Genomic DNA, 104,833 nt, shown 5'->3' with positions numbered 1-104,833 from the left:
CTTGCGTATTTCACGAACCACCAGGTCCCGAAATGATTACACTTTTCAGGCACATCCACCACATTTGGCAGTAGTTGCTTCTGTCACCCCATCTACTCCAACAGAATTCTTATGAATATAAGAAAGTTTTACTGCAGTATTTTCAGCATCATTTCTTTAATACCAGCTGAAGAACACTTATAAGGGAATTTCTCTCAGATCTTAAACCAATATTCATCTTCAATTTCTATTTCCAAGTACATTTCCTACATGTGTTTTAAACTTCCTGCTGTGGCCCGTATCCCGTAGTGTTCACAGTTTGTGTATTTGGGAGACACTTTTTTCCATGCTTTCTGTTTCTACAATCATAGCTTCAAACCAGGTAAGCCCCCTAGTAGCCTGCTGTTTAATATGTAGTGATATTATGATAACAGGATCCAGTATTTTTGTATTTCACTTGTGTTTGCTACAAATTCTTCTGCAGGGGTTGGTTAAGGCAAGTACCGGTATATAAGAAAAGTCTTGCTGGGCCAGATGAAAGGCCTACCTGATCTAAGATGGCCTGCTATACATTACATACAAAAAGGAAATGCATTACCCAAAAAGTGGATAGAGATTTGCATAACATTTGTGTTGCAATTAATACCTGATATTTCTGTGTAACCTTTCTTGACTATATCCCGTTCATGGGCTATCATCAGTTATCCGCTTTTCTACTTCTGTCGAGGATTGAGTTGGATTTGTTCAAATCAGCACAACAGATGTATAAAGTTGTGGGACCCTCCAGAATAGTGTGGGAAGTAGCACTGCTAGAAGGAGGAAGAACTGGCAAAATCACCCAACAGCACCTTCTTCCTCCAGCAAGAACCTCTTCTAGATCTCAGTGCTGTCTCTCAACATCCCTTCTATTTGCAGAATGGCAGATATGGATCCAACCCATTAATTCCAACTGTCCTTATCTGGAGTGATACCTGATGTATAGTTAATGCTATATCACAATGACCGCTCCCCACATTAAATGGGGGCGCCCTTTGCGTGGTCGTGCGCAGCCCCCTGGACCCTATGCAGCACCATTACCACAGGCTTGGCTTCGCCTTCCCCAGGTGGGATACCTGGAGGTCTCTGTCTACCTCAGCCAGTTGCCCAATCCCGCCTGGGGAGGCGTTGCCCAGGTGATCAGGCCAGGTAGGGGGAGGGACCACCAGCCCACACAGTAGGGGGAGGATCTTACCTGGGAATCATCAGTTGGCTCCAGAGCTTCTCCCACCCTACCCACCCTCAGTTAAGACTTCTTTTGCAGGTTAACCTTTTCTCCACAGGAATGCGGTCACTGCTACATCAAGGTCGCTGTTGAAGGGCCGGAAAGGAATTCTCCTGCATTGGCAGGTTTGCCTTTCCCGTAGCAAAACGTCACAACTTTGGCAATGTCAGGCCTTGGGCAGAATCCTTTAGTCTATCTTCCCTAAGTGGGGGAGGGCGTGCAGCCGTCACCCACGCCCCCCCTCCTCTTTGCAGCGGCGATACCAGGGTTCCCTGTTAAAGGGGTTGTTTGAGGGGAGGCTTTGGCCGTATGCCTAGAGGTTGTCATTGCTCTCCCCTGCAACAGCGGCGTAATGGGGGCGGCTATCTCTGCTTGAACATGTGTTCTCCAGAGCCAGCCCATCCACCCCACACACTGGATAACCCTGATGTTCCCCAGATCCCTGGTGGGGACTGGGAGGTATAAATGCCCAATGCCTGAGCCAGTGGCGTAGCGTGGATTGTCAGCACCCAGGGCAAGGCAAGTAATTTGCGCCCCCTAACCCGTGGATTTGCGCCCCCTAACCCTAACCCCCAGATGTTGCGCCCGGTGCACCCCCCACGCTACACCACTGGCCTGAGCCAAGGTCTACCCACATCTGAAACATAATAAAGTTGTGGCCAATTTTAATCCCATAGCACATTGTCTTGAGTCATTATTCCACACGGGGGCTGCCCAGGGTTTGGGGGACTCCACCTGTCCACACTATATTCAGAGCAATGCAAACTCTTTTTATTTTAACACCATATTTCCATATAATAGATGTAGCAGCATATCTGGGAAGGTAGTATGATGTTTGTGCCAAAGCAAACTAGAAGTAACACGGATACAACTGCACAAATCAAGGTATCATAGCTGACTATCTCAATTTAATTTTGCCTTAAACAGTGGCAGCTTGAGTCTTAGCCTTATTATGTTGATGCTTCTTGAAGAATGAGCTTTAGTGAACCAGTTCTGTGTATCTGTCAGATCTAGGGAAGTTTTTAATATTTAATGCTGTATTGTTTTTAACACTTGATTCGCAGCTGCCCAGAGTGGCTGGGGAAACTCAGCCAGATGGGCGGGGTTTAAATAATAAATTGTTGTTGTTGTTGTTGTTGTTTTACTAGTGGCTAATTTCAGCCACAAAGTGTTTGGTGCAAGCATATTTTATTCCTAATTAAAACAGTGTGGTTCATAAAGCACTGTTCCTATTCCCTTAAAATAAACTGAAGTAATTTCTAGAATATGAATAAATAACAAGGGAAGAATAATTTGTTTTAAATGTGAATGGATGGGGTATCATTTACTACACAAACACCTTTACCCAACAATAAGGGATTCAATGAAATGAGTTTGGATATGAAATTGCCAAATCTGGTAATTTGCTCCTTTTATTCGCAAAATCAATTTGCATCAGTGGTCCATCTCAAATAAAACTTGGTGACATTAAATAAATGGCAGTCAACTATATGTAATAGATTGGGCTTTGTATGGTATTGTTTCTTATTGAACAATATAGGGTGCCAATGAAGGGATGCGGGTGGCGCTGTGGGTTAAACCACAGAGCCTAGGGCTTGCCGATCAGGTTGGCGGTTCGAATTCCCACGACGGGGTGAGCTCCCGTTGCTCAGTCCCTGCTCCTGCCAACCTAGCAGTTCAAAAGCATGTCAAAGTGCAATTAGATAAATAGGTACCGCTCCGGCGGGAAGGTAAACGGTGTTTCCATGTGCTGCTCTGGTTTGCCAGAAGCGGCTTAGTCATGCTGGCCACATGACCCGGAAGCTGTACACTGGCTCCCTAGGCCAATAAAGCGAGATGAGCGCCGCAACCCCAGAGTCGGTCACGACTGGACCTAATGGTCAGGGTCCCTTTAGGGCACTGATGAATAAAGCTAGGAGCGCATTTACAGATTTATAAACAATCTTTTGAAGATGATTCTGAACATTTGCCGAATTCCTTTCAATTATTGTGGCAGTTAAGAAGCAATTAATAGTACATTTTCATTTATTAATATTTATTCAAATATATACGGAGAAGAAATATTGAACAATAACTACAAATAGTGGTTCTAATCTAGAACAGTTTTTGCCTATGTTGAAGGATATTTTCTTGCATGTGGATTTTGCTATACCATTGTTGCATACAGACACAATCTGGAGAACTTCAGGATCCAGGCTTTTAAACATGTAAGCTATTCAGTTTTCCACAACCTTGTGCAAAATTGTGCAACTGTGAATATGCAGCGAAAAATGTGAGCAATGAATGTCTTTTATTGGAGGGTGGAAAAGAACATTTAATGATTTGCTTCTAGTTCCAGAGACTACATTTTGGATGCTTTGTGAACTTCAGAGTAGCATTTTATAAAAGTTTGTGAATTTGACCAGTTAAATCTTTGTTAAAAATGTTCTTTTAAACATCTCCAACCTACAAGAAAGAAAGAAAAAGGAACAACTGTCATTTTTCTCCTGAGAAAAGACTGAATGATATACATCTATAAAGAGGATTTTGTGAACACAGAAACAAAAGAGCCCTGCAATTTCCAACCAAAGACATTACTAATTAAGAATCTTTGGAAGACCATAACAGACAATAATCTCCGCTCCAGTTTGGGATTAAAAGATACATTAATTTTGAGCATGGAGGTTCTGTTTAGTTATCATGGCTAAATGATAGTTTCAACAGAATGATCCACCAGGAAATTTGTCTAGTCCTATTTTAAAGCCATTCTCTGCTAGAGTTCCAACACCACATCACATGGCATCAGGTATCGTGTGTCCGTTATACACATCTATATGCCATTTTGATTTTCATGTGATAACACAGTATTCAGAATGAAATAGCTCTGAGAATATTTTCCATAAGATGCCAGTAAAATGCTCTTAACATTGTTCAGGTGCAATGATTCCATTAATTCAATTTTCAATTGACTTTGTTGTCTTCCTAAATGTCTCCTCGGCCTCCTAATCCAGCCTCTCCCCAAAGAGTCTATCCCCATATAAACTTAGCTGGACCCTGCAATCATCATCTGAGGCCCTTCTTCATGTGCTTCCTCCACGAGACATCTGGAGGGTGGCAACATGAGAACGGGCCTTTTCTGTGGTGGCTCCCCACTTTTGGAATGCTCTCCCCAGGGAGGCTCCTCTGGCACCTTCAGTGCATATTATCTTTAGGTGCCGGGCCATTTTTCTCTATACACAGACCTTTGGCCTTTAACAATGTATGGTTTTTATAAGTGGGTGGGATGTTTGTAAAGTACAACCACCCCACCCCCACCACCCCAATTTGAATGTATTTATGTTTGGTTTTTTGTTTGTTTGTTCGGTGTTTGGTTGAAAGTCACTTTTGGTTGCTTTGGCAAGGCAAAACAACTAAATAATAATAATAATAACCTCTTTTACTCCTCCGGCCTGCCCTCCTGTTACTACTGAAAGCCTGGAGAATGGAATGATCTTCATAGTTGTTTTCTTCATGGAATACCACCGACTTCGCCAGGTTGCCCAAATGATGCCATTGTCATAACCACTTGGACCGGCATCTTTCTCTGTGTAAGCACCACCTAAAATACAAGCAGCAACATAATATTATGTAAGTGGATGGTAAGATTATTTTTACAGAATGAGAAGATAAGCTGCACTTAACTTTACCCTTCTCTGTGCCCTCAGCAATTCTGCAGCAAGTTTCTAAACTTGTTTATTCAGAAGTCAGTTCCACTGAGTTGAATGGGACATTTCATAATAAGAACAGTGCTTTTTTTCTGGAGGGACGCAGGGGTATGCATACCCCTAAACATTTTGTGAATCTAAGTTTGGCCTCATTGAGGGGCAGTATTTCAATATGAGTAGGAAAATGAAAGTACCCCTAAATATTTTTTTAAGAAAAAAAGCACTGCACTTAGTTATACACACAATAAATATGTGATATATAAAATGTGAATTGGCAAGCAAATGGTTCCTTCTCAGGCTTACTCAGAGTAAGTATCTGAAGTGAGATGAAGGGGGCATACTTTGTAATTACAATTCTTAATCGCTCATGTGTGATATGTAAGGAGTCAATTGACCAGCTAATGGCACCATTTCAGTATTAAAGTTTCCTATTTCAAGATATCTCAGAATCATAAACCACAGGAAAATGCATATACCTGGCCATCCAGATCCAGAGCACAGCGGATACTTGATCCTGGAAAATCTGAAGCACCTGCAGACTTGCTGTAGCCAAAGGCTAGCATATCAAAGTTGAATTGATTTCTCTCTCATTGAAATCAATGGGACAGAAAAGTGCTTAAAGAAGCAACCTATGCATGGTAACTCAGAAGTAAGTTGCACTATATACAGTGAGCCTAGGATTCACTTTTGTTGGATCCTACCCTGAATGTTTAGGACTGGAGAGAGAAAAAAATCAGTCCTATCAAACACCCCTGATGGAGTCCATTTTAACTTGGATTGGCTCAGAATAAGTGGAACTATTTCCAGATTATGTGAGGAGGTGTCTATATTTGCCCATCTCTTTCTGAAACCTGAGATCAGATGAGTCAGGCCCCTGTTACCTGTCCACCTTCAAAAGTTTGGAGGGGAGGGGAGGGGAGAGAGGACTTGGAGCATGCAGAAAGTTCATAGCCTTACCTTGATAATATTTGCCATTGAGGTGAGCAGCATGACATCTGTTCATCCACCACCCAGATCTGTCCTGTTCAGCACAGTTGCCATCAAATTTATCATTGTCGTTGTCAGCTGTGCTGAACTGCATTCCATTGTGGGATGTGAAGAATTTGTCACTTGGATCATCTCCAAAATCAAAGCCTTCAAAGGCATCACCAGCCTCACCGCCAGAAAAGAAGGCATAAGTCAGGCGATACTTGTCTGCTTCAGTTCCCACTTTGAAGTGGGCATAATCTGCATAGCTGTAGAAAGGAGAAAGTTAAACGTTCCAAATTTTACTAGCATTAAGTGGCTTTTACTTTTGATTCCTCAGACATGTCCATTAATTATATTACGTGGTGCAGGCATTTCAAGGATACAAAATGGGGGCATTTGCGCAGAAACTGTCTAAAACAACTGCCTGCCGAATACTTCATCTTAGCAGGTCTATAAACGTAGAGGACTTGATCGCACTCCTCTGTTCTGGGCACCATAGTAAAGCAGTTTTCTGCTATTACAGTTACTGCAGGAGTAAACTAGAGCTTGTTTGAGAGATGAGGTGCAAACCATCCCTGGGTTATAACATGGTACACTAACTTTACCTACTTCTATAATTAAAAATTTGCTATTTTAAACGAATATAATTGTGCTTTTTATGCTCCTCAGTGGAATATTGTCAGGTAAAAGAAGACTGGGGACAGCCCAGTGGTCTTTCATTAGTGCTGTAGACTAATGGCCAGAACACATATCAATGTCAGATTGGCTGCTGGGAAGGAGCCTGGATTACATGTTGCAGGAAGCAGTTGAACCTAGAGAAACCAACAATAGCCTTAAGACTTGTATTGGCTGGTAGCAAATGGACAGAAAGATGCTGGCACAGCATAACAGGCTTGCCAGGTGTTGACAAAGCAAGAGCTCTCTTTGCAGACTTTGGCCCACAGACCTGGAGTGGGGGCATGGATGGGTGAAGAGGACAGCAGAATGATCTAGTTTATACCTTAGAATTTGGCAGCTGTACAGTGCAAACTTTGGATAGCCAGAGTTCCAAAGTCTAAGAGCAATGATGTCCTGCGACAAAGAACCAGGTAGAACACAGTCCTTTCTGCTGCACTTAACAGCCCCCAACAAGTCACAAGATCCCAAGCCTTTGCTGTTACAGTTCCTCTACCCCAGCAATGCTCATACAGATCCTGCATCTACCTCTTCTTCCTTCCCCCACAAAGCCCTCCTTCTCTGCTTCCACTGGCACCATTGTACCTCTCTTTCCCCTCCTGGCCTCTGGTCAGACCCCACTCACCCATCTTTTACTCCCTGGGAAGCCCTTTTGTGGGGAGGCCTCATGTGTGTTCCTGCTTTTATTGCACTATTTCCTCTTAACCTTCTGAGCCAAATGAAGTGTTACCAGCAGGTACAAAGTTCTCATGGGAAGAAAATGTGAAGTTTGGGAAGGGGAAATCCCCATTGTTCCTCCTGGAAGGAGCATGTAGTTAATAAGCCAATGTTTGACCACCACTGAAGAAATCCTCCTGGAGGAATACCTTTTTTGGCCACTCCAGTCCTCCAGCTCTATTCGCAAGGCATATGGAATAGCAGACTGAGTGGTTATCAGATGAACCTTCTCATTTCCTAGCCAGAATTCTGTCTGGTCGTTTGGTGACAGGTGTCCAAAGCCTTCTTTGTACTGAATCCAGTTTTTATTAAAATCTTCACTCCCATCAAGCCTCTGATAGGAAGGAATTGGAGAGGTAGGAAAGGAAAATGAGCAGGATTAGTATTCATTTTATACAACTCTTATATGTTATGCATGCCACGCATTTGCTTTGCAGGTCACATACCCTCTGGAAAACCGTCCACCCGTTTCCTAGTGTATCCATTTCACAATAGACCAGGAACTGCTCCTTGGCTTTGAGAGGTTTGATGAAGTAGAGACCGCTCTGCCTGGCACCTTTATTTGCAATGTCTTGACAATCTATAATGAAGAAACAGGAGCAACATACATTAGGGAAACTGCTGTCTATGGTATTCACATTTTAACTAAACAAGACTAAATACCCCACATACCTCAATCGTTATAATTTGCATTCTTCTCCAGTGCTTTACCCAAAGAACTCAGGGCAATATACACAGTTTAATCTCTCAAGAATCACATGAAGTAGCTTAGGCTGAACAGACATTTGAACCCAAGTCTCCCTGGCCTAAGACTAACCCCACACCCCTCAAACCACTGGTTCTGCTCTACGTGGAAACTGTTCTGGAGTACATAATTTAAAGACTGTTAACAAAACACTTTGGACACTGAGATGTACCTACATTATTCATTGCAAGTCTGCAGAAGTTAACGAGATACATTCCTATTTGTCTGCACCGAAATGTGGTTTTCTTGGAACTGTATTAACCTACAACTGAGCTATGGCCTTCCTCCTCTTTACTTATATAGAGATTTTGATAATTTTATAGGTCAAACAAAGCTTTTGAAACTTCAGAAAATACCACAAGTTGTCTCTCTCCACTCATTGGTCCAATCGGGACTTCCACTAATGGGAAGGAGATGAGGCCTCTTGCAACTGCTCCAAATGTTATGTTGGGGTGAGAGGAGGGACATTTTGGAACAGTTTGGTAGGTGAAGTGGGAACTTCAGGTGAAAGGGAAGTTTTGCAAAAACTACCTTAAGCTGATGGAAGTCTGTGCTGCATTCAAAAAGGATTCCATCAGTGGAAGGACACAAGTAGATATAATGCAGTAAACATGTCGACCTCAAGGCTCCACTTTTAAATATACTTATTTGTGAGCGTATGCTGCAGACATCAATGGAAACTATGAATAATTGTGCTTAGACTTGAGGTGAGAACAGAATGACAGCCCATAGATGTTAGCCTGGACTTAAGCCCATCTGGATCTTCAGAACTAAGTCACTAGAACTAAGTTGTTTGTTTCCATGCTTTAGTGATGAAACCATTTTATAGTGGCAACTGTCAATTGAAGAGTTATTTCTATTGATCTCAATCCCACAGTCTTTGTACCCACATCCAGTTCTTTCAGATTTAAAAATATGCTTTCAAATGGCTGGGCTTCATGCTCAAGAATGAAATAAGTTTATAAAATGGCCAATTAGCCAAATGCATTGCCTTTCCATAAAATGTTAGTACGCAATAAACTGGCATTATCCTGTCACTGCGACTTCCCATTAATTTCTGTATATATTTGAATAGAGTGGACTTCATGATCAGAAACAGATTAAATTTCTTAAAAGAGCTGTTAGCCACCTCAATAAGATGGGAGTGATGGCACACAATTCATCAAACAGGTACTAGGCTCTCACTCTTACCTCTTCCAGTTAATTCTTGTATCTGGACAGTGTCTTTGCAGGGCTGTTGGCATTGTGCCTCAAGCTGAGCAGTCTTCTGCTTCAAATGTTGAATATTGTTATTGTTCGAAATCAGCAAGTCTGTCAGTTGCCTAGCAATTGAAAAACCCAATACAGGACAGCTTTATTGGAACAATAGTTGAAGCTGAATTCATTTAGACTGTGAGGAGGTTGGGGGGGGCAGAGAATCATGTCTTATCTCAAGTTACCTCACTCTCTGCATGTCCAGCAAACTGTCCACTGAAGGCATAGAGCTTGGTGCAGGTCCAGTGAGGGACCCCACTCTCCCCTCAATGCAGTCAGTCTACTAGGAGCAAGTGCTTGTTTTTCTGCACTAATATGACCTAAAAGAATAATTGTACTGCATGCCTCCATGTCTGCTGCCTTGAGCTCACTGGAGGAATAATAGATGGCTGTATCTGAGTTCCTTAGATGTGTAAGAAGCATCTGCTGTAGTCTGATTCAACGGGTTTATTCAGAAGTTAGCCCCAATGTAGTAAGTGAGGCTTGCTTCCAAGGTATAGGAGCTGCAGCTACACAGATAGCTTATTCTCTTGGTTGGATTATAACTTTAAACAAGTAAATAGCTTGATTAGGTGATAAACATTAACTAAGCAAACAACTTGTCTGTTTACACAGGTTAAGTTATAAGAACACACACATTTTCCTTAACACATCAGCAGAACTTCATTGAGGAAGCGAAGCAGTGAAATTAAGTAAAGTCCTCAAATCTGCAGTAACAGAAGATACATACTGTATTGTATTTTCATGGGCCACAACGATGTTTTCATATCTGATGATTTCATCAATGATTTCTCTGGACTTTTGAGTATAACCTGGAATCACATCTGCAGAACAGGAACAAAAGCATGCAAAATGTTAGGGATGTGCTGCTAAATGAACTGGGAAATAAAGGAATGTTTCCACTGTACTGTAGTGGCCTTTGCATTCTCACTTGGCTGAGTTTGAGGGGATCCCATGTGCGCCTGACGAATCTGAGCTATCAGTTGGTCCGTTAAACTTGAAGAGTTAGAGATCTGTTCCAGGATTTGTTCAAGTATCCGGAGATCTCGATCCACTGTAGGCTGATATGTATTCAAGAAATCTGCAATGCCGCATGTGGTGGGGCAAAAGCTACCCTAAAGGAAAAGAAAACTTTTAAATCACACTGCAGAAGAATAAATGTTTAACAGTCTGACTCTATAATTTTTCATCCCCTACACATGCAGCACCTGATGAATATTAATGACCCCCTTGTAGGCTAGACAAAAGGAGAGCTTAAAACACAATGATAAATGAGCTTATTTTAAAATATTGCATGCAATCTGTAGCCAACGTTAAAAGCAGCCACACATTTTAACAACTGCTTCACAAAGGAATACACATACCAACATGCCAGTAGTAACCATATTAGTAAGAAGCGCAAGAATAACAAGAGATATTGACTTACAAATCGATCATCCAAGATGCAGCAGTTATCACGGGTCACAGGAACATCATACTATGTGAAATAATAAATAAAATAAAATGAGACTTTCAGTGATTTTGCTACTATGGCAGCTATTTCAGCCATTTCTTTAAGAGGGTGCTACCCTGCCCTGCTACACTTACTGTGCTGCAAGTTGAAAAAAGGAAGGACAGGAGAGGCAGCCAAATGTTGAACCTGGGTTTCATTATGCCTGTGGCTCTGTGACTTCCCAAGCACTGAAGAGGCAGTGCTTTATCGGTGCGGCTTTGCAAGTGTCAGGGACCTGATATTGCTCTCCGGACTGCACAGCAGTAGCTTAAGGGATCAGGTGGGACACAGTGGGTGGACACAGTATCGTATATAGGCGGGGACAGAGTGGGGAGGGAGGGCAGCCTCTTCCTGACCTTGCGGGGGTGTTTCCGGGATCCGTTGCCTGTTCTTCCCATTTTTAGCACCAGTGCATTTCTCACTCAGCACCCACGTCCACAAGTCCTCCTTTGCAGGGAACAACAACAACAAAAAGAAAAAAGGTTGTAGAAGATGGACAAGTTGCCCTATGGAGCAATCGCTTCCGGGAACCACTTGCACTAAGCCTGACCTGTATATCTGAAGGGTCTGATGATCAGAGATAGCAAAGATCGCAAGAAGAGTCTATGTCCGCCACCACAAAGTTCAAACAGCTCCAAGTGCATATGTTATTTTGTAAAATGGCTTATGCTGTGCTCTTGGACCCCCGTGTGGCCTTTAAAAATTACAGTGGTACCTCGGGTTACAGACGCTTCAGGTTACAGAAGCTTCAGGTTACAGGCTCCACTAACCCAGAAATAGTACCTCGGGTTAAGAACTTTGCTTCAGGATGAGAACAGAAATCGTGCGGCGGCAGCGGGAGGCCCCATTAGCTAAAGTGGTACCTCAGGTTAAGAACAGTTTCAGGTTAAGAACGAACCTCCAGAACGAATTAAGTTCTTAACCCGAGGTACCACTATATTGGTATAAACTTTAAAGGTTTGGGAAAATTTGGAAGGTATGAGTGTTGGGGATGTAGCAGCATGGAAAGCGTTTCTGTGCGATTGAGGCTCAAGAAAAGAAATAGCTTGTGTGTGGTTCCCCTGAGCTGGAACAGAATCCTGGAGCTCCTGCGCATGAACCCCTCTCGGTTATTTGCTGTGGGTGGAAAGCTCCCATTGACATCAATGTGATCTGATTCTAAGCAAGAAAGGTCCCCTCTCACTACGCCACAGACCCGATATTACTTGGGCTCCCCTGCGCTGACTATTTGTTTCTTTAAAATTCCACCACACAAGGCCAAACCACCTGATGAATGTCATCTGGGCCTGTGGAGGCTCCAGGCAGGGTTTGCAGAGTGCCACATTCTTTCTGAGTGGTATCCCTTCAAGAAGATCCCACACCTGGGAAGAATGAGCTACTCTACAAAGGTGGAGACATCTGAGGTGGGGAACCCGAGGCTTTGGGGCCTCTCTCTCTTTGTACCGAGGCTACACACCCGCATCTAGCAACATCCCTCACTTGCCCTGCTCTGTACCCTTCTCAAGTGCTTTTGCCTGTGCTTGGACCGAAATAATGCATCTTGATGTACGTGGATGCAGAAACCTCTGGCATTTGCACGGTTAGCATGTAGCCTAGTTTACAAAGGGAAGAGTCCCATCTTTGCTTCACCCACTTTTGTCCGTGGACCCATCAGCCACTGCCATGCAGCGCCACAGAAAGTTGCCTATGAGGGATTAAGCCCTTTGGCTGAAAAAAGCTCAAGTTAGTTATCCTGCAAAAAGATTTCTAAATTTTGTAAACCGCTTAGAGGGTTGTTTTCTTTCTTTTTCTTAACAATTAAGTAAGTAAGTAAGTAAGTAAGTAAGTAAGTACAGTGTTGTTGCAACAAACCTGTGAAATAACGCTGATCCTTAAAATCTCTTGATAAAATTTTGGCACAAACCAAGATGCTCCTTACTCTTCTTCATAGATTTGTTGTTATGTTGATACAAAAACAACAACAACAACAACAACACACACACACACACACACACACACGGGAGTCAGAAGAGAGGTAATTTGCTACATTTAATCAAGACCCTGACAGCATTTACTTTGCCATTCTAAGTGCTTTTGGTTTTGCTAAGGTGTCCTTATAGAGACAAATCTTTAGAAAATGAATAGAAGAATGGGCAATTCATTTTTAGAGGCCAAAGTAAAGCCCTTTGTGTACTGAATTGAGCAATTTTGAGCCTTTTGTGGTTTACTGACGGATTTCTCAAGCAGCTCCTGAATGATTAATGCAGATGGAGATGGAAGGCAGATTTCTTAAGCCTAGATACTCATGTACCTTTCTCAAACTGATAAGAAAGGTAAAAATGGTATTTGGTTAGTTTTTAGGTCAAACTTTATAAATCCCATTGGTTGTGTACATAGAGGTTTGAGCCGATCTTTGTTAGCCTTTTCTTTCAAAGGGACATTGGAAAGTTATCCTGAACATTCCTGTTAAGATTAACTTTTGGGTTGTTGTTTTTTTTTTAAAAAAAAAGCGAAATAGGAAGTCCATGGAATGGAAATATCTGTTTATAAGGCAGTTCAGAAACTTGGGCAAGAGGTTAGGACACAGCAAGAACGTACATAGCAACTTTATTAACATTTGTGCACCACAGCAATGATGGGATGGAAGTTGTATGTTGTGTTAACGTGAAGATCGAAGTTTAGGGCTCCTGCTTTAAAATGGAATCAGAATTTCCACAGGCAACCAACCACCCCCACCCCCATTATGCGCATCACTGTGAAATAAATAAATGCATGATTTGAACCATGTATAGGCAGCCCTGTATAGGGAAGATTTTTATGTTTGATGCTTTATAATTTGTTGGAAGCTGCTGAGAGTGGCTGGGGCAACCCAGTCAGATGGGCAACATATAAATGAATAATAATAACCAAGAAACAGTGCCAAAACAATGCAAAAAGAGCATGATGGAGCCGGGGGAGGGGGGGAGAGCTTGCATGGCTGCTCGCAGTGTTTTGCCACCCTCACTTACTCACCCTCTTTGGCTTTCTTCCTGGCCAGCAGAGCCATTGTTTGGGGTGTGCTCTGCGTCTCGGCCCACCTGCCAGTCTCTTGCTTCCACATAACACAGAAAATATTCATTACCAATTTTATTTTGAAAATACTCCTTTTGCTGCTACTGTATATGCTTCTCCTGGCAATACAGACAACAAAATATTGCTTGACTACACATACAGTAGTGCAACATTCAAACCAAATTCAGAGGAGGGAAAATTACATCCCTTTATAACAATCACATGAGTTTTATTCAACATGTCTGATTGAAGATTAAACTGCATCTTAGATTATAAAGGAGACAATTTGATAATAGCATTAGAAATACAATAGTATTTTTTTCTGCTGTTGTTTCTATGTCTTCCAGAGTTTGTAAGATGTGGTTGCATTCATAGAATCATAGAATTGTATAGTTGGCAGGGACCATGAGGGCCATCTAGTCTATCCCTCAATAATGCAGTTTTCTTTTGCCCAACGTGGGGCTTGAGCCTACAACCGTGACATTAAGAGTCTCACGCTCTACATACTGAGCACTCATACAAAGAACAAGATTTGGAAGCATTTGTCAACATCAGATTTTAATATTCTTTGGTCAGTTTGTGCCCCAGCTTCCGGAACACAACATTGCCCGATTTAATTTGAATGATCTACAGATATCTGAAGGACTTCGGCTCATTTATAAAAGGTTAGCTTTAACTTCTTTATTCAAAGATTGCAGTGTATGCTTTACCTTGAGCAGAAGACAGTGAACTCCATTTGCTCAACAAAGGTCTAATGCGCTAATGTGCAAGGGGGAGATAAATAATCAGCTCAAATATTTGCAGAATACTCTGCAAGTAGGTGAGGACAGAGTCTACAACAAACTCAGCTGTTTGTGAGTAATGCTGTTTGATGAAGTAGTCTCAGGAAAAGACTGACAAATCAAACAAATTTTCTGGATGGGATACAGGTTTATGTGTTTGCAGAACATCGTATACAATAAGCAATGTTACTGGCAACCGGAAATGTAACATTAATTGTGAAATGACCAAAAGGTGCATCATCATTTGTCCTCAGTAAAATAAAATGCCCTTCATGAGTTCTTTAGCAAATGGGACACTGTGTCAGGTTGTTTCCCCAACCCCCAGACATAATTGAGGCTGAAATCTAGGGGTGCCAACCAGATTTCCTGCAACTGGTACACTGTATGTGAATTGGGCCGTCTGAATTCTGCTCCCCTCCTCAAACAATCTATTGACAATACATGTCTAGCCTACCTCACAAAGCTGTTGTAAAAATAAAAAGAGGGGAGGGGAAGACAGCCTTTAGCTCCTGGGAGCAAAAGCAATTACAGTTAAAGGGAACAACCAATTTATGCGTGTCCGATTTGTTAAGTTGTGGGTGAACATATCAGACGACACAGCGATTCTTCAAACAGCTCTTGTTTATTCACAGGCCAGAACAGAACTGAACTGAAGGGCTCAGTCAGCCTGCTTATATAGAGCTCCAGTACAATGTAACTGTAACAATTTTCTAAAACTATCCAATCACTGAACGTCACTTTTGATCCCTTATTTGCATAACTATCTATAGTATTCCCCCTGCTGGCCCAGGGTGAGAACTTCAGTACATAACACGATTGATGTGTGAGTGTGCACACATGGTGCCGAATCGGGAAGTGACCCAAAATCATCACTAAAAGGGCGGAACAGGGGCGGGGCAGGAGTGAGATGGGCAGAATGCTTTAAGTGGGCTCTGTTGAAGCACGCATAGGTCCAGACTGTAACTTCTGCACAAAATGTGGATTGCCTGTATACAAAAAGCAGCAGCACACACTCTAAGCATGTGTAATTTCACAACTCTCAGCAAAACACACACACATTTTGCCAACCATGATAAACGAAAGAAGTATCTTTGAATTACGGTCTACATGAATTTCAACTTGCCGCAGCTGTGATTTTATGGTTGTATTTGTTGCTTCACTTTGCATTTTATATTTTAGTTTGATGGTTACTGTATATTAATAAAAAAATATACAAGTGATGACAAACAGATTATTACTGGCTGTTGGGAGACATGATAAATGGGCCAACCCTCTGCAATATCACAATTTTTTCCTTACTAGGAAAGAAACCTCATTTATTTCATGAGTTACATCCATGTAGAACATACCAAAGCTAGCCAGTTGTGTTTTACACTGTAAAGGCAATGCACTTGGGAAGTGTATGAATGAATGTGGTCATGGAAGAAAGTGCTTAAACAAACATATCCCAGTACACAGGCAGACTTTCCTCCTTCATCCAGCATCAGGCTAGCAGCACAGACATGCTTCTCTCTTTTCCCCCCTCCTGCAACCGATTCCCATGTGGTCAGCGTTCCTTCCCGATTTGCTTAGCAAAAGTAATTCAGGGACCTTAGCAAAAGCAGTTGTATCTGCAGCCTTAGAACATTGTCTCCATGTTTTGCTTTCCAACCCTCTTTATAGACGTTTGATTGACTTCGCTTTTTTAAAAATGAAAATGAATCTGGGTTCCTTGCTGGCTTGGGGCCAGGAGATGTGTGTGTCCCACCCACCCTCACCCCCTGGCTGGCGGCCCTGCTTGGTGTTTCTTTATTGTGCTCCTATCCTTGGCTGCAGCACTAAATATACCGTAGTTCCATCTCTGATTAGTTGTTGTATAACCTCACTTGTCTCAATACAGAAAGTGAAATCACTTCCCAAAGCTAATGAGTTTCATCCATAGATAGATTTGCATCTGAAGAATGCAACTGGTCCAAGACATTTGGCACCTGAGGCAAACCTCCTCCCCACCAGTGAAGAAGGGGTGAATGAAGATCTACATTGAAAACAAGGTGGGGGTGGGGGATGAGATCAACCTTGCCCAATGACACAACGATTAAAGATTGCAGTGGTACCTCGGGTTACAGACGCTTCAGGTTACAGACTCCGCTAACCCAGAAATAGTACCTCGGGTTAAGAACTTTGCTTCAGGATGAGGACAGAAATCGCGTTGCAGCAGCGTGGCGGCAGCAGGAGACCCCATTAGCTAAAGTGCTACCTCAGGTTAAGAACAGTTTCAGGTTAAGAACGGACCTCCAGAACGAATTAAGTTCTTAACCCGAGGTACCACTGTAGTTGCTTTTCTACTCCAAAAGTTGTTTCAAGTTTACACTAGTCCCATATGGGTCCATAAAGTCAATAGGGATTAGAGCAGGCTGCACAGACAACAACATTGCCAACTTCTTTTTAGTTAGATCAATAGGCCAGTACAGTGGTACCTCAAGTTAAGTACTTGATTCGTTCCGGAGGTCCGTACTTAACCTGAAACTGTTCTTAACCTGAAGCACCACTTTAGCTAATGGGGCCTCCTGCTGCTGCCGCGCCGCCAGAGCCCGCTTTCTGTTCTTAACCTGAAGCACTATTTCTGGGTTAGTGGAGTGTGTAACCTGAAGCATATGTAACCTGAAGCATATGTAACCTGAGGTACATAGTTTTGAAACACCAATCCTTTTGCGAACATGTACTAAACAAAAATAGAATATTAAGTTATCTATGTATTACTATAGACTGCCACCTGCTGTCTTTTTATGGTAGCATTAGAGTTCCTTAGGGTTTGTGTACTGATTGAAAAACAAAAACAAAATGCAAATCTATAGTATGCATCAGAAATGCCCTTTCACTGAGAAAAGCACAAGAAATCCAAATTAATGTTTTTTATAACCAAAAGGCATGTTAATATGGCTGCTGTGCAATGTTATTTTTAACTATGGCTATTCCATCTGAATTTGATTGCGACTAACTCTTCCTAAAGGGACGCGGGTGGCGCTGTGGGTAAAAGCCTCAGCGCCTAGGGCTTGCCGATCAAAAGGTCGGCGGTTCTAATCCCCGCAGCGGGGTGTGCTCCCGCTGCTCGGTCCCGGCGCCTGCCAACCTAGCAGTTCGAAAGCACCCCCGGGTGCAAGTAGATAAATAGGGACCGCTTACTGGCGGGAAGGTAAACGGTGTTTCCGTGTGCTGCGCTGGCTCGCCAGATGCAGCTTTGTCATGCTGGCCATGTGACCCAGAAGTGTCTCTGGACAGCGCTGGCCCCTGGCCTCTTGAGTGAGATGGGCGCACAACCCCAGAGTCTGTCAAGACTGGCCCGTACGGGCAGGGGTACCTTTACCTTTAACTCTTCCTAAAGTACGGAAGTGAGTTGCATCATGCAAAACCAGCCTCTACTTATAAACTTTGTGGAGACTGATAGTTGGCACATTGTATGGTAAACTAAAAATACCGGTAGTATTGCTTAAATTGATTCCTGCTCTTTTTATACCTGTATCATTATTGTCAAGATTTGGCCACTGTTAATGGTGGTGCAACACAGCCTCCTGCTGGTCGGAGTATAATCCTAAAGAATTTTTAAGTTAAGTATCTCACAATGGCCAAAGTTTTCTGATGGTGCTTTCAATTAAGGTTGTTAAAATATTGCAAATGTGTATGTATGTTTGAACTTGTTGGATTTTTACCAGAAAAGGTTTAAAAAATACTTGGCACACCAACTTTTCATGTTGACCCAAAGTATGGTGTTTCTTCCCCAACTATTAATAAGTGTGGTTTTAAGCACAATTTAGTCAGAGACAAGTAAAGTGATACCTTGGGTTACATACGCTTCAGGTTACAGACTTGGCTAACCCAGAATTATTACCTCGGGTTAAGAACTTTGCTTCAGGATGAGGACAGAAATTGCGTGGTGACGGCACAGCGGCAGGCCCCATTAGCTAAAGTGGTGCTTCAGGTTAAGAACAGTTTCAGGTTAAGAACGGACCTCCAGAACGAATTAAGTACTTAACCCGAGGTACCACTGTAAAATGTAGAAACAGGGAAGAAGTGCTCTTTGCACATGCTATGGATGATAACGTTCAAGCCTATCTTCTGTTTTTAAAATTTGTTTTTATTGAGCACAGAATTCTGACAGATCTTTTTGTCTGAGAATTGAAAAACGGGGGGCAGTGACTGGAACCCTAAATAAAAACTCCCAAAATGTGTGTCATGTCGCTTTTTCTCTCAGGTGGAACTTTTGCTTCCTTTGACCTACTGTATAGCAATTTTAATTTCTTTTCATTATCTGTTATATTCTGCTCCTTTAGCTAGTGAGACAACCCTCCCAGGAAGCAGATGCTGAGGAAGCAGCAGGGTAGTTTAAGATAAGAGTGTATGGACCCTGTGGTTTGCGGTCCCTAAGCTAGCTTGCTGCCTTTAGGTGCAAAGGAGGATCCTGTCTCCAGACCAGTGTGAATTCAATATTCTGCTGCTGGTCCATTCAGCTTCTGTATATGAAACAGGATAGGGCATCCGATCTTTTGTTTCTGGCAGCAAAATGTATTGGGGGAAATGACAACCATGTAAGTCTCATATTGGAAAGGGTGTTTCATCACTGGTACACCTTTCCTTCTATATTTAATTTATTTAACTCAACCAGCAGCAAAGGTATGCATTTGGGGAGGGAAGTCAGTGGAGGAGCACATGTCTTCCATGTGGCTGGTCTTGGGTTCGAGTCTCAGAATATTCGTTAGGTGGAAGCTGTTGAGGTCCTTGACTGCTGTTGTGGACAATATCGGTCTAAATGACCTGGTAAAAGGCAGCTTCTGATGTAAGCAGCAAACACTCCGAAAGGCTTTGGCTCCTCTTGGCCAAATGAACAGTTGTTAAATCCTGGTCAGGGTCAAAGGATCGCTGCCTCTTTTTGCCTAAGAGCTCTTGCACCTTCATGAGCTGCCTGACGCCTTTGTTTCTTAAGATTCTTGGATTTTTAACAACTCCAGGAAGTTAGCATTTCCAAAAAGATGCTGCAGCTTCCACGGTCGGAAACTTTAAAAAAATAAGTACAGAAACTCTACAAGGGGAAAAACGACAACCGCAACTCTGGAGAGGGAATGGCGGCGGGCGGCTTCACCAGCCGGATTTCTGCCTGCCACCCACAGGCGGAGGAGAACGGCGGAGGCCGCCTTGAAGAAACGGGAAAGCTGCGGGGACGCGGCGGCGGCTGCAGAGCCGAGGGCGCCAGAGTCCGGGCGAGGATCCCGGGCGCTGACTGGCGGCGCCCGGCGGCCCTCCTTCTCCGCGCCACTTCCTCGGCCGAGCCCGCCCAGGCCTCGCCTCTCGCCCAGGAAGAAGCACCATGAGCGGCGCCGCGCTGCTGCTGAGGCTCCCGGCGGCCGCCGCCGCCCCGCGCCTCTCGCGGTGGACCAGCAGCCGCCGCTGCTGGAGCAGCGAGCCGTGCGCCCCTCAGGCGAGCCCGGTGCGGATCGGCTGCGCCTCGGGCTTCTGGGGAGACACGGCGGCCTCAGGTATTACGCAGGGAGCCGCGGCCTTGCGCGCCTGCACCGGGCGGCAGCTCCTCCTGCTGGTTGCCCGCCGGGAAACCCCTCGGACGTGGAGGCGGGAAAAAGAAAAACACCCTCCGCGCTTTCCTCGGGTATCTGCTCCGCTCCACTCGCGGAGTTCCCTTCTGAGCCGATCGCGCTGTTCGGCTGCACTCCTTTTGCCACGCTTATCTGGGAGTATGGGCACCGTTGAATGCAATGGCGCGAGATGCTTTGCATGCCCAAACCGGCGTGCACAGATTCACGATCTCCGTTATTAAGTTCCTCACTCGCTTCTCGCCCCGTTAGCCTTCGCTGCAGTTTTTGCGCGCTTCCTCGCAGACTGTCTCGCCCGGCTTGCTGTCCCTGATCATGCCGTCTGAACATACCTTTGCACTCACTTGCCCTAACAGTGTTCAGTTGCTTGGGTTTAGGTTCCGCACAGGCTCACACCGTTCCTTCTTGGCTTGATTCATTTGGAAGTTTGGGGGTGAAATCGGGCCAAAAGATAAAACAGCAGATGGCGCTGAAGTTGCTGCAAGCTTGCGTTGTTTGTTTACTCGCTGCAACCTCTCAGATTACATGCAACGATGCAATGGAACCTCAGGACTAAGGAGCATCTGTTTTAGTGGGATTTACAGGTCAGCGTGCATGGGACTGCAGCCTTGGGAGTACCCAAAACTTCTGATCGCCTAGCTACTGTGTAAACACAGTTTGGCGTGATGAAAATGATGTAAAAGGAGTACATATAGTTTCGTCTGTAAATGCATGCTGTGAACATGACTCTGAGGCTGCAGTCCTAAACACTTGGGAGTAAATCCTGTAAAAAAGGTTTAAAAAAAGGTAAAGGACCTCTGGACAGTTAAGTCCAGTCAAAGGCGACTATGGGGTTGTAACGCTCATCTTGCTTTTAGGCCGAGGAAGCCAGTGTTTGTCCACAGACAGCTTTCCGGGTCATGTGGTCAACATGACTAAACTGCTTCTGGTGCAACAGAACACCATGATGGAATAGAAAAGGAATAAAAAGCGGTACTTATTTATCTACAGTACTTGCACTGCCATGCTTTTGAACTGCTAGGTTGGCAGAAGCTGGGACACAGCAACGGGAGCTCACCCTGTCGCAGGGATTCAAACTGTCAACCTTCTGATTGGCAATCTCAAGAGGCTCAGTGGAACTTAACTTCTCAGTAACTGTGCGAAGGGTTTGGTTTTCAATGTGACTGGAGAGCGGGACTAGGGAGGAGCTATTCTGGATAAATGAGTCCAAAGTGAAAAGGCATAGTCCAATATAATAAATGTCATGTGGGAACTGATTTGGAGAGCTGCAACATATGTATCTACGAATGGTGTACTATTAAAATAATTTCCATATGGCATTCCTCAGTTTTGACAACCAACTTAGTGGTCACCTTTTACTTACTGTAGACAGCTTTTAGTTAGAACATTATTACTCTCAGTATTTGACACCTAAACTTCCTTTTAGTTGATCTTAGCTTTTTACCCATTTCACTTCCTTTGATATTTTGCCACAACAATTTTATACCTTTCTCTGTGACCGTATAGTGTGATCCTAAACTTTTTAATGTAAAAAGGATTTCTCACTTCTGGGCATTATGCATAGGTACTTGCCCTGTAAGACACTTTTATTACAGAGTAATCTCAGCTTAATTCCCTCAGATTTAATGTGAATAAAAATGCATAGGGCTGGGTTATAAACTAGTTTCAGTTCACCATTCCAATGTAAATGTCCACCGAAATGTCCCTTTTGAGCCAAAATCTGTTGTTAGTGTAATATGCTATCATAGCCGTCCTTGGAATTAAAGGCCAAATTTTACAGGTTAGTCATGAACTGTGGTCTTAGGATTTGACTTTAAGAAATTAGCCATTGCATATATGTAGCACATTGGCCTTGAATTATATTTTAAAGAATTATTATTAACCCATAGGTCTGTTTGCTTCAAAGCCCATATTCCTGAACTGTTTTGCATTAGATGTTTTTGCAATGTGAGTGTGCGTGTGCTCTTACTAAAGACAGTTCTATTTCTTTGTATTAGTTCCTCAGCTACTCTATGGAGGGAAACTGGATTTCCTGGTTTTTGATTACCTTTCTGAAATTACAATGTCTCTACTAGCTACTGCCAAAGCTAGATCTCCAGTGAGTAATTCTTCTGAAGCAAAAATTAAAAAAAATTTCTCCTAATAAAAACATTCGCAATTTAATTTTCATTTCTTTTAGGATTTAGGATATACTCCTGATTTTGTATTAACTGCTATGGCTCCATATATAAAGGACATACATAGGAAAGGTATGATTTTGTATTTTATATTGCTGTAATAATTTTAAATTATTTGCAATGTGTGTGTGGGAAGGGAGAGGGTACTTGACCCATGTGCTTGTTTTAAACCTTCGCTTGCAAAACCTTGATTGATTAGAACTGAGCCAAATTCTCCTCCAGTTTACAAAAACTACAGTGGTGCCCCGCAAGACGAAATTAATTCGTTCTGCGAGTTTTTTCGTCTTTCGGTTTTTTCGTCTTGCAAAGCACGGTTTCAGACGAAGTTTTTGAAAAGCTTCAAAAATCACCAAAGTCTTCAAAAACCTCAAAAAAGGCTACCACATCGCGTGCTATGAGTTGCTCCTCGAAGTTACAGTTTTGTAACGGTTTTAAGAAAAAGGAAACAAACTTGCAAGACGTTTTCGTTCCGTCTTGCGAAGCAAGCCCATAGGGAAATGCGTCTTGTGAAGCAACTCAGAAAACGAAAAATTCTTTCGCCTAGCGAGTTTTTCGTGTTGCGAGGCATTCGTCTTGCGAGGTACCACTGTGCTTGTCTGCTCACCCTGGAGCAATTCCTTACTGACTCCCAAGTGACTGCTTAGAGGTCTGTTTTAGTCCAGTCAAAGGTATGTGTCAGCGCTGCCCAAGGTCCCAGCTCACACAAGACCAACGCTGCTTCTTTCTTTAGTATAAAAGTCTTTATTGAAGTTCAGTTTCACTTCTACACGCGCAGCGTTCAACGCTACGTCTGTAACCTTAGACCGCCGAAGCTCCATCTGAATCTCCTCCCCCTTGACACCAGTTTAAGATTCTAGCCTTACTCCACCTCTTCCTCTGTTCCTTCCTTCTCTGGGTCCGCCTGCTAGTCGGAGTCTCAGCCTTCCTAGACTCCTCTGACGCTGAGTCCCCTGACTCTTCCCCCTCCCTCCTTCGGGCTTTTGGACCTGGCTCCCAATCCAGGTCTTCTGCTGCCCCGCGCTCCTGCACATTTGAACTTGGCGCGCGTGCGCAGCCTCCCACTTTCCTTCTGACCGTTACACTTGTGTCACTGCTCCCTCTTTCGGGGAGGCTAGCTGGACCTGGCCTTCCCTCCGTTTCCCCACCTTCCAATGGGGGCGTGGTTATCCCTGACTCATCTTCTCTCCCCGCTGGAGGAGAGGCTGGTCCTGACTCATGTGACTCTTCCCCCCCACTGTGCTCTGATGGGGGAACTGGTCCTGATCCTCCACTGCTCCCTTGGGAGTCCCCGCTGGCCCCTTGTTTCTGGAGCGTCCCCCCTGGGACCCCCCTTGCCCTTACCATAGGCGCCCCCTTCTGGGAATCTTCTGATTCGCTGGAGAAGCTCATGGAATCTCTCGGGTCACTGTCATATTCCCCTACGCTACCCTCGGATTCCTCTTCTCCGCTCTCTATTTGCTCTCTCCCCTGTGCTTCTGCTCCTGAGCCTCTGACAGTATGTATAAGAGCAGCCAGCTGTAATTTGTAGCTAACTTTTAGTAATCATCTGAGCAGAAACAAACAACAGAGAAATCAATTTATATGTTGCGTACATACATGAGCAGTGTATATACATTGTTCATAATCCTAATTTTTTTGCCTTGCTTAGGTGTTCGTGTGGTCAGCAATGCTGGTGGAATGAATCCACTTGTCTGTGCTTCTGCACTCCAAGAAGTGGCCAGAAAAGCTGGTGTCGACTTGAAGATTGCTGCTATTACTGGTGATGATTTAATGGGAGAGGTATTTGGATATTTTATTTCCTTAAAAAATTTATTAGGAAGTTTGGTACTTTTTGTACAGTTTTAAAAACCGCATATATGTTTGTCGTAGAAGCCAGAAGTCTGGTCAGATCCTTAGTGTGTCCATTAAACAAATGTCACCAACATTACACAAATACAGTAGATAATCCATGGAGTTAGGATACAGTGAGGTCTCCTTTGTCCTTATTCTTCCTCCCCACCTGTCAGGCCTTGGGGAATCAGATCCCTCTCCAGTGGCAGCAAAGAAGCAGATAAAAGAAGAGTTCTTACCAATTAGTTTATTCAGTAATCACAGCAAGAGACAAAGGAATGTGGTCTCTTTCTAGAAATGGCATTGCTCCAAGTAAAGTCCCATCTCCTCCGTCTCTACCATTCTACATCACCCCTACGTCGGCTAATCTGAGCTTTCTGCCGGTGAGCTTTCTGTTCTATTAGCCTCAATGCCTGCCTAGTCTTAGGAGAGGGGAGGTCAGGAATGCTTTCCAAAGACACTGTCAGCTGTCTCTCCCTTGGTGTTTCCTCTTCCTGCTGTTCCTCTTCCAGTGTCTCCCAGCTTCTCCCCTCTGCAGCCTCTGAACTATGCCCTTCTGCAAACCACTGTTCTAAATCTATGCTGTCCTGTCCCCGGGGAGGTTCAGGAGAAGGAAGGGCGGTCCCCACCATTCCTCCTCAGTCCAGTCCCTGACACCACCAGTGTTCAAAACTCCCATTGTGTTTCTAGGTGCATTTTGTGACAAGAGAATTTCATTAGCTCAAGCAGTTTCTGAGCTCTGGGCTCAATACTGTGCCTAAGATTTCAGATTAAAAGAGCAGAGTGGAAGGAAAGGAGGACCTTTTTCTGCCTCCCCTCTTCCAGCTACTCTCTGAAGACTGGAGAAGAGACCCTCTTAAGAATATTAGAGGGGTGGGCAGGGGAAGGACTAGACCATGGGGAAAATGAACATAATATTTTAGTCAAAATAGATAAAAAAAATAAAAAAATTGTCTAGTAGCACCAAAGACCAACTAAGTTTGTTCTTGGTATAAGCTTTTGTGTGCATGCACACTTCTTCAGAGGCTTTTACCAAGAACAAACTTAGTTGGTCTCTAAGGTGCTACTGGACAATTTATATATATATATTTCAACTGTGTCAGACCAACATGGCTACCTACCTGAATCTATAATATTTTAGCTGCAGTTCATTCATTTTCATCTTTGTATTCTTGTTATAAAAAAGCACGCCTAGACATTCTGTTGTTGCACCCATAACCTAGGTTTAAGGGACCATTTAGCTTCTAGTTTTCATATCTCAGTTTCTAACACTGCTCCCCACACCCTGTTTTCTGGCGTCCCTGTTGAGATGAACAAAAGTTATTGGTAGCCTGTTGACTACTACCTCACTACCCCACAGTTATTATGATACAAATTTTTCATGGGCTATGCTAGCATGTAATAATTTTACTATTTGATAAAGTGATGGCTGCTATTTATGGAAAAAAAATCCTTGGGCTAATATTGATAAACTGCATAACAATGTGAATATTCAAAACAATAGCTCATATTCATTAAAATCATGGGAATCTTGCCAGTACAGTGGTACCTTGGGTTACATACGCTTCAGGTTACATACGCTTAAGGTTACAGACTCCGCTAACCCAGAAATAGTACCTCAGGTTAAGAACTTTGCTTCAGGCTGAAAACAGAAATCGTGCTCTGGCGGCGCAGCGGCAGCAGGAGGCCCCATTAGCTAAAGTGGTGCTTCAGGTTAAGAACAGTTTCAGGTTAAGAACAGACATCCTGAACGAATTAAGTTCTTAACCCGAGGTACCACTGTAGTTCTGTTTTGATAAACACTGTACTGTACTCATTTCACAACCCTAAGCAAACATATATATTTGTTAATTATTTCCTATCAGATATTTTTGGATAAGGATAAGAGAACCTTACACAATGATGTGATCTGTTAGCACTTACTTGCAAGCAAGATCAAGCGAAAATAATGGGGCTTGCTTTCAGCCACAGGTTCCTGGTATAAAAGCAGTGGGTGGCGTTCAGATGTCAGAATTCTAGTCTTCTAAATGTTCTTGAGTGCTTCCCCTCCCCCAGGCTCTGCAGTGCTGGTTTGCAGAGATTGTTCAAACCATTGTTTGTTAATTTGGTCATCATGGCAAATTATTGTTTGAGAAAATCAGGAAGTCTTTAATTAAGTTTTGAAAGAAAACGAGGAGAGGGGAAGCTCTTGACCCTGTTATTTGTTTCCAATTCCCCAAATCATTTAGCCACAATTTCTTGATTAAATGTTGAACACTTCTGAAAACAAACCTATTTAGTATCCCCTAACTTAATTTACCTCTTGCAATTGATTAATTTTATCTAGAATTATAACAGAAACATTACTTATTTTTCCGTCCTAGAAATGAGAATTGTAATGTAAATATTTTCATATCACATACTTAAGTTTGGGTATTTTACAGTTAAACAGCATCAAAGAATATGCCTCAAAAGAGGAGAATGGGAAGCCGTTTCCAGAAAACATTCACAGCATGAATGTATATCTTGGGTAAGATCTTTAAGAAATTCATCTTGTTAAAAAAAATATTTTTTAAAAAAATATATATTTATTGAAATTTTACATAAAACAAACAGAGATACAAAAGATAAAAGATAAAAAACAAAAAACATAGGAACAAAGAGAGAAAAAAAGAAAAATCATACGTTCCATATCTTAATTCCATTCACATAGTTCTCGGACTTCCTCACACCTCCCTTTTTTGTATTCCCAATCCACAATTCTCTTCAGCAAATTCTTCCCCTCTTTCATTTATCTTAACTTCATGATACAAGATAATCTAAATTTTATAATTTCTTCCATTGTTGATTCACTTAAACATTATTCCTCATAGCTTTGTTACCAAATACCACTTAAATTCAATCCAACATCATTTTAACATTCATTAATTTTACAATATTTCTGCAAGTAGTCTTTAAATTTCTTCCAATCTTCTTCCACCAACTCTTCTCTTTTTAACAAAGAGTTGTTAAAAAAAATATTATACGGGGAGCTGCTTTTTAGAGCACGACAATAGCAGTAGCAGTCTGGGGGCTGGGGGCAGCATTGATCACCTACCTTATGAACACCTGAGTATCACTGCTAGTTCCTGAGAAGGGAGGGGTGAGGCATGGTATGAGTACAGCAGCACAAGTGTTGGATTGGTTCTTCCACCATGCCTTGTTCTCCACACCTCGCCCCTCCCACCTCTAGTGTCAATTTGCAGGGACAGGAAGTGTGATGCCTTAGCTCAGGCATAGGCAAACTCGGCCCTTCAGATGTTTTGAGACTACAACTCTCATCATCCCTGACCACTGGTCCTGTTAGCTAGGGATGATGGGAGTTGTAGTCCCAAAACATCTGGAGGGCAGAGGTTGCCTATGTCTGCCTTAGCTGAAGAGTTATGGCTTCTTTCTATAGTACATTCGTACCTTCGATCCCGAACACCTTGCGAATCAAACGTTTTGGCTCCTGAAAGTCGCAACCCGGAAGTGAGTATCCTTTATTATATACAGTCATACCTTGGGTCCCAATTGCCTTGTGAGTTGAACGTTTCAGCTCCCGAACGCTGAGTATTCTGGTTTGCGAATGTTCTTTGGAACCTGAACGTCCAACATGGCTTCCGATTAGCTGAGGGAGCTTCCTGCAGCCAATCAGAAACCGCGCCTTGATTTCCAAACATTTTGGAAGTCAAACGGACTTGCGGAATGGATTCCGTTCAACTTCCGAGGTACCACTGTAGTTTGAGAAAGGCATTTTAGATATGTGCATACTGTTGTACAACATAGCCTATTGGGAAGGAAGTTATATGCCTGAGCTTGGGGTTTCCTGTGGGAATGAAGGGGATTCGCCCCACCTGTATCTCATCCCTGGAATGCTTCATCACATGGCCTAATGTTAGCTACTAATGATAGTGGAAACATTGCCTGTGACAGATCTATTCCTGGAGAGTTTTCTTCAGGTATAGCAGAGGATTCTGCAGTAGAAATAGCCACCCTGCTGGTGGAGCTCCTCTCCTGTCCAAACCATTTTCAACCTTTAGATTGAGGGGTTAGGATTGCATTCTTAAGGTTCAAAGTTAGACAGCAGTATTTTATCAACCCAGCCAAACCTATCCTAACCTTTTAAGGCATTTTTGTATCATTTTATTTTTTTACAGACAGGAATCTGAACCTGAGAGGTGGTGGCTTGTGTAAGGCTGCCTACTGAGTGTGTGCCTGGGGCATTATAAACTCTGGGGCACAAGATCCCTCGTTCATCATGTTGTTGCTCTCTGCCCAGTAATATTTTGTTGTGTATAATATTGAGAATATAATCAATGAATCTGGCTGCAAGCTCTTTTCTCTCACAAGCTCAATTGAATTGTTCATTCATGAACTGTGTGCTGGATTTAATTTTAAATCTTTAAGATCGAATGTTCAATTATTTTGAAAGGTGAATGAGTAAATATTCTGTTTTAATGATCAATACTTCTGTTTCTTCAGTGCAAGGCCAATAAGCAGAGCTCTTGACTTAGGAGCAGACATTGTGGTGACAGGAAGATGTGTTGACAGTAGCCTTGTATTGGGACCACTAATTCATTCTGTAAGTGTGAATCAATGCTTCCAAAACAGTTTCTTCCTTTAAGAGTCATCTGTATGAATATTGAACAGGTTTCCAGTTTTTGTTATTTTAATTACAGGCCCTTGAAGTAAAGTTCAAATGTATTTTCATTAGTTTTGTTTATTTCAGAAGCATCCAACTTGATGCAATATGCTTATTTAGAAACTAGTTAGACAGTGATCAAGAGATCAAGAACTAATTTAGCTTTGCAACCCCCTCCCTGTCTTTTTCAAACTCTTGTTTTCATGAATGGATGAAATCTGTATATTTCTCTCTAAAACCTAGGTTGGGGGTTCTAGTAGTTCATTGTAGTTCTAAAAGAACTATGGAGACAAGCAAATCCTCATATTAGCAAGCCAACCTAGTTACTTTTTAGGAAAAAAATGTCATCCATGTTAATGAACTCCCTCTGATAAATCTACCATTATTTAACTACCTTTCTCTCATTTGTAGTTTTTACAGAACAAAAATATTTACAACATGAAAATGATTTTGCTTGCCACAAGGTGGCACAAAAGGTCAACTTTAAACATGTAACCTTTTTTTCATGGGTTAGCAATTTTTATCTAAATGTCTGGTTAGGCTGAAACAAATTCCTGCAAGTATGTAGAGCTGAGCTGCTGCACAGCATCTTTAACATAATTGGTGTATAAAAAGTCAGAGACCTCAGTTTTTTATTTTGTTTGTAAATCATGTCCTTTGCATCGAAAGCCGTGACTCCAGAGGTTTTGCTATTCATGCTGCAGATCCTTATCTATACAAGTTTGATATTTACCAAATGAATTTTGAAAGCCGGCTACATTGTGTCCTGGTTTGCAGATATTGAGAATACTCCTCTTTATATCTGTAAAATGCTCTTCCATTGTTTATTGATGTCTATTTAATTTTCAGGGCACAATTCAGTTCACTACAGGCTCTTTCCCTTGCCATGCATCCATGCAAGTTATCTGCCCCAAGGGGAAGGATAGAACGTGTACCTAGGCATCACGTAGTCCTCACCCAATGGCCTTCTTTTCCTGATAGCGTATTTGTGTGTGCATACAAGCAGTGGGGAAATTGGGCTCAACCTACCTCTAGGGTAGGTTGTGATGAACTGTTCTTTGCATTTTAATATTCAGTGCACCACTTAAATGTACTTCACGTAACACTTTAAATGGGACACGGGTGGCGCTGTGGTCTAAACCACAGAGCCTAGGGCTTGCCGATCAGAAGGTCAGTGGTTCGAATCCCTGCAACGGGGTGAGCTCCCATTGTTCAATCCCAGCTCCTGCCCACCTAGCAGTTCGAAAGCACATCAAAGTGCAAGTAGATAAATAGGTACCACTCTGGTGGGAAGGTAAACGGTGTTTCCATGCACTGCTCTGGTTCACCAGAAGTGGCATAGTCATGCTGGCCACATGACTCGGAAGCTGTCTGCGGACAAACGCCGGCTCCCTCGGCCTATAGAGTGAGATGAGCGTGCAACCCCAGAGTCATCCGTGACTGGACTTAACGGTCAGGGGTCCTTTACCTTTAACACTTTAAACCTTTTATTTCTTTTATAGTTTGGCTGGAAGAGAGATGAATTCGGCCTTTTAGCATCTGGAAGGTAAACGATTTGACTTTAAAAAATGATAAATGCTGTTAAAATGTAATGCTGTGTGAACATCAGTTATGTTCTGCTTAATTCTAATAGAAACATTACTTTGAAAAACATGAATGCAATGTTTGCTTTCACATTTAATTATGAATATATCAAATTATTTTGAGTTCCAATGTAGAAGTGTCATGGTTTCAGGAAGCATATCTGGATCCAATGAAGTTGATGCAGGCTTCTGCATAGAAATCCCTTGCTAAATTGGAAATTATGTACTGTACAAAGAAAGTATGTTGCATGCATAGTTTTTGGTGCTGGATCTGCTGTATTTGTGGTTCTTGACAGTGGAGTAGGAACTCTGGATTAATAGACTGTAACATTTGCGAGCTTCCGCAGTGCTAAATTTATCTTTGGACTCTGTGTGTGTCACGACTAGATTTTGCTTTCCTCTTTCACTCTTTTCGTATTGAGGGAGAAAGAGAAGAGGGGGGTTGAAGGACTATCACCCATCCAAAAAAGGCAATTGATGCAATTAGGCCTTTTAGTAATTAGCATCAACTATCTCTTCAGAGCTATATGAATACTGATGTCACTAAGATTCACTGATTTCATTTGGACTTACTAGGAAAATGGCCTTAGGTCAAAGTCTCTGAAGTTAATGAACCAGAATTATAACTTAGCTGCTGATATTCCATAGTCGATTTAAGCAGGAGGACTAATTACATAGTAGTAATGTGTTCCCTGACTATCAAACAGATGGAAGAGGCCAAAGAAGCACTTTGTTCCAAGATACGCTAAAGATTATAGAAACTGCCAGTGGATCCATTAAGTTTTGAAACTTCTATTATGTGGGATCCCTTAAGGTCAATTTGACCATTATAGATGCATCTAACCATGCGTCATATGAACAGGATATTTTTAGGTTAGCTTTCTTTGCCTTCTGAAAGATTAAAGTTGAATCTGCATGACTGTAAACTAAAGTTTCTGCCATTGAACTAAAATGTATATTACGACTCTCGGTTTTCAGTCTTGCAGGCCATCTGATTGAATGCGGTGCTCAATGTACAGGCGGAATATTTACTGATTGGCATAAGGTACCAGACTGGTATGTTGATTCTATTTTGATTGTTTGATTTGATTTATGTGGTGAAAATGAAACAGGGACATCTTAAGAGGATTTATCGCTTTTATTTATGCTTATTTTGTCAGTTTTTTCTCTCAAACTTTTTAGGACAATATGTATCAATATTAGGACAATATGTATCAATATTAGGACAATGTGTATCAGTATATGTGGACAGTCTAAATTATTTTATCAAATTTATTTTATAAAATTTATATACAGCTTGCGTGTAAAAACAAAACACCAAACCCTTAAAATATATGAATCCCATTTTAGAAATTGCTATGCCCCTTTGCTTTTCTCTGTGTTTTTGGAGGCCTAGCCAGGCCAGGCTTAAACATCTGAATGCAATTTTACCTTAATTTCAGCCGTTTTAATTATACTGTGCATTCTTTGCCTCACTATAACCTAGTTAGCTGCAACCTACCACAGATTCTTTTTTCTTTTTTCCCATAGACATCTTTATTGGTTTTTCAGTTACCGTATTTTTCGCTCTATAACACGCACCCGACCATAACACGCACGTAGTTTTTAGAGAAGGAAAATCCGTAGGCATGCCACCCGTAGGCATTCCCTCCATAACACGCACAGACATTTCCCCTTACTTTCTAGGAGGAAAAAAGTGAGTGTTATGGTGCAAAAAATACAGTAGTTTATAGCCATCCTTTTCATATACATCAATATTCACAATAAACAATTGGGCACAATGAACATTCCAGCGTTTAACATTTATGCATAAACTAAAGAGAAAATAAATATTATGTTACTTATCTACTTATTTTGTTGTTACTTTGTTTGCTCCGGACTTCCTTCCACCTCTTGCTTGGGTCCATGGAATTCTATGTTATATGCCTTTCCAATTGTATCTAATATTCTATTTACCATCTTTCCCACTGTTTCTACTAGTTACCTTTACAAGAGTCATTCTAGCCCAGTTAAAAAAATTTAATCACCACAGTAATCTCCTAGATATTTTTTAAATTTACTACAATTGTTGTTGAATTTTTGGTACTCTTGGTCTCCTAACTACCCTGTCAGCTTGTCCATCTCTGCATATTCCATTGACTTCACTTGCCAGTCCCTCTTTGTTGGAATTTGGTCTCCTTTCTAGTTTTGTGCTAACAATACTCTCGCTGCCATGGTGGCGTACATGAACAACTTCTTCAGATCCTTGGGGATCTCATTCCCAATGATTCCTAAAAAGAAAGCTTCTGGCTTTTTGGGAAATGATAATTTAAACATCTTTTTTCACTCATTGTAAATTATATCCCAGAATTATCCCTTTTTTTTTTACATCTCCACCATCCACGATATTTTGTTCCTACTGCTTTATTACACTTCCAACACAGATTTGAGTTATTTTTATACATCATCGCCAATTTATTGGGTATTAAATACCAGTGGTAAAAAATCTTCATTTTTTTTTTTTAAGAGTGTAGCATGCCATGAATTTGACATTTTTCCCATGCTGAAAGCTGGATGTTATGACCTATATCCATAGCCCATTTTACCATGACTGACTTAACCTCCTCTTCCTTTACTGACCAATCTAGCAGAATTTTGTACATTTTTGAAAGTGTTTTCTCCTCATTATAGATCACCTCCTTTTCAAATCTTGAAAATTCTGTTGCAAAGCCTTTCTTTTCATCTTGCCTTAAAACCTCATGAAATTGATAGTATTGTAGCCAGCCTGTCAATCTGCCTTTAATTTTCTCAAAGTTCTTAAGTTTTAATTTTTTAGCTTGCCTTCTGTTTATTTGTCCCCATCTCTGATTTTGGGGCACAAACATTTAATTCCCCAGTTATTTTTCCTTATTTGCCATAATGCAGCTGGTCATTTGACTCTTCAAGAGCTTTGAAAACTGTGTGTGTGTTCTATACGCTTTAAAGCTCTTGGTATATGTTTTGGAAGTAGATATATTTTTGTGTCCCCTAACCATTGCCATGTATTGCTTGTTATTTAGATGCTTAAATATATTCCGAATCAATAAAGTATTCAATGTTTTCAACCCTTTAGGCATAACATCGGTTTTCCCATAGTAGAATGTTCTTCTGATGGAAGTTTTATTGTATCCAAACCACCTAACACAGGAGGCCTCTTGTCTTTTGGCACGGTGGCAGAACAGTTGGTATATGAAATTGGTAATCCTAAGGAATATCTCCTGCCAGATGTCACATGTGACTTCTCTCAAGTTTCCCTTGCTGAAATCCCAGGTTAGTGTCTGCAGAGGGTGTGTACAGATATGCATAAACACAGGATTATGGCTTGAAGAAACAGGTAGAGAGGATAAGGAATCATAGCAAGAAGAGTGTGACCCAGGGGTAGTTAACCTTTTTATCCCTACTGCCCACTAATGAATCTTTCTTGATGGTAAAATTTCCTTACCGCCCACCAGTGCTCAATGGAAGGAGAATTCAGCTTGTGCTGTTGTACCCCCTACCACCCACCTAGAATCCTGAAACACTCACTACTGGGCAGTAGTGACCAGGTTGACAACCCCTGGTGTGACCAAAGATGGATCTGTGTGCCATAAAGCCGAGGAACCAAGAAGTGCCAGGGAGAGCTGATCCCTATCAAAGACCAGAGTTAAACTTGTATGTGGCTACTTGCACATGGCTATGTGGAGCAATGTAACACCTTCCTAGGTTCTAAATTCCAGGCTCATGGAAATCTAAATTAATCTAATTTAAATACAGGGCTGGTAGCAAGGGAGTACATTTGCACTGGGCCATGGACCGATCCTAGATTTAGTTTGCAATTTTAATTGAGTCAATTGGATATTTCTATAGAAAGTTAGAAAGCAAACTGTGGAGGTACAGTACTGTAAGGCTTCAGCACTGGGCAAGCAGCACTTTTGCTAAGGAATTTAATCACTGTTGATAAGTAACCAAAGGAAAGAATTCTGACCACTCCCACCCGGGACTCAGGAAAGGGGCATTCTCAGAGTGGCAGATAAAACAAGAAAACTCGTTGTTGCTGTTAGCTTGTGCTGGACAGAGGATGATACTGGGGTTTATTTGTTTAAGCACTTTCTTCCATGTCCGTATTATTTCTTTCCTCCAAGTGTGCTGCCTTTAAAGAATAAAACAAAATTGGCTGGCTTTGCTAGGTTTTACTCAAACTTAGTTCCTTCAAAATAAATGAGATCTCCTTCCTACTTAGAAAATTTGGCATCCTTGGTTACGAGGTCAAGGATTTGTGACTGTGGAGAATAAGAAAATACATCATTACTTTTGTATCCTCATTCATTTTTGCTCTTTGTTTTAGACTACAGTAATATCCATGTGGGTGGCGCTGTGGTCTAAACCACTGAGCCCCTTGGGCTTGCCAATCAGAAGGTTGGTGGTTTGAATCCCCGTGACTGAGTGAGCTCCCGTTGCTCAGTCCCAGCTCCTACCAACCTAGCAGTTCGAAAGCACGTCGAAGTGCAAGTAGATAAATAGGTACCACTCTGGCGGGAAGGTAAATGGCGTTTCTGTGTGCTGCTCTGGTGTCATCAGAAGCGGCTTACTCATGCTGGCCACATGACCTGGAAAAACTGTCTGCGGACAAACGTCGGCTCCCTCGGCTAGTAAAGCGAGATGAGCGCCGCAACCCTAGAGTCGTTTGCGACTGGACTTAACTGTCAGGGGTCCTTTACCTTTAAGATCCATGAACTCAATAGGGCTTACTGCCAAACAAGTAAAAATGTATAGCGTCATGCCATTAGTGTTAAGGAATTTTTAATGAAATTATACAATGAAAATACAAATGCAATATTAATCCAGAAAGATTGTGCACACACATATATATATGATAAACAAAAAAACCCTAAAACATACATGAAGCTTCACAAACATTGGAATCAAAAAAGCAATAGCTGTAAGCTTAAAGAACCCTTTTTAAAAATAATTAAAAATACACCTAACCTTCAAATGAACTTTTAGTTTGTAAATGGCCCAACATGACACATTTGAACTCCAAATGAACTTTCACATGAACTTTCAGTTATTCTAGTAGAAATATAACAGATGGGAAATAGGCAGATTTCTCAAATATCTTTAGATATAATTGTTTTGACACGTACACCAGAAAAAGGACTCCAGGCCTATCTACTTTAATTGTTTACTTTACTAAATATTTTGTATGGCAGGATTAGATAAACTAGTTGCTTGAACTAGAGATGCTCTTTTTATTATTTCAGTGGGGAATATGAAGGGTTTTAAAAAACATAATTGGTGTAAGAGCTCTGCTAATTTTGTGATTTTAAAATGTATTTTTCTTATTATAAAACTTCTAACAGAACTCATGAGCTATAATGAATCAAGCTTCAGGAAGTTATGTTTGTTTAGATTTAAAAACATTGAGGAGTAAAGCCTTTTCAAAAGTAATGATAAATTGTATTGTCCTGGTACCGTTTGGCTTACGATGTTCTTCTAGTGATGGGTTATTTATGAAGAAAAATATTTAATATTATTGCATAGATCTGTTCCTTCACGTACTAATCACATGCTCAGTTGATAAGAGTGTGGTGCTGATAACACCAAGGTTGCAGGTATAATCTCCATACGGGACAGCTGCATATTCCTGCATTGCAGGGGGTTGGACTGGACAGCCCTTGGGGTCCAACTCTACAATTCTATGATTCTATGAATTAGTTTGAAGTCCTGCACCACTGAAATCAGCAGAGTAGTCTGCCATTTAGCTCTGCTGAGATGGAAGAGAAAACCATGACCTCCTCTGTGTACAAGTCAAGCCTATCGACTTTGGTGATTCTCCAGCTGAAGCCTCTTTTAAGAAAAGACGGACTTGGCCTCAGTTAAGACAAAATGGTCTTGGCTCTAGATATTTCAGAGCTAAAGTATTCCAGTGCTTTCTGTGTGGAGCTGCCTTCACAAACAGCTTGAAAACTTCATCTGTAGGACTGAAAATTCAGAACTTAAGTCTGATTAACTGGGACTTATTATTCCAGTTACTTCGGCTACCTGTGTGTTTCCAGGTTCAATTTAGCATGCTCATCTTTAATTTCCTAAATTGCTCAAGGCCTAGTTGCTTTAGGGGACTGTCTACTCCCATATCACCCTACCAGGCTTTAAAATCCTCCTGTGTGCCGTCATCAATCGTTGATATACTTGCAAGCATCAAGGGCTGACATGTCCGACATGGAAACCCAGAGTCAGTTAGATACATGACTAGGTGGGCCAACAATTCAGTCAGATAAGATTTCTTTGCTGAGCTATTTTCAAAGACTTTGTTTATGCTCATTATTACTAAGGAGTGCATCATACATTCTAGGCTGCGGTTGAACATAACGCTAAGCCGTGGCTTGTTTTCAGCACAGTGTGTTCCACAAACTGTAAATCATTTCACAGGCAGGCAAACAAACTATGGCTTGTTTCTCCAGAGCTTGTTTTGTTTTAGCTGTGGAATAATTTACAGAGTTATTGTCGCAACTATCATCTCTCTTTATCAGTTTAGACCTCGCTGGTTAGTACCTGGGACAGCTCAGTTAGCAGAGCATGAAAATCTTCATCTCGGGGTTGTGGGTTTGAGCCCCAAGCTGGGCAAAAAGATTCCTGAATTGCAGGGGGTTAGACTAGAGGATCATTGGCATCAATTCAAATTCTACAATTATGTGATTCTGTGAAGGGGAACTGGAGCAAATAAAATGGGAGGATCATGTACTAGAACACCGGTGGTACTTCTGTTGAAGCAGATTTTAGTGTAGCAGTATCTACACTGTGGCATACATTTGTTCTTATCGTTTATTTAGGTTTTATATAATTTTATTCAGATTTGTTTAGATTTTCTTAATTTTGATCTGTGTTAAAAGAGAGTTTTTTTAAAAAATGGGGGAACTGCTGTGATTTGTCCTGGAGGTTCAGAACTTTTCATTTTATATTGTATATAGTTTTATTTAGGTCTGCTTCTATTTATTTATGTTAATGCATGTGACTTTTATACAAATATGGAATTACGTTTGCTAAACGCTTGCTTTGTGATGGTCTGATGGCTAGATATAAATAAACCAATCTGATATACTGTGATGGCGACAACAGGGTTTAAATCGGGGGGGGGGGACCGGACCTGTTGTACCATTCCAGATGTTGCTGGACTGCCCGGTCACATCATCCCTGACCCCATTGGCCCTGCTGGCTGTGACTGTTAGGAGCTGGAGTTCAACAACATCTGGAGGAGCACAGGTTTCCCACCGCTGGTTAAAACTCTTCCTCAGCACCTGGAAACAGTTGTCCAGAAGAATTGTCCTGAGTACACAATGTCAGCATGATCCCGGCTGATCCTGTTTGCAGGCTGAGCCATCTTTGGATAGCTGTGATAATATAACGATTAACCATTTTGTGAGCAAAAAATGCCTGTCTTTTACTAGATAGTGAGCTAATGTAAATTAAATGGCTGTAGCTGGCTTGCCTGCTCCTGCCTCCAAGCCCCTCAGAAATGCTCTATTGAAGGTTGGAAGATGCTGCTGAATTGGGTAGACTGCTGTCCAGGGCAAGCGGGGATCCCTGATGATTGGGCATGAACATATTATTCACACTGAAGCTCTACTAGTGCAAGGTACCTACACTCTCACAGCCTAATTCATTCAGCAGGGTCTGCTGTCTTGAGGTTGTATCCAACAGTACTGCTCAGCTGACAGTAGGGTCTCTGCCTGCAGAATAGAGAGGGAAGCCATTTCCCGCAATTCCCTTTCCCCTTTGCTACCTTTCCCTCTCCAAAGTCTGCTTCAGAGCATTTGGGGGAAACCATCAGAGCAGCTGGACCATAAAGAAGGCTGATCGCCGAAGAATTGATGCTTTTGAATTATGGTGCTGGAGGAGACTCTTGAGAGTCCCATGGACTGCAAGAAGATCAAACCTCTCCATTCTGAAGGAAATCAGCCCTGAGTGCTCACTGGAAGGACAGATTGTGAAGCTGATGCTCCAGTACTTTGGCCACCTCATGAGAAGAGAAGACTCCCTGGAAAAGACCCTGATGTTGGGAAAGATTGAGGACACAAGGAGAAGGGGACGACAGAGGACGAGATGGTTGGACAGTGTTCTCGAAGCTACCAGCATGAGTTTCACCAAACTGCGGGAGGCAGTGGAAGACAGGAGTGCCTGGTGTGCTCTGGTCCATGGGGTCATGAAGAGTCAGACACGACTAAACAACAATCAGAGCAGATTTGGAGGTGGAGCAGGGGACTGGAAAACATGATAATTTATTTCCTGTTCTGTTGCCAGAAATCTTTCTGCCACCTGGGTGACACCACTGAATGCAGCCTGGACACAACAGCTGTCCCCACCCCACCCCAGCAACAGATGTTCAGAGGAATTCCACTTCTGAACTGCACAGTTCCATTTATCTGTTGTAGCTAAAATCCACTGAAATACTTTTCTGCCACGCTCTGGTCTAATTTCATTTTGGAGCCATTGCTTTTACATGTATCCAGGGAAACATATATTGACAGTTCTGATTTTGTCTTCATTTAATAGTGTTGTTGTCAGTCCTATACACTTTGGAGTGCAGTAGCTCATAAATGCTTATTAATAATGGTTTGTAATTCCAATCTTTTCAATATCCTTTTTCAGGTATTGAAGGTGGTGCAGTGAAAGTTCAGGGAGCAAAAGGATTGCCTCCATCAACATTTTACAAGGTTCTAATTATTGTTTCAATAATGATAACGGTAGTATAAGCCTGAAGAAAAGATAGTATTGCCATGGTGTGAAACATATGTTTTCCAATGTCTAATGAAAAGACTACAGACACTTTGCAAACGTCATTGAACTGAAGTGATGAGTCTTTCAAGAAATTCTTGGCAAGTCTGTTTTGCATAGCATTTATTTATTTTCACTTTATGTATTTTGTTTTAGAAGGTTTTGCAGTCCTTTCTGTGGTAAACAGTCTGAAATTAAACCATCCAAACTGTTTGAACAGGCTGTGCAGAAAAAGGAGTCTGAAAGACCATACAAACTGAAATTTTGTTTTAAAACTTTTGGATAATGCAGATGCAAATTTGTGTAGTGTTCTATGCATTGAATCCGGGGATTTGAAGAGGGTGATTTGTCTGCTGGCATCTCACATAACAAGGGACACGGGTGGCGCTGTGGGTAAAAGCCTCAGCGCCTAGGGCTTGCCGATTGAAAGGTCGGCGGTTCGAATCCCCGCGGCGGGGTGCGCTCCCGTTGCTCGGTCCCAGCGCCTGCCAACCTAGCAGTTCGAAAGCACCCCCGGGTGCAAGTAGATAAATAGGGACCGCTTACTAGCGGGAAGGTAAACGGCGTTTCCGTGTGCGGCTCTGGCTCGCCAGAGCAGCGATGTCACGCTGGCCACGTGACCCGGAAGTGTCTCCGGACAGCACTGGCCCTCGGCCTCTTAAGTGAGATGGGCGCACAACCCCAGAGTCTGTCAAGACTGGCCCGTACGGGCAGGGGTACCTTTACCTTTATCTCACATAACCATTTCTAGGCTGAGATTTGAATTTACTTTATCTTGCATTGGTTCAGTGGGGTTTTTTGTACCATACCACTGTCTCTTTCTGTATCTAACAGAAATTTGCACATTTAAATGTATACATATTAAAACATTTTCTTGCTAGTCTTTTAACACAGATATACTCTTTAGCAAGTATAAAGATGTATCTTCCAACTTCTGACAGCATTTGAAAATCACAATCATCCTATCTTATCTTAATTTAGTTCTAAAATGAGACAGAACTTTAATCCATCCCTCTCTAATTATCTGAATATGATTAAATAAGAGTAAAGGATTCTTTTAAATAGATGGTTAAACATTAGTCTGCATAGCTAATGAAACTGAAGAGTGGTCACAGACGAACAAAGCCACAGGCACTGTCAAAGGGTTTATTTGAATAACAATTGCCCTGAGTGTTTTGAGCGCAGATCTTAATTGCAAATATAATCAATCCAATCCAGTTTTCTAATGCCACTTGCTTCAGCTATCAGCTATGAGCGCTCTTCATTCAGTAAACCCTTTGCATAAAATATACAGCTTTGTTCTTTTGTGATACTCCTTGTTGCTGCAAGGATAGCTCTTCCATTTTAAACAAAATATGAGAATGAATAATGAGAATGAACCATTAATAATTTATTCACATCTTTTCTGTTTTTCCAGGTAAATGCTACGTACCTTGATGGATTCAGAGCTACAGCTTGCTGCCCAGTAGGAGGACCAAAGGCAATAGAAAAAGCAAGAAGAACTGCTGAAAGTATTTTGAAAAGGTTAGAATTTACTGTAGAACAACTCCCCTAATTGTATAATCATCTCACGGTGCCCCATTGGTAAAAAGTAGCCATGTCATTTGGTCCACAACTTAAAATGTCACTATCTTAAATTAAGAGCAATGTAATATACACTTAATATTTCCAATAGTGTATTATCAGGCGTTCATTATGTATAAGAACCTAAGAAGAAGCTGCTGGATTAGGCCAATGGCCTATCCAATCCAGCATCCTGTTCTAACAATGGCCACCCAGATGCCTGCAGGAAACCTTTAGGAAGGACCCAAGCATAAGAGGACTCTCCCCTCCTGGAGTTTCAAGCAGCTGACATTCAGAAGCATTACTGCCTGTGGCCATATTTGCAAATTAAGCCTGGAGTTGCCTATTGCAATATATGAATACTGTCAAATGAGAAAGTGTGTTTCCAGAAGAGGGGCGCAGGTGGCACTGTGGTCTAAACCACTGAGCCTCTTAGCCTTGCCGATCGGAAGGTCGCTGGGCCGATTGGAAGGTCGGTGGTTCAAATCCCCATGACGGTGTGAGCTCCTGTTGCTCTGTCCTAGCTCCTGCCAACCTAGCAGTTCAAAAGCACACCTGTGCAAGTAGATAAACAGGTACCGCTCCGGCGGGAAGGTAAATGGCATTTCCCTTGAAAAAAAGATTGGCTGGGGCAAGAGATCATTTGATTTCCACACTCATTCTTACCCCCCCCCCCTTTTTTTAAAAAACCCAATGGTTCAGAGTGTACCAGGAATGAATAGAATAGCTTGGGGAGAAATTCAAATACATTCTTTGAAAAATGTTTCAGACTTCCTTCATTTATGAGGATTTAGGAGTTTCTTGATTCTTTTACATTTTCTTATTATGAGAGCTATGATAATAAGAGTTCAGAGGTTTTTTTGGGTGGGAAGAGAGGCTCCCATCTTTCACCGGTTTCTGAGCTTATAGCTATGCTAACACTTGCCCAATAGGAAGCTTTGCTTTCTGACCTAAACTTTGTGTGAAGGTGGTAGAGTTGCATCTTTAAACACTGTTGTGACCTGCTGGTATAAAGTGGGGACAAGGATACAATTTAAAGGGCACATGAATAGGGTGGGTAGGTGAGCCAAAACATCCCAAGAGCTTTTCTCCCAGCTGAGCTGGTGCCAGAGCTCAGTTGAGGAGAAAAGCACCGGGTAAGACAGAGATAAGCCACAAGTGGGCAGGGGTGGAAAAATATATGTATATGTCACCTGTGTATAACACATTCACATCTGCATCCACTTCACACACAAAGGCAGAAAACCCATTAGAAGACTTTGTCTACTGTTGACGCATGTAGAGTTTGAATCTCAGAATGGGGATCATAAGTAAATCCCTGCTAGATCATGCCAAAGGTATACCTAGTAGATCACACTGGCCAATCACATGTCCGGGGGAAGCCTGCAAACGGGACTTGAGTTCTACAAACAAACCTTGGGTGTTGCAAAAGTTTCTTTAGCAGCAGCCTATTGAATATATTTGACCTGTTGCAGGACACGCATGATGTTTGATCAGCTGGGATATGAGGACTACAGCAAAATTAACCTACAGATTTTAGGTTCTGAGGAAACGTACGGACCGCACGCCAAAAGGAGCACAGACGATGTAAGAAAGAAGGTGGACTCACAAGCACTTTTCTTGATTGTGTAGCCAAGAGAAGTATTCCCTTCCCTTTGCATTTCCATTTACTCTTCATTTTCACCGTCTTATCGTTCACTTAGCCCTGAAGGAAAGGAGAATGAAATGGAGCGTATGACGTTATTTGCAGAGGATATTTTTGTTTTTGTGTTCTGGTTTCGGTGCCTAGGTGGGAAGATGAATAGAAACAGAGAACACCAGACTGAGAAAAAGATCGTTCCTCTCATGCATTTTACCAGTCTTATCACTTCCTATTTATATTCATCCACCGACTGGGAAGGAATGGAGGCTCAGAATTAAAATACATATTACATTTATTGCTTAGTGAGCAGCTATGTCTCTTCTTTTCTTCAAATTAATTGCAGCTGTGGGATTGGAGGGGGGCATTATTGTAAGGGGGGCATTGTCAATGCTTACCCCCCAAATATTGCTTCACTGTGCAGTTGTGATGTTTTTTGTAAAAGTTACCATTTGTGTTAAGGAGAAGTTCCTAGTTGCCATGAATATATATATATTATTAATTTGAAAATAGCTGAGGTAGCTTTCATAAGTACCATTATTCAGCTACTGCTCAAAATGGATTATTTAGAATGATCAGGCTGAAAATGGGAAGGAGCTGGGTTTTCTCTTCATAAAACTGAGGCTCTGTTACAGGACAAGGCAGGTCATTAATGCCCCTTTACAGTGATTTAGGAGGCAATCTGAAGCCAGGCCTTTGGTGGGCAAGGATGCTGTAGTGCTACTGGGTTTAGTTACTGGATTTATTTGGTGGTATTATTACTGATAATTTACGGTTGCTATTTATATTTTATATATTTTGTTTGTAAACCCCCTCTTGTTGTGGTAGGAGCGGGATAAAAATGTTTAAAATAACTTATCTCAGTAGGATCCTCCTACTTCATAAGTATGAAGCTTCATGCAACCTTTAAACTGTCAATACTTGTCCCTCTAGTCCAGGCTGTTTTCATTATCTAAATCTGTACACATGGCTGGAATTACTCCAATTTATTTAATATTTAATTTAAAAAGTCATGTATGAAATATCTCTTTTTTTAGAAATACAACATTCTGTTCCTGCAAGAAAATATGTCTCTTGATATTGTGCTTTCTGTTGCAAAATATAATGTTCTCACGATCAAATTTGCTTCTGTACAGAACATATCATCCAGACTCTGAACTGTGCCATTTGAAAGTTAGCATACTGACCCTGTTACTGACAAGAGCAGCAGTTTTTTACTAGGGAAGTTTATACTATGGAAATGTTCTAAACTTTGGACTATTCTTAGAAGGCTTGCTTGCAAGTTAAAGTGTGTCAGTCACATTTTTAATGCTCAGCATTCTACAATTATTTGCTATATATGCTATATATGTTTTGTCTGCTGAAAACTAAAACTATTGTCTTAATTTCACGTGCACGTTTGGTAATTTTAATAAATTATGGAAATACACAGAAACTTCAAAGTTAAATTTCAAACCGTTTGCAGTAGGAGTTGTGTCTTTTGATTTACGCTTCCGCTTCTAAATTCTGTGGGGTTTTTTTACCATAGAATTGTTAGTCTTTCAATGTGTTAAAAGAGCTCTATATGTGTGGTTTATAATTGTTACCTTTCTCTTTTCTAATATCTGAAAACAGGGTCCACGGGAAGTAGTTATTTGGCTTGCCGTACTTCATAAGCAGAAAAAGGCAGTGGAAATCTTTTCCAGAGAGATTGCTCCAGCTGGAACAGGAATGGGTAAATTTTGAATCTTTGTTTTTCTGCTGTTGTGGTTTATAGCCAAACTTGGTTATTAGACTGTATAAAATTGGTTGTCATTTGACCAAAACTGAGCACTTCTTTGGTTTTTAGTTAGTCTAGAGCAGGTGTGGGGAACCTTTTTGACTTCCCCAGACAGCCTTTAAGGCCAAATTTGGCAGGTGGGCAGGGCTGCCCACATCAGTCATGTGATGTCACAATGACATCATGTGCAAGGTACTCTGAAATCCTGAGCAAGGTCCTTCCTCAATACAGACCAGCTTTTAAGGTATTCATTTGCACTAAATTCCCTTCGTAGTTAAGTAATTGCATTGCTTGGGATGTTAGGAGTACATTAACCATGTGGTCCATGTGAATAAGCTGTTCATTTATTGCTTCTGCAGTGGCCTGGAGACAGAATAAATACACTGTTGATTTAAACCTCTGTTTACAGAAGCAGGGTCAGTGTATGGTCACAGTCTGTAACTGGCAGTAAATTTATGTTCTACCAAACAGAGCAAAGTAAAGTAGCACTTATCTATATGATATTAAATATTGCTAAGATAAGATACATGTAACCATCTTGACACTTGTTATTGATCAGATTTGCTTTCAGGAAGAATTTTTTTTACCTTTAAAATGTATTTCGTTTTACAGCGTATTTGCAACAACAACAACAACATTGTGTAGTAAAAGCCCATTCCTCAGAACATTTGTGAATGTCAATAAAAACAGTCTTTAATTAATAGTGAAAGTCAAAAGCACTGTTGGATGACACCCCAATTTCTGAGTGGTTCGAAAATTCAGGGGTTCCAGGTGCTTATCCAGGGTTTGTGTTTGCTTTTAGATATGAAGCACAGCAGAGACTGTGGTGTCTTTATGATATGTGGTTTATTTACACATATATACAACCTCTCCTCAGGAGTCCTCGCCCACTAGCTTGCTTGCTCCGAGGCAACCTCAGCTCCTGGCAACCAGCACCTGCTGGCTGGCCCCAGAGCCACCATTCATTCGCCTGGGAGCTTGTAGCCAGGGCCGCTGCAACAAACAGCTGCGCAGGCCTCTGGAGGTGGAGATGTGAGAGGGCATCAGAGGATGGAGAGAAGGAAGGATGGAGGCCAGTGCCACCCACGGCACACCTGACCACTATTCCAGGGTGTCATGGCATGCTGGTTGAAAACCACTAAGCTAGACCATTTGATAGCATGGCATTGCCCCTGTTTCTTATGGGCTTAAGTCTTAAGTTTCATAAGTCCCTGCCACGCATGAAATTGCATTGACTGTTCCGAACTAAGACAATAAAACCTGTCATATGCTCTGAAAACATGCCATTACGATCAGTGCACTTCTCAAGGGCAGATCCATATGGAGTGTACAGCTGTAATCTAATCTGGGTGTGGCTAAGGCAGGGGTGGGGAAGTGGATCCAGATTCGAAACATGTATTAAAGTCACCCAAATTCCCATACTGGCCCCTCATTCTTATTGAGATAACTACAACAAAACTGATGTTCGGAGTTTTCAACAGCGTCAGCAAGGAACATTCACATTTTTAATCTTCTGAAGCAGCTTCCCAACTACAAAACTAATGTGCTGACCCTTATTTCACATCTTAAGTGACCGGAGCTTGACACCACGATGACAGCTGCTTAATGCAGCTTGAGATTTTAAAGTGCCTGGGTATATGTAAATATTATGACTGATGACAAGTGTGTTGGAAGTTGCTTCTAGGTTTAACAGATTAACTTGGCCAGTCCTCATTTATGTTTGAATACATAATCCTGAAAGATACCTTATCTCTTTGGGTTGAGCGGAAATGGATATAGCAATTTTAATTGGCCTCTGTAAGCAAAGTTATTTGTATATGGTGTATAATGACTATAGGACACTTGATTTCAGATGCTTGTTGTTTTAGTGTTTGAAAAGTTCAAGTTCGTAATAAGTGCTGTGGCCGGACGCTAGAGAAGCGAAAATAATATTATTTCTAAAATCTTGAAACTGATTTAGTTTCAGGCTCTAGCTCACCCTAATACTTGTGGATATTACAATAGAAAAAAAGAAGGGCCTATAAAAGCTGAAAATGTATTCTGCTTTCTAACTTGAGTTGGTGTTACAGTTGAACTGCATTTTTTTTAAAAAAGTATTTTGTGTTGTGTTAGATTAGACCCATATTAGTTCAGCACCCTGAGTTAATGTTATTTAGACCCATCAGCTAAAGCTCTTGTAAAGTGGACAGCTGCATAGTTATTTGAAACAGGCATCATAAATACTTTATCAGTGGAAAACTCACTCACTCAGATTCCTAGATTTAGTCGCAAACTCCCACCATCTTCTTAGCTTCTGTTGCACGTCTTCTAGTAGAAGGATAATCATTTTATTTCCTTCAGATTTTCCCGACCTCCTGCTATTGAAACTCCATTTATCCTACTGTTCCTGCCCTTTAATTCTGCAGGGTCTAATTAGGAATTGGAGTGATTTTAAGTATCTCATGCTTAGGCAAAAGTCCTCATCATCCTAAAACTTTTATCTCATTGTCTGAGGGGGCTTTGGAGAAAAACCAAATCTCGATAAATAAAATGGTTCAACCCTGATTTTCTGTTAATCATCTTTAGAATCTTAACTTTAAAATATTTCATTTTTAGCACCTGGTCTCACTGGAATAGTTGGAGGACGTCCAAAAGTGTAAGTTTTTAAGAGGGGGTTATAAGAATATATACTTTTATTTTTAACCGTTAGGGAATTCGTGCATTTCTTAACTGTTAGTTACTTAGCATATTGATTAGCTAACTTTATGTTTTATAGACAGCCAAATTATATACTCCCTTAGCTGAGAATCCTAAAATATTCTAGTCAGTCTCAGGAATGTGCTGACTGCTGTGTTTTGGAGGGCTTTGCCTACAGTGAAAATATTTATTGGTCATTATATTTCTAGAAAATTTCCAGTCGTTACAAAGTGGCTCAGAACCAGATTATCAGCGATACTGCACTGCATGGTTTTAAATTATCCTGTGTTGCTGATAATTAAAAGACAGGTCTTGCACCCCAACTGCCATCAGCCCTAGCCATCATGGCCAGTGGTCATGAAGGACCACCCTTGAATTAAATAGATGTACTGAATGTCTAAAGACCACAGTTGATGTTGAGATGCATTCAGGAACCATTTAAAAACCTACTGAAAGGTGTTCTTTTGGCATCTGTACTTAATTTGCCTTTTTTGTGTGTGGCTTCTTTTCCAGATCGCCAGTTCTGAAGCCATTTTTCTTTCTTTATCCAAAAAAGAATGTCAAGGTAGGAGCTGCTTTCTAAGTACCAGTCCCAAATACACTTTGTAGCTGCTGCAGAAAATCACAAAATTCATATTGGTTTTATATTTTGAAGGGTGTGTGTTCTTACTTGTACATTCTTCTTAGTCATTAGATTCATGGTGGCTGATTTAGCTTGTTTGTGTTGGGAAGAGACATCCTACAATACGCACCATTGCACAAGGCGATACTGTTCTTAATATTGTCTGTGGAGTGTTGAAAAGCTCCAAATGTCCCCGCCCCATAAGTATAGGTATGGGTGTGTTTTTAAAAAGTTAAATCTTTTTTAAAAAGAATCTTCCATTATTCTTTACCAGAAAGAAAAATAAAACAATTCAGAGCTCTTTAGTGCTTTGCAAGCAGCATTTAGGCAGTCACACCTCTTGCAAAATCTGTTGACTTAAAGCAGAGAAAGACAGACATAGAAAACAGAGAGAACAGAAAGGAAGAGAGCACAGAAAAACAGTGTGACATGAAACTTTGTGAGGGCCTGGCTCTGACTTGAGATGGTTTGTTTACATTGTGGTTGGTCTCAGTGGCGGAGGAACCCTCTCTGGCCCCCAGGGCAGGACACCGAGGGGTGGGGAGAACCGCCCAGTGACACACACGCGACGTCCGTACGAAGTGCGCATGTGTGGCAGCCCATACGGTCGTCGTGCGAGAGGCAGCCCTCATGGATGACGCATGAGAGTGGCAGCCTGTATGGTCGCTGTGCGAGCGCATGCCCTCGGCCACTCTACAGCTGGGGGGAGGCAGGGGCCATCTTGTCACACCCCCCCCAGAGTGGCACCTGGGGCACAACACCCCCTCCGCCCCCCACTTTGTACGCCCCTGGTTGGACTCAGCGAAGAGTAAAATCACCCCAATTTGCTTCATTATGGCTGCAGAACAGAGCAGCACACCCCTAAATCAAATAACCCGTGCGAGGCTAGAGTAGCAAAGCTTGAACAATCCTCCCCATTTGTCTACAATGTAATGAGAAATCACATTGCCGTATACTCTCATCCATGCAACCAGTTGGGGCTAAATGTCTTCTGAGGACCTAAGAATGAGAAGCACAAGGCTTCTTCTGACTCTGAACTTTTGTCCCTCCCTCCTCTATCTCCAAATAGCTCCTTCTATGTTTCTCTAGCCCGGTTGGGGAAGAACAGTAATGTCCTTATTAATAAAGTGTAGCAGTTCCAGCAGCTGTGGGAACCTCCAGCCCATTGGCCTAACCACTCAGCCCATGAGGCTGTTATTGGCCAAGCCATGCCACCTGCTCTGCACCTGATGCAGGTAAAGATGTATGGTAGCTAAGTCCTATTGTAGCAGCACTGACATTTTTCTGATCATTGGTGCTTCCATGCAAGCATTGACAATCAGCTGATTTGGGAGGCTAGCATAGCGCTGTGCAGAAACAGGTCACCTGAGGTCATTGCGACTGACAGGTGGGAGTCCCCACTCATGTGTTAAACTTGGCCCATGCAGGGTGGGAGAGACTGTACCATTTCCTGTGCTTAAAGTTTGACCTGGATTTCAGTAGTTGCATAAATGCGTGCTGTTTTAAATATTGTTTTAAAGTCTGACCTAGAGTAAAACCTATTGCATAAGGTTCCCCCCCATCTCCAAAGACTTGCATTGATACAAAGATTCTATTATTTGGTTTGCAACAGAGCTTTGTTCTGTTCTTGTGAAGAATGAGGATCAGTGGAGCTTTTCCTTCAGCTTTTATGTAATTGTACTTAACTTCAAAACAGTGTTTGTGCAGTTTCGTATCTTTACAAGTTAGAAACCTTTTGATTTCAAAATATACAATTGTATGGGTAATATACAACTAATTTATACTTAGAGCAGGCCCAATAAAATTAATGGGTCTACGTTAAGTCATGTCTGTTCATTTCAATTGGTGTATAGGGGGTATGGCTAACGTTGGGATAAAACCTTGCATTTTTTTTTAAGTGAGGAGCAGCTGAAATTTTTTTCAATAAGTCTTCCTCTGTCCTCCAAGTCCCCCCAAATTAAATATCTGTTAAAAGTAAGAATGGTGCAAATTGTCCTGAGTTCCACTTAGTCTTCAATTTCTGCTGACCAATGCTGGATGTACATGAGGAAGGCTTGCTTGCTTCGCATTCCACTTTGTTTTGAATCTTTTGCAAAACTTGTACTTGCACCTAAATGGTTGCAGACCACCACAGAAGTTTTTAAAAATCAAAAGCTGGAGAAAGGCCATTGACATGACTGGCTGCTTGCTTCTATAGGTTGCAGTAGACACTTCTGATTTGTGAGATATCTGTAAGCAGGAGCTATTATAGTCCAGTCAGCTGATGCCTTGGTGTGATAGGTTGTGTCAACACAGATTTCATTGAAAGCACAAGCTAGATGTTGCATGGGAGCACTAACACAAACAGTTTTACCCATTTTACATCTAACATGTTGCCTACATGGCTTTTAGTCTTGTATATGTGGCAGCCTATTTAACAGTTTAAATAATATCCTCCCCCCAGATTGACATATTTATCAATGGGCTACATGTTGAAACATATGAGGAGGATCTTTCGTTCACTTCAGATGCAGCAATTTCACATGATGAGCCCATGACTCAGGAAGAGTTAAAAGGTACTATTGTTTACCACTAAAATTGCTCCATACCTAGATTTTTTATTTTTATTTTTGCATATAGACTTTTCTTTATACAGGGTATGCTTTTCAGTACAGTCTTCGTCTATTTGGACACAGTCATCTCCTCTTGAAAATAAATCAAATGTTATTGTAGTTTCTCAAATCTGGAGAAATCTTCTCTGTCAAATGTGCAAAGTATATTTCTTGTAGCAGATCCTAAAATTAGCAGATTATAAAATATAATAGGCCTTGGGCATAATCTTTTAATAGCCACATGCTGAAAATTGGTAGAATTACTGTTTTTAACAGAATAAACAAATATTTAAAGACATATTAGACCACATGCCATAATTTTGCTTTGCAGTTTATTTAAAAGTTTTGGATTATTTAATTACTAAAACAGATTAAGGATATTGCACAAAGGACAGATTTGTAATAGTGTTGTAGCAATATCATAAGTGGTTGGATCTGGGGGCTTGTTTTGGACATTTCTCAATCCTAGTAGTAATTTCAAAATTTACTGGTAAATGATGGAAATTAGAGTTCTAGACTAAGACTGAGAAGACTGAGGTTCAGATTTCCACTCTGTTATAAACCACCTGGGAGGACATTGGGCCTGTTTTTCTCTCTCCCAGCCTATATCACAGGTTGGTTGTGAGGATAAAGTGGGTGGGTGAGCAAAGTTGACCTCATTTGGTTTATGTTGATATATACTGTACACAATTTGGCTTATTAAGGATTTATTATTATAATATTTGCTATTGGAGTGTTTGTATATGTGGTGAATATTTTATTGTAATAAAGAATTCAATATTTTTAAAAAATACATTTCTCCTTAACTTTGTTTTTGGTTGCTGAGGGTTACGGATCATTCGTACCTTAGCTTGATTTAAGAATATATACATGAAGATTGAGTCAAGTCCAGGCTTCCTCAACCTCGGCCCTCCAGATGTTTTGAGACTACAGTTCCCATCATCCCTGACAACTGGTCCTGCTAGCTAGGGATCATGGGAGTTGTAGGCCAAAAACATCTCGAGGGCTGAGTTTGAGGAAGCCTGGTCAAGTCTGCAAGCAGCAATACACTAGAGAGTATAAACAGACAAAACAACAGCTTTCCTGTTGCAGGTGAGAAAGCAGTAATTTTATTTCATTCCATATGTATAGATCTACCAAGTGGTCCACATATATATCGTCTGGAAGAACTTGCCTATACCAGAAGTGGGGACAAAGGCAATTCTGCAAACATAGGTATTCTTCAATTCTTATGGTTACATATGTGGGCTGCTTTTTAAATGAATAGAACTTTCACACCACATTGAGAATATGCTTAACCTTCATACATTTTTGCAAGGATAACTGATGCTGAAGCGGTAGAACAAAATTTTAAACATTTCATGTATTCAAAATAATGCTTTGACAGTGTTCCATCCCTTTGTCCCACTTTGTATATGTGCGTTTCAAACTTGAAGAGCTTATTAAAATCACTGTCAATACAACTAAGTTCCCATCTTTCAAAGAGAAATACAATCAATGAATTTTTGTTAAGCTTTGAGGATTTTATGCTTGTATATGTTGTTCATTTATCACAAGTCAGTGGAAAGAGATGCAGGAAGCAATATACAGTAACTTAAGACTGACTTTATTTCATATAAAAGTAGACCTCAAATATATTTAAATCTAGATCTTCCCCCAATAAGCTATATGGATTTATCATCTACATCCTTAACTTGGAATTTTTTCTCACTTCCTACTGATGCTTTGTTTGGCTGTCTTGTTTATCTTGGTGGGTTTTTTTAATAGTTTGTAGTTGTTTTATCACATCTTTGTACTTCTATTGTAAGCTGTCCTGGGACTGTTTTGGAAAAGGTGAGATATAAATATTTGAATTTATTTTAAAACTGTGTCACCAGATGCAAAAATTATACAGCAGAAAACAACCACACCTTTACCTTACTTTTTATCATTATTATACCAGCAAGGACAGCTCATCAAACATGAAACAAGAGCTGAGAGGAAGAAAGATCTCCCGTAGAAAATGCATTTATTTTTAGCCCTGCAAGGCTGTTGGTTTGAGAAAAACTTGGAGTGGAATGGTTTCTTTTTTTCTTATAGTTTTGCTATAAAACAGTACGTGGCTGGTGTTGTTTTCTGGCTCAATACACTCATACCTTGGTTGTCGAACGCCTTGGTACTCGTATGTTTTGGCTCCTGAACGATCGAAACTTGGAAGTGAGTGTTCCAGTTTTTGAATGTTCTTTTGGAAGCTGAACGTCTGATGTGGCTTCCGCTATTGTTTCCGGCATGCCTGCGTAATTGTGAGCCACTTGGAAGCCGCACCTTGGTTTCCGAACATTTGGGAAGTCGAATGGACTTCTGGAACACATTCTGTTTGAAAACAAAGGCATGACTGTAGTGGATCTCATGGAGAAGGCAGGTCAAAGGTTACAGAACCATGGATAGCATCAAGTGAGCCACTTGCTCTCACAAAGATTGAGAACAGACCAAGCCTTTTAAAGCAAGCACACCCCTTGTAGATAACTTCAGGACCATAAAGGGCCAACCCTCTGGCCTGAATATGTGCACTTCCTGTTCCATAGCCTCCATCTTGGTGTCTCCCTGTGCCGCTTGACTAGTGAGGGAGGCATTGGATGGCTCTGGGGAAAGTTACTTTTGAGAGTCCCAGCTCTGGCCATTGAGATATGGGAGATGATTCTTGGGCGGGGGGTTATGTTCTGCAGGCTTAATTGTCTCCTGCTGTGCAACAGCACCTGGACCTGGACCTGGTCTGTCTCCTTAGCTGAAGAGACTGCAGCCTCTGACTCCTAGTCTTGCTGGAGGCTAGACTCTGAGGTCATAACAGTTGTGTTTTTCTTGTGTGCAACAACAGGTGTAGTAGCCCGACATCCACTGTACTATCCATACCTCAAGAAAGCACTAACTGCTCAGACTATAGAAGGGTATTTCCAACATCTTTTAGAGAAGGAACAGTCTGAAGAGAGCTCGGTCACAAGGTATGTGCTTTTTCAGATTAAAACATTCATGCAATGTGGCTTGAAGAAACTGTTTTGTCATATTCTTAGATTACTAGAAAATATTCAAATTTGAAACAGGCTTCAAATGTTATTCTAGGCAAAAGTCCAGTGTAGAACATTGGACACACATAAATGTTCCCACTGAAGGGTTGATTCAATGTCACAAGTAGAAAAGTGGATTTTGGGGTTCCACTATGCTGCTTCATTTGAACAGGGAAAGTATGGAAGAGGTTGAGATATTAAGGCATGCCTGAAGTTGACTTAATAGCTTGGCTCACTCCAAAGCAGTGAAATAAAGTTTCCTGGTTCAGATGAAATGGAAACCTATAGTTAATGGAGAACTTCCTGGTTTGTTTACTCTAGTTGAGAAGAGGCTGTGGGAATGGCCAAAAGGTTTGTTTACATCTTGGCTTAATAGACCAAGATAGGATCAAGTGTATGTCTGACAACAGTTTGAGACAGAGTATTTGTGTCATTTAAAAGCAAACACCATCCTTAAAAAAAGGAAAGGAAAGGAAGATGGGAGGCAGAGGAAAAAGTGTGAATTGGGCCACTCAATCCTTTGACAGCTCATTGTAAGTATCCCAAAAGAGGGATAGGAATTGAAGTTGAGGAGATGCCTCTGCCATCCCCTGCCTCCAGCTATATGGTTCTCAGGTTTTGGGCCAACAGTCCTCTAGTGCTGTTTAGCAGAATGGGGGAAATCTTCTGCATGGGTATGGGAGGAAACAGACCAGAGAGGGGACTTGACAGCCATGAACAGGAGCACTGCAACATTGGTATATAATGTATCTGGAGGACAGTGACAAGAATGATAGGGAGGAGACACATAATCAAACCAGTGAGCAAGATCATTCATCTAAACCCTGGTCTTTCTCTTTACCTTTCCATCTTAATTAAATTATAAGATTTCTTGTCACAGCACCTAGCACACTATGACACCTAACAAATGTTTCATCATCATAGTAATAGGACTAGTCGTACTGGTAGTTCAGTCTTACAGTGTCTACTCTGTTAATACTTCTGGCATAAATGATGCATCTGTCCCTTGCCTAGGGCTCATTTCTGTGTTGAACCAAATCCTGTCCGAATGCAGAATGTGACTTCTTACTTGAGTTCAGAGAGGAATTGATAACAATCTCTGTTCCTTTGGCTCATCATAAATCAGATAATTTAGGATGTTAAATATAAAACCACCCAGCCTCTAGGAATGGAAACAACAATAATTCACAGCGAGTAAATTGCCATAAGGTAACAGAAATTCTACCAAAGTTTTCCATTGTGATGCCTCAAGATCCTATAGAAATAAGTTATTATTTACTGATATTTAAATTAGATGCTAAGGAACTGGATTAAACTAAATTGTACTAACGGAAGACAAGTTGCACTAGCACAATGGGACTTCCCCCTTTCTCCCATTGTGCACCCTGGCACCCTCCCCAAAGGTGTTTAGGGGGTGGTTGAGAGAATCCCCAGAACAGCTGGCAGGATGAGAAGAGGGGAGGTCATTCTGTCTGGCAGACATATATGCTTGTACTGATGGAATAATTGCCTTGGAATTCCACCCAAAATATTTTTGTTTCCAAACTCCCAAGTCATTGTCCTTCAAATAGTTGTTACAATGCTGTTTACAGTGGAAGCAAGGTGAGAAACGACTCTGGAATGTCCTCTGATCTTAACTTAAAGGTAAAGGTAAAGGACCCCTGACAGTTAAGTCCAGTCGCAAACGACTCTGGGGTTGCGGTGCACATCTCGCTTTACTGGCTGAGGGAGCCAATATTTGTCCGCAGACAGTTTTTCCAGGTCATGTGGCCAGCATGACTAAGCCGCTTCTGACGAAACCAGAGCAGCACACGGAAACGCCGTTTACCTTCCCGCCAGAGTGGTACCTATTTATCTGCTTGCACTTTAAGGTGCTTTCAAACTGCTAGGAAACTTAGGAACTTAGGAAGGCTTTTAATTAAGGCCTTCCAGCTTGTGACATTTGCTGTGGGATTTCCAACAAATGATTCGATTGCTCTGTCGCAATTTTCTGCTTTTCGGGGGCAAACTGAAGAACAACATTTCTTTATCAACCTTAAAATCTTCATGATTATGCGGTCTTCTGCAAAGGTTAAGTTCATAGCACTTGTGTTCTCTGAAGGCTGGAGAATAGTTATCTTATTCACTGAGCAATGCTATGGACCATGAGCTAGCCTTGCCATTTTTACATTGTGAACAGATATTTGCTTTGTGAAAACGTGTGCTCAGGCCACTATTGAAGCTTTTGGCTTAATCAAATTTTTTTTATTAATCAAATCATAGGCATTTAGTTTGCTGTGTATTTTTAAGGATGTGATAACAGAATAATGTGAACACAGGGTGAAAAGCGACCAGTGAGAAGAAAGAACACTTTTGTGTTGCCCTTGAGGAAGATTAGAAGGAATTATACTCACATGCTTTTAAGATCTGAAGGCTTCTTACTGGGCTGGCAAAATTTGTTTGCCTATGGGAACAAAAGCAAACAAGCTTTCCATTGAAAAGAAAATGACACATAATTTTGAATAGCAATTTGAGAAGGAAAACCATATTCTTGCATTTTAATAGCACTATTTCTCTTTTTGTATACTATCTGACAAATGAGCACAATTGTTATGATGCCATTCTGTAGAAATTACTACAAAATGTAACTTCCTGTTTCTGTGCCAGTGAGGACTTCAGATGAGTACAATTGTTTAGTACTATTTCTGTAGAACTTATTACAAAATTTAACTTTCTGTTTTTGTGCCAGTGAGGACTTCAGACAGAAAGATTTAACACTGCAATCCTGTACTCACTTACCTGGAAGTAAGTCCAGTGAACTCCAATGGTCCATACTTCTGAGCAGAGATTGCCTAGAATTGCCCAGTTAAAATAGAACTTAAATGAGAGTTAACTTGATAATACTTGTATATAGCTAGCTAGTTATTTTATCTTTTACATTAAAAATTATATATAGCTTATTTTTATTTAACACCCCCCAACAGATCTTGTTCCCCCATTTGGTATTTTTTTTAAGTGTGGGAACGCCAAAGCCACTCTGGATTCTCAAAGAACACAAATCCCTGTGTTAATGGGGTAATGGGATCTAGCAGGATTGCTAAAGCATAGCTTTCTGCTTACCAGATGTCAGCCTCACAACCTGGGGATCCTTCGAGTGGCATCCAGACTAACCTCCCAGATTTACAGCAACGCATTGTCATCTTCCCTGAACTCCCAGAAAACAGTACAATACACATCTTCTGCATGTATTTTGATGATTAGCAAATTGTTTGTAGAAGCTCATTGCAGCCCCTCATACAGAGTTGGTGTCATTCCACCTGCCCCAGGCAGCTTAATCACACCCTAAGACTGTTAGTGAAGCTCTACCTCTCTTTTAAATCAGAACCAGTGAGGGCGGTGAAGGTCCTGTGTGAGTGCCTGGAAGCTGTTGGAGGATGGATGGCGGCTAACGGATTGAGGTTGAATCCTGACAGGACAGAAGTACTGTTCTTGGGGGATGGGGTGGGCTGGTGTGGAGGACTCTCTGGTCCTGAATGGGGTAACCGTGCCCCTGAAGGACCAGGTGTGCAACCTGGGAGTCATTTTGGACTCACAGCTGTCCATGGAGGTCAATTCTGTGTCCAGGGCAGCTGTTTATCAGCTCCATCTGGTACGCAGGCTGAGACTTTACCTGCCCCCAGACTGTCTTTTCAGAGTCGTGCATGCTCTAGTTACCTCCCGCTTGGACTACTGCAATGCGCTGTACGTGGGGCTACCTTTGAAGGTGGCTCAGAAACTGCAATTAATCCAGAATGCAGCAGCTAGGCTGGTGACTGGGAGTGGCTGCCAAAACCATATAACACCAGTCCTGAGAGATCTGCACTGGCTCCCAGTACGTTTCCGAGCACAACTCAAAGTGTTGGTGCTGACCTTTAAAGCCCTGAACAACCTCGACCCAGTATACCTGATGGAGTGTCTTCACCCCCATCGTCCAGCCCGAACACTAAGGTCCAGTGCCGAGGGCCTTCTGGCAGTTCCCTTGCTGTGAGAAGCCAAGTTACAGGGAACCAGGCAGAGGGCCTTCTCGGTAGTGGCACCCACCCTGTGGAATGCCCTCCCATCAGATGTCAAGGAAATAAACATCTATCTGACTTTTAAAAGACATCTGAAGGCAGCCCTGTTTAGGGAAGTTTTTAATGTTTAATGCTGTATTATGTTTTAATATTTGGTTGGGAGCTGCCCAGAGTGGCTGGGGAAACCCAGCCAGATGAGCGGGGTATCAGTAATAAATTATTATTATATAAGTGGCACCAAGTCTGAAAGCACATTTAAATGAGAGGAGCCCCATTTCAGTCATGACTTGCATCCCATCTTAGTCAAGCTTGGGAGCAGCCTGCTAGCTAGAGTGGAACTGCTCTTTGGAGGGAAGACTTCTCTAAACTTTGCTTCATACATGGAGCTGATCCTCAGCATTGTTTTTAGGTGGTTCAGGGGCTGTACCAAGCAAGATGGGGAAGGTAGGAAAGTTGCATTCTACAGGCAAAACTCCACTCACATTTCATCATAACATGTGTTTGGGATTGATATTTTCACCCAGATTATAACAGTTCATTATATAAAGGGGGGGGGGACATGTAGAAAAACAAAGTTTGCTCCATTAAAAAACTTACAGAATTGTATTGGTACCAACCAAGATGTCACAAAATAGTGACAAGGGGAGAGGAACAACAACAACAACAACAACAACAACAACAACAACAACAACAACAGTATGCTGGGTGCTGGCCAGACAGGCCAAATATGGCCATCAGGGCTCTCCCCAAGCCACACACCCCACCAGCCCTGCTTTGTGTGCTACTTGATTGGTTTTGCCTAGCCTTGAATTCTGGTAATGCTTCTTCCTTGCTTGATGGAGGATAGAGAGGTATTTGTAAAGAAGCTAACCTACTATACAAGGTAAAATTCACACTAGTTTCTTTGCTCGCTTTTGCCTCAGTTTCACGATGTAGATTACAGAGTGTCTCTGATCAGTCTCTGTTAGGAGCTACAGGTATTAAATAATATTATTTGTTATTCATGCTGGGATAAAAAAACAATGCCTGAAACCCATTTTTAAAAATTATAATGTCCAACAGTAACCCAGATCTGCCCCATGCCTTCAGTGGCTTAACCCTGGGTTCCTGATTAGTCAGAGAGCTGAAATAAAGAAAAGCATGGCATTCTGTATGTTAGCAAATCTGGAGATCAGTTATACCAAATTGTGTGGTAAACCTAGTGGTAGGACAGGATGTAATCTTCAAAATGTGAAGTTCCTCTTCAGGTGGTAGGAATGTAGCTTCTTATGGATGCTTCTGCCATGAATGGCTTGCTTCTATATTCCCTAAGGCAGCTAAAAAAGCACAGTCATGTTGGTCCATGAGAAGTCCATGAGAAGAAGGAAGAAACCCTCCAGAATTGGGGTATGACTAGCAAACAATCATCACTTGCCAAAGAATTTCAGGAAGTTTGGATACTAAACATTGGAAATAAACTTTTTAGACTGTTGTAGTCTGTTAGTTTTATAAACATAGCAATAAAAGGAAATGGTCTGCTTTATGCACACACTTGTTAAAATAGGTCAGCTCCTTGAAGTCATCTTCATTAAATGTGCATCTTTTCACTTACTCATGTGTTTAATTTCTAAATCCAAGTTTTGTAATCCATGATCAGTCCCAGTGTGATTTCTTAAGAACTGTGATTAAATTGCAAGCTGGTGAATCAAACAGCTATATTTTATTTTTCCAGATATGAAATGCCAGGAATACATGGATTGAACTTTGTTCTGAAAAATGCCCTGGGTGGCGGTGGCACTGCATCTCTGAGAAGTGACCCACAAGTAGGTGTCTTGTTCCAAAGGGGTTACTGAGTTGGTCTGTTGCAGCAAATCAAAAGGGTCTTTTGCCCCTTACAAGATTGATAGATGTATTGTGGCATAAACATTCCTGGATTAGAGCCCTCTCTATTGTAAATGGGATGGGGAGGCAGGGTTCATTAAATGTATACCACAATACGTCTTTTACAGTGCAAACCTATATATGTCTACTAAGAAGTAAGCCCTTTAATGTGGCTTACTACCAAGTTATATAGGATTGCAGCCTTAGGCTTTAAGGGGGCACAAGACACAGAACTCAAGCAATTTGTTTCCCCCCCTTACATTCCTTTTAACAAACTGTGATAGATTAACCAAACATTACCTGCTGAGATGTTAATGTCCTGAAGTTAATTCTAGCTCTAAGATTGTATTCAACTAAGTTTTACTCACAGTAGAGCTGCTGAAATTAATGAGCTGTAATAAGCTAGGGCTGTTGATTTCAGTGGGTCTATTCTGAGGAATACTCACCGTAGTTGAATTCCACCCCTGGACTTCAGAGAGTTATCCTGTGACTTGTCATGTTCTATCCCATTTCTGTGTTGACCTCTGCAAATAACTTCTGGGGACAACCTCATTCTTTCTTGTATCTTGGCTTCCCTTTCTATAGAGACTCATATGGTGCAATCCTGCACATACATTCTCAGGCAGAAATCATACAGGTTTGGGGCCATGAGGTAATTGAATGGAAAGTGCCAAACTGAAATAGTTTGCAGCAGGAGGAAGGGAGTTGCTGTTCAAAAGGGGGAGAGTCACTAGGGAGACATATTTGGGGGTTCCCCCCCTTGTTTGAATAAGAAATTACCTTTGTTGCTGCATAAAGTGATATTTATTTATTTGCTTTCACAGGGCAAGGCGTATGGGCAGATGCTGTTGGACTTCCAGATTAAAAATGTACCAGATTTAAAATCTTTGATAGAATAACAAATCTTTGGCCTCATTCAGCTTTCAAACAACGTCAAACACATATCAACCCAGAAGCACATGATTCATTCAAAAATCAAGAAACCACCGAAACGTTTTGGTGGCAATTACCAGTTAAAACGTTCAGCTAACGCCTATGCACAGATAAGGAAATGTTCTGAGTAATGCCAGATTTGTTGTTTTGAAAGTGACTGGTATTTCCTGTCTACTGCATTGGATGAAGAGCCTATTTATTTCCTGTTAATATAATTAAGCAATAAATTTTGGAATATCTTTCTGAGAGATAACCACTGTTCCCCCCCCCAAAAAAAATGCATGTCCTTCACTGCTTTTTGGTACAGCAGTAGCTCTAGCAGCACTGTAATATAGAGTTTGCTACCATTAAATCATTGTTATTTGTTTGCAGATAGATGCTACTTTATGGGATCCAGGAATTGTTATTGCCTCAGTCTGCAGGAGGTCTAATTATACTAGCAACTCAGAAACACATGATTTTTAATGCTTGCTCAGTCTTGTTTGCTTCTTTCATCTTTCATGGTTACTGAAACTTAGCTTCTACATTAGCACTGCTTTCGTTGGAGGCTTCCAAATTCCTATTTGGATTTAAAAACAAAACATGTGTTGTGTCCCAGCCTCCCCCAACCTGGTTCCCTCCAGATGTTTTGAACTTCAGCTCTCATCGGCCTTAGCCAGCATACGGTAGTTCCATGGTAAATGGATCAGGGAGGATAGGCTTTTTTTATCTAAAACATCTGGAAAGAACCAGGTTGGAAAAGGCTTGGTTTCAAAATGTTGCATCAGTGGTTCAAAGTGTGCAACCAGTTGGGTATGTATATTCAGTAAATGGTGTAGTATCTATTTTAAGTCAACGTGCAGCAAGATAAATGATACGTTATACAGCTAATGAAGAATCACTCTGGATTTCTCCAGATGCTGTTGAGCTATTCCATACTCTTGAATTGGTTTCCCAATTGGTCAGGAAGAGGCAATTGAAAGGAAGGTAATCAGACAAGACGAGCAATTTGAAGTTTCAATGATTGCACATCCATTGGGAGTTAAAACTTCATGAGACAACGTAGAATGCACTCCCCCTGAATGCACTTTAATGTAAGTTTTATTAACAATGGCAACAATCCAAAGAACTTATTTAGATCAGCCTAAAGATGGGGGCAAGCCGGGTGATATTTTGTATCCCACCCCCTTTGATAGAATCGTAGAATCATAGTGTTGGAGGGGACCCCAAGAGTCATCTAGTCCAACCCTTTGCAATGCAGGAATCTCAAGTCAATCATACATGACCACTGGTCATCCAACCTCCAAGGAAGGTGAGTCCATCACCTCTCATAGAAGTCTGCTCCACTGTCAAACAGCTCTTACTGTCAGAGAGTTCTTCCTGATGTATAATCGGAATCTCCTTCTTGTAACTTGAAGCCATTAGTTTGGATGCTAGCCTGCATCTTCCGTGTGACAGCCCTTTAGATATTTAAAGCAAGCACACCAGCACGCCATGTAACAAGCTGCTTTTGAAACTCTTTCCTTGCTTTGTCATGGCAAGGTTGGGTGGGTGGACAAAACTGAAGACCCATAAATACAAGCAAGCCCTTGGACATGTTGAACTAGTAGCTTGGTTCTTTGGATGTTGGCTAATGAACTTGAAGGTCACATTTGATGGCTGGTACAATGTGTTAAAAAGATACTACCTCCAGATAAGTCCACATGGGGACAGACCCTGAATACTGGGAAGTGGTTGCTTATCCTACTTGTACAAACGATCGCCTTTAGCTAGGGATGGGGAACCTGGGGGCCTCCTGGTGTTGCTGAACGGCATATCCCATTATGCCTAGCTATTGGCCATGCTGGCTGAGGCTGATGATGTCCAGAAATGTCTGGAAGGCCACAGGTTTCCCCTTCCTGCCTTAACCTTTATTTGGAATTGACCAAATATTAGCTTAGAGTAGTCTGTGCTAACCTGGTGCAGTGTAGGTGTTTTCGACTACAACTCCCATCAGCAACAGGTTGGCATGGGCTGGTTAAGAGTCCAGGCGTCAGAAATCCGATCCATTCATTCTGTAGTACAGTGAAGAATGGTATACAAGTGCATTCTTCACTGAAAATGACAGTACAGTTTTTTATTTTGATTTTTTTTATTTTATTTTTAGAATTATTATTTGTAGCTGTTAAGTGCTTGAATTTTTTTTATATATATAACACTAGTTTGGACTATGTTAACTTTTCCAGAACTTGTAGACACATATTAAATTCAAGACCTGTACACAGATTTTGCACATTTGTTCCTCCAGAACAGCATACAAGCCACTGTTTATCAAGATTACATTTGAATATGTTGATCGGACTTTGGACTTGACATTGAGGCTTCTGTACAGAACTAATAAAAGTAGGGAGTACACCCGGGTGTAGTCCCATCTTCATTACTGAAAAGTGGTACACATAATTTTAGTGTTAAATAAATGTTAAATGGCAGTTTTGTTGTGTCTCCCTTTCTATCTTTTTTCTCATCTGTTGACTTTCTCTAGGCTCATCATAATATAATGATGTCCCAAGAAGCAGCAATCTAATGTATTTCAACTTCATCTCATTATATAGTCACAGTAGGTAAAGGTAACGGGACCCCTGACCATTAGGTCCAATAGCGGACAACTCTGGGGTTGCGGCGCTCATCTCGCTTTATTGGCCAAGGGAGCCAGCGTACAGCTTCTGGGTCATGTGGCCAGCATGACTAAGCCGCTTCTGGCGAACCAGAGCAGCACACAAAAACGCTGTTTACCTTCCCGCCGGAGCGGTACCTATTTATCTACTTGCACTTTGATGTGCCTTCGAACTGCTAGGTTTGCAGGAGCAGGGACCGAGCAATGGGAGCTCACTCAGTGGCGGGGATTCGAACCGCCGACTTGATCGGCAAGCGCTAGGCTCTGTGGTTTAACCCACAGCGCTGCCCGCGTCCCTATCACAGAAAGGTAGTGCCTTGAATGATGAGGCAGACTTTTGTGATATTTTCTGTTGCAAAGAGACTCAGCTTGCTACATGATTTAAATTTTGTTTTCACTTTCTTATCTGGATAAATGTTGATAGTTAAATCAGCAGGAGCAGGCAACTTTATTCAGTAGGCATTGATCCACATGGCAAGTTGGATGCTTCTGAAAAAGGAAAAAACAACTGCTAGAGGTTGGTATGGAGAACCAGTAGGTGTGGCAGAGCTTAACTTCACCCTGCCAGTTGTTTTCTCCTTGAAATCACATTCCACCCAGCTGATTTCCCTCTTCAGGTAGAAGTACTAGCATCTTTTTTCCCTGCAAAAGGAAAAGCCATGCTGGGTTTGGGGCACTTTTGAGTGGAAAAACAACTGTCTTAGAAGGAGTTATGCATCTCCTGCCTATTTACTGCCTCTCCACTCATAATTGCAGCCTCCATAAGTTTCTTTTCATTTTTTAAAAAATAGAGGAAAGCTACACAAAACTATACATGATTAATAGTTTAACCCTAAGACTTCCGCAAAACATCGTATCTCATGTCCCCCACCACACACACACCCAAAAAGCAGATAAACAGTTAATACTGTATAATATTTCTGTTTGTGACCCATCTTAACAAGGACTGGACCTCTGGGAAATTCATTTTGTGCAGAGAATGGGAAGTGGCTAGCTGCATTCATTTAAAGTCCATTAGTCAAGTTAAGTATACATTTAAAAAGTCAGTCAGTCATCTGTAATATCCTTTTGTGCATGAACTGACTGCTCTGCCTCTGGTGTGCTGCCACCAAATGATTCCTCCCTTCCAGAAGCTCTCCTGTGAATAGGACTCCAGTTTGTAGGAAAGCTGTGTGGGGCTATCGGCAGCATGCATAAGGGTTCAAATACATTGGACCTTTATAGTGTGATCCTATATGTCTTTCCAGGAGTGGTTTCAGTTCAGTTTGATTTTCCAAGTGAGTTTAGGATTGCAGCTTTAGCATAGTTAGTAAGGACAGTCAGTTCTCAATCAGATTTTCAAAAAAGTTACAGAGCGGTGATACAAAAGGTGATGATTAGACAGGAAGTTGGCAGAAAATTCACACATGGTTAAGTGAAAATAGTGCAGAAAAGGGAATTTCAGCAAGCGTAGTTTGCAAGTCAAGTGCAGGTACCCTGCTCTCCTTTCCATCTGGACACCCTGAAGAGAATTCCAAAGTATTTTTAATAATCCCCCACTCCCTGAAAATATAAAATTATTTTTGCAAATAAAACTATGGGGGAGGAAGAAAGGCATGTAACCAGCCTCATATAACCAGCATGCTTTAGTCTAATTAATGCATGGTTAAGACCATAGCATAAGCTGTCCTGCCAGGCTTAGCTCACCTTAGTAGGCTCTAGGTCAGTGTTCCCCAATTAGCTAAGTACTGCAGACCCCCTGTTTTTCAAAAGCCAAGCTATGGATCCCCTACTTTTGAAAATGCTAGTATTTCTGTGGTAGTTTTTGTTATGTGAATGGTACTACCATACCATCCAACATGTCCCAGTGCAAAACTGGGATTCATGGCTTCTGGGCTGTGTTACTGCACGAATTGCGTGACCCATGCAAGAGCACAGTACCCCAAAATGTACATTTTTGGGTGCCACAATCTTAGGCGTTTTTGGGGCACTGTGCTCTCGTGTCTATACTTTCTATAGCACATTTTAATGGAGAAAGTGTATTTAAAGTCTGATTCTGATGCACTGTTCCAGCAAAATTTTGCAATATTTAGTATTGAGACTGTGTGGATATAACTCATACAACCCTATGTTTACTCAAAAGTAAGACCACTTTAGTGTGTGCCTACTTGCAGGTAAGTGCACATTGCATCCTTACAGTGCTATCCTACACATGACTACTCAGCAGTAAATCGCAGTGAGGTCAATGGGGCTTACTATTAGGTGGGTGGATTGCAGCCTTTGTGAGTCACTGGTTGAGCTGTGATGTTAATCCCTAGAATGAGTATTGCAGATTTACATACTGTAGAACAGTAATGCAAATTTAGGCTGTATTTTAGTTCTGACAGATTTGTGTCCTTATGACACTTTTCTTTTCAAAAATAATGTGTAGCAACATATTTGTTGTAGCAACATATTTGTTGCTACAGCTGAAATACCTACACACACACACACACAGTCTCCTATTTTGTTATACTGATTCTAGTTACTGAATATGGAGCAAAGTCATTCTTAATTGTTCAGTCTCAAAACGCCTTTGTTCATGGCATCGAAAGGTACCATAGAAAATAGTTATTTAAAGTTTACTCAACTTGTTTCAAAGGTATTTAGTTTTGTCTTTAACAGGAAATTAGTTGTATGTGAATGATAGCCAACTAAGTAATTGGTTAGACCCATGGAAATCACAAATTAATTTAAACTCTGTAATTTCAATGGGTCTACTCTATGACTTACGTCTTTTGCCTTTTATGAAAGTTAGAGAAGGTCCTTGATAAAAGGTGATGTGTATAGTATGCCCTCTATAACATCTGTGAATGTTCTCTGCCTGTTTCCACACACCCACACCCTGTTTTGAAATATATATTTAAACTAATTACTGTTGCTTTCTGCATCTGAAACTCCCAACAGCACAAGGACAGTGAAGCGTTAATTTCAGAGAGTGGCTGAGTATACAGCTGAATTTTCTGGAGCTGCAGTCAGCATGGGATCAATGCATAGCTTTTTAAGAAAATGCAACACTCCCCCGCCCCCATCCCTGCTAATGAGCAGCCAGGTAAGGTGAAACTGTTGTTTCCCCAGCTTGTTAGTGGAAGTAGTAAGAAAAGGCACGCTAGTTTTTTCATACATTCCTTTTGAGATTCATCCAAGCAATCAAGGCTTTTGGCCAGAAACCTTAATAGCATCTCTGGTTTCATGGGCCATTTCCTCTCTGGATTTATCTGTAATGTACCCCTTCATTTGGGGGGATTAAGATTAAATGGCACTGGAAAATAAAACAAAGGCTGCCTCTGTCTAAACAAGGAGTGAAACATCCTGGAAACATCTTTTTGCACACTAAGAACCGACACTTAGCTCTCTCTCCACTTGACTTCCAGCTCAAGTTCCCACTGGCAATACTACAGTGAGTTGCATCTGAGGTGTGTGTGTGTGTGTGTGTGTGTGTGTGTGTGAGAGAGAGAGAGAGAGAGAGAGAGAGAGAGAGAGAGAGAGAGAGTAGCTATGCAGCCAAGACTAAAAGGCAACAAGTTCTCAAAACCATACATCTAAAAGAAAGAGAAGCAGAAGATTCACTTAAAATAAGTGTCATGTAAGGGTTCCTAGTTGTGGAACAGAGTGGAGATCTGGGCCATTTCCTTCTTAATTCCACATGGATCATCTGAAATAGATTTCTACAGTAGCCCTTCAGGGCCTGAGGCTCACATTATAGCATTTGTTAAATTACAAAATCCACATTAGGGCAACATCCTTATTAGGTCGACCAACATGTTACAAAATAGTGCACAAGTTTGTGAATTCCCGAGATCTCTACATAAGGGTAGATGCTGCAGCCACAGATGGAGTCTGCATTTAGGCACAACTTTAAGATGGTATGTTGGAGGCAGCTGGCATTCAGCTGAAAGGAGTCTGTTAGGTGCTTTGCAGTTTCCAGATTGCACCCAGGAAGAAAAACTAACACCCCTCCTCTTTTTGGTAAACATAAAACAATCTTGCTCTTCAGCTGTTGCATTGGCAATCCTAAAATGCAACCTGGGAACATCTCGGAAGGGCTACAGCCTATCTGCTTTAAATGTATGTTGTGGTGGTGTGACCAAGGACAGGTAAGCCAAGCGACTATCTAGGGGAGAAGTTCATAACCAGGACAGGAATGTAAGAGCAGCCCTTCTGTTGCTTATCTCCACTATCAATGAAAACGAGCTGAAACAATTGCGCGGGAGAATTCTCATTTTGCAAGCATTGATGCTGAATATAGCTTGCCGTCACTGCTTGGCTCTATTCCCCCACCGCACCCCTTTCCCCCATTGTTTTCCCTTCACAACTGATGCCCCCGGCATTCTCCGCCCCCGGAATTTTAATGGTTGGGGATGGAGGGAGAAGTCTTGCTCATTTTCTTTGTTAGTTTAATATGTTTCCTCAATTAAAAGATTAACAATAGCAGGCAAGCTTCTGCCACCGCTGTCAGATCTCTTGCAACATACAGCCCGGAGGAGAGTGCCAGGTGTGTAGCGCTCTTCCATCCAAGAAACGCATCCCAGGTGCTCTTGGGGGTGTTCCAAGCCTGTGTCCCATTCGGTCGGTAGAGCGTGAGACTCTTAATCTCAGGGTCGTGGGTTCGAATCCCACGTTGGGCAAAAGATACCTGCATTGCAGGGGGTTGGGCTAGATGACCCTCATGGCCCCTTCCAAATACGATTCTGTGACACTGGCTGCGAGTTTCTTCCTGGTAACTCTGGTTAGGGAAGCCAGAGGTCCTGAGGTGCGCCTCCCTCCCTCCTCCCTCCCCGCCCCCGCCGATCCTGCCGCGCCACCAGGGAGGTCCTTAGGCAGGGCTGCCTGCCCGGGCGAGGAAGGAAACTCGTCCTGTCAGGGCCCATCGGGATCCGTTGCACAGTTTCGGCAAAGTGGCTACAAGAGAAACAGCTCGACGCCTCTCTCCCGTTCGGTCCCAGCGGCGCTTTGAGAGACAAGGGGAAAGGGGGAGCTCTCGCTTCTTCTAAGCGCAAGGCGAGAGAGACCCGCCCCCTTTTCCCGGGGCCCCGCCCTCTCCCCCTTCCAGCGACCGCTTTTCTGCCTCTCCGGATCCGGAGTGCCGGGGGGCGAAACACACACAAAAAAGGGAGTCTGGCAGGGGCCGCTAGAAAGAGAATGGCGGGTTGCGCGGGGGAGTAGCCTCCCCCGCTCCGGCTGTCAAGCCCTTGTCGCCTTCCAGGTAAGATGAATGGCCCCCCATCAATCATGCTTCGCAGATTCCGCTGGGCTACCAAGCACAGTAGCCTCCGACAGGGGCCGAGGAGAAGGAGGGGGGTAGGGGAGAAGCAGTCTGATGGGCTTGGGGTGGGTGTTGAGTTAAGGCTTTTGTTTGCTGGGCTTGACCCCTCCGCATAATGGATTAGCAGAGAATCAATCTTAACCGCGAGGCACGGCTGGCTCCTTCGGCGCGTCTCTCAGCCCAGCTAGCCTGCCGCAGGCAGACAAGCCGCCGAAGAGTCTCGTGGCACCTCGAGGCTGGCGCAGTTGTGCCAGATGCTTTCGTGGAACGAAGCCCACGTCATCAGTTATCCTCACTTGCAGGTACGCGCGCGCGCGCGCGCGCGCGCGCACACACACACACGGTGGGGGAGAGCAGTGTAAACAGTGGCGTCAGAGGGAAAGGAAATGCAGAAAGTTAAAACGGGGATATCCATACATGAATAGATGTGTGAAGTGCAAGATTAATACCCCCCCCTTCCCCAAAGTCAGCCAACAGTTATTTTATTTTTTCGTTTGACCAGAAATACAGGCCCATTCTGAAAGAGGGGAAATGACTTTTAAAGGATTGCTTGCTTTTCTCCCATCACTCTGCTTCTCCATCACTACAGTTTCTTTAGCACCTTCCTTCTGAGAACCCTGCAAGTACCTCCATGGTGCATGAAAAGATTAGCTGGGGATGGGGTGGTGGAAAGGGTTTGCCCATGCTTTTGCTTTTTGTCATAACAGAAATGTATACCTTCCCCAATTCTGGACAGATCTGTTGCCTCTCTAAAAGTTAAAATAAAATAAGGATACATTACAATTTTGGGAGAAACCAAACCACTTCCCAAACTTCTGCCAAACAGAAACCACACTTGACAAAAGCCCTATATATGTTGCATTGGAAATTGATGCTATCTTACCTGGAAATATGTAGAAAGGTATGCTTTGAACACTCACATAGGAAATGCAAATATGGTAAATGAACTTCTATCATGGCATTTGATCTCTCACCATCTTGCAAATTCAGATATATATTTTTAAATGTTAAGTGCCAAGCTGAGTTCATGTATACGTAAAAAATGAATCATTTTCATCAGTAAGCAGATCTCTGTTTCTTTAAATCAGTACATGTATAAATTCAGATCCAATTTGCATGGCACACAACAAAAAACCTTTCACTTAGATGTACCTATCAACATTTTCCTAACACTGAATACATGGCAAGGTTTGAAAACCCATTCCTATTGGTTGCAGTGGCAATTACTTGAAAATAAGGCTGCAAACATATGTGCAAGGAAATAAGGCCCATTGAGCACAGTGGGGCTCACTTTCATGTAAGCATCTAATCCTATACAATTAAAAGTCTGCAATTCTAATATTTACTTGGAAATAATTTCAGGGTGCCATATGTATGCAGCCTTGTAACCCAAACCCCTGCATATTTACTTGGAAGAAAGTCTTACCGAGTTTAGTGACAACTTACTCCAAAATAAGTGTATGTTGCAGATTTTGTGTCTCAAATAGTCTCCCAGGATGGGCTCATTAGTCATAATCTATTACAATCTGAATCAAATGCCTAATGATTGCATTGGTACTTACATCATCCTAGGCTTTCAAGCTGTTCAGTTACTAAGTGCTTGCATTTCGATAAGCACATGGTCTAGACTAGGTGATTTTGTATGTGTGGCCTGCTCATTCTATATACTGAATGCATAATTGGGACTCTTGTAAAACGTTTCTGAAAGAGTCACTTTCTGAGTAGAGGTCTATTTCACTCCACAGTAACCACCCACTTGCCTATCTGCCAATCCAAACTGATGCTGGTTGTGGGACAGCCCCTCTTGCCATGATAAAAAGGCAAGATGCTGAAGCTGAATGAATCAGGAGCAGCTGCAGCCGCAAAATAAGAATAAGACCAGCACCATGAAAAACCCCATGTATGAAATAGCATCCCTGCTACTGGAAAAGTTTCTGCTGCTTGCCAACTTCAAACTTCTCGGTGTGGGCTCCGGTGCAGAGGAAGAAGAGAAGAAGAAACGATGCTGTTATTATGATACCACCTATTTCAAGCCAGGGGATTTGCTGGAGGTGCCCCGAACACTCTTCATTCATTTTGGCATCTACCTGGGGGATAACCGGGTGGCTCACCTTATGCCAGATATCCTGCCTGCTCTCACCAACGACCAGAAACAGATCCAGAAGGTGGTGACTAACAAGAGACTCATCTTTGGTGTCATCACTAAAATGGCCAGGATCCGTGTGGACACAGTGGAAGACTTTGCCTATGGAGGCTCTATTCTGGTAAACCACATGGACAAACTCTTCAAGAACAACGTCCTGCGTGATGAAGAGGTGGTCTGCAGAGCAGAAAAGCTGGTGGGTGCCACTGAATACAGCTTGCTGTGGAACAACTGTGAACATTTTGTGACCTTCTGCAGATATGGCTCGCCAGTCAGCTTCCAGACTGAGAAGGTAAACTACCACTGTACAAATCTAGCCAAGCAACCTGGCAAAAGGATTCTGAGTCCTTGCTTTGAGAGCACAAAGGGACAATTGCACAGTGGCTTATCTGTATGGGACTCTGTGTTGTGCATTTATAACCTATTTCTATAAGCATTTCTCACTTGCACTTTCCTTCCCCCAGAACATAAAGTAAGCTGCATGAGTTGAGGGTGTTTCATTTTTGGTTCAGTCTTGTGCCTTTAACTATTAGTAACCAACTGTGTTCCAAAATCTCTAACAATCCATAAAAAGCTATATAGTGCCTTTTATCTTGGTGGTAAGATTCAAATCCAAGCTTTCCTTGCCTGTCCCAACAAGACTGCTATCCAAACACTTAATGTATCTCTGAGCCAGAATAAACAAATAAACAAAAACAAAACTGTCCAGCCATTCCATCGTCTGCGAACAGGGCAGTGTGAGATGATGCTGCCAAGGAAGTATAGAGATGCTGCTGTAGCACCGGCTATCCAGTTTTCCTGTCTGAAAGCAAACCTGGGCAGAGAGCTATTCAATTCCCAAAAGATTTTAACTAGAGCCTTCTCTGTTGAAGAGAAATGCTCATCTTCCCATTGCTCCTAAGGAATGGAATTATTTATTATTATTATTCAGCTCAGGATTTGACTACACTTACAGTCCTTTTAAAGTTTGTTTCTTGTAAGTCAAAAGTGGGCAAGTCATTGTTTTAACATTCCACCTGCCGCTCTTAGATCCAAGTCCAGACCTTTAGCAAGGGCCCACTAATATAAATAGAATTTGGCCTTAGACTGCTGACAGAATGCTAGATTTGGTATTTTGAGTACTTTCTACCTAGTGACAGTGGTGCTGGTTGCAGGAATTGCTATATAGTGTATATATTTCCCCCTGTTCCCCCCCTAATGAAAGGGTGATTCCCTGAAAGGCTTACAGTTCAAGGCTGTTGTAGATTCTGGCTTTTTAATACTCGTGCAGAAATGAATAGGGATAAGGGGTGCTGCGTGCAACACTGGCCTCTGTCCCTCTTTCCTTCCCTCCCTTCTCTGATGCCCTCTTGTGTCTCTGCCTCCCAAAGGCTTGCACAGCTGTTCATTCCAGCAGCCCTGGCTACAAGCTCCCCAGGTGAATGGTGCCTCTGCAGCTGGCCAGGGGGTGCTTCCCACGCCCCCATGGGGCAGTGTGATGAGGCACCTCTCTTTGGGGTGGGGGGGGGCAGCTCAGAGACCAGGGGCAGCAGCTGCCCAGAGGTCTCCCAAGGAGAGGAGAGGGGAGAGGAGGCTGAGGGAACACTCCACAAAGGAGGGTGTTTGAAAAGGGTGTGAGGCTGCCAGTTCTGCAGGCAAGGGGTGACATAACTGGGCTCCTGAGCCTCAGTGGGGTGCCGCAGAAAGAATGTAGTTGGTCAAGCGAGCCGTGGACTCAAAAGGGTTGAAAACGTGTGGGCTAAGGTGTGTCCTTTCCTTTTCCACACTCATCTTTAGTGTGTGAAAACTTCTGATTCATTGGATTGGCTGCTATCTAAAAGCAGAGCATGCAAAACAGCCATCTGAAGCACAGCACATCCTCTGCAGAACTTGAGTTCAGTCCCGTTTTGCTGAATGTATGTTTTAGTCAGCATTTATTTCATATTGCTGAGGGTGGCCCTATGTGAACCTTCCATCTCAAGCTTAACAGTGTTAAGGAAATAGGTCTCTCTTCATATGGGACAGCTGGGTACAGGGAGTGAAAATGAACACTGGTTTAGGTTGTACACTGTGTACTGTTCCAACAGGCAGGGGTTTGGCATTGCAAAAGTAAAAAAAAAAAAGTTCATCTTTCCATCAGAGGGTAAACACAGGATATTTTTGGTGTGGTTTAGCAAACATCTAAATGTGATGCCCTGAAATTCAAGGTTATGATTCTCCTTTGTAGCTGGGGATGGTGGTACTAAGAGCAGAGCTGATCTCTTCTCCACCATTCAAGAGAAATAAAGGTACATTGTGCAGAGACTAGGAGCCGTATTACCAGCAGCCCAGGGTTAGCTCAGAGGCGTGCTTTTACAAGCTGAACTTGATGAAGTCTGCAAAAGGAAGTACGTCAGATTTATTTAGGTACCAAGCAAATAATTTCTTGTAGTAGAGGCAGTGTTTCTGGGTGGCTAATTAGAATGGAACACATATTACCTCTCTGTGCCCAGTGCAGGCAGGAACAGAGCAAGGGCTATTTTGCTTTAATTTCTCTCTCTCTCTTAAAAATATTGAATCTGTGTGAAATGCCAATGAAGTCATTTAGGTTTGCCAGGTTTCTGACAGACAAAACCAGATTTTAATTGGTGTTACTGTTCAGCACTGTTAATCTAACAGAGTTTTTGTATAGTGCTTCATTAGTCTAATAAATGACTTGGCTGGAGAAAACTTGCAACTTTTAAACCCTTAAGGCTGCCTGGTTTAGTTTTTTAAAAAATAAAATTGGTATGTTTCCTTAAGAAGTAGGACAGCTAGTTCTGAAGCCTTCATTTGTTCATTTTAAATACACTTTAAAAACAACAGCCAACCCCAACTATTCACTTCTCTGCGCCTCACTTGGATGTCACTGGTGGATTGGCACATTCTGAAGACTATTCTTTCCCCCTTTCTGTTCATTTCACTCCTGCCATCTCATCCCAATTCAATACTCTAGTAAATAGTAAATGTGCAGGTATCACAGTTCTGCTGACGTTTTGTCCTGAAACCACAGGAATGATGGGGTAGTTGAGATGGGGGTGGCAGTCAAGGGATTATATACTTTCAGTCCATCAAAACCGACTTGCTAGAAAGCACTGAAATACCATCATGTAAAAGTTAGCAGAGAACTGAAACCAAATTCTAGCCAATGTCATCATGCAGTACATAACATAATTATCCAAATGGTTTTAGAAACACACACAGCAACTGGAGAATTAGAAATTCAGATGGATGGGAAGTGGGTTCCTGACCACTGGGGTACCTACTCTTAACCTGTAGTGTCTCTCTGTGGTCTCAGGTAGAGCTGTTTCCCTGCCCTGCTGCCTTGAGATCTTGGAAGTTTTGAACCTGTGGCATTTTGCATGCAAATGGTGTGCTCTTCCACAAAGCTATGAGTCCTCCCAAATAAACAAGGGTGCTTCAATATCCTTTGTAATATCACTGAGGATGTTGGGGTGCATCTCTTAGATCATGCGGCATAGTTGCTTGTAACAGTAAAACATTTTGGACTAGCCCTGCAAAATTTCATATAAAAAAATTAAATACTACGTAAGTCAGTTTGCTATATAACCTCCTTCCCTGGAAGGTGGTGGACTTTCCTTTGTTCAACCAGGACTAGCTGGTCACTTTTTGGTGTGTTGTAGTAGCAATTCCCTGCATCAGCAGGAGGTTGAACTACATGAGCTTTAAGGTTATTGCTAAATCTATGATTCCATGCATGCATTGATTTCTCAACTGGAAGCAGCCCTTAATTTGCATTCTAAAAATTTCTTCTCTGATTTTTGCAGTTCTGTGAAACGGTGAAGATGATTATTCGGGACCAGAGGAGTGTTCTTGCTTCAGCACTGCTGGGACTGGTTTCTATACTCTGCCTGGGTCTGGCACCTTCTACTACCCTCCCTACCATCATTATTCCATTCATTTTGTGGATGGCAGGTTAAAGGCACCCACAGAGCTTGTTAGAAGTTGTAAATAGAATGTACAATGTATTTATGAAAGCTCAAACACCTTTCTAACATTGTGTACAGAAGAAAAATGTGGCATCCAGTTGTGTAATGATTTAAATGCATCATTGGCCAGAATATGTAATAGCTTACTGTGTAAGCCACTAGATTTTGTGAAAATCTTTCTAGAAGGCAAATTTAGCAATGGGTTCATGGGATTTACTCCCAAGCAAGCATTCCTAAACTGCATTCCTAAGCTCAAAAGTGAATTCTAATGAAATTTATAGGTCTAACTCCCAAGTAAATGTGCATAGGTTTGGACAATAAGGGTAATATGGGAAGAGGTGTCTTTCAGAATATCAGTGAAACAGGGTATTAGAGTCCTTAGCTAGTTGAGAGGGGACAAATAGGGAATGAAAACAAGCTACTAGCATTTAGCATCTCTTCTAGTTGTACTTTGAGGTCTGTTGTTTCTAAACCAAATGCAGTGGGAATAAAATAAGTCCAGATGTGTGTTTTTATTGTTGCATATTTAACAACTTCTGACTGGTTCACCTCTGCTTTTTTACATTTCTAATTTTAGACTCAGCTTTACAGGGGCCACCTCTTTAGATAGTAATGTGTATTACTTCACTTACTTCAAAGCCAGCCCTGCTGCGTTTGGGGGACCTCCTGCTCATTCTGCTGAGAGGGGCCCTGGACTTCTGTCCCAAAGTTCTGCCAGTGAGTTTTATAAAGTGGGAAGTTAATTCATCAAGAGGCTCCCCATTTAAATTACAAACTGCCTCCCACCCTCCTGCCTGGATTTAAGGGCTGTGAAAAAACTGCACCTTCCTAGAGCTGTCCCTGTTATTAAATGTTATAAATCATGCCAGAAGTTTCTGAAGTGTAAAGACTAAAACAGTTTGGCTGGTACAAGTGGCTAACAAGCAAGCAAAAAAAGAGAGAAAGGCTGTGTTTTGAGGGAAGATGAAAGGAGACTGCCTTGCTCTTTAATCTTTTCTTGACAATGAGACCAATCGGGTTGGAAATCATGAAGCTGCTTTATGACAGCTAATGCACTGGGAAGTGGGAAGCATGTGTCATCATTGTGTCCAGGGCCAGACCTGCCATTAGAAATGGTGAAACAACCTGCGCCAGGCAGCAGATTTCAGGGTGCTGTAAAAAGTGTGGCAAATTGTCGGTTACTTAGACCGCAGTGCTGAGTACACTTACGTAGGAGCTACCACAGAGCGATTAAGAACAAAAAAGATCGCTTGCGGGGTCAGAGCACCCCCTCCCCCCCAAGCAGGGCAGGAGGCACAAGAGGCCTCTGCCCTTGTTGATTCCTAGCAAGCTAGAGGCTGCTATTGATAGATGTCTGAGGAAACATGAATACTGTACAATTGGGTGGCATATTTGTTAACATAACACTGGAGTGTGTGTGTATGTGTGCTGGAATTTCTACCCTGGCCCCTAACCTGTCTTAAGCCATTTCTGATTGTTCCATGCGGGCGAGAAGAAGCCTCAGAATTCAATATCTGGTATTTAAAACAGAAGTGCCTCTTAACATAGTCATGTTCCTTCTCACCAGTACCAAAACCCACATCTTGACATCACAACCATGCATCCCTTTATTGACGCATGGCTGATACCTATGCTTTCTGCAATGAAAGTCCTCCCTTGTGTTCAGTCTATGATGCATTAGAGTTTTTTAAATCTCTGATAAAACAATGGGATAACTCCCCCCCTTTAAAACTCAACTGGCTTGCATATACACACCGTATTTTTCGCCCTATAGGGTGCACCGGCCCATAGGGCGCACCTAGGGTTTTTTTTTTGGGGGGGGAAATAAAGAAAAAAAATCCTCCCCCCAGGCGTGGTGCTGGGGCAGGGGAAGCCCGAGCTTCCCCCGACCCCAGAACAGGCTGCTATCCGCAAGCCTTGGGAGCCTGGCGGGAACTCCCGCGGGCTCCCAAGGCTTGCAGATAGCTTCCTGAAGCCTGCATTCGCCCCATAGGATGCGCACACATTTCCCCTTCATTTTTGGAGGGGGGAAAGTGCATCCTATATGGCGAAAAATACGGTGTATGTATGTGTGTGTGTGTGTGTGTGTGTATATATATATATATATATATATATATATATATATATATATATATCTTTACACAGTTCCTATAATCTTCTCGGCAGGGGCTTGTAATTGCTCAAATAACTAAATCACCCGGTTTGCAGATGTTGAAGGAAACAAAATAGCAGGTGGCCAACAATGCCTTTATAAAAGAGAGAAGATACATTGAAAAAATGGGTTCTGCTTATCTTCTCCCCACCTGTCTTAGACCTAACTTACTAACTGTGGTTAGTTGCTTGTGTAAATAGACACTCAGTATTGGAGCCAATTATGACTATACCAGGGAAAGCCATCAAAATTAAATGTTTCCTGGCCGTTGTTGAAATGGACTCAGACCACATGGGTGCATATTCATACCGGCTGCTAATGGCTCACAGAGTTACCTATTGTTTTCTGGTGGTGATGTCACTGCACTGTACCTTACGTTTAGGTTACTTCTACCTGGGCACCTGTTCCCAAGTAGGTAATATACAGTTTGCCAGGCCAATTCAAACTGCCCCAAAATAGCTGCAATATAGTCTGGACTCAGCAATGCAGGGGTAGGCAAACTGGTGACCTCCATGTTTTGGACTATCAACTCCCACAATCCCTGGCCACCATGCTGGCTGGGGCTGAAGAGAGTTGTAAAACAAAACATTTGGATGACACCACATTAACTATCTTTGCAGCAAGCTGCCTGAGCGTAAGATGAAGACAGTTTTAAAAAGTGAGATAGCTTAATGGTGGGGGCTTGTAAATGGAAAACTAGTTGAAGAAGTCTAGGGCTGTGATTCATAGCTCCAATAGAACTATCTGGAGTAGAGCACCCAGCCAATGCATAATGACTGGTGTGATCCCAACTCTACTGCTAGCACACGTGAACCCAAACAATGTGAATGTGGGGCCCTTCCAACCATGCCATTCCCTCTTTTTGAGATGCAAATTTGAAAAACTTCCTGCTGTGGTCAGTTTCATTTGCATGGGAGCCTTTTTTCCTTCTGCAAAGGGGGTGGGTAGGAGGGAATAAAACACTGACTCTGCATCCCTGATACCCACAAGCCATGCAGCAACTCTGCTGATCTCTGGTAGTCCAGATCTTAAGAGTGAGGAGTGGTTGGGGGCATAGTCTAAACAGGCAACTGCTGCAGTAAAACACCATGGCAATTGGTACTTCTTGCACGTGATCATCCCTTTCTCTTTAGCATTACAACACCAAACCAGCTGGGGGAGAAGCTGCAACTTTGGATGAGCTGAAAGTCATAGCAATGGGAGGCACAGACATGCTCTCACAAGGAGACAAAGCTTGACCCTCTCCCAGTGAAACAAAACTTTCAATTCAGAAGGGTTTGTGAAATGAACAGAAGTTGCTGGCAGGAGCAGGGGGCAAGTGCAATGAGGACAGAAGCAGGGAGAAAGAAGGCAGTCCTCAGAATAAAGAGGAGCTTGGCCCTCCCTTCTCTTCCAGATTGTATAGTCCTGTCATCTTCTAGATAAGATAAATGGCCTCCATCAATCATCCCCCGCAGCCCTCACAGAAGCTGGCTATCTGCTTGACTCCTGAAACATATTGGCCTCCAACTGGGGGGTATTGCTGATCTGACAAGGTGCTCTTTTCTGAAAGCAGCCCCTAGGGTTTGATCATTTGCATAATGGTTTATTGTCTCCACAAAACTCAGCCATGCTTCCTACATTTTCCCAGATGATGGAATTGAGACCACTTATTTGGGACAAGCAGGTAATTGTCAACCAAATGGAAATCAAAATGAATTTGTCAAGGAAACAAGGATAGTGCCACCAACCTTATAATTTACTCTCCCCCCCGCCCTCAGCATGTGGTAGAATCAATGCACGCCACTTCATACTCTCAATGAAAAGAAAGAGCTGTAGGAAACAAACATCCATTATTTGCAGACTTATTTTAAATCGGAAAGCACTCAGGGTAAGACATTTTGCTGCCCGAGGCGAGAACAAGATGGTGTCCCTTCCCATTTCATATACAGAAAGCAGCTGAAATGGCAGTTGAATCTTGCTTTAACACTGGTACAGTATCCTTCACTGCATCTGAAGGCAGCAGGCTAGCTTAGGGTATATCTGACAGGACATATGACACTCCCTGCCCTCCTGCCTCACTCTACCTAATGGTAGGGCTGGTCCTGGTTATATCCACCATAGAACAATTACGGTACTTATCCATATATACTTTCTATGAATCTGAAGAGTTTTGTATTGGTGTTTTAATGGGGAAGCCCATGACTCTTCAGAAGGCTTCTGAATGTTAACTGTCGGTACAACCAAAAAAACTAACTGTTGCTCAATCCTGGCTCAAATTCCAGTGCAACATAACCCACTGATATCTTTCTTCTATGGCACAGCTTTTTGGTACAGTAGTTGGTCATGAGCAAAAATGGAGGACAGCATTAATGCCAGGTTCCTTTTAAAATTTATTTATTGTGTGTGAGACTAATTAGATCATATCTGCTTCTCTTTGGTGATGAATCACAGTTCACCTGGGCTGCACTGCCTGTGTCTTGGTCAGCATTCTGTGAGTTGTTCACCTACAATGGAACAACAGGAACAACTGGTACAATTCTGTAGTGATGTTCTCTGTCCCACTTGTTCAGTAGCAGAAGTTTCAAAGCTGCAAAGTACTGTTTGTACCACAGCAGCTGAAGCCAAGTCTGAGGTTTTGCACAGACAAGATTAATGGGGAAGGGGAAATAATTTATCTTGCTTTTTTCTGTGCATGAGAATCAAGATTCCAGTTCTTTTAATCATTTGCATTGACTTAAGGGATGTTTGCTGGAATGCAGGGATGGGGGACCCATGACTCTTCAGATGCTGTTGTATGACATTCCCTTATCATTGGCCGTGCTGGTTGAGGCTTATGGGAACAGAGATCCAACAACATCTGGAGATCCTCAGGCTCCCCATCCCTGCTGTAATGAGAAACCCTGCCCAAAATTGTAATATTTAAGGCAAGTGATTATTCAAAGAACTGAGGCCACCCATGCCACACTTCAGCCCTTGCTTAGCAGCATCCTCCTGTTGAACTGAACACTGATACAGCATTATTATTCCTTGGTATTAAGGCTAACAAAATATATAGTCAATCTTCTTAAACTGTCTGAAGTTTCAGTCTGATAGCTGACAATGATCTGCCATTATTAAGGTAAAATGATCTACCTGTGTCAAGTGACAGGTGCACATGGGAGATGTATTCATCGAAGTGAAGCTTGAAAGCAAGACACAAAAGCACATATGATTCTGTCAGCCTCGTGTTCTTCTGCATTTTCTGCTGTGAACCTTATCCTCATTTTGCAGGCCATAATGCACTTTATAACAACAACAACAACAACAACAACAACAACTTATTACAGCAAAAGTCTGTACAAATGCTGAACTCCCTTAAGTAGATGAGACTGCAAATTAGAGTGGCACTTCTACTGTATGTAGTAAGAGTGCTTGAGCTAATCAATAAAATGTTCCAATGATCTAATTAAAAACCATCCCATAAGAAAAGCAAATTCCAATTGTGTACATCCGTGCAAGATCCAGAATATTTTTTACAAAAACATGTCAAAGTAATAAAAATAAAAATCCAAACTATAATGCAAGATATGGATTTAAACAGAAATAATTAGGTTAACTGTATTTTTAAGAACCCCCCAAGAGAATTTTCAGAAGTTGGGACTCAGCAATTTACTAGAACATAAACGTAGGACTTAGAGATGGATCACATGCCACTGTGAAAACAATGTGGGCTGAAAGTTAAACTGTAATTACAGTGTATGAAAACGGTATTTAAAATTCTGCAAGTAACATTTAAGATATTGAGTTTTTAATATCTCTATATTTATTATATATAATGTGTGTGTAAATGTTGTTTTAAAAAGAGAGAATGCAAAGTACCCGATAAAGCTAAGTGGAAGCAACAAAAAAACCACAAACACAGCTTAGTTTTTCTGGATTAATACTTATTGCTGATTGCATTGTACTGGTGGCAGTGAAGCCCTGCTGCCTACAGTAGTACCCTTTTAACATTGGAAGAAACAGAAAAGAATTTGAAACAAGGTGCTGAATGCAAGTGAGATTCGATGATGGGAGAGAGAGAGAGAAACAGTGGAACATGCAAGCTGAAGTTGGGACGCTTATCTGGAAAAGCAGAGATAGGTGGTGTGTGTGTTATCAAGAGTGGTAGATTGCAAGGCAGGCTAGCCTAGCAGAGCCAGACATACCCTTAGGCAAAATGCCATGACCACCTCAGGTGGTAGCAGTTAGCTGTTGCTCCTGAGTTTCTGGCCATTGCCCTCTGTTGAAGGACAGAGCTGTTTATGCCACACAACCTGACCTGGGACCCTAACTTAGCCTGCTGCCCCAAGTGTGGTGGAGGGTGCTATTCCATTCCCTTCCTCCTCTGGCTGAAAAATATCCAGGGCAGGTCCTGAGGTCAGATCATTCTCACAGACAGGAGACACAGCGAGAGAGAAGAGGTGTAATTGTGTGGTGTGTAAAGAGACAATGACCCAACTGCCACGGCAACGAGATCATAGTCCTGCCTTGCAACATCTGGCAAGACAGGAAGGAGCAGCCTGGTGATCACAATGGCATCTCACAATACTGTGAGACTTGGAACTTCTCATGGGAATTCAGAAGGAGGTGGGCACTGGTAGAAGACAGGGGGTAGGCGGAACAAATAATTATAGTTTTGTCCCCATTCTCCTCCCTGCCGAGTTGTACATGGTCAAGACTGAGAGCTAAAGATGAAGTGGATAGGTTGTGCTAACCCCTGAAGTGTTTGTAAGCAAGATGTCAGGCAGGTGGGGTCTGTCTGAGAGCAGAATGAAGTAGATGGTGCAAAGCCCCATTCATTTTTATAGACCAGTCTCCACTGGGCAGCATGCATAAGGCTGGCATTAGAACTGTATGTAAGGACCAGATGGCAACAAGCCAAGAAAGGCAGACACTGCAGGCTGCAAGCCCAGGGAAGAAGAGAAGGAAAACAAAGGTGATGATTGCCAGCACCTTTCTGCTGAAGCTCGGAAAATGGCCACACTCCTTCTACAGTCTGTGCAGAATAGGGGAGAGCACAAGGTCAGCTGGTGTAAAGTGTGGACAGCAGAGAAGGGGGAAGAAAGAGACAACTGACAGAAACCCACAAGGCAGGGGTGGGGGGATCCTTTTTCATCCTGAGGGCCGCATACCCTTTTGGGAGCCTCATGGTAATATCAGGCCAGAGGCAAAAGTGGGCAGAGCAAAGAGTATACATTTCACTTTGGTACAGCAGGCTAGTTTCTTCACAAAAAATGCATTATCCGAGTTCAACATCACATTCCAGCCAGGCAAAAATGCTCAAGGAAGGGGGTGAGGTAAGACTGGTGAGGGCTTTGGCCTGGGGATAGTGTGTGTGGCCAGGGAAGAGTCCCAAAAGAAACCTGGAGGACTGCATTTGGCCCACAGCCTGAAGTTCCACATCCCTGATGCATGAGGTGAGACCAGAGACACAACCAAAGGTAAGGCATTGAGGATTTTGAGCAGGGAACTCTGTCTCAGTAGTTTCCATGCAGAGAAAACTGCTAATCTCTGCTGCACCACCACCACACAGGGCTAGATAAGGTACTGCAACTTTCAACACCAGCAAAACTTAGTGATGTGAGGACCCCACCTGGCTTTTGATAGCTGCTTTCTATGGGCTTGGCTGCTCAAACTAATTTCCTGCTCAGTACAGGCTGAGCTGTTATGGAGTACCTGAGAACTGTGCTGAACAGCTGGCCTGCCTCTTGGCTAACAACCATCCCATCCCAGCTCTGGTGATGTGAGTGTCCCACTGCCTCTGGAAAGAAGCTGTGGGGATGGCTTTTTGTTTTGCTTTTTGCACCATATTTTACCAGCCAAATTGTTGGCTGCAGGCCTGCAACTGAGATTCATTTCAGTAGAATCACACTTAGGCATCATTAACTTCCCCAGGGTGGAGCTATTAAAATTTATTGCAACTGTTTGATTGTTACCTGGAAGGAAAATATATTCTTTAATATCTTTTCAGCTGTAACGTGGGGAATAATGCTAAGCTGTAAAATGCCTGTTTTCGAATTGCTTCGTGGATCATAGGAATGCCTGAAGGCCAAACGGTAGCCTGGTGCCACACTGACTGCAGTTCAGTTAGTGAGGCAAGAGTTTAACCACCAGCCAAATCTGGGCTTAGCCAAGTGGTGTGGGAGCAAAAAAGTGGGAATGTAAGCCAGAGTGAGGGAACATTTGGCCTTTGAGACTACATTTCCCATCATCCCTGGCTATTGGTCATGCTGGCTGATGGGAGTCGGAGTCCTATATGTACTTTTCCTTGCTTATTTGTTTGTTTTGTATCACAAAAAAACCCTAATTGCATACAGAGCACCAATGGTTCCCTATTCCTCTGTCAGCCACAGTTTGGCTTACCGTGTTGTGGGAACCAGGCCAGTGTGTGTAGCTATGTTGCATCTTTCCCGTTTCCTTTCGACCCTGCTCACACTTACTTGGGAGTAACCCCCCCCCCCTTGGAACCTACTTGCGAGTAAACGTGCCTTATTCAGCCTATGAGCTGGCAGCTCCTTTCCCATTGGCTACTTCTGACCATCGACGAGAATTATTAGACGGGGGAGGCGCGTCCGTTGGGATTTACAACCGTCTCCCCTCCTGCGGGGAACCGCCCGCGACGCACGCCCCTCCACCTCTTTAAAGAAAGCGAACCCTCCCACCTGTCCTCGTGCTGCTCCGCCGGGGTTCAAGGGTTCCCATTGGCAGGCGGCCGCCGTCAATCTTTGTGAGGCGTCACGCGAAAAAAGCAGCCGGCGCAAACTCAGACGGCCGAGTGCGGCAGATGCGCGTGTGCCACACGGGTGAGAAGGCGTGGCGCGGCATCGTGTTCTCGCCCCTCTGTACAAGAGAAGGAAGCCTTATTTCCCCCCACCCACCTCCGTCCCAGGCGGTAGGAACCTGCCTGGGCGACAAGGTTGGCAGTGGTAATGTGAGGGGGTTCAAGTAATTCCTGCCCTGCCGCCGTCGGCGCTGAGCTCCTTTCCCTTTTGCCTCCTCGCTCCCTGTCTCGGTTTCTCAAGGGAAGGGGAAGCGGTCGTTCGTGAGGGCTTGGGAAAAGGGCCCACGGAAGGGCGGGAAAGGCGAGGGCCAGCGGAGACGTTCACACGAGCTGGGCGAAGCGACGGGCACAATTCGAACAGTTTCGAAAGCAGGCCGTAGAAACGGCCTTTCTCCATTTCCTCGCCTTTCCGGAAACTGAACCGAGGGAGCCCCGGGGTTTAAGGCAAACCACCCTGAGAAAGAGCCGAGGAGAAAATGGAAAGGCGGGGTAGAAACGGGAACGGCAGGCGAGCCGGCCTTGCCGTCCTCTCCTCCCACCCGCGGATGCGGCCTGTAGGCCCTGCGACTGATCCTTCGCACCCCTGTTCTTGGTTAAGATTGGTCCCCCTGCCTATAAGGTATTGGGAAGGGGGTAGGGGGAGCCGGCCGGTAGGCCGAAAGCCTGAGGTCCAAACTCCCCGGAAGTTTTGCCGCTCCACGTTGGCAGACTTAGACTTGCGCAGCCCAGAAGTCTCGATTTGGCCATATCACCGGCACGTGGGCCGCTTTAGGATCTTGCCCCAGAAATGCCTGGTTTTTGAGTTTCTATTGGGGTTGATGCCGGCATTAGCTCCTGTTCGCGGGAGCATCAGGGACCTGGTGCTCTTGGAGAAACCACCACATCCACATCTTGAAAATACTGTGTCCAAAAGAGGAGGCTTCAGATGCATTCCTAGTAAAAGAAAACAAACGCCGCCTTTATAGAAAAGTCTCGAGATGGTCTTGAGTTTCATATTAGAAGCCATGGGGTTAGCGCTCCCTCCCCAATCAAGTAAATAAAAGTAGCTGAGGACCTGACCCAAATGCCCATGTTAGAAGCACTACTAAAATTGCGATGTTCTTTGTTAAAATCCGGCGGGGGAGGGGTAGAAAAATTTCTAGGGCAGTATATTTCTCGTGGAAATAAGCCTTTTCTGTGCTTGGCACAAGGGGGGGGGGGCTCACCAGTATCTAGGAAGCATGAGGTTTGGCTCTCTGAGAGCACCAGTAAAATAAAATGCACTGTTTCATAAAATGAATTGTTCAGTGCCGTAATTATTCCTTCAAACAGAGTAAGGAAAGTGCATGCTACTGAGTTGTTATGTTTTACAATATTTACAGGTATTTCAACAAAAACAATTTTCAAGTAAACATTTGAATCAGTTTGAATATTTTTTTTAATCACATTGTGCATTTCCCCCCTTCCTAATAAGAGACATTAATTGACTTGCTTTGGGGGAAAGGTTTTTATATAGCATGCAGAATTGAGCGAAGTATGTATAATAAATGTAAGTCAAACATGCTAAATTGGATCCTAGTTGAAAACCTGCATATTAAATCTATGCTTTAATATGGAAACAGACTTTCTTGGGAGGTGGTGGACTCTCCTTCATTGGAGGTTTTTGGGACAGGTCAGATGGCCATCTGTTTTGGATGCTTTAGTAGAGATTCCTACGTTGCAGGGAGTTGGACTAGGTGACCTTCGGGGTACCTTCTAACTCTACAATTTCAGAGAATCTATACTCAGCAATATGTATGCACTGGGAATCCTTGCTTATAACAACAACAATAAAAAAGGTTAATTGCAAACAAGCCAACTTCAAAGCTGGTTAGTTTGAGCAGAGATCTTTTGAAATAAAAAGTAAGCTCAGCAAGTACTCCTTGCCACATGAGAAGGGAAGGGGACTACTTAACCCAACACTTTGTCTTACCAGAAAATATGGTTATTTGCATTAACAACAGAAATTGATTGCTAATCAGATAGTTCTTAGCACCTGTAAATGGTTAACTGTGTTTCAGTTCTGTTTTGTTATTTTAGCTTCTTCCCATTACAGATAATAGCTTCTAGATGAAAGAGGGAGGATCACATTTGAAATAAACAAGAATTACTGAGTCCATTTAGCAGTTTATAAAAGCATTTTCAGAAGCTTGCAGTTCATTGCACATGCACATTTATCTAAAGTAATTTGCACTAATGAAGCTAAAACACTATAAACACTTTAAACATTTTGTTTCACTTTGCTAGTTTATATTATATTCATATATTGTTTTGGGGTTCAGGAATAGACTGCATAATAAAACCATACAGCATGTACTAAAATCTACATTAAAATTTGATACGTAATTTAAAACATGATCCTGGAAATTAGCAAGCATATATAGCTATGTCATGAATTTTCTTTGAAATATATCAGACTACTTAAACATATAACTACTTTTCAATAAAGGTTTTTCAATAATAGGATCTTAACATGAAATAAGAAATTGTGCTTTCTGTTTAAGCAACACTATGAACATTCTATCAGTTTGCAGAAGACGTTACAGCAATGAATGAAGAACACACAGATGTAACGAATGGGTGCAGTAAAGTCAGAACTGGTACTCAGAATGAGGCTGCCTTATTGGCTCTTATGGAAAAGACTGGCTACAACATGGTTCAAGAAAATGGACAACGAAAATTTGGTGGACCTCCACCGGGTAAGAAAGCAAACCTGTGTGTTTTGAGAATGTTAAGCTTTGGAGTGGGAGTGAGGGAACAGATTTTGAATTAATACGTGTAATGTAGGTCAATTTAACATTGACTGAGAACTCTGTAGTTAGTTTTTCAAATAGCGCAGATCCTTTTTGTGCTTAATGTTACAGGAAACTACACTTTCCATAATTTGACCTATCCCAGCTTATGATAAAGTAACTGGATTCAAATTGATTTATTCCTGCTTGTTAAACTAGGCTATAATTCTGACCATATTTTGCAGTAAATTCAGTTGAAATCACTAACTAGCACAATGGGGTAGGGGAATAGGGGAATAGAACTATTTTCGAACTCCATTAATAAAACAGATATTTTACCCCATCTATTTATCATACAGGAAACAACAAATTAGAAATTTCCTAATGTGTTAAGACATGTATGTTAAAGTTATTATTGGGAATGTATCTTGTCTCATAGCATTTGTAATAATGTGCTGAACCATTTTTTTAAGGTTGGGAAGGTCCACCACCACCTCGAGGCTGTGAAGTTTTTGTAGGGAAAATTCCCCGTGATATGTATGAAGATGAACTAGTTCCTGTTTTTGAAAGAGCTGGGAAGATCTATGAATTTAGACTGATGATGGAATTTAGTGGTGAGAATCGTGGATATGCATTTGTAATGTATACAACCAAAGAAGAAGCTCAGCTTGCCATTAGGATCCTTAATAATTATGAGATCCGTCCTGGAAAATTTATTGGTGTTTGTGTAAGTTTGGATAACTGCAGACTATTTATTGGAGCTATCCCAAAAGAAAAGAAGAAAGAGGAGATCTTAGATGAAATGAAAAAAGTTACAGAAGGTGTAGTAGATGTTATTGTTTATCCAAGTGCAACTGACAAGACAAAGAATCGTGGTTTTGCATTCGTAGAATATGAATCCCACAGAGCTGCAGCTATGGCACGAAGAAAATTGATTCCTGGTAAATCTTTGTTTTTCATATAAAGTGTAAACACATTCTTTTCAAGCACTTCATTCCTAGATATGGACTTCACTAAGAGCTAACTTTGATGAGATAGTGGCAGGTTCTTGTTCCCTAGCCATGTAGAAAGCAGGGAGTGACGATCTGATTAAGAACAAAATGGGCAGCACATAGGTGATGAATGCTAAATTATCCCCCGGCTACAGTTTACCTTGAAGTCTGTGTTCAAGTCCTTTTCTCCCACACTTTTGTTCTTAAAATTGGACCACTATTTCATACCTGATAGAGTCAATTTGGGTTTTTATTATACTGATCTGCTGCCATCACAGCTAGTTCAGCCCTAACATACTCAAGCGAGAAATGAAGAAATGACAATGAGCGTTCTTACATAAAGCAAATTTGTGTTTTTCCTGTGTAGCTGAGAGTTGATTTTTGGCTCTCTTCTGATTTGGTTCCCTGCAAATCAACCACGATGCCCCATCCCACATTGCTTATGAAAGCCTTCAACCATTTGGAAAGGCTTTTGGGGGTTGTGGGGTGAAGGGAGAAGTAGATGAACATTCTTAGATACCTATGGAAAATGTTAAAAATTGATGCATTTTCATTTCATTTTACTTTCATAGGAACATTCCAGTTGTGGGGCCATACTATTCAGGTTGATTGGGCAGACCCAGAAAAAGAGGTTGATGAAGAAACCATGCAGAGAGTCAAAGTATTATATGTTAGAAACTTGATGATCTCGACTACAGAAGAAACAATTAAGGCTGAATTTAACAAATTTAAACCAGGAGCTGTTGAGCGTGTAAAGAAACTTCGAGATTATGCTTTTGTTCATTTTTTCAACCGAGATGATGCAGTTGCTGCTATGTCAGTAATGAATGGGAAATGCATTGATGGAGCTAGCATTGAGGTAACACTGGCCAAGCCAGTAAACAAAGAGAGTACCTGGAGACAACATCTGAATGGACAAATTAGTCCCAGTTCTGAAAACCTCCTTGTCTTTGCAAACAAAGAAGATGGTCACCAAAAATCACTACCGAAGCCAGCCAGTCTCCCAATTCGACTTAATGGACAGCACAGTCCAAGTCCTCCTGAAATAGAAAGGTGTACTTACCCATTTTTTCCTGGAACAAAGCTTACTCCAATTAGCATGTACTCATTAAAATCTAGTCATTTTAGTTCTGCAGCAATGCAGTTAGATTATTATTGCAACAAAAATAACTGGGCTCCTCCAGAATATTACTTGTATTCAACTACAAGTCAAGATGGAAAGGTTCTACTAGTGTACAAGATTGTTATTCCTACTGTTGCAAATGGATCCCAAAGTTATTTTATGCCAGACAAACTCTGCACAACAGTCGAAGATGCAAAAGAATTAGCAGCACAGTTTGCACTGCTACACTTGGGTAAGTTCTTAAAACTTTTATTAGTGTTGTTGTGGTTCTTGGTGTTCATTATTTTAGCAGAATGAATAATTAATCTAAAGCAAATAAGACTTCATAGTAGCCCCTGGTGATTAGTAAGCAAGCTCTATGGAAAAGCCTGCATTTTATACTCCAGAGATACTTTAGAGTCTTTTACATACACCAAGGGATGTAGAGACTTTGTACTTTTTGCCTCAGAACGCACCTGTCAGATACTCAGTTTCATCTTTTTAACTGTCAAGCAGCAGCATGCTAGAGAACAAGAATACATTTAATCTTCAGTGTAAATCTGATTTTCTTTGTTGTTTTGGACCATGTTCTTCTGGGATCTTTGCCTTTAAGATTGAGGCTTCTTCTAGTTTTATTGAAAAGGCAGTGGCAGTTAATTTTCATTTCAATCACATACTTGCGTTGGGGGGGGGCGGATTGCAGAAAAAAAATGATACAGTAAAGTTGTTTGGGGATGGAGTTACGCAAATGCGTTAACTTTTCTCAGGGCTTTGGGAGGCATTTACTGTCCTTAGAGATGTGTTTGTCAAGCACCAACATGTGGCCCTCAGAAGGCGATACAGCTCTTGCACTTGAAAAAGTTTCCCACCTCTGGTTTTTTAAGCTATGAGTGGTAAAATATTTCCCCAAACCTCTTCACCTTTCCTAAGCTCTTTTTACAAGCAAATAGTCACTGTTTGCAAAAGCTACCCACTTCCTTTGTGAAAAGGACTAATTTATAGTTGATAAGGCCTTAGAGGTTATAAAATAAAGGGTTTGTGAAAACTCAACCAGGAAAAGATAAAGCGTGATTGAGGTCACATCTGCAGGAGAAAGTGCTATCCAGCTACATGATTAATGTTACAAATCAGAAGACATGTCGGGCGAGTTATGAATTAAATTATTATTGCCCAGCACTGTGCGTATATGCAGTTGCGCATGAGTTGATTGCATGTAAGTGGGAGGATGCCTGTACAGAATTTATAATCTGAGGGAAGTTTCAGGCTCAGTCAGCTGCCAGTTAGGATTTTTTTTCAGTTGATTATACTTAGTTCTACCTTACTTGTTTCTTAAGTACCGTACTTATTACTGCTCGTGAGTTACCTTTCCCCCCAAACCCATTCCTTTTGTATTATTCTTGGATCCAATCTTGCATAGCAGTAGCCTCCTAATTGACTTGCCTGGTGTGACTTTTACATGACTGAAGTATTGCACTGTACAATATGGTCTGGTTGGTGAGGTTTGGTACTGCTGTCTCTGCCGACTTCTCGTAACCAGCAGTTTTAAGAAAGTGAATACCCTAATTCTTAGTGCTCAGACTACACATTCTGTTGGATATTTTCTACTCCTGTATTACAGGAGTTACTATACTATAATCTTCAGAATCCCTATCAGGATTATATGCCTAATCTCTATTGCATTGTCTACTTCCTGCCAACTCAAAGTTCAGGTTAACTTTTATCAATATAAAAGCTGGTATTTGTGAATTTTCAGCACAGTGGCTATAATAAACACTCCACTACCTTTTCTCAATCTAAAATTGAAAACTTTACAGATGATCTGTTTCTTGAAAACATCCTATTTGATATGCCCCATTGATAATATTTTGCTTCTATGCAAAATCCAGAATTGTAGCTGAAGCCCTCAAGAGGAAATAGGTAAAGTAAGTATAAAGGCATAATAATACATAGTGTTTGTATAGCACTGCCAAGTATTCAAAGTGCTTCATGTGCATTATCTAGTTGTAATCTCTACAACCTTGCAAGGCAAATCATTATTTTCCTCCATTTTTGGAGATATATGGGGACTGAGAGAGGGAGAGAGGGTCTTGGTTAAGGCTACCTAGTCAGCTCATGGCTGAGGTTAGATTTGAACTAAATTGTACCTCTATTTTCATCACTACTCTATTACTTTTCACATTCACATATAAGTCATAGTTATATGTGAGACTTGAATGATCTCCAGTAAGGATGGGTGAATCAGTCAATTATGGGTTCTTCCAAGTTTCTCATTTTCAGTTTTCTAACTTTCCACATCAGTTTGCAATTAAAATAACAATCCACATGAAAAATTCATCAGAATTTAGTGTGTATTTTTCCTAATATACTCAGATTTGTATGCAGTGTTGCATAATATACACCAGGCACCCCCAAACTTGGCCCTCCAGCTGTTTTGGGACTACAATTCCCATCATCCCTGACCACTGGTCCTGTTTGCTATGAATGATAGGAGTTGTAGTCCCAAAACAGCTGGAGGGCTGAGTTTGGGGATGCCTGATATACACATTTGGCAGAACAGTTTCCCCTAATATTATGCATTGTACATTGTTTCCACTAATAAATGCATTTTTATGCATACTTTACTCCAGTACATGCATTTATTTACACGTTACTTGGCTGGAAAACTGAATTGCAAAATTAGAAGAATTTTTGAGGTTGTTTTGGTTCTTGTATTGGTTTGGGAAGTGTGAATCAAATGTGAACTGTATTGAAATCTTTGACTAAACTTGTGTCAGTTTACAGTAAACATTTCATTTTCCTTCCATTTTCCTATCTGTATTAACAATTTTCAAACATGGCAGTAGAAGAGAGACTTAAAAGTACATTTATTTAGTCACAAGGCTGGCCACTTTTCAGACCAATAGTGTCACAAAGTGCTTTACAATAACTAAAACACTTCAGTAACAATAATTAAAATACAACAATAAGACAAACATAGAATAAACTAGGCTAAAGCCAGCATTGGAAACATGTCCCAACTATTCTAGCTCAATTGTCAACCTCACCCCATTTTAAAACAATATTTATTTAGAGCTTGTTTAAAAGAGATAAGAAATGGGGCTTTCCTGACTTCTACTGGAGTTGAGTTCCATAAATGGGGGACCACATCAGAAAAGTCCTTGTTCTTTGTCTCTTATCAGCCAAATAGATTTTACAGGCAGAAATCTTAGGATTTGAGTTGACTGGAATAAGTACGGGAGATAACATAAAGTAATATGAACTCAAACTGTTCAGGGCTTTAAATGTTATCAACAATTTTGGCATGATTGACTTAATCTGTTGGTCCCAGTCAGAAGCGAGGCAGCCACACTTTGTACCAACTGTAGTTTCCAATATATCTTCAAAGGCTGTTTGGAGTACATTGCAGTAGTCTAGTCTGGAAATCACTAATGTGTGAATGACTATGGCAGGGTCAAATTTCTGAAGATTGGGTGGTACGATAGCTACAAACTTATGTTGATAAAATGCACCCCTGTACTTTCTCTCACTCCTAGTCCTTTGAGGCCTAGTCAAGAGAATAGAAACAGATCTACAAAGTATGCCAACAGAAGGAAGGCCACAAACAAAAGAATACATTGAATCCTTCCTTCTCTTGTGACAATGGCAGTACCCTCCAAGAGGCAGAAATGCGTCTTACTGTTGCATTTGAGAGTTGTACTCAGGACTTGCATGTCCTAAGTTTACAGGAATTAGGATGATGGGATACTGTATATAGTCTTACATAAAAGTCTTCCTGTTACACAGTTTTAGAAATCATTTTGGGGGAGTAAATATATGAACACTTTGTCTTAAACATTTTGTTCATCATTTTAAAGAAAATATTTCATCATCCAGATTTTTCCAATTTTTCAGAAAAAAAGCTGAGGGGAAAAGGGGCCTTTAAAAAACATACTACCCTCCCTCCCCGGGGCCTTCACATTTCTGATTGTTTATTAGAGAAAGGAACCAGCCTGCCACTTCACACAACAGGATAACAACAACAAAAAATCTAACATAGCTAGAGGTTGAGAGATTTTTCAAACAGTATAAAGCTGTACTTACCATTCAGCTTTTGCAGTTAAGTACTAATAACATTAGATTACTGAAAAATGTCCATATTTGGAAACACAATTTAAAATGTTGTTATCAGATGCTGAGAAGGGAGCTATCACAGAATTGTCAGTTATTGGTAGATATGGAAACCAACTTTAAATTATCTGTATTAAAATAATAAAAATAATAATAATAATAATAATAATAATAATAATAATAATAATAATAATTTATTATTTGTACCCCGCCCATCTGGCTGGGCCTCCCCAGCCACTCTGGGCGGCTTCCATAAAAACCAAAAATACAGTAAAATATCACACGTTAAAAACTTCCCTGAACAGGGCTGCCTTAAGATGTCTTCTGAATGTCAGATAGTTGTTTATCTCTTTGACATCTGCTGGAAGGGCATTCCACAGGGCGGGCGCCACTACCGAGAAGGCCCTCTGCCTGGTTCCCTGTAGCTTTGCTTCTCGCAGTGAGGGAACCGCCAAAAGGCCCTCGGCGCTAGACCTCAGCGTCCGGGCAGAATGATGGGGGTGGAGACGCTCCTTCAGGTATACTGGACCGAGGCCGTTTAGGGCTTTAAAGGTCAGCACCAACACTTTGAATTGTGCTCGGAAACGTACTGGGAGCCAATGTAGGTCTTTCAAGACCGGTGTTATATGGTCTCGGCGGCCGCCCCCAGTCACCAGTCTAGCTGCTGCATTCTGGATTAGTTGTAGTTTCCGAGTCACCTTCAAAGGTAGCCCCACGTAGAGCGCATTGCAGTAATCCAAGCGGGAGATAACCAGAGCATGCACCACTCTGGCGAGACAGTCCGCAGGCAGATAGGGTCTCAGCCTACGTACCAGATGGAGCTGGTAAACAGCTGCCCTGGACACAGATTTGACCTGTGCCTCCATGGACAGCTGTGAGTCCAAAATGACTCCCAGGCTGCGCACCTGGTCCTTCAGGGGCACAGTTACCCCATTCAGGACCAGGGAATCCTCCACACCTGCCCGCCTCCTGTCCCCCAAAAACAGTACTTCTGTCTTGTCAGGATTCAACCTCAATCTGTTAGCCGCCATCCATCCTCCAACCGCCTCCAGACACTCACACAGGACCTTCACCGCCCTCACTGGTTCTGATTTAAAAGAGAGGTAGAGCTGGGTATCATCCGCATACTGATGAACACCCAGCCCAAACCTCCTGATGATCTCTCCCAGCGGCTGCATGTAAATGTTGAAAAGCATGGGGGAGAGGACAGAACCCTGAGGCACCCCACAAGTGAGACCCCAGGGGTCTGAACACTCATCCCCCACCACCACTTTCTGAACACGGCCCAGGAGGAAGGAGCGGAACCACTGTATGACAGTGCCCCCAGCTCCCAGCCCCTCAAGACGGTCCAGAAGGATGTTATGGTCGATGGTATCAAACGCCGCTGAGAGATCCAGCAGAACTAGGAAACAGCTCTCACCTTTGTCTCTAGCCCGCCGGAGATCATCAACCAGTGCGACCAAGGCAGTTTCAGTCCCATGATGAGGCCTGAATCCCGACTGGAAGGGATCCAAATGGTCCGCTTCTTCCAGGCGTGCCTGGAGTTGTTCGGCAACCGCTCGCTCAATCACCTTGCCCAAGAATGGAAGATTTGAGACTGGGCGATAGTTGGCCATCGTGGCCGCATCTAAAGATGGTTTTTTAAGAAGCGGTTTAATAACCGCCTCTTTCAGCGGGTCTGGGAAGGCTCCCTCACGGAGGGAAGCATTCACCACCCCACGAAGCCCATCGCCCAGTCCTTCCCGGCTAGCTTTTATAAGCCAGGATGGGCAAGGATCCAGGAGACAGGTGGTTGGTCTCACTCGTCCAAGCAGCCTGTCCACATCCTCGGAGGTAACAGATTGGAATTGATCCCACTCAACTTGACTAGACAGAACTCTAGCACTCTCCCGCCCCGGCCCTGCTCCCACGGTGGAGTCTACTTCTTCCCGAATCTGAGCGATTTTATCTGCAAAAAACTTTGCAAAATCATTGCAGGAGAACATGTGGCCCATACTGGGCCCCGATGTTGCAGGTGGTTCCGCTAAATTGTGAACCACCTGAAAAAGTCTCCTGCTGCTATTTTCTGCAGATGCAATAGAGGCGGTGAAGAAATTCTTCTTCGCCGTCGCTATCGCCACTTGGTAGGCTCGACGTTGAGCTCTAACCTGTGTCCGGTCAGATTCGGAATGAGTTATCCGCCACCGGCGCTCTAGCCGTCTCAACGATTGTTTCATTGCCCTCAGATCCGTGGAAAACCACGGGGCTGTCCGGGCTCCATGCAGTCGGAGAGGGCGCTTCGGAGCCAAACAGTCAATAGCCCTGGTTAACTCCGCATTCCAGCGGGCCACCAGGGAATCAGCTGAAAGGCCATCAACATGGGATAAAGCATCCCCTACCACTCTCTGGAAACCATTTGGATCCATTAAGTGGCGGGGGCGGACCATCCGAATTGGTCCCACCTCCCTGCAGAGGGGATGGGTCGCAGAGAAGTCCAGTTGCACCAGGAAGTGATCTGACCATGGCACTTCTTTCGTTTCGCTTTTACTTAGTGTCAGATCACCAACATCCATAGAGGTAAACACCAGGTCCAAGGCATGTCCGCGGCTATGGGTTGGGCCAGACTTATTCAGGGACAGCCCCATGGAGGCCATGCTTTCCACGAAGTCCCGAGCGGCCCCTTGTAAGGTCGTGTCGGCATGGATGTTAAAATCCCCTAGGACGACCAAGCTAGGTGTCTCCAGGAGAACATCCGCCACGACCTGAAGCAGCTCGGGCAGGGAATCCTTGGTGCAGCGGGGAGGTCGGTACACCAAAAGGAATCCTGTACTGCCCCTATTGCCCAACTTCCAGAACATGCACTCGGAAAACTGGGTCTTCCCAATAGGACGCCTGGTGCAAACTAATGACTTCCTAAAAATCACTGCAACCCCCCCTCCCCGCCCACATGACCTGGGTTGCTGTGCGTAAGAGAAACCTGGTGGACAAGCAGCGGCAAGGACAGGCCCATCTGCCTCATCCAACCAAGTCTCTGTTACACATGCCAGGTCAAGTCCTCCATCCATGATCAAGTCATGGATGGCAGTGGTCTTATGAATCATTGACCTGGCATTGCACAGCAGCACCTTCAGGTCATGTGGGTATCCCTTGCTGATTCTAGTATCCATCCGGTCAGGACCAGACCCGGAGGCAGGAATAGTCCTCAGACAACGACTAAACCTGCCCCCTCTGTAATGACGTGGTCTAGTCTTAGCGTAACTCCTCCTCCTACCCGTGATCACTGAGATCGGTTGTCCCAGATCGGTTGTAAGAAGATCATGGATTATACTGCCTCAATGGACATGAGAAAGTTTATAGGAGAGAGAAATAGTAAACATTTTTCCTGTGCCAATATACCTGAAAATAAATACAAAGTAACAGATAGGTTTCCTTGTATAAAAGGGATTTTTTGTTTGTTTGGCAACTATGTCCTTTACTAAAACCAATGGGAGTCTGATCAAGTTCATAATCGGCAAGACCCCTGTATTTAGATCTTGTTATTTTAGTATATGTTATGCAAATCTATACCCTGTGACTTCAATGTACTAAGGAAACCTCTAGATTGCTTTTAGTTAGAAAGGAAGAGCTCAGTACTTCTGAAACTTATGCCTTGAGATCAGCACTGCAACAGCATACTATTCTTGCGTTCTTAGCTGGCATATTTGTGAAGGTGTATTTTGCAATGCCAACACAACATAACAGTATTTTACTGCATAATGAATTTTGTGGCGGTTTTTGATGAAGGACTTGGTGCCCTTTTTAATAATAATAATAATAATTTATCATTTATACCCCGCCCATCTGGCTGGGTTTCCCCAGCCACTCTGGGCGGCTTCCAACTGAATATTAAAAACAGTACATCATCTTAAGGTGTGTGCTAGTACAGGAGGATTGGGGGTTGTTAATCATAACTTCAGTGTGCGGAAGATCAGTGCCCTAAAGTGAGTTGAGAACTAAAAAGTTACACATACATAACAAACTGAAAACAAACTGAAAATGCATAGTCCAGTAAATTAAGTTCCAGAATTCCATACACTTTTGTTAGGGTTAACATCAGCTTGAAGATTGTTACATTCTGTCTCCACTGCTTGCAGAAAGGGTACATAACCTCCCCAGTCTGGACCTGTGTAGGAAAATTTGGAGAAAGTAAGCAGGTAAGTAACTTGACTGAAGAAAAAAAAATGGGCCAAATTCATGCCTGGTTAAACGCTTGGAATTCCCCCCGGAATGAAATTGCCATTTGCAGAGAAATAACTTGTGCTTCGATTATTGCACTTCTATTTTGAATGTTGCATGTAACTTTAGTAATTAATCCCCAATAGTAAAAAGTCACAAATTCTCCTCCATTGTAAAGAGTGATCAGGGTATATATTTAACTATTGGCAGAAATAATATAAAAATATGTAAATACAGTATTTTTTTCTTTCATATTTTTTTTAAAGGCACAAGGAATTTCTGTGTGACAAAAATCATGCTTAAATGAGCCTTTCTCTGAGAATTATGACCTCCTTAAGCTGCATATAAACTAATTGATGTTTTAATACTATTTTTTCTGTTCCCCCACACCATCCACTGATATTAAAATGTCTTCTACCATTCATAAAGTTTTATTTATTGTGACTCCTTTTGCTTCTTTTTTGTCTCGCCCCCCAAATGCTGATTTTATTGTCACACTAAATTATTTCCCTTTTCATTTCACATTTTTATCTAGATTATGGCAGAAGCTTATGCATATTATTCATGTTTAGCACCTAGTGTATAGTTAGCATGCCTATAAATAACGATGACGTAGTGCCTGTGTTTTGGTTCATTGAGCTTTAAAATATATGTTGAAAAATAAATAGCAAGGTTTATGAAGTACAAGGAATGAAGTTGGTCTGAACCTGTGTACTCTACTTTAACTGGAGGGCTGCAAATTAAATCATTTCTAATCCCCCCATGCCTCCCCCCCCCCAAAAAAATCCTGCCTAGTTCAGGAGAGTAGATATGCTAGTCTACTGTAGCAAAACAAGCCATGATATTTATGGTACTTTAAAAGACTTAAAACAAAGTTATTGCCCATGCAGGTTTTAAGAACTATAGTATAGCATTTACATTTTCCTAATAATACAGCTATGTACTTGTTTTTATTTTGAACCAATATGTAACTCTGCCAAGTCATCTAGAACAGTGGTTCACAACCTTTTTGGTACAGCAACCCACAAGTTCACATTTCCTTGCTGTGGTGATCTATAGCTTCATTGTCATGTGAATTTTGTATCTTAGGTCTTTGACAGCCATCAGCTTTGTGCATTTTAATGGCAAGTTTGCCTATTTTATAACCAACAACCTGAGGCACCCAAAGACAAATTTACTTAACACTCCTACTAATGTGCAGTTTGTTGAAATATTTATAGCATAGTACGGATTCCATTCGACTTCCAAGGTACGACTGTACTTACAAAGTGATTCTCAGTTTTGTTTATGGGAATGTCAGAACACCCACCATCTGCATTGCAGGATATTGCTTCAAAAGCTACAAAAATTATTCTATAAACATATGGTTACATAAACAGTGTAGGGTCCCATCTGTACTATATGTTTAAAGCAGTATTATATAACTTGGCTTCCCCCAAGTAATCCAGGAAACTGTTATGGGTGCTGAGAATTGTTAGAAATCCCTGTTCCCCTACAGAGCTACAATTCCCCAGGTAGATTAACAACCCGGGGATCTCTGGGCATTGTAGTTCTGTGCAAGGGAATGGGTTTTCCTAACAACTCACAGCACCCTTAACAAACAACAGTTCTTGGGGGGAACTGAACTTTGGGGGAAGCCATGAGTGTGAAAGGACGTGGGTTGCACTGTGGTCTAATCCACTGAGCCTCTTGGGCTTGCCGATCAGAAGGTCGGTGGTTCGAATCCCCGCGACGGGGTGAGCTCCCGTTGCTCGGTTCCAGCTCCGGCCAACCTAGCAATTCGAAAGCACGTCAAAATGCAAGTAGATAAATAGGTACTGCTCTGGCAGGAAGGTAAACAGTGTTTCCGTGCGCTGCTCTGGCTTCCAGAAGCGGCTTAGTCATACTGGCCACATGACCCATAAAAACTCTGCGGACAAATGCTGGCTCCCTCGGCCTGTAAAGCTAGATGAGCGCTGCAATCCCAGTCGTCTGCAGCTCAACTGTCAGGGGTCCTTTACCTTTACCTTTTATGAGTGTGAAAGTGATGTAATACTGCTATAATGTATAGTGTAGATGGAGCATTAGTTACAATGAACTATAAATATTTTTTATTGTTTTATTCATGATAAAGTCCATTTTGGCAAGTAATAGTGGCAGTGTATGCGCACATTGTGGCCAACTGTGACCTGATCTGCCATCACCTGCCAGGGAGCAGTTTCCAAGCATTAAAATGTAAGACTTGAGCCTTTCTCTTTGTCAACATAGCATTCCAATATGCCAATGAAGCAAAAAGTTGTAAGAGGTGTTCATTGTTTCAGTTAAGGATTAAAAGTAAAACATTATTATTTGGGGTTTAATTATAAACTGCACTTGCACAGGCATTGCAAGTTGCAACCTATAGGCTGGGAAACACTGTTTTAGAATATAATCTGTTGGCTAAAACCAAGAGTAGCTTCATCCTGTTCCTTTTACGGTGTTGAGAAAATAATGTGGCTGATTTCGGCTTGTGTTATCTTGGAAGGCATAACTGAGTGGGGAAATTAAGAATTTTTGTTGGTCAATCATAAAATAGAAATTTAATTCGTTACTAAACAGTATTGAATTTTAAGATGCACATGCTGGGAAATTATTTATAGATGTGCTTTTAGCTGTTTTCCTTTGAAAAGCTTGTTGCAGTTCTGCAAGTTATTATTAATGTATTTGTGCAGCAGCAATAATACTTAAATTGTTAAGAGATGTCGGTGTATACCAAGGTGCATGGTAGTTAAATAATGGCTAATTGATGTGATAAAAAGTACTGCCACTTTCTTTTTCTCTGAAACTGATTTATTTCTAACTTGTAGATTGAGTCTTAAAGGCAAAGATTTAAAACTTGCTAAGGTTGGACTCTTGGAAACCCATTATTTAAAACACTTCAGTGTGGCAGCATTTTAACTCTGTTTCTGCAAAATTAAAGATGCAACTGATACCTATAAATGATTTTTCTGTTAGGCAGGGTCTAATTAGACATTATATGCAACTATGTGAATAAAGCACTGAAGGCTTTCTTACTAGTAAAATACTCTTGAAAGGAGGCATCTCTGTTCCAAATCTGATTCCAGGTGTGTTTAATCTTCAGAATGAGTTTCTGATCCTTCAGGAGGATAGAGTCTGATAATTGAGAGTGGAGAAGGGCAGAGGGAGGACTAAATATTTTCCACTCCATGTCCCCACCCAATCCCAACAAACAGCTTAAAGATTTTATTCTAAAAGGCTTGCAGGGTTTCTTTATATGCATTTGCATTTAATGTTTAATTACACCCTAAGTGCCCAGTATTTGTAGCTACTAGGAACAAAATTTCTGAGCCATCTCTTAGTGTAACAAGATTTGCAGTTCAGTATCATCCATCTTCATTGCGTTTGACCTTTTTGAGGCTTGAAATGTATAGACAGTTGTTTAGCTGAAGGACAAAGCATGTAAGCTCCTGTCTCCATGTGACAGTCATGTAAATTGCTTTTACCTCCGCTGTGCCATGGGTTATGCGCTGGACAAGTTGTAATGCTGTACCAGGCTACTAGATGGCACCACAAAGTCTTCATTGGGGACATCCAGGGAGGTAGCCAGAGTTCCTCCTGATAGTTCATTTTGTACAAGCAAGACAAGCGCTCTCTCTGTATGGCCCTGTCATACTTTGTTTTAGAGAGCTTTGGCTCAAAGTAGCCCATGTATATAGGTAGTCTTCAGTGCTGTCAGTGAGCAGCAAGGTTTTGAGAGAGGAATGTGTAGGTTGCATGGAAATCTTTAGTAAAAGGCGAAAGATACCTGTTTACGTAGTCTAGATTTGCAGAAAACAAAAACAGTGACTATTGTTCTATTTCTTAACTTTTGTTGCTTAATTAAACCTCTGTTGTACATTCAAACTTATTTCAGATTATTATTGTTTTTTTTACAGACTACAATTTCCGTCGAAGTTCAGTAAATAACATTTCTCCAGTTAGTGCCACTCTCTCTTCTGGAACAACCAGCATGTTACCATATGCATCCAGACCATATTCTTATCCAAGCTACCCTTTGTCACCAACAATTCCACTTGCTAATAGCAACCATGTTGGACAGCGTCTGTATATCTCCAATCAGGCCTCATTCTTTTGAGAAAAAAAAGAAAAAGCTGGATGAAAATGGAATACGTTTTATTTTATTTTAAATCTAGAGTGTAGTTTTAGTTTTAATCGGGTCCACGCAATTAGTTTTGGTGAGTTAACTTTATCCATTTTACAGATTGCTTATAAATTTACTGAATTTGTGTGAAGATAAAGTTTCAAACGTGTTTTTGTTTGGCAAGAGTGGGATTCTTTCAAACGTGACATAGTATTTCATGCCTTGTCTAATTGTAGGTAAGGGAATCCAAGTAATATTTTTTTTAAGTAATTACTTTGCTGAATGGTAGCATTAACATATTTTAAGTGCCTACAAATGTTGGTTATAATCTTGTTACCAAGGATCACACTTTTCTTTTCTCTTGGAGATGGGAAACATTATTTAGTTAAAAAGCAAAGTATTATGTAAGAAGGAAATGATACATATGAGAGATTTATTTTTGTAGAAAAACAAAAACAAACTTAACTCCAAGTGAATGCCTCCAAATTTGACTTCACACAAATAACTTATATACTATTGTGGTCCTTGTAAATCACTTGCATTTTAGTTGCATCATAAATATTTGTTTTATTAATGAAACAAATTATTTTGTGTTAATTTATCCAATGTTTACATTGTTAAGCATTATTTGTTAAAGGTACTGTTCTATTTGCATGTTGTCATGTTTTTAATGTTTATATCATGTGTTTAATTCCATACTTGAATGCAGACATTTTGACATTAAATTCTTGCTGTATAAAATACTAATGAGATTTGTCTTTAATACGTAAAGTAGTTGTCAGTAAATTTCAAATCAGTTTGTTACCATGATTCTGCCCCCTGTGGTGTTGAACCAATAAGTTATCTGATTAAAATGCGCATATTGCAAACCACCGTATGAAACTGCAAATAAGGTCCAATTTATAAGTTATTAGAGTGGGTTCTCTGTTGTCCATTCAGTTGCATGCTGTATCACTAACATATAGATACAGAAATGTGGATGGGATAAAGGGCATTGTTTCACCTCCCATCTTGATTTCCAAATTTAGGCACTGGAAGGGTTAAGGCACCTCCTGTCTACCACTGCTCCTCTTCTCCCTATTACCCCCTGCTCTGAACCTGGTTTTCTTTAAAGAGCTTCTGCATATAAATATAAATAACAACATATGTTGTGGAATATTAATAATAGTTGCTTCTCAATGAAGACAGCATACTTACTTTGGACTGTAGGTGGCAGCAATGTGCTGCATGAATGGCTTCTAGAGTTTATTTACACCCTGCCTTTGGAATTGAAAATATCAGTGCAGCTAGCAAAGGAAATAAAAAACAAATGGGTCTAACGAGCTATGGAAGGTTAGTTTACTTTCTCTTGGTTAACTCTTAGTTAGATAACTACTTCCAAAGCTCCATTAGTTATCAAACACTACTTTTAAACTTAGTGTAGTGTTGAACAACTGAAACATTTGCTGCTACGAAAGGAAGCAGTTAATCAAATTCTGAATGTGAAAAGAAATTGTCAGTTGCAGCATGAGAAAAGTTATATGGTTGCATTATAGCAGTCTTGCCTGCTCCCCATTAATAATGGAGAGCATTAATTTGACACAGTGCTATGTGTCTTCCAGACCTATCCCAAACTTTGAGGGAAAAGGCACCTAGGCAGATGTGCTACAAAGCTGAGAAAAGCTGCTGCTACCTCGTATATGTTTTAATATTAATTTGTATCCATTTTCAGATCATGGGCATAATCCAGGCAGAGCCCTCCCCCTGCCTCATTCCTAATTGCAAATGACCTAAAGTTAAGAAATTTTAGTAAATTGGATTATTTTTTCCTACTAAAGTCAGTGGAACTTGATAATGATTTATCTTGGTTGGCCAATGCTCCATAGCTCCAAACTGGGGATTTTTTTTAGTCTGTAACTTGAATTTGATATTTGTGAAGATGCATATTGTTTAGAAGTAGGATTTCTTTCCCAGTAGAAGCAATCTGGTTTGTTTGTCAGCACAATGTATATCCAGTGTATTTCTATTCTGGGGAAAACCAAATGCATATATATTTTTTTTTCATCTGAAGAGAATGCAAAATAGTTTTCCAGTTTCAAGCTGGCATTGGCTACAAATCAAAAGCAGATGTTTTACTGGTGAGATGGACAGGTTCTCTTTGTTAATGCTTACCCACCAGTTCAGTGCTATTTCAACTAATCCCCAGACTGATATAAGTAAATGTGGATTGCATTTTGATAGCACTAACTTGACTGTGCTGAACTTGGTACTCTGTACTAAGGAAACCCAGGAAACAGTGCTTAAGTCTAATGCTAGAAAAGGGTCTAATACCTGTGTCAACACAGAAGACATGGAGTAAGCTTCCTTCACCTAATGGCATAAAGGTTTTTATCCACTGATATGTAGAGAGCCATGGGATAGTGCTAAGATGAAAATGATACTGAAATCAAGAAAATAACCTGCAGTAAAGCCTTATAAATACAACTATAAAACTTACTGGAGCTTCTGGTTTGGAAAGAAACCTCATAATATTTCAGCAACGTTACATTTGGAAAGAAAAAAACCTTACAGTATTTGAAAACCAGGGTTGAGATTTAGTTTGATTTGTGTTAATTTAGCATTACTCACCACAGCCCACACTGACAACTTCAGACTCCTTGTTTTGTAATTTAGTACCGAAAAAAATTAAGACGTTTGTTTCATGTTGTTCATATCTGGAACTTTTCTATAGTGTTACCAAAATGAAACATTCAAATCCCACTGGATGATATCCAGCTGCAGCTGCCTGTCATTTTCACAGAGGCACAGTGGGATTTCCTTTGCCCCCTGCACACAACACTCCAAATCTGTTCTTGAGCTTTAGAGAGCCTTCAAGTAGATTTCAGGAGGATGGGGGCAGAAAGGAAGGGGAAGGCCTTTGTGCAAGTTGAAGTCTATTTGCACAAGGTTGGATATTTATGTATTTGTTTGGACAGTTTACATACTGCTTAATTACAATTGTCTCTTGAGTGGTTTACAGGAAACACATTAAACATAAAAAAGATCAGAATTCAGTCAAAATGCCTGCTGGAATAAAAAGGTATTCAGTAGGAAACCTGTTTGACTTCAGCTGGAAGGGAGTTCCATAAAAGGGCCTATAGTGGTAACCATTTCCTCATTGCAAACAGACTTTGCAGACTGTAGGTTCAGCTTCTGTTGCTGCTGTAGCTTTTCTGACATGATAAAGTCTTTTCATAAGATGGTCCCCTCCACAAAATGCCTGAGATGTGGTTCAGCTTTCTTACAAGCTGGCTAACAATGATTGCACATATCTGAAGAATATTCACATCATATATAAAAGATGGATGAGTTCTGTCAACTGCCACTGCCAAATGACAACATTTGTCTTAATTCTGTATGAGCTTCATAGTTGGCAAAGGCAGAAATTGTTATTTCACATTACAGATGGTAAACTTCTGTTCAGCTGTGGTTTAAAGCCTGACATGTTTGGGAAATTTGCAAAGGGATATTAGTCTGTTGCAACAAAAAACAGTCATGGCATTTTAAAGTTTATTGGCTGTAACGAAAGCTGCCATTGCCCTTGTACAACAGACTTCCACTTGTGCAATGGATCTTCTCCTCTCCCCTGCAGCTGCTTGTCTCAAAATTTGTTCCAGAGGTTTGGGGAACCCTTTGTAGCAGATTTTGGAGATGGACAGAGAGAGGAAGGGGAAGGGGAACCGTGTTTCCACAGTGTTTGCAATGCCCCAACACATTTATTATGGCATAGACTTGTGGACTATGGTCCACTTCATCAGATGCATGAAGTGTTATCCTGAGTTGCAGATACATATACGTATAGTTAACAGTGAGTTCAGAAGAAAAATAAATGAAACAAAGTTCTGATGGTAATTGTTATTACCCATGGTAGTTCACAAAATGCCGATTGTTGATAACAGACATCCCCAATGACGTGGTCTCCAGATATATTGGACCATGACTCCCATCACCCCTAGCCAGCAAGGTTGTGGAACGCTGTGATAGTGATAAAGCTGTAGAAGAATGAAACTGAAGTAATGACTAAGGCTGCAATCCTAGTCATGTTTACTCAGAAGTGAATTCCATTGAATTCAGCAGGGGTTTATGCCCAGGGAAGCGCTGTTAAGGATTGCAGCCTAAATTATATCCAGATACTGTAAATGAAACTGGGTGCCCAAACATCATTTAATGCTCACTGCTAAACCTAACAATAGGTACATAACAGAATAATCTTGGTAATTTTGATGATTCATCACTGATATTTTTACATAATAGTATTTAATCTCTACTTAAAAGAATAAGGTAGCATTAAGACATTAGCTGTTCTTCATGTTACAAAGGTTTGGGGATTTTGGACAGAATTTTCAAAGTAATGTATACAGAACTCCCCTTTCTTCAATAATTGTGCACAGCACTGAACATTTTCCTAATTCCATATATATTGGGTTTTCATTATGTTTTGTCTCTAATTCTTTTATCATTATCTGAATAGTGGATATCTTCACACAAGAGATAAGAATCACAGAAGAGATTATGCAAATGTTGGTAAGGGAATCTCGGTAGAACATATAGTAGTTGCACCTACAATTACAGTCAAACATTCCAAATACTGTTAAAGAAAATTGGACTGTTGTAAAAATTACTTTTATGCATTGTGTCAAAATGATAGTTCTGACTTCCCACTCAGTAATTTAAAAAAGTGACTGTATATGTATTTCTCATTTCCCCAAAAAGCAAGTATTTAGGAGAC

The 104,833-nt window shown here is 41.8% G+C and overlaps 4 protein-coding genes and 1 long non-coding RNA gene across 16 annotated transcripts; 3 read left to right on the top strand and 2 right to left on the bottom strand.

Annotated features, from left to right (window-relative positions):
• Nucleotides 1-3,247: 3,247 nt before the first annotated feature.
• On the bottom strand, nucleotides 3,248-11,188 carry FGG (fibrinogen gamma chain). 2 transcript variants are annotated; one of them, XM_053403050.1, is made up of 10 exons: nucleotides 11,132-11,188; nucleotides 10,710-10,760; nucleotides 10,215-10,398; nucleotides 10,014-10,107; nucleotides 9,221-9,351; nucleotides 7,731-7,864; nucleotides 7,434-7,618; nucleotides 5,881-6,158; nucleotides 4,651-4,817; nucleotides 3,248-3,685 (listed from the first exon to the last, which is right to left on the bottom strand). In XM_053403050.1, exons 1-10 carry the CDS (start codon nucleotides 11,171-11,173, stop codon nucleotides 3,671-3,673), a joined length of 1,281 nt encoding a protein of 426 aa, XP_053259025.1. In that variant the 5' UTR covers nucleotides 11,174-11,188; the 3' UTR covers nucleotides 3,248-3,670. The 2 variants fall into 2 exon arrangements, with proteins under 2 accessions (XP_053259025.1, XP_053259024.1); XM_053403049.1 differs by lacking the exon at nucleotides 11,132-11,188 and adding an exon at nucleotides 10,871-11,061.
• An 8,613-nt stretch (nucleotides 11,189-19,801) lies between these two features.
• On the top strand, nucleotides 19,802-62,327 carry LOC128420951 (uncharacterized). 2 transcript variants are annotated; one of them, XM_053403040.1, is made up of 20 exons: nucleotides 19,802-20,094; nucleotides 22,164-22,264; nucleotides 22,346-22,415; nucleotides 23,992-24,122; nucleotides 26,597-26,682; nucleotides 28,656-28,755; nucleotides 30,318-30,361; nucleotides 31,377-31,454; nucleotides 33,490-33,686; nucleotides 39,042-39,106; nucleotides 40,585-40,691; nucleotides 42,206-42,317; nucleotides 43,984-44,083; nucleotides 46,724-46,763; nucleotides 47,318-47,369; nucleotides 49,870-49,981; nucleotides 51,149-51,232; nucleotides 51,826-51,850; nucleotides 52,872-52,995; nucleotides 58,801-58,891. In XM_053403040.1, exons 1-19 carry the CDS (start codon nucleotides 19,926-19,928, stop codon nucleotides 52,975-52,977), a joined length of 1,779 nt encoding a protein of 592 aa, XP_053259015.1. In that variant the 5' UTR covers nucleotides 19,802-19,925; the 3' UTR covers nucleotides 52,978-52,995; nucleotides 58,801-58,891. The 2 variants fall into 2 exon arrangements, with proteins under 2 accessions (XP_053259015.1, XP_053259014.1); XM_053403039.1 differs by lacking the exon at nucleotides 51,826-51,850 and adding an exon at nucleotides 59,774-62,327 and having other exon boundaries at nucleotides 19,805-20,094.
• Nucleotides 62,328-65,401: 3,074 nt separating this feature from the next.
• Nucleotides 65,402-74,399, top strand: LRAT (lecithin retinol acyltransferase). Of its 3 annotated transcripts, none has more exons than XM_053403063.1 (3): nucleotides 65,402-65,584; nucleotides 69,544-70,233; nucleotides 73,727-74,399. In XM_053403063.1, the coding sequence occupies exons 2-3, from the start codon at nucleotides 69,637-69,639 to the stop codon at nucleotides 73,877-73,879; spliced, it is 750 nt and encodes a 249-aa protein (XP_053259038.1). In that variant the 5' UTR covers nucleotides 65,402-65,584; nucleotides 69,544-69,636; the 3' UTR covers nucleotides 73,880-74,399. The 3 variants fall into 3 exon arrangements, with proteins under 3 accessions (XP_053259038.1, XP_053259035.1, XP_053259036.1); XM_053403060.1 differs by lacking the exon at nucleotides 65,402-65,584 and adding an exon at nucleotides 67,430-67,738; XM_053403061.1 differs by lacking the exon at nucleotides 65,402-65,584 and adding an exon at nucleotides 67,871-68,100.
• Nucleotides 74,400-78,392: 3,993 nt separating this feature from the next.
• LOC128420957 (uncharacterized) lies at nucleotides 78,393-82,648 on the bottom strand. The gene is made up of 2 exons (XR_008332184.1): nucleotides 82,513-82,648; nucleotides 78,393-78,526 (listed from the first exon to the last, which is right to left on the bottom strand). It is a non-coding gene; the product is annotated as an uncharacterized LOC128420957 (long non-coding RNA).
• RBM46 (RNA binding motif protein 46) lies at nucleotides 80,441-100,562 on the top strand. Of its 8 annotated transcripts, XM_053403047.1 has the most exons (6): nucleotides 80,664-81,481; nucleotides 85,367-85,538; nucleotides 86,045-86,512; nucleotides 87,136-87,918; nucleotides 95,885-95,944; nucleotides 99,881-99,985. In XM_053403047.1, exons 1-5 carry the CDS (start codon nucleotides 81,449-81,451, stop codon nucleotides 95,938-95,940), a joined length of 1,512 nt encoding a protein of 503 aa, XP_053259022.1. In that variant the 5' UTR covers nucleotides 80,664-81,448; the 3' UTR covers nucleotides 95,941-95,944; nucleotides 99,881-99,985. The 8 variants fall into 8 exon arrangements, with proteins under 8 accessions (XP_053259016.1, XP_053259022.1, XP_053259023.1 ...); XM_053403041.1 differs by lacking the exons at nucleotides 80,664-81,481; nucleotides 95,885-95,944 and adding an exon at nucleotides 80,441-80,627 and having other exon boundaries at nucleotides 99,881-100,562; XM_053403048.1 differs by lacking the exon at nucleotides 99,881-99,985 and having other exon boundaries at nucleotides 95,836-95,911.
• The last annotated feature ends 4,271 nt before the right edge of the window (nucleotides 100,563-104,833 follow it).

The sequence above is a fragment of the Podarcis raffonei genome, chromosome 9 (assembly GCF_027172205.1).
Source record: "Podarcis raffonei isolate rPodRaf1 chromosome 9, rPodRaf1.pri, whole genome shotgun sequence".
NCBI classification, from domain to species: Eukaryota; Metazoa; Chordata; class Lepidosauria; order Squamata; family Lacertidae; genus Podarcis; species Podarcis raffonei.
The sequence above is the reverse complement of the archived record's forward strand: the minus strand, read 5'-3'. Positions and strand labels throughout refer to the sequence as shown.

Excerpts from the sequence above, each read along its gene's own strand:
- RBM46 (XM_053403041.1), top strand. Across the intron at positions 86,513-87,135 it reads ACGAAGAAAATTGATTCCTG|GAACATTCCAGTTGTGGGGC; the intron begins GTAAATCTTTGT and ends TTACTTTCATAG. Across the intron at positions 87,919-99,880 it reads GTTTGCACTGCTACACTTGG|ACTACAATTTCCGTCGAAGT; the intron begins GTAAGTTCTTAA and ends TTTTTTTTACAG.
- LRAT (XM_053403063.1), top strand. The coding sequence starts at position 69,637 with ATGAATCAGGAGCAGCTGCAGCCGCAAAATAAGAATAAGACCAGCACC. Across the intron at positions 70,234-73,726 it reads TCAGCTTCCAGACTGAGAAG|TTCTGTGAAACGGTGAAGAT; the intron begins GTAAACTACCAC and ends TGATTTTTGCAG.
- LOC128420951 (XM_053403039.1), top strand. The coding sequence starts at position 19,926 with ATGAGCGGCGCCGCGCTGCTGCTGAGGCTCCCGGCGGCCGCCGCCGCC. Across the intron at positions 30,362-31,376 it reads GGCCTTTTAGCATCTGGAAG|TCTTGCAGGCCATCTGATTG; the intron begins GTAAACGATTTG and ends CTCGGTTTTCAG. Across the intron at positions 31,455-33,489 it reads TGGCATAAGGTACCAGACTG|GCATAACATCGGTTTTCCCA; the intron begins GTATGTTGATTC and ends TCAACCCTTTAG.
- FGG (XM_053403049.1), bottom strand. The coding sequence starts at position 10,933 with ATGAAACCCAGGTTCAACATTTGGCTGCCTCTCCTGTCCTTCCTTTTT. Across the intron at positions 9,352-10,013 it reads GCCCATGAAAATACAATACA|GCAACTGACAGACTTGCTGA; the intron begins GTATGTATCTTC and ends TTCAATTGCTAG. Across the intron at positions 4,818-5,880 it reads CAATGGCAAATATTATCAAG|GTGGTGCTTACACAGAGAAA; the intron begins GTAAGGCTATGA and ends CTTGTATTTTAG.